The sequence below is a fragment of the Mustela erminea genome, chromosome 2 (assembly GCF_009829155.1).
Source record: "Mustela erminea isolate mMusErm1 chromosome 2, mMusErm1.Pri, whole genome shotgun sequence".
Taxonomy (NCBI): domain Eukaryota; kingdom Metazoa; phylum Chordata; class Mammalia; order Carnivora; family Mustelidae; genus Mustela; species Mustela erminea.
Genome location: NC_045615.1, coordinates 76828286 through 76972464, shown reverse-complemented (window position 1 = coordinate 76972464; position 144179 = coordinate 76828286). Strand labels below are relative to the sequence as shown.

Genomic DNA, 144179 nt, shown 5'->3' with positions numbered 1-144179 from the left:
GGGTGGGTCTGGGCACCAGAGAAGGTACACAGGCTAAAGTATATCTTGTGCCATGCCCACCACCTTTGAGTTTTACAGAAGAGAGGTGACACCCTGGTTGAAAGATGGACAAATAATTGCCATGCCACAGTCCATACCTTCAGTTTGAGACCAAGGGTCAGCAGTAGAACAGAGTCTTGAACTTGTCATGTGTCTGACCTGAATGAGAGTCCTATCAATTCACTGTGTTACCACAAAGCTGATGGCCTATAACATATGATCCCATTAAAAAAATATACTAGGCAGCAGAACAAAACATTTGACTGTCCACCCTCCTGGAACCAGGGCCTGGTCAGGAAGACTAGGGACAACACCACAGCAGAAGTCCCAGAGCTCCAGAGGACGTGATACACTCTTATGTATGGGATAGAGTATCAGACAGTGTTCTGGTGGGGAGAAAAAGAAACCAGGGTCACACAAGTCCTGATATTTTAGAGCACCCTGCCCAGGGAGTTCTGTTGGCTTCAGCTGGTCTCAGGCACCAGAAGGGTCTTAGAAAGTGAGGAAGAAGGAAAACATTCCAAAGCTCAGTGGACTGAGTGCAAAACTAAGACCTGAACAGGGCCCTTTCTTGCCCAGGTCTCTGAGTGTACTGGTCCCTCCATTCACTGCTTCTTGGTTAGCAAGATAATCAAAAGATCCAAAATACACTGTATGAATTATCATCCATTTACCCTACAAAAAATCTACTTCCACCAGTTTTTACCGACCCCTCTGCCCCAGAGGCTGACTGGAAAGGAATACGTGTTCAGGGTTCCTGTACCCTCTGACTTCCAGCTATGTTTGATGAATGGGGAGCCCTTGCCAGAGATGAGCAGAAAGCAGACAAACGCAGTTAGAGAACTTCTTTTTCAGATCCTTCCTTGTGAGGCCATTTTGGCTGTGTCCATCCATCAAAGGCCACTGCTCCTTTCAGGCAGACATCTCCACACTAGCCTCTCTCCAGGTTCTGATCACCATCTTTCCATGGGACCACGTTGGTGCTTCTAGCCTCAGGATATCACACTTTCCCTGGGGTGGCTTCAAGCCTCCTTATAATTAACCTTTTTAGAATTAGCCTTTACTATGCACATACAAATGCAAAGTTTTGTTAAAAGATACAGAGATTAGAGAGAAAGTCGACAACTGAGAGGCTCTTATTCAGGGGCCCACTGCCAATGTGAACTACCTGCCAGCCTCATGAATAAGCTAACCTCATTCAATTGGCTACTGGGGCCCACACTTTAAGTTTCAGATGAATGGAGGCCTCCAGCTATGAGCAAGGAACATGCCACTCTGCCTGTTTGTGAAGGAAGGAGGAGTCATTTCCTGGTCCTCTGCAGACAGTGTTATGGTTTGGCATAGGGTTGCAGCCAGTCATCATGGTTGGTTCTTCCATCTTTAAACTAGGGAAGTCAGACTAGAGGATCTCTGAATCAGTCTAACAATAGAGTTTGGAATTTGGAGAATGTTCCAGAGGTGGTAGTGCCTCTCCCCAGGTCTACCTCTAATATTTGCAGGTCTCAGAGCAATTGACCTGAGGTCAATTTACTATAACTCTATTTAGAAGTTACAAATAATAGTTACAGCCAAATAATAGTGAATTCTATATTTCTACCCTAACAAATATGTCTTTATCACAACAAAATGAAAAATATGCATAAAGGTATAGTTTTTTGTGATAAAATATCAAAGATATTTGAATTTATGCATAATTGCTCATATATGAGTCTTACTTTGACAATATTAAGATGAGTAACAAAATAGATGTTATTTATAAATAATTTTTATTAATTCCAAAATTTTTGCCTTTGTTTCAGTAAAGCTACTAATAATGTTATTGTTGTCAAAATTTCTCCTTAAGTTGTGTTCTACAAATTAATTTTAGATTAAAAAACAAGTATAATTCTACTCAATGTATACATTTTAATGCCTTTTATATAAATTACAGTAAATGTAAAAAATTTAAACATTAAAATTATTTTTTAAATGTTTTATTTTTCTTTTAAATATTCATAACCATGAAAATTAAAATGCAAAGTAAAATTAATGTCTATCAAATACTCATATCAAAATTATTTAAATCAGGATTAACTTCCTATTTGATTTATAGATATACTGAAATTATATTGTACTAATAGACCAAATGTGTGTATTTATGTGTATGTGTATATATATATATGTAGACCAATTTATATATATTTTATATATATAATAGACCAAATATCATATATATATAATATAAAATATATTTTGTACTAATAGACCAAGTCTTGAAACTGCCAAAAGTCATCTAACTTCTACACGGAGCACCTTTTAGAATTCAGATGACGCTTAGTGTCTAAGATGACACTTAGACCGTCTTTAGAATTAAGATGACTTTTGTAAAGAGCAATGACTATAAGATTGTTAGGATGCTATCTTGCCTTTTCTAGCTGTTTGCTATTCCCTCTATTCTCCGCAACATGGAAGGAGTGAGCCAGAGACCCCAAATCCTTCTCTGTTCTCATAAGAGGAATAGTTTTATCTAGCATAATTCCCTAAAATTTTCCCAAGACATTCCGGCCTGATGACAAAGGAAGGTCCATAGCTAGATAAAGAGAACCTAAACTGATCCCATAGATGAGAATAGATTATCTGAGACCTCTCTGCTTCAGGAAAATATTTCTAAACATCCAAACAAATGAAAAAGTCTCTGAAAAATGGTGCAGTAACCAATGTCTGAATAGGAGCAGAACTACTAGTCCCAAATACAGCTTGTGAATATTATTCAGCATTTGTATTATCAGTGGCCAGGCTCTGAGAGCTCTTGATGTAAAATAAAATGAAGTTAACTGATGGAGCTAAACTGGCTTTCATAGTTCTTTAATTTCAGAATTAAAAGTAAAACAGAGAGGTAGTGACCTGGCCAATGTCCCAGCATTGGATTCTGCCATAGACAAAGATTGCAAAGCCTCAGAGGAAGTATGATGTGGTGGGAAGATCATGTATCATGTGATTGGTCAAACCTTAGCTCCAATTCCAGACTGCCACATCCAAGATTATATTGGAAAATCTCTCTCTTTTTTTCCCTAAGATTTTATTTATTTATTTGACAGACAGAGATCACAAGTAGGCAGAGAGGCAGGCAGAGAGGCAGGCAGAGAGAGAGAAGGAAGCAGGCTCCCTGCTGAGCAGAAAGCCCGACGTGGGGCTCAATCCCAGGACCTTGATATCATGACCTGAGCCGAAGGCAGAGACTTTAACCCACTGAGCCACCCAGGCGCCCCTATATTGGAAAATCTCTTAATATAACTAAGCCCTTGTTAACAATTTTCACATCTTTCAGAGTGAAGCATAATACCTGTTTGTGGATTGAGTAAAATAGTGTGTAAAGAGCACATAACACAGACACTTCTCCAATGAAGACATACAAATGGCTCACAGACACATGAAAAAATGTTCATCATCATTAGCCATCAGGGAAATTCAAATCAAAACTACATTACACCAGTTGGAATGGCAAAAATTAACAAGGGAAGAAACAACAAATGTTGGAGAGGATGTGGAAAAAGGGGAACCCTCTTACACTATTGGTGGGAATGTAAGTTGGTGCAGCCACTTTGGAAAACAGTGTGGAAATTCCTTAAAAAATTAAAAATAGAACCACCTTATGACCCAGCAATTGCACTACTGGATATTTAGCCCAAAGATACAGATGTAGTGAAAAGAAGGGCCTTCTGTACCCTCAATGCTCATAGCAGCAATGTCCACAATAGTCAAACTGTGGAAAGAGCTGAGGTGCTCTTCAAAAGACAAATGGATAAAGAAGATGTAGGGTCCATATGTACAATGGATATTACTCAGCTATCAGAAAGGATGAATACCCAACTTTTGCATCAACATGGATGGAACTGGAGGAGATTATGTTGAGTGAAATAGGGCAAAAAGAGAAAGTCAATTATCATATGGTTTCACTTACTTGTGGAACATAGGGTATAGCATGGAAGACATTAGGACAAGGAAGGGAAAAGTGAAGGGGGGTAGAAATCAGAGGGGGAGATGAACCCTGAAGGACTGTGGACTGCAAGAAACAAACAGAGTTTTAGAGGGGAGAGTGGTGAGGAGATAGGTGAGCTTGTTGGTTGGTATAAAGGAGGAAACTTATTGCAAGGAGCAATGGGTGTTATATGTAAACAATGAATCTTGGAACACTGTATCAAAAACTAATAATGTACTATATGATGACTAACATGACATACTAAAAAAATAGCATATAGCAGATTATAACATATACCGTGAACATACATTTTCTTTTTCTGTCTCCAGTCCAGCATTCTCTTAACTATATACACTTATATAAGATCCCATTAAGGGTAGTGAATAAATGAGAATGTATAGTGTTAAATATATTTTTTAAATCTCTGACCTAGAAAGTCCTTACTTTCAAAGCAATAGGCAGCAGTGACTCATTACTACAGCACTCAAAAATGAAGGAAGGATGGGGGTGGGGGGTTCCTATCAAAGCAAAACATAGAATACAGATGAATAAAAATACACGTATAGATGTTTTATACACACACATTAAAGTATCTGCCTATAGGTCTAACTAGATAAGAGAGTTCAATCATAACCGATTCTACTCTCTTCTGACTCATAAGCAGCATTAAGTAACTTCCTGTACTCTACTGAAATGAGTTCTCTTTCTGCCCACCCCAGCAATCTGCAGCCTGAGAACCTGGCTCTCCTTCAGAAGTTGAGTCACTGCCTTTATTTTAAAGGCTGTTTCTGCCAACAGATTCTCCATCCAATTTCAGAAAAGATTCACAAAGTGTGATTGCCTTTTGATACTTTAAGCAGTACCTTGATTTCCTTGGTGCAGGTATACTGCCATTAGACATTTAAGGGTGATCTCAAAAAGGTAGAAAGGTAAGTTTGAGATGTTATATAATCAAAAAACTAAGTACAATATCCAAACTTAAAGAAAAATGCCAACATTTAAACACCTCTCACAGCTGAATTCAACTGCAATTTCTGATGTGCAGAAGGAAGTGATGATTCATCTCAGTTCATAATGGGTCCCCAAAGTGCTAAATTTTTCTTGCTTTACTTAATTAGAGACACCAAAGGGACCTGAGCAATGTGGTTTAACAGTGTGAAGACTCAATTTTTTTTTATTTAATCCTATCAGTAAAACTATATGACCCTTTATTAATGTAATGGATTAAAAACTGAAAAGAAAGATCATTTTTAAATTTTAAAAATATTTATAGTTTTGTATGGGATTAATTGATAGATAGATACATCGGCAATAAAGCTTTGACTTATCACATAGGGCGCCTGGGTGGCTCAGTAGGTTAAGCCTCTGCCTTCGGCTCAGGTCATGATCTCAGGATCCTGGGATTGAGTCCCACACCTGGCTCTCTGCTCGGCAGGGAGCCTGCTTCCCCCTCTCTCTCTGCCTACTTGTAATCTTTCTCTCTGTGTGTCAAATAAATAAATAAAATCTTTAAAAAAAAAAAACTGACTTATCACACAAAGAAAAGGTAATTGTGGTAAATGCATTCAGTTTCAATATTTTATAGAACACCAAAAAAGAATTTCTATGCTAAAAATGGGACAGGTAACACAGATTTATGGAAAGAAAGAACATAAGAAATTCCTTGTGATGTGTATGGTTGTACTGAATGTTCCTTGTCTATTCCTACAGCTGTGAAGGCTGTGGTTTTGAGCATGTTTCAACCATGTTCACATAAGCCCAACCTTCCCATCTTGCTTTGAGCCATGTCATGTGCCTCACGGTGTGACATGGGAAACTCAAATGTCAGGTATGGCCACTTTCATCAGAAGGCTTGATTGGGGCTGGAGGATCCACCTCTGAAATTACTCCTATGGTTGTGAGCAGAACACTGAGTTACTCACTATGTGGACTGCTGCTCACCTCAAGGTAGCTGGCTTTCCACAGAATGAGTGATCCAAGACAGAAGACAAGGGAGAGTACATAGAGGAAGCTACATGTCTTCTGTGACCTAGTTTTGGAAGGGCCATACTACCACTTCTGCTGTGTGCTCTGTGACATAGACTAACTCTGGTGCAGTGCGGGAGGAGACTACCCAAGAGTATGAATACAAACAGTTAGGAACAATGGGCTTTTATGGAGATTGGCTATCATACTTCTTCTACCTTTCATTTATAATCCCTGGAATAACTTCCAATAAAGTACTTGAAAAAACTTTTATTTCAGGCTTTGCTTTGGGGCAGAAGCTAGGCTAAGACAATGAATAACTTCCTCTATTTAATTTTTTTTAATGAGTAGATCAGTATGTGCATACAGAAAGATTTCTACAACATTATTAAGTGCAAAAAAGAAAAATGTAGAACACTTCTGGTATATGTCTATGACTGAGAGAATATTTTTAAAAACTAAGTAATAGTTAATAGTGACAGAAGTTTTGGAAAGAAAGGTTTATTAATTTTAATTTTACCCATGGAGCATGGTTGAAGAGTGAAGAATGGAGCTGAAAGAAATGCTTTACCCTGACACACAGTTCATAAGGCTCCTCAGAAGTTCCTACTGAGTAGAGCATCTCACCATAACAACACCAACACGTCTTTATATTAATTTTCTCTCCTTCCCTGATTGAGTTCCTGTATTAGTTACCTATTTCCATGTGACAAACTGACTCAAGTCTTAGTGATTTAAAACAACAAGTATTTATTCTCACAATTTCCATGGTCAACAAATCACAAGCAGCTTCAGTGAGGTGATTATAGCTCAGTCTCTCATGAGCATGTAACTCATTTCTCTATAATTTTATGAATTAAAAGCATAATAGTACTTTTGAAAATAGTAACAGAGAAATATTTTCTGTCAGAAACTACAGAAACTAAAGTCAAATCTACTAACAATACAGTGCCAGGATAATGAGAATTCCAGTATAAAGCAATTGACAATGGGTTTCTATTATTATCTCAAAGAACAGTTCAAAATCTTCACCTCGGAAACAACAGGCAACATTGGCTGGTAAAGCAAGTGATAAAGGAGAGTGGCTCCCGACATCCTCAGTATCTTCCTAGTCAACCTTCTCCAGTTAGAGCAGGAGAACAGGGGCCAAATAATTAGAAGATTCCAGGAATCAGTAGGCCTCTCCTCATTAGACTGTCCTGGTGGCTGCCCCAGATGATGCTCAATTGCAGCTGAGACCAGGATGAATTTGGATTAAGCCTCTTACATCTCTCTTGCCAAATAGATACATAGCTCCAGCAGGCAATTTACAAATTTTGCATAATGTGATCTCACATTTTAATCTTTTTAAAAATTTCACCTATCTAATTATAGCAAGGTTTTATATCATAAGCAAAGACACCTTTTATAGGCCAGATGATCTCTTAGTAGTGGTAACTTTTGTTACCACATAAGAATTTAAATTACTATATTAAAGAATTTGAATCATCTACCTCATTTGACTATAGTTGTAAGGAATTGGAGGAGACAGACCAAAACACCTAAACTTACCAAAACCTTTTCTTTTTCCTAAAGATGAAAAAAGTGAACTTTAGACAATAAACATTTTTTCCTGAAGATAGGCACATTTCTCAGTAATCAGGTTAATAATCTCCTACAATTTTAATTGTGAATCCAAGTGTCCTTGCCTAGTCTTCCATGTTGTCAATGAGAAACACAGGTGGTTAAGATATTGTGTCCTTTGGGTGCTCTGGGCCATGACCTCAGTGCTGTTCTCATTTTAACACATATGGACACTGGCATGGCTTATTTTTTGTAATCAGTATTGGAGTCTGCTAATATCTGGAGTGCTAAGTGGCATCACTTTCCACTCCTCTGGTGTGAATCTTATTAATGTGACAAATTTCAAAGTCTGATGCAAATACATTAAAAAAAAAAGTTGAAAGTTGGGGTTTTTTTGTTTTTGTTTTTGTTTTTTCATAAATGGCTTAACTTCCCTACAAGTTTTGTCCCCTCAAAAAAATCTTGACTGTGGAGGGGAATTGGATGGTGATCAAAAGGTACAAACTTCCGGTTATGAGATAGAGGAGTTCTATATAATATACAGCATGGTGACTTTAGTTAATAGTACTGTACTGTATATTTGTAAGTTGCTAAGAGACTAGATCTTAAAAGTTCTCTATCATAAGAAAAAAAAATTGTAATTATGTGAAGTGATGAATGGTAACTAAATTTATTGTTGCAATCATTTCCGTGTGTGTGTGTGTGTGTGTGTGTGTGTGTGTGTGTGTGTGTGTAGATAGATAGATATGTTTGTATATACATTATGTTGTATCCCTTAAATCTCATAATGTTATATGTCAACTATGTCTCAATAAAACCAGAAAAAAGTAATGAATTCACCATGTTCCTCTGAATGACCCTCCAAAAGAAGCTATGTCTATTTAGAGTGATGTAAATTGTTTGAATTTTCATTTTTGCCTTCTTATGGCAAGCTTGAATATATCGTGATTGGATTTAGGAAAGCATAAAACACAGTGGATGGCATGATGAAGGTTAAGTAAGTGTGGCTAAAAATATCCTTGCCAGAAACAGAAAGATCAGTAACTATGAAGTCTATGCAAGCGCAATTCCTTTTACTCATACTCCTAACTCCTTTTAATCAAATAAGACCAAGAGTAAATATTAATATAATATGCAAATTTATGTAACAAGTTTTCTCAATTTTATAAAGTCTTGAACCACAGAGAGATGGAATCCTTCCTCTTTTGCTGTCCCCTCTCATTCTTTTGTCAGAGAGAAACACTGCAGTTTTCCTGTCAAACTGCATGTATTCTAGTCTTGACTCAGTTAATTATTTTCATGATCACCATAAAATATAATCTTAAAATTTCCTCCATAATTTCAAGCTTCTTGTTCGGGAATTAAAACTGGAAAGAAATTGTTATGTGAGTTCTCTACATTGTTCATGATTTAAAGTTCTCTTCAGAAAAGTTTCCAAGAGACTCTTGTATCTCCAAGAATGTGGTAACTCACAAACTGTACATACCAGCTTTAACTGAATGTTCTTTTATGGCCATTGAATGTAACTGAAGTATTTACACCCTGGTTTTATCTAGGGAAATAAAAAAACTAATATTTGGAAGGCGACTTGAGAATATCAATATAAATAAAAATAATAAATAAAACATTATTTTCTTTGCCATATTCCAAAAGTTTCACCTTGAAGGAGATTCAGCTTTGAAGTTAATTAATGCTTTGACAAGCCTATTTGGAGTTTCTAGGGCTGTGGTTTGCTTGGCATCAAGATGGATTGGGAGAGATGGCAGAAAACTCTACTGTTCTTCTTAGAAGAGGAAGAGATTTGACACTTCACAGGGAATGGGTGGCTACAGAGAGACCCAAAGGCTGGTAATAGGAAAGAGAGACAGAAAATTTAATGTTATTCTGAGTAAAATATCGTGTGTTGTGTAATGCAAGTTTTCCCTTAGTCTTCTATACACAATCATTAGTTAATTTATACTGGTCACTCATGCTTTGTAGAGAAGAATTCCTAGTGGAGGAGACTGAAGAAGTACTGAATCCAGCTTCAAGGCTGGTATGAGGTGAAAACAGGTGTCCACTGAAGATATTACAAATGAGATGAGAAAAGATTTCAATGATATGATTTTTCAAGCTAGAGAACCACTTCCTTTTCTAAGACCCTACATCTCTCATAATTTGTATAGATAGAACAGAATCTTAGATTTTTCTCAGAGAAAATATTTATAATATTTTAAAGATAATGGTCACACATACAGTGTGTGCCACCACTAGATTGTCAGGGAACAAGGAATTAAAGACGGTAATATATAAGCATGGTGCTTGGAGTGCCTTAAATACCTGGAATTATAAGTTACATAAACCAGTGATTTTCATTTAGGTTGGTTTGTTTTGGATTTTCATCCCTTACACTGGGAAATCTCTTGGCCTTTGATAAGGAGAACAATTCTGGTTATCGTCAGAAGGTCAGTGAGGACAAAGAGGGTCATAGGGATGATAGATGAAGAACAGGTACAGTTAAAAGAAAATAATCTGGTAGCTGAAAGCATTTGCCATTCTACTTACCTTGAACGGATCAATATCCAAGCTCTAGTTTGAACACTAGCATTGGCCTCAGAGAAGGAAATCCAAGGGCTTCTCAATGAGAGAAGCATTACATCGAACTTTAGCTGTACCTTGAGCATTGAGGAGTTAGCCAGCTGCCAATGTGGATATGGAAGAGAAAGTTCTCTGTAGCCAGGTCAACTTGGATGGGGAGGAAAGAAGAAAGGATTGTGCAGAGGGGTACACAATAAACTATAAAGGTAACTCACAGCTAAAGATCTGGCCCTTAGTCCTGAACTAGCATTGACCTCTCTTCCTTGGCCATGCTTCAGTAAATTTTTCCCACTTAACTGCACATATTTACTTATGACCCTGGTTAAAGCCACTTCTTCTATTCTTGATCCTACTAGCTCATTCTTCTTTCATATCTTCCTTGGGGTTGCCTGAATCTGTCCCCCATTGGACTAATTATCCCTCAATCTCTTAGCTGTGTTTGTGGTTATACATCTAGACTCCTGCCACCTGCTCTCTTCTTATATGGTATTTTATCCTTTGAGTTTTATTGGGGCACCAAATGTGCCCATTGGGGGCTTTTGATCCCATTCACTAAACTGTGAGAGTCCTATGGAGGCTTATGTAGCAGTAACTGAATGAATGGTCCAGTCCAGGGGAAAATACAAGGGCAGAAAGAAGACACAATTTGGAAGAGAGTGGGAAAACAGAATGAAAAATTACTAATAATGTTGACTTTCACTTTTTCAACCTTAAAAAAATCCTTGTTGTGCTTTATTTTATCTCCCAAAATTAGTGGAAGATTTCCAGTCATGATTCACCAATAGTTCAGGATAAGCTACCATGCTGATTTCTACTCTTCCATCTGGCCCATCAGGAAGTCCCTTCTCATATTTTGGTTTGAATATCATTTTGTCACTGGAGCTCTCTCTGACTACAGTGGTCTCCCATATTCACAGAAGATATGTCTCAAGACCATCAGTGGATTCCTGAAGCTTCAGATAGTACCAAACCTCATACGTTTTTTCCTTTACATACATCCTTATGATAAAATTTAATTTGTAATTTGGCAAAGTAAGAAATTAATAATAGTAACTAAAATAAAATTTAATAATTATAACAATATAACTGTAATAAAAGTTATGTGAATGTGATTTCTCTGTCTTGATATCTTATATCACTCGTCTTCTTGTAATGATGTGAGATGAAAAAAATCCCTGCATGAGATGAAGTGAGGCGAATGACATAGGCATCGTGACATAATGTTAAGCTACTACTGACCATCTGACCATACATCAGAAGGAGGATCATCTGCTTCTGGCCCATGGTTAATCGGAGTTTGGAGGACATAAATGAAACCTTGGAAAATGAAACCATGGATGGAACTACTGTGCCAAATTCCACATCTCCATCACTTTTAGGCTTTATGTTTCTACATATCATTTATCACCATCTGACAGAGTCTATTCTTACTTGTCTGTTAATGTTTCATCCCTCTCTGGTTAATCTTCCGTCCCACCAGGGCATAACATTAGGTACTCAATAGATATTGGCTGAGTGAGTCAATGAATGAATGACAAAAAAATAAATCAATATTTCTATTATATAACCTTCCTCCTTCCCTCAAAAAGAGAAGTTTGGTTAATAGTGCTGTTCTCTGTAAGCAGTTTCAAAGACAGCCATTCCCCCACTCATTTGTGTGTATCATGGTTTTATCTTACATATTTCAAGACATTTAAGTATTAAAAATAAACAAAGCTGAAGAAAAAAGAACTGGAGAGGAGCACCTGGGTGGTGCAGTGAGTTAAGCACCCTATTCTTGGCTTGGGCTCAGAATTGAGCCCTGCATCAGGCTCTGCGTTCAGCACAGAGTCTGCTCGAGACTGTCTCTCCCTCTGCCCTTCTCCCCTGCTCAAATTAATAAATAAATCTAAAAAAAAAAAAACTGATGAGATCTAAGGTTTTCAAAAAATTAAATGTAAGCAAAAAATTTAAAAATACATAATGATTATAAAAGATCTGGGGAAAATCACATTTGGGGAATATATTAGTCAAAACAAACAATTTTAAACACATTATTAAAAACTGAAACTGGATGACAAATTTTCATTACTGTTATTAATCTGCTACAAAATCTTTAGATTATAGATAATATAATTCAAGGCCAGGAGCAGCTTTCTTTTAGCCAAGAAATACTTTAACATCATCCACATAATGCCAATTGGAAAAGTTCTAAGACAATCACAGTGACATTCAGCAGCCTCTGATTGTGCACAAAGTATGTGATATGTCAGAGATACTCACCATTTTTCTGATAAAATATTAATGATATATAAGCCAATTCATCGAGCAAAGGGAAAGTTCAGTATTAAAAGAGGACAAATTGGACCACCCTGCCCTAAGCATGTGGGGTGGGTGTCTTCATGATAATCACCTGTGACCAACAAAGAATAACCAGACCCTAAAAAGGAAGTAAGCCACTGAAGATGTTATCAACAGAGATGCTAAAAGATCTCAATGTTATCAATAGAGATGCTAAAAGATCCCTGGTTAGCCTTCTGTAAAAGATCAACCCTAAAGACCCTTGTTGGCAACCCTGTTGGACCCTTCTCACTACTGAGAGCTTTTTTTTCTGTATCCTTGCTTAGTAAACATATATTGCTTTACTTGCTAAATAAATAAATAAATAAATGGGAAATTTCATTAAAATATCATGTTTTAAGGTTTATTTATTTATTTTAGAAAGAGAGAGTAAGAGCACACGGGGAGGTGCAGAGGGAGAGGGATAGAGAATCTCAAGCAGACTTCATGCTAAGCACAGAGCCAAGGGGCTCCATCTCACGATGCTGAGATCATGACTTGAGCCAAAACTATGAATTAGGTGCTTAACCAACTGTTCAACCCAGGCTCCTTCATTAAAGTATCATTTTAATCAATGGACACATGAAACTTTACTTTGTTGTATTACAATTAGTTTAAGGAATATGTTTTGTCAACAATTTACCTATGAATATATTAAATCAGTTCGAGATTTTGAAATACGATTTTCTAAAATACATCCAAGAGATTTCTTCTTTTAGAAAAGGAATATTTACGATCATCCAAAAAAGACTAGTTTTCAACAATTTGAAACTGATACTGAGAATTCCAGAATTTGAAATGGTTGACTACAGGTTTAGTTCTGGTAATAATGAGGGGAAGATGTCAGATAAACCAGAGGCAACGTCCACAAATATCCTTCTTCCTTTTAACTGCCAAATAGCATTGCATGCTATTTACCTACCTCGGAGGCTTCCAAGAATTCAAAATACCCTGGCAATATGTGGGGCAGTGCCCTGCTTCCGTCTATTTACTTCCTTTGTCTCAACTTTGCTCTACTCTCCCATCACCTCTCTTTCCTATCTCACTGGAATCATATACTTCCAAAAGCACTCCATAATAAATAGACACAAGCCTTTTATGTATACACAACCCTTCACACATACACATACATACACATCTTACATTATGCTTATGTATATACATTTTATGTTATATCTATATATGGTGCTTCTATAAACATCAGTACCAATAAACTAATTTACAGACGTTAATACTAACATTGGCAGAAGCTAAAAAATGAAATCTAAAATCAACACATGTTACCATTTTACTTGCCAACTATACCTTTAAAAAGCTGGAAAAAATAAAACACATATTTCCGAACTGAAAAACAAGTAAAAGATGATAGGTAGGTAGGTAGAGATATGATAGGTAGGTGTAGGATTTTTAAATTATGTACAATTTATCAACTCCAAATCATTGAAGAAATGTTACTAATATGCTAGGACATAAAAATATGTGATAGATTATAATCTGCTTGAGAATATTATTTTTTGAAAATTTTGCTAAAGGGTTTAAGTTTCCTCTTTCTTATTAGTTTGGTTAATGGGATTTTTTTCTTCATTTCCTCTGAATGTTTCCCTATCTCCTGGAAATTGTAGAAATTAATGTTTTACTCAATCTACTTGTAAGGAGGTTTTAGCATATGGTTTGTGAAAGGGAGAATCACAGAAGGGCAGTTCATATAGAGAGTGTTTGTTTTTCTGAGGCAACATTTAAGGTGAATTTAAGCTCAGCATAGGTTGAACACAATTTCACATGTCATTGGCACTGTGTGATGAAATTGTACCTCAAATAATATCCTCACCCTTCAAAGGGAGTGTAGATATATTCTCCTATTCAGGCTCATTTCTCATGTCAGGTTTTTATAAAATTGCCTGCATGTAAATTGCCCAAATTAGAGGGTAAGAAAATAGCAGTCATAATAAAAGATTTCCCACAAAATCATCATCTAGTCTTATTTTTTTCATATATCAGAATAGGGGCTTGGCCGTTTTGTCCAAGTCTCCAGATTTCTAGAACTGTTAGTGATACATCAACTAGTTTAAGTATAGCTGAGGTGGTTTGTGTATGTTCATTTCTTGTCATCAAAATGTCTTCTGTTACTTTGAAAATCCTTGTAAATTTTTTTGAGTGTTCTTCACTGTGGCCAATTTTGAAAGACCTTTTCTTTTTAAATGCCTTTATTTAGAGGAAACATAAATAGAATAACCATCAAAATCCTGTCTCTGCAAACGGTTGAATTCAGAGTCAGTGAAGTATTTCATCCAGAAAGTGATGCTATGATGCGGATGAAATGAAATGTAATGAAAGCAATCTTTATGCAATGAGAAAAATCTAGCCCCAAAGACATGGTGTAAATGCTTACTAGTTAAGTCTTTAAACTATGAGTCATGAGCCATGATTAGAGAAGTATTCCTTCTCAGCTTTCAGTAACCATGAAGGTAATTTTTATAAAAGTAGTTTTTTACCCTACCCATAGTGATAGCTAGAAAAGATAAACTCCCACACAAGGCAGTGGTGGGGGCAGTGAGGGAGGAGGTTACGATCTGCGTGGGAAGCTGTAGGTTGTCAGGGACGCTTTATAGTCCAAGATGAGGCTCCTACTCATCTAGCTTGAGCAGTTAGCAGCCACTTTTTAGTTGTTTAGTTGGCCCTGCTCTCTCTCTCCCACACCCCCCACCATCAAATCCAACACATATGTTCAAAAAACAGCTTGCAGTTCTTATTAGAACACTTGAGCTTGTATCTACTTGCACCAATCAATGGAATCAATTATTAAGATCTTAATAACACATATTTTATCATTCAAGCCATATGTTTCTGTAAATATCTCATTGAGTTGTTCCATTTAAAAATAAAGATAGTGTATCCCTCAAGATATTGTATATTATATTATATTATATGTGTATATTAAATTCAGCATTTCATTCAAAGTTATCCAAAGCCTTGTTCCCAGTTTTCACCAAACAAATAATTCCTAATTTCTATCTTGGCATTGCTCAGTCTGATACTGTGGCTCAAAATTATCTTAGAAAAAAATACAGTCCCCCTGAAGTAGCACTTACCAACAAGAAATTGATATTCTGAATTTATTTTTCTCTTAAAACTGAAGTCTTCACAATACTTTTTACATTAGCTTTTCTTTTTATCACAGACCAATCGCAAATGTCCACATTATATATTTTGTGTAAATGTATATGTGTGTCTATGTCTCTCTCTATACTCATGTGCATACACTCATATAGACAAAGGCATATGTGATGAAAAATAAAACAGAAGTCACAGCAGCACATTTTCACAAATTGTTTGTCAATTCCATAATCCTACCACCACCTGAAAAGGTGTTCAGTGGTGTTCAGATTAACAATCCTAATCTGAAAAATCTACAGATCCACGGTGGCCATGAAGAGTTTGAAAGTTGATGAAGTCACGCCTCCTTGTCACTTTAGAGGCCCTTGTATGCCTCATTAACACAGAGTAAGGAAACGGAATGCACTGCTTACTTCCCCAGGCTCTACCGCCTGTTGCCACACCCTGAGGAAGTACTTCCTCTCTATCCACAATTTTAGCAGGAGCTTTTGTGGTCTATTTTCCAGAAATTAACTTCCCTTCCAGTTATCACTCTGATTAATTCTGAGAGCCCCAGGGAACCATATCACATATTCTCCAAGGCAAAGGCCTCAGGTTTTCAGATTCTAGTAGACATGCCTGCAGTCGCTCAGCAGCTGTGGCAGAATTGACCCTCACAAGTTTGTGGTCTTCTGAGAAGAACAGTCCTCCAGTAGAACTCCTCTGGTGTTCCCTTGATGGCCTTGGGGAGTATCGCTACTCTACCTTATCCCCATACCACAAGTAGGATGGGGATGTAATTTTTCTTAAGAATTTCCCAAAGAGTTGAAGGTAATGGATACACAACTCAGAAAGTACCTTACAACTGTGATTAGAGACCTGAAGATGGCTTCTTATGACTCTGTGTTGCCAGCAGTAAGGGACAATATAACTCCCGACTCATAGGAAGCCCCAGATATTCATACCTCGGGGGTCACTGAGGAGAAATGTTCTCTTCTGTCCAAACTGATTAGCAGAATGTCTGAGATGATCTAGCGACTTTATAGGTAGCCTCTTCAATCCTCACAACAACCCTATCATAATGATAATTACTACCACCATCATAATAATCCTTTTTACAGATGAGGAAAATAAGATCCAGAGAGGTTAAAAGTCATCTTCCTCAAGATCACAAAGCCAGTATTTGAAAAGTGTCTGACTCCCTCACTTCAGGGATCTAGAGACAACTAAAACTCTGATGGTGATCAGAGCACTAACTTCAAACACTCGACTTAATGAAATTCTGACAGCTTCTTGAGTAAAGAAGACAGGAGGGAACCTTGCCACGAGGAAGAAGTCAGGTGAGAGAAAGAAGCAACCATATTCTGAAGGTTAGGAGGAACAGCTGACTCTGAAATGGCACCTCCCATTGCAGACCTCCAAGTTACAGCAGTGTTAAGGTTGATGCTCTCTGAGTCAAGAGGAAAAGACATTCTTCCAGCCGCACAACTGCCCCACCTCCCCCACCTTGAGACAGGAATCCCAGCAGATCCTAATACTGCACCCCCAGTATCATGTGCAGTGGGAATGAAGAGAAAGAGACATATTATTTCCACTATCCTTTTAAAAAGCTTCCTTTTGGGTGCCTGGGTGGCTCAGTAGGTTAAGCCTCTGCCTTCAGCTCAGGTCATGATCTCAGGGTCCTAAGATCGAGTCCCGCATCGGGCCCTCTGCTTGGCAGGGAGCCTGCTTCCTCCTCTCTCTCTCTCTCTGCCTGCCTCTTTGCCTACTTGTGATCTCTCTCTGTCAAATAAACAAATAAAATCTTAAAAATTAAAAAAAGAAAAGCTTCCTTCCCATTCTAAAGAAAGCCCGGTTTTACAGGTAAGCATACCATATTGTTAAGCCATGATTAAGCCATGATTCGTCTGATGGCTTCTGGCTTCGTGGCTTGGGCTACGAAGGTAAGTACATATATGACCCTTGAACAGTATGGGTTTGAACTGTGTGGGTTCACTTATATGTGGACCTTTCTCAATAAATACAATACAGCACTGTCAATGTATTTACTCTTCCTTATGATTTTCTTAATGTTTTCTTTTCTCTAGCTTATTTTATAGTAAGAATACAGTATATAATACACATAACATACAAAATACATGATAATTGACTGTTTGTTATTCGTAAGGCTTCTGGTCAACAGTAGGTTATTAGTAACTAAATTTTGGGCAGGGGTCAAAAGTTATATGTGGATTTTAAACTGCATGGGCACTTGGTGCCCCTAACCCTCACTGTGCTCAAGGGTCAACATGCATATATATGCGTGTGTGTGTGCGAGCATGTATTTGTGTGTGTATACACACACAGTCAGAAATAAAGCAATAAGGTCAAGGTAAATTACTTGTCAGTGAGACAAGCAAGAATGTAAGTCTTACTCCTTAAAATACAGATGGCAATTTGCAGTTGCATTTCCTCTACATAATTAAATTCATGGCAGATGGTATAATTCTTTGCATTGTCGTGTAGATTTTACAACTACTCTAAAAAATCACAATTTTAATGGCACATTACTTCATTTTATCTGCTATCCCAAATTACTTGATGCCATTGTTTCAAGATTCTACAAGCTCAACGACAATTATAGTGACACTTCCTGTAAAATTTATGAAGTATATGCTCAAGTTGTAGTCTAAGCTGAGAAAATGGAATGGCTTTAAGAGACTTTACTGCAGAAATCTCTATCCTAGCAACCATCTCTAAAGAGATGGATATCGGCCTAAGATAGCACACTTCTTCCTCAGTCAGGGTGTAAACATGATTCTTAAAGATGTACAAATATAGCTGAATCAGGTATCTTAGCTCTGCCCTCTAGGCATAACTAAACTTGACTTCATAATCCTAAATGCTCAGACTAATTGCCAGGGAGCACCTTTTCAATAACAAAACTTCCAGACTTGCAGAACCATCACCAGCCAAGTAGCCCTCCTGTCTAAAGAACATTGTCCGTATGATAATAGAATTTGCTCTACCTAAACAACCTCTCCCAGGAAGTTCAACTTTCCTGAACTTTCCATATTCTGACCCAATCCAAGTTAGTGCTTTTGTTCATACATGATCTCCAGTCATCCTTTCATTGGTCAAGCTTATTAACAAATGGCAAATGGACAAAATCATATTTGCTGAGGGATTCTTAATCCATTCCCTGTACCTTTCCTTAAAAATCAATCACTTCCAATAAGTACACAATTATTTCATCGATCCCTTCTAAATATTTTCAAGTCTACTTTATTGTAACTACCACAATCATGTTTACCTTGATTCATCTTCTTTTTGGCCATCCTGATTCTGTTGTTTACCTATAACCATCACAGCAAGGTGTCAGAAAGAATTTTAACCTAAGCCAAGACCACCTATCTCCAACATATCTCTTCCAAAGCTGTGGTTCTGAGGCTCAAAGAAAGGCCCTGGGAATTTGATGATTATATTCAGAGTCTTTGAACTTTTCCACCTTCTGCTATCATGACCAACAAGCCTAAGTCTCACCCTATTCCCCTACACCGGGGTACTCCTAACAGTCAGTACATACTGTGTAGATTTGTACAACTTTCCATTCATATAGACACAGACCACTTTGAGGAAGAAAAGAATTAAGTAAAACACTTCAGTTTCTCCTCCCAAAGGACTGTGGGTGTAATAGTTTGACTTACTCCTGACCCTCATGGCTGATTCTAAGATGAGATAACTGACTCTAACTCCCCAACTGTGTGAAGATGTTGGCCTATTTTCTCCCTGGTTCTCATTCCTGAATTTCTCTTGTAACCTAACATCCTGACTCACTGTTTTGGCTGAGTTTTCCATGCTAATTGGCAAGTCAGATCTCCTAGCCTCCCACAGAAAACATCCTGATATCCACAGTTTACCCACATAGCTCTCTAGTCATATCATCAGCTGAAGCTGAACCTAAGCTGACACATTTCTCAAGTTTCCAGCAATGACTGGAACACTTGCTTTCTGATTTCTGCTTGCTTGGGAACTGAACTGCTTCCCAACTTGAGGAAGTTGTGTATATTTTTAAAAATCTTCTAATTGCAAATTTGTTTGCATGAAGCCTCATCTCACTCTGTTTTTCCCCATATAAACTCTTCATCTGGATCCATTCCTCAGGGATGATGTTGGTGATATGTCCAGAAGAGAGTGTAGACAGCATCCCATGTGAAAGCGTGAATGAGTTTCATACTCTGAGGCTCCTTTGTTTCCACATATCATCCTGAGAAGGATTTGCTTAGGTAACAAGGTGGAGATGCTTTTCTTTGGAAGACTTTTCAGAGGTTTTCTTGTAAGAAAAACAATGTGTGTGAGGAAAGAGCCCAACTTTCGGAGGAGTACAGACCACAGGTGTCTAGTGAGCAAGCAATGACAAGGGAAGAGGCAGCTGCTAGATATTCTGGCTTCCCAAGGGGGCAGGGACAGACCATTGGCCTCATTCCCTTAAGGGGGCAGTGAAGCATGACTTTTTGAGAGATGGGAAATGAGGAGCCTGGGTGGGCAGGGTGTGTGTTAGTATTTAGAGGAATGATTTCAGAATGAGGCAAGAAGTGTTCTAGACCTGCTTGAGGGATTACAGAGCAAATGGTAGAGGATTGATTGTGTTGTTTTGTTTGTTTCTCTCAGAAGTGAGGCTGTGAGCCTGTGCATTGGATACCCTTTAATGTTTTTCAGAAGACAAAAATAAAGCCAGAACTACATAGAATTACAGAATTACAATGTTTAATAGTAATGCACATTTTTGAGTATGTGACAGGGCAGTCTTTCAGTTTTTGCTGTGCAGCAAATCACTCTAAAACTTAGTGATGTTATAAAACGAGCAATTATTTAGCTCACAGTTCCATGGATTGTCAGCTTGGAGTGGGCTCAGAGAGGAAGTTTTGGCACAGCGGGACTCACATATACATTTGTAGTAAGCAGCTGGCCAGGCTAGGCAATCGTGTTGGCTGGCCATTAAAATAGGTGGAAGGAGAGAGAGGGAGCACCTGGGGCACATGTCTCTCCTCTTGATGAGAAAAACTGAAAAGTCACATTGCTTCTCCCATCAAGAGAATAAAGTCTATTTCTCTATTCCCTGCATCTGGGCTGGCCTTATAGCTTACTTTTGCCGGTATAATATACAGGAGGCAAAGTCATTTCTGAGCCAAGGCCTCAAGAGGCAGTTCGTTTCTGTCCCTCTTTTTCAGCACTCTATCAGTTACCAATGAAACATTGATGAAATATAAGTGAAATGTGAATTGTTTTCTGGATGGGAATGTGTGGGTCAAAGCTGGCTGTTTCAGATACAGCATCAAACTTACAAAATATTGTGTTGCTTCAATAACTTAGCCAAAGTCAATATCACACTTTTTGCCCAACATCCATGAAGATTATATATTTCTTGAGAAATGACAAGTATTTAGGTTGGTATCCTTTTTGCTTTGACTATCACAGGCTTATTGTTCTCCTTTACTAAGACAGTACAGAAACCTTATGGAGGTGGCTATTACTGTGTGACTTGTACTCAAACAGGCTTTGAACTATGGGCATATGGAACTTCTACCCTAACTGAAGAAATTCACAGAGAGCACTCCTCTAAGATCCTAAGGAAAAGTTTGAATCTTGTTACCAGGGACACAAGACAGGATGGAAATCTCAGAACCTGGCAAAAATCAACAGCCAAAGAAGAGATTTCTGGGGTTGTTCATGACCTCAGAGACAGACAAACCATGGATAATGTCCAGAATAGATAGTGACTAAGAGAATTCCCATGGCTTCCCATCCCAAATGGAAGGCAACCACACAGATCAATTGGGAGAAGTGACAGCAAGATGCTTGACAAAGGAGAAATAAGCCAGGTCCAAATGGAATATATTTATAGCCAAGGATGTCTGAATCATTTTGATATTCCCACACAGAGATGAAGTAGGAAAAGATGAGTGTCCAGAAGTCCATCAGGAGCAGGACAAAGGAGAGAATTCCAATTCTAGAAGATGCAGTGGACTTTGAGAGCTAGCAATAATGCCATGGCTTCTGAAGTCAGACCCAACAAACAAGAACCTAATGGTGGAAATAATCAGGTTCTCCAATTATAACCAGCAAACATCCCACCCACAATTGACTTTCAAACTCTACACCTTCCTGTCCACCTGAACCTCATTTTATAGACTACATCAACTAATTTGACTTCAGTAGGATGAGACAGGTCACAAACTGGAGAGATAGTTACCTCTGGCAATTCACAAAACTGGCCATGGATAGGCAATTAAAGGGCTACTTCCTTGGTAGTGTTCTGCTTCTTGAAATGAGTGTTGTTTATACAGGTATATAGTTTTTGAAAATTCATCAAGCTATACTTAGATATGTACACTATTTGTATGTATTATACATCAATTAACAATTTAAAATTTAAAAATAAAGGACTGCCGACTAAATTCTTCTAACATTGATGTTTGGACTTTGCTTTGGCTGCGTTGAGAAGAAACATGTAGTCAGAGGTTGTAACCATGAGATGTTTTCCAGAGAAATGAATTCTCCTTTTCACATTACCATTACCTGTAGTCACAACCTTTGGGATGAAAGAAGGAATCACACAGACACTCATGGATGAGCCTGACGAGATCACTGGGTGCAGTGACACTGACCGGAGAAGAAGACATGAGTTCCTGTTAGATTGTGAGTAGGAAGACTGTGGGATCAAAATCTATATGGACTTCCACATTACAGAGGGTGACACAGATTTTACTAGGATGGGACCAGAAATATTCCACACCATTTATTGTGAGAAGAGCAGTCAAAGAGACAAGATCATTACATTTTTGGAAGGTGTATTAGAAACACCCTATTCTGTTGTGTCTCTTTACTTTTATATTATTTCCACACTCACACAGGACTCTTCACTTCTGGCACATCTGGTCACCAAATGCGTGGAAGTTTTCCCCCACAACAAGTAATTCTCTGTGACATCAGCTGTGTGTCCTACAATTGAACTCATATCCAACACTATCTACCAAAAATAACGTCAGATCCCGGAGGCTAAGGGCTCAGTCTCACAAGTCCGCCCACCTCCAAATTCCGAGGCCAGTTGAAAATCTAGATTACCATATGTGCTTTTGACAGATTGGGTCTAGATTAGGAGCTCCAAAAACTCCCTGTTTGGACTTTAGACACCAGTCACAAGTCCAGGCTTTTACCTGTCTTTCTGACTGACACATCATTGATGGAAGTTCCCTCCACTGCAACCTTGGTTAATTTGCTAGAGTACTTCACAGAACTCAGAGACACATTTCACTAGATTGTTGGTTTATTATAAAAGAATCTAACTCAGGAACAGCCAGATGGAAGATACACATACGGCAAGGTCTGGGGAAAGGGTATGGCGCTCCCATGATCTCTCACAACATGCCACTTTCCCCAAATCACCATGCGTTTACCAACCCAGAAGCTCTCCAAATCCCATTTACTAACAGAAGCTCTCCAAACCCCATCCTTTTTATTGGAGTTTAATGGAATTTTAAGGGGCTTTTAATGGAGGCTTGTTTATAGAGGCATCATTGGCCATTATTGATTGGTTCAAACTCCAGACCCACTCCCCTCCCTGGAGATCAAGGATAGAAAGAAAAATTCCAACCCTTTAATCTCATGGTTGGTTAATAGGCAACCTTAGTCCAAAAGGTTACTCATTAACATAACAAAAGGTAATTTTATGGCTCTCATCACTTAAGAAATTCCAAGGGTTTATAGAGCTCTGTGCCAGAAAGGAGGACAAAGTCCAAATACATATTTCTTAAATTAATCGCAGTATCCAGACAGTATCCACACAGTATCCTGTGTGGCTCAGTTGGTTAAGCATCTGCCTTGGGCTCAGGGGCTCAGGTATGATCCCAGGGTGCTGGGACCCAGTTCCCTATATGGCTCCCTGCTCATCGGGGAGTCTGCTCCTCTCTCCCCCTTTGCCGGCTGCTCCCACTACTTGTGCTCTCTCTCTCTCTCACATAAATAAACAGAATCTTAAAAAAAAAATCAAATCAAATCAATCAATCAATCACAATATCGCAAAACGTCTTTGCGGGTAAATGTCATGTTCTATCCATCCTCAAGAGAACTGGACTTTGTTTCTTTGACTGAGACAGCAAACCATTTTGGTTGGCTTGGATATATTCAAGCAGAGTGAGAGGACAGAAGAGATTGAAATGAAGAAATGAATGGGCAGAGGGAAATTGGAAATGGTGAAGTCTTTTAAGTTTAGGTTTGATCTACCACTTAACCCAGCTGACCTTAGAAATTCTTGGTTGATATGTGAAACAATCATGATAATCTGTGTGGGACAGTGAGAAAAGTATGTTCTGAGACACACAAGCCAGGGTCTGAAACCTAGCTATGCTAATTACTGGCTGAGATAAGATAGCCTAGATGGTACTTCAGTTCTTGCTTGTCAGAGCTGATGTTGGATGTTTACACCTACTCTAGTTCAGCTGTCTCCTCTCATTGGCTAATGCCTGTGTTGACCCAGTTGTCAAATATTTTGAATATCACTTCGGCATCTCTGAGTTTCATTTTCCTCATGGCAGCTAGTGATACCTTGTTTACTAGTCACTATAAAGAATACATGATATAATACAATGCTTCTCAACTTTAATGTTTATTAATGAGATCCCTTCTCATACCTGGAGATCTTATTAAAATGAAGATATTGATTCAGTAAGTCTGGGGTGGGGTCTGAGATTCTGCCTTTCTAACAAGTTTCCTGCAGATCCAAAGAATTCACTTTAAGTAGCCAGGAGACATTGAGGAAGATATGTGTTGTGAGAGCTGGCTATTGTGTACCTGTACTCTTGAAACAAATAACACATTATATGTCAATTAAAAATAAATCAATTAATTAATATAAATAAATTGGGGGAAAATAAAGGCACTGCTGGTAAGCAATAAATAAATAAATAAATAGCCAGGAGATAATGTTTGTAAAGCATCTGATACATAATAGATGATCAGAAATTATTGCTAGTCATTATTCCCAGTGATCATGATCATCAAACTCATACATCTGAATGGCTTCTACTTATAGTTAATTGCCATACAACACAACAATGATAATATAAGTTATTTAAATTTATCCAAGCTAATGTTTATAATGAATTTGGCTCAATTTCAGCAATGGGCTTTGTCCATATGTGTTTATTCTTTATATTACACGAATCATTTATTCACAATTTTAGAAACTAGAGAGAATGACCATGAAAACCTCTTGAATTTATGACATTATTTTTTATTTTTCCCTCCATTTTAGTAGATAAAGGAGAGACTATAATTTATTAAATGATAAGAAGTGTTCTTAGCATTACCTAATCAGAAATATTATTGCCAACAGTAATACTTGTTATCCTCATTCAGTAACAAAATATTACACCTAATAATGATACCAATTATGATATGTATAGAAAAGAAAAAAATGGGAGGGATATGCAGCAAATTACCTAAAAATGGTGTTTTCTTAGGAAATCACAGTCTAATATCAGGAATTATTTCCTCCATTTTTTTCTCTTTCCATGTGATATAGTTTTATACCCTTAAACTTGTCATAATTCCATGTTTGACATTTGTAATTAAAAAATTAAAGGAAAAGCAATTATTACTTTTAGTCCTTGGATATGCTTGACTTTCTGGAGTCCTAACATTTTTTTGTAAAATAGACAAAATTTTCTTGAGAATAAAGTACTTCCTCTTACTGCCAAGCATTTTTACAGAGCAGTGAAGAACATGGTGAGATCAGCTTTTCCTAAGGCTTACTTAGTTCTTGGGAGTAAATTAGGCATTCGAGTATATACTTTTAAGTTGTGCTGAGAGTCCATCTCCTCTAGGTCGTGAATGCTTTGGTTTAAGAGTTGAGTGAATTAATACACTTCCATGAGTAGAACTTACTCAGGATAGACACACTTGTAGACAATGCAAGGATTGTATTTTTGATATTTTTTTCTCCTCAAGGGACATTAAAAACCATAAAACCAATCAAAATGGAAATGTGCTGTTTGCTATTTGGGATGACACCAAATTATAGACTCTTTAGCCCAGGAAGGGATTTTTAGGCATCATCTTGTCCAAATCTCATTTTTAGGTAAAGGAATAGAAGCCTTTGGGGGTTAAATGAATCTGATCTGTAGTAATGCTGTAAGAAAGAGAGCCCCTGGAGAATAATGAATTGGTTTAAATTAAACTTCTGTGGGCAGATCTCAGCATTTTTTTCCTTGGTGTATAAAATGATTTTATAATCATTTACAAATTTTAAAATTATTTTGAGTTTCAGAGTGCTGGAGGTGAAGATTACATTTGCTATGTAATCTTCTGAGTCCTCTGGGATAAAACAGTGAGGATCCCTCCCAAACGTCAGAATAGTTAATGACTTTTCCTTAAAAAACCATAAAACTCATCATTTTAGTAACTGTTTTTACAGTTTTAAAGTTCCTGTCTATTCCCGGGTGCACAAACCTCACAATGTGCCGATATGCAGTTTAGATCTGAAGAGCGTAAGAAGACATTTAGCTGTAAAGGAGGGTTACAGAAGGTAGAAATCACAGCTTAGGATCAAAAGTTATTTCTCCATTTTAGATGTTCAATTAAAAACTTCTAGAATTAGAACCTTCTAGAAGAAAAATTCCCTTCAGATGGGATATGTAGGGCTTCCAGTACCCAAACTCCATGTTCACACAGATAGGGAATGTGTAAATTATTCAATGTTAATCCTGTAGAATTTGATCCAGAATGCCTGACTTCTAAGTTAATGCTCTCTGGGTGGTAATTCCTACAAGATAGAAATGATCAAAAGCAAATTTAATGTTGAAAACAGTTATGGTTCCTGAATTTGGATGAGAAAATAGATTCATGTGTATTGAAAACAGGAAGGGATGCCGTTGTGGTGCAGGTAAAAGTCAAAGGAGTTGTGTGTCAGAGTTCTCCTGGGGCGTCTCCACTTGTCAACACCTGGGGTTGTCTTTTAAAGATCACCATGTCTTTGGGCCTGGTGTATAGTGATAACTGGACTTTGGTCCCTAACAGCTGCATTTCTGATTTATCTACCTCCGTGATTCTCATCCATCCTTTCATCCTCTTTAAAAAGGAGATTTATGCCCCTTCTCCCCCCCGCCCCCGTCAATTGTTTGCCTGATATATCCTCTTTTTGGCAGAATTTTTCAGAGGATGGTTTGTTCCAGTCCTTAGGAAAAAGCAGAACTATGATAATTTAATGGATCTAAATCATTTGTTGTTTAGCCCTTTGTTATCCATAACCGGAATTTTTTAAAAGTATACACACACATACACACAGTAATGACAGAGAACTCAGGAAAAATGTATAGAATTACCTAAGTTCTTAAAACAGCAGTTCTATTGAAAAAAAAATGGAGAAAAAAATCAAATTTAACCATTATATCATGAGTATAAATGTTTCCAGAATTTTATGAACGGATATTCAGTTTTGCAAAATGATAACAAATTGTCTGTTCTCTATGTCAGTTTTCATCCAGATGAGATTTCATCAAATAGCAAAGTCAGCTATACTCCTGGTTGTTATGATAATTTGAATCCAGGAGGGAAAAAAAACAACACGACTTTTTTTATGAAGTAGAAGGCCCAAATTAAACACTAAGCTTTATTGCCAACAAACCAGGATAGGAGACAGTAAAGCACAAGCCATATTCCCCTTCTAGTTTGATATCCACTCAGCTGAAGCTCTTGGCACAACCATCTCTGTCCTTCAAGTAGTATTACAGGTGATGTCCTTCAGTTATAATAAAAATACACTCTTTGACTCTCTCATGGAAACAGTAAGGACCAAAGTGTGGCAAGAGGCTGGGGCCTCCCCACTGAAGGGCTCTAAACGGCCATCAAATGTCCCTAATCCCAAGAAAGCTCTCACTTAAGAGACAGAATCTAGTTTGAAGAACTCCCAAAGAAACTCTACTTTCATGAGACTAACATTGTCAGACTGGCTTTATCATATTTCTTAGAAGCTTTGAAAGTAAGTTCCTCAACTGTACTATTTGCATTATGGTCTTCATTCAGTGAAGACACCCATAATGTGGAATCTGGGATGTTGGGAAACGGAATTGGTGGCAGAGAGGGAGAGTGGGCAGGCCTGGCATGGGGCCAGAAAACAAGCACGTGGAAGCACTTTACTGGGCTTCCCCAGGACACTTGTGGCTGGCCCACAAGGTGCACCTGAGGTCCAGGTAGCCTTCTCTAACTAGGAGACACATTTGGCTCATCCTTCCAAGCAGACTGGATTTGCCCTTTCCCAAGCCCAAAGCTTGGAAACCTCCATCTCTTAGATTCTTAAATACACTTGATATTACCTCTGGATAAAAGAAGAAACATTGTGTGTGACTTTTTTTTCCAAACTCAACTCACAAGGACCTTGTCTTCCTTCTCTAGTCTCATTTCCTCCTTCTTTCCTCCTTTCCCTAAGACACTGGTACCTGCAAGCCATGTGAAATTAACTTTAGATCAATCACTTTAGACACTAGTCTTCAAGTTTTATGAACATATTTTTCAACTCATTTCCTTGTTTTTTTCTTAAAGGTAAAGCACTGAACAAAATGCTCTCTTGTGAATAGTAAAAATAGTTTGGTCAGCAAATAGCAATTTTTCCTTCCAGTTGATACTGAGTGGCTTAAATATACATGAGAAGCAATGCAGTGCCTTATGGACCAGCCACATCTTTGTTTCATGGTAGTGTTTGATAGAGTATGGCTTCCCTTTTCACCATTTGGGTGGTTGAAAGTGGAGGTAACAAGATCTGCCTTTGTGTTTATGGACTCGGTCTTCTCCAGCATTTCATGAAGTAAATAAAAATCATATCTTATTTCATTTTCCATTCACTAGCATCATCATCCCCACTGTCCACCTCATAGTTTTTAACGGAAATAACCTTCCTGCATAACCCTCGGTAGACTCTGAAACAAACTTCTATGCTTTCTCTACATTCTTTAATTTACGTGGTTGTCAAATGAAGAGATGCCTGGCTTGAGACAAGATTGGACACACTTTGGGAACACTGGAAAACTTTAATGACAGCAATTACATTGTGCATTTGTGTAGCACTCTGTAATTGTAAAAGAAGTTACAGCAATGGAAGAGCTTAAGTAGATGTAGAGATTCTAGCCTGTAAGAATGACTTTATCACCTTATTGCTGTTTGTTGATATGTCTTCTTGCTCTTTTGATATCACATTAAAATGGCATAGTCTTGTGCAACATTAAGTAATTATTTTTCTCACATGGAAAGAAACTAAGAGGGTAAGTGTCATTTTGTGTTATTTAAAAATACTTGTTAAAAGAAATGTTCAAAAGACTTTAGGAGACCTTGCAACAGTGGTATTTTCATATTAAGTGTTTAATAACTCAGATTAAGGACAGGTTGTTTGCTTCCTAGTTTTGTTTATATTTTTATTTTTTTTTCTTTTTTTAGGTTAAGGGTCTATGCAATCTACATGGCATTATGGAATATTTTTTCTTTTGAAAAAAAAAAATTTTAATTTAATTTTCTCTTTTTCAGTGCTCCAAGATTCATTGTTTACATATAACACCCAGTGCTCCATGCAATACGTGCCCTCCTTAATACCCACCACCAGCCTCACCCAATCCAATCCCCCACCCCCATCCCCTCCAAAACACTCAGTTTGTTTCTCAGAGTACAGAAGGGCATAAAGAAAAATATAATGAATGTTCATGACTTCACCACCCAGGATTGATACTTACTAACATTTTGTCATAAAAAAGATAATGCTGAAGTTCCCAGTGTAAATCACTGACTTCGCAAAGTCTTTGTGTCAGAAGTGGAATCACAGAGGTGGGATCCTCCTTAACTCACGTTGTGGAGTCTGTTTTCCTGTGGTGCAATGCCTTGTGAGGAGAGCTAGAATCAGTCACCCAGGCAAACTCTGACCCACTCTGGCCTCTCCAGCGTATCGCTAACCTATTTGCTGTTTACTCAAGCTTGCCATGACTACCTGAAGAATGAATGCTTTGACATAAACAAATGGTACAAATAACCATTAGGGATTACTACTGGGTGCTTCATCAGCCATGATTTCATTCCTGGACTGGCACAAATTTCTTTATCATTTTGGAGATGTTTGCCACTGCTGATAATTACATAGACTATTTTCTCGTATGGTGAGAAAAATATACATAATTCCTATTCTTTTGTGCCAGTGAAACAAGATAGGGACTATAAATATAATTTCCCCTCTGAGTTAAGAAAAAAACAAAAAATTAAAAAACACTCAGCAACTTCTTTTTTTTTTTTTTTTTTTTCTTTTTAAGGTACTGGGCTTATTTCTTAATTTCTTTGAAGGATGAGTATTTAAATGTTAACCTGGGTGCTAGCTCTCTCAGGGAAAGAAATAGGAAGATGAAACAGAGGAACATTCCTAGAAATGAGTGTGTGACCTATGTGGTCCTTACAGTAAATTATACTAATTCTACATTTATGTTTATGTGTTGTGGTCCTATTAAGCTGAGATAACTTTTCCATTAAGTGGGCAGGTTGATTTCCTGTAGTACCTCCAATTGCTTGAAGAGGTGTATTGTTTTCTTGTGTTTCCATTACAACATGTAGACTAAGAGGGAATCCTCTGTGGTATTTTCACATAGGTTATGAATCTTTTATCTGGCGGTTGTATTTGTATCTGAGGGGTGAATATTAATAGCCTCTTGGCAGCAGAGTGACTTTCTTAAAAAAGGGGTTTCCCTATGTATGGGTGGATTAACCTTTCAAAATATATGTTTCTACTTAAAGCACTCAGTTACTGTTTGATTCAAAGAGTCATAACGACAACCTCGCCACATCTCTGTTAGACCTTGTAGTATGCTTACCTAGATCTGAGAGGGACTTTCAGTAGAGACCATGGTGAGTAACATAACGCGGTGTGCCTTTACTTTCATTTCGCTTGCTTACCAGGGTTTGCTGTATCTTCATTTCTTTTTTAAATGCTTAAAGTTTTCATATTAAAATGGCATGCGTGATTGATGATAAGTTTTGCAATGGCAGTTAAGATATGGTTTCGTGTATTCCATGTGGAAAGTTAGGTGGAACTTCTGAAATGTAATAATGTCAGATGTTCTCCTTTAAAATTTTCATAGCTTTTACCAGTTAGCCCCTTTGTCCACATCACAGAACCAAGCTTTTGAAATGACACATTGAACTCTATGAATGTTATCCTATATCCTTTATTATTTCTAGCAATTCTGTAGCGAGTAACTAAATTTAAGTACTTATATGAATAATTTAACTATGCCTTGTCCTTTTTGTCTCTTATAGGGGCTAACAATCTTGACTGAGGAATAATCAGTGTAGGGAGTCAGGCAGCATGTGTCACTGTAATCTTCATGGTACAATGTAATCATGTTGATGGGAGGCATAATAAAGCTCTCAAAATGTGTACTTCTAAATATAAAGTCACTGGTCTGTTCTATTCAAATAGTCAAATGTTTCAAAGGAAATAGAAAAATAAACCTCCTTGGGTATACTTCAGGTGTAAGCAATCAAACTGACATCCAAGGGAAGTTCATTTTAAAAGTCAGGGGCAAACAAAGGTAGACTGAATGCCTATGATCATAGGGACCATGTTTCATTAACCAAGCAGCATTAAACTTCTGGCTTGACCACGACATTTCTTGCTATGAAATGCTAAGGGACTTCATTCTTAGGAATCACAGGTCATGCCCTGTTGCAGAAACTCCAAAAGCTCTCTTTTTTTTTTTTTAATTTATTTATTTGACAGAGAGAGATCACAAGCAGGCAGAGAGACAGGCAGAGAGAGAGGGAGGGAAGCAGGCTCCCTGCTGAGCAGAGAGCCCGATGTGGGACTCGATCCCAGGACCCTGAGATCATGACCTGAGCCAAAGGCAGCGGCTTAACCCACTGAGCCACCCAGGTGCCCCCAAAAGCTCTCTTTTAAACAGTACAGCGTCCACAAGCCTATCCCTCGTAGCATAAGGCTTGCACAGGACCTTAACAATACGTGTGAGAAGCAAGTATTTGTAGGATGGGCTGATGTGAACTCACTATTTTCAGATATGTTCCCCTCACTTTTTTGAGGCAATTTTTAAAAATCAGAATTGTAATGTATTTTTAAAGACCAGGAAACATATCTTCTCATTTCCCATTTCCTCTTCATTCCCTGTCTCTCTTTCTCTCTCTGCCTCTCTGTCATCCTCTCCGCTTGCTTCTTCTCTCTCTCTCCACTGTCTTCATTTTAATTAGTATATTATCGGCTTCCAGTACCACTTTTCCCATGAAATTCGTGGCCACTGTACCATTTTCCAATTTAAATGTGGTAGATGACACGTGAATGAGGAAGAAATCATAGTTTTTGAACATGGGAAATTTAATATTAAGCTCAGTCCCTCCTGTTAACGGAATGTGAAGCACATAGGCACTGAAGGAATAATACAGGAACTACGTAAGAGAGATAGGCATCCCTATGCCTAGTCAGTCAAGGTCCCTGGCCCTGGACCGTCAGACTCTACTGGGGTTAGGCCTCTTTATTAGGTCAGTGGGGGTCAGGGTGGGGAGGAAAGCAAAGATGCTTACTAAGTTCTCTGTCAGCCGAATATTCCTGCTGAGGATAAAACCTTAGGCCTCGTTTTAATTAACTTTCAAAAAGTGCTCTTTTATGCTCTATTTTTTAACGCTTTACAAACTATCATTTTTTAAACCTAGTGTCCTCATTCAGATTAGATCATGAGGATCCCTCAAAGGAAAATCTGTGAGTCACAGCTGTTCTCCCATCTATTTGGAGTTGGGACTGTTTTGACTTTTCAAATATTGTTTTCATGAAGGATGAAAGACTTGGAATAAAAGAAACGTACTTTACACACATATGTCCTCAAGTCTCAAGAAAGATGCAAAAATTAAAAATGACTTTCTACTGAAATTGCACAGAGCGCTAGTAGAAAACTCCTTTTATTTGAAAACACAGCCAAGATTCAATATCGCCACGGTTTTAAAATTAAAACAACATATGGATGAAAATTATTCTAGTGGTCACAAAGCACAGTTTCAACAAATGGATCCTTGGATTGATCTAAGAAAGTAGAAAACTTGGATGGCCGAGAAATAGTCACAGTGGGGCAGTTGGTACACAGTTAATAGATCATCATGGTAAGTAATCAAAGTTAATTATTCTATGCTTTTGTATAAATTCTGCAAGAAGAAACATATTAGGCAGCATAATTCATAAAATACTTTTGAAGGCAAATTATCCCTTTAACAGTTTTAAATTATATCTTAAATTACAAATATGGTGAAATGTTTCCTTTTGATGTGAATGAATATTGATAAACAGAACATGTTATGTTTTGGTGACTCTAAAATAGATTGTATACTTACAGGTTATATCACTTTAATAGATCTACTTTAATAGATCACCATATTTGCTTTTTCTCCTTCAACTTTAGAGAATGCATCATCAATTTTCACAAATTCTTTCCTAGAAGAAGGCATTCAAAAGTCTTCTGGGAAGATAACTTACATTTTTTGAATTACTAAAGGCAAAACAGCTAGGGGTACTGAATTAAGCCAAAAAGAAAGGTGTTCCCCCTAAACAAAAGAAAAATGCGTGTGCTTCCCTTTTGAATTTTTCTTTTAGAGAGGAACATAAAATACTGGCACAGTATGAAAACTTACATTTGAATTATCATTGAAAAAATGAGCAGAAAGAACTTCAACTTTAAGGTGTTTAATGTAGACAGATTTCATCCTACCTAAATATGTGTCAAAAAAATAAGATGACTTTCTCATTAGAGATTGTCCTGCTGCTCGTCTAAAAACAAGAAAGAGGGCACCTAGGTGGTTCAGTTGGTTGAGTGACTGCCTTCGGCTTGGGTCATGATCCTGGAGTCCCAGGATTGAGTCCCACATAGGGTTCTCTGCTCCGCAGGGAGTCTTCTCCTCCCGCTGACCTTTCTCCTCTCATGCTCTCTCTCTTTCATTCTCTCTCTCTCTCTCTCTCTCTCAAGTAAATAAATAAATAAATAAAATCTTTAAAAAAAATAAGAAAGAAATATCAAAAAACATAAACATTAACAGTAAGATAAGACTAAGGTGAAGACTATATAATTAGTGTGAGAGGATCTTAAATTCCACAGGTAAAAACCTAAGCACGGATTCTGTAGCTGAACTCCAGGGTTCAGGTCTCATCTCAACTTTGGATTACCAACAGAATTCCTTTACTAAAATCCCAGAGCTTAGTTCAACAATTATTAATTAATTCTTATTATAATTAAAGTCTTCCACTTATTTTTGCTAGGGTCATCTTGAGACAGTGTAATTATTTATGTATGTTTGTTAATCTGGAGATAATCACCTGTTAAAATTCCAAGGTTATTTCTTTGTGGTCACTGATATTTAGACTTACTGCAATCGTTTGATTTTTTAATATATTTTTAACTGAAGTAAAATTAACAGTGTTATATAGATTCAGATGTACAATATAATGATTCAACATTTCTATACATAACTCAGTGCTCATCGCTGTAAGTGTACTCTTAATCCCTTTTCTTACAATTGCTTGCTTTTAATAATAACAATATTTTGAAATAGAGTCTCTTATATGGCTTCTATTGTTTAAAAATTTGATGTCGGTCAGAATACATTCACTTAAAGCATATTTTTCGTAAAGCAAACAACACATCCTTATTCTCACATTTTCATGATTATCAGCAGAACAATCAACATCCACAAATAATAACATACATACTAGCATTCATGTTCCATAAAAATCACTTTCTCTGTAGGCTTACAGCGAGTTTTAGACATTAAACAAGATTTAAATTCCGCCATTTTTATTTAGGGTATACTAAATAGTGCATCTGATCATTACTATAGAACCGAATAGGCAACTCTAGGCAAATGTGCTTGTAATTAGAAAGCACTAATTACATTTAATGTAATTAAATTAATTACATTAAATGTTAATTTAATGTAATTAACATCTAACAATTAGATTATCTATCTAATTGTTATCTATCTAACATCTATCTAACATCTAACAATTACATTAACATTGTTAATTACATTAACAATGTTAATGTAATTAACATCTAACAATTAAATGTTAATTTAATGTAATTAACATCTAATTCATTGTGCCAATGAATTAGAAAGGCTTTCAAATCCAATCTCTTATTTAATCCTTATGTTCTTCCCTTTGAAGATAGGAAGTATTATCCTACTTCACAGATGAGGGTATATTGGGGCTCAGAGCTTAAATAATTTGCCAGAAGTCCCAAAGCTTGTTTGACACTAAATCCAATCCTCTCTACAATATACATGTTAAGAAAGGTGAATTCAGGGACGCCTGGGTGGCTCAGTGCGTTAAGCCGCTGCCTTCGGCTCAGATCGTGATCCCAGGGTCCTGGGATGGAGCCCTGCATCGGGCTTCTTGCTCAGCAGGGAGACTTCTCTCTCCGCCTCTGCCTGCCTCTCTGCCTGCTTGTGTGCTGTCTCTCTCTCTCTTCCTCTCTGACAAATAAATAAATAAATAAAATCTTTTTTTTTTTTTTTTTTAAAGATTTATTTATTTATTTATTTGACAGAGAGAGATTACAAGTTGGCAGAGAGGCAGGCAGAGAGAGAGAGGAGGAAGCAGGCTCCCTGCTGAGCAGAGAGCCTGATGCGGGACTCGATCCCAGGACCCTGAGATCATGACCTGAGCCGAAGGCAGCGGCTTAACCCACTGAGCCACCCAGGCGCCCTAAATAAAATCTTTTTAAAAAAAAAAAGAAAGAAAGGTGAATTCATCATTTAGGTAATTCAGTGAAGATCTTCAGTAGAAATCCACATGCCTGGGTGGCTCAGTCGTTAAGCATCTGCCTGCAACTGAGGTCATGATCCCAGGGTTCTGGGATTGAGCCCCGCATCAGGCTCCCTGCTCAGCAGGAAGCCTGCTTCTTTCTTTCCCACTCGCCCTGCTTGTGTTCCCTCTCTAGCTGTGTCTCCTTCTATCAAATAAATAAATAAAATCTTAAAAAAAAAATCCACATTCCAAGAATAGTTCCCAAAGCTAAGCTGGATAAAGACCCAGAGTAAACATATGCTTATCTTGCTGCAGAATGAGGGACTATTATATGGAAAACAAAATCCTCTCTGTAGGGTAAGAATTGGCCTTTGGTTGTATTTTGGTGAATCTCTCAGATGCATGCAGCATGAGTGATACTGCAATGTATATAACCCTAGGATGACCAATTCCATAGCGCCTGTGTAATGGAAGGGCTCTTAGCCATTATAATGTCCAATCTTGGCTCACTTCAGAAATGGTGATAAACACCTTATTCAGGAACAAGCATGTTTAGTGACAGCCCTAGTGACAGAATCTTGGTCTCCTGACTCCTGGTTCAGGAACTTCTCCAGTGTCAGTTTCCAGATGTCAGTCTTCCATATAGAAGTAGTGCAGGTGGCCTGATAGGATTGAGTAATAGAGAATCTGTGATGGCAAAGAATTTTACTTTATTGCTATAAAACAAAAAGACTTCTTAGAAGGAAATAGATGATAAAAGTCCCCTGATTTGACACCTTTCTCAGAAACATGAAATGGAAAAAAACAAAACAAAACAACACAACGGCAGTTCTTTTGGGTATTTCTTTCTTTTGGTTTAGCCAAACTATGTGTAGCCAAAAATCTTTCTTATTCTTAATTTCCTTCAAGCCATTACTGTAAATGAGATTGGTATGTATTTTCCTCTCCTCCAATTTCTTCCACACTGCACTCAAAGGGCCTTAAGTATCTGTTAGATATAGGAATCTTACTTGCTAGAAGATATAAATGAATGAAAACCTAGAACATATGCTTATTTTTATAACATTATCATAGGTTCTTAAAAACCTTGAGTATTGGGGTGCCTGGGTGGCTCAGTGGGTTAAAGTCTCTGCCTTCGGCTCAGGTCACGATCTCAGGGTCCTGGGATCGAGCCCTGCATCCGGCTTTCTGCTCAGCGGGAGCCTGCTTCCCCCTCTCTTTCTGCCTGCCTCTCTACCTACTTGTGACCTCTGTCTGTCAAATAAATAAAATCTTTAAAAAAAAACCAACCTTGAGTATTTGCCTAGTTTTGAATAGAAATTATCTGAAGTATTTTAATTGAATCCTAGCTTTTTGCTTATAAGTTTAGGTTGGTTTTATAATCACCTGAATGTTTTATAGTTTCTGTTTCTAGGCTAAGTGAATTCCTTCTTTTTTTTTTTTCCTTTTTAAAATTTTTTGGGGATATGGTGACTTTGATAGGGATCTGTGGGGCTAAAGTTTCTTGAACATAAAAAATGGTATAAACAATAATTTAGACAAAGCTGAGGTATAATTAGGAAACTATATTCAAGAAAAATTTTACAGTTCTTGGGGCGCCTGGTTAGCTCAGTTGGTTAAGCGTCTGACTCTTGTTTTCGGCTCAGGTCATGATTCAGGGTTGTGAGATCAAGGCCCAAACTGGGCTCTGTCCTCACTGAGTGTGGAGACCGCTTGGGATTTTTTTCTTTCCCTCTGCCCCTCCTCCCTCCTCTCTCTTTCTCTCCTTCTTTCTAAAACAAATAAATCTTTTTAAAAAATGTTACAGTTCCATGTACTACTAACTGCTGGCATAATTCATATTCTTCAATTCATTAACTGAATGTTTGTGGAACATTTAGCACATATATTACAGGCAGTGTACTTGGTACTAGAGATTCCGTTGTGAACAGAACAGGCATAAAATCACAGAATTTACAGTCTAGTGGAGAAGAATGGTCTTTAGTAAGTAATCACTCACACATCAAAATAGGGAAATTACGACTTTAATTGCTACATGAGGAAGGTTCATATAGTTCTAAGAGTATATATTAAAGGAATTTGTATAATATGGGAAGTCAGGAAAGATTTACTTTAAAGAGAAGAACAATCAAAGAAAGAACAACTGCTTCAAAGTTTACAGCAGAAGGGAACATGGCACCTTAAGAAACTGACAAAATTTTCTTGTGGGTGATAGAGAAGAGGCTGAAAAATGCTTCTGGGTCAATGCGGGGGAAGGGAGCATTTTTGGTTATCATAATAATTGGGGGACCATGATGTTAAGCATCTTGCAATACCAGAAGTGTTTCCACACAGTCAACAACCATCATCTCCTACATCCAGTATGTAACCCATCTAAGACATGCAGAGCTCCTTAGCTATTACCAGGACTTTGGTCATTATCATGGGAAACCATTAAGGTGCTTTTATTGTGGGGGTGGAGAAAGGGGAGATGACAAGGTCAGATATATGTTTTCAAAAACAGACAAACAAACAAACAAATAACCTATGCTTACACTGTAAAGAGCAGATAGAAGGGAACCAAGAGAAGGAGGCACAGCAGTTAGGAGGCTATTCCAGTGGCCAGGTAAGAAGGAACACATTGCCAATGGCTTGCAAGCTTTGGAAAAAAACCTATATGCTTGAAGTTATTTCTTACTAGTCAATATAATTGAACATTAAGCATAAAGAAAACTTTCTTTGGCCCTTTAGCTCCCCAGTTCACTACTTGAAGGAGAGCCACACATGGAGGCAATAGCACCCATGCTGCACTTCTGCCCTAAGCGTTAATCCAGTAGTGATCATGTTCACCATCCCATGGTGACAGTAACTATTTGCCAGTGATAGTCATACAATTTCAGAATTCAAGGAATATTAGATATAATCCCATCGGGCCTTGGTCCTGCAGAAGAGGACTGAAACCTAGAGAAAATAATTGTTATCCTTAAGATTTCATATCTAGGTAATTTAGGAATTGGGACAAGAGGAAAAAAGTGTCTAATGTGATGTGCTTTTTTCCCCACATTTCTTTCTTACTAATATAACAAGGAACTCAAAACTGTTAGCATTATTATCTGCATATTGGCATCAAATAAGCTCATGCTTTGGAAGGGACAAAAGGTTATGAAAAATACACTCAGTAATTATGGAAAGTAAATAGGGAGGAATTTTTTTAGAGAGAATTGTGTTTTGTTTGTTTACTTTGTTGTTTTTGAAAAAATGGAATTTTAAAACCTTTAGGCAGGGCATTCATTAACTGGTTCTTCACAGGTCCTACCGCCGAGCCCCACCAATGTATGTTAGTTTCCTGACCCTGCAGGGTTTTCCCACTCCTGACTGAAACTATTGCTCTTTTTCTATCCTCCACTTAACCAACTCAGCATGGATTAACCATGCTGACCATTCTCTTTGTAAAACACACAGACTGGCACTCAAGGCACGCTGAATGCTTACAGCTGAGGGCATTCACTTATTTCTGTTTCAAAGTTGAGTGGGACGTTACACCAAGAGTCAGCCTTTATTGTTCCCCTGAGTATTTATGACAATCTTATTTTTCCTCCAATTACACACTTTAGATACAATTTATATAAGGTGATGACACAGGAGTACAAAAAAGATAAAAGAATTGCTGTTTCTAAACAAGCTCATTTGAGTACCTTGGAAACATCCAGTAACCGTGAGCTGCTAAATTTAAACTGGATGTGGGTGAGGCAAATATAAAAGATTGAACAAATATTATAAAGATCTAAAAGCATTATTTTCAGATAGCTTCGTAAATGTCTTAAAATTCTAGTTCCCTTGTAAAAAAAAAAAAAAAAAAAAAAAAAAAAAAAAAAAAAAAAACCACAATTAGAATTCACAGAGGATTTGTTGGGGGCCAGAAAGCCCATGTGGATTACCCTCAGTAGACTCCTCCTTGGAAAAGAGAGATTGCCAATTGGTGTGCACCTGGGTATTTTAAAATAGGATAAATTAATATGATACTAATATATTATTCTTCATGATTCCCAGCCTTAAATAGTTTTTTGATCAACTCACTATATATAGGTCTCTTATGTGAATGATATGAAAGCTTTTTTATGTATTAGACACTAAAACATCACTTCTAAAAAAAATCAATAAAATTACATTTATATGTAAGTATAAGTATGTATGCCTTTATGTGTAAGGCATGTGGTTTTATAACATATTTATTTTTATCATATATATAGAGATATAAGAATAGTAATTTTCATGATGTTTTTAGTACTTACCTAGAACATTCCATCCTTAATGTATTGAATCTGGCTCACATTCGATTTTAGTACAGGTGGATACTGGAATGAAACAGACTTTCTAGGTGAGAATTACAGGTTCTAAATTATATGTCCCAGAGGAAAGAGCACTATATACAGATAAAAACTCCTTGTCAGCTTCAAGGTTTTTCTCTCTTAAGTGGAGCTCTCAGGCCTTTGATTCCACATATGTTTTGATACATTCCAATGCTATAGCATAGGCTTGACCAACACAAAAACTTATACGATGGTGGAAGAATTCTTTGGTAATTTTTAACATGACATTTTCAAGGTCTATAAAACAGATTCTTGCAGAGTTGACTATGACCTCTAATACTCACATCCTAGTCCTTGAATCTAACTTTAGAAATCCAAGTGTATTAAAAGCTGTCACCACAAATGGCAAAAAGCTCATAAAACTTGGTTTACTTCCCAAAGTAAGTTTATCCTCTAAAGTTGTGTTATTTTGGAACTGTGGATTGTGTAAACTTCTGCTTAAACAATCAAACAGCTTACGATCTTCACTGATTTACTGAAATCCATCCAAGAATCCAGGACATCTTTTGGTTAAGTTAAACAGAAAGCAACAGCTGCTTCTTGAGCAGGGGGGGAAAAAAATCCCTCCTTAAAAAGAGGAGTAAGGGAGGGGGAGAAGAAGAGGAAAAAGAAAGTAACCAAATGATGGAAACAGAAATGTGTTTGCTTTTACCTTAGAGGGTGCTGTCAGCCAGTCAGGTACTCTAACATCTATGGTTTTAATTGCAAATCTTTTGGTTAAGATTTGAATCCTAAATCTTAAAATTAAGAAGGGTGAAGTACACTATCTTCCCTTTATCTTTCTACTGTTTGGTATTCAAGTACAATTTGCCATAATGAAAATCCACCACGTTCTGTGTTAACTTGGTTGTCCCATTCTGTTTCAAATACTTAAAATGGTTAGCAAGATAAAAGGTTTGAATTACATATTTTATAAAACATCAATGAACCATAATCCAAGGTAAATGCAATGTACTGCTGGAATTGGCAGTTCTTACTCAATGTCTGCTAGTTTGTTGTAGCAGCCTTGTTCCTACATATTTTCATGTCTCCACACTAGCCAATAAAAATTTTGGAAATCCATTCCCTCCCTTTTAGACTGATTTTGTGCTTTTGCTCAGTGAAGAACTATTGAAGAGAGAACTTGAGGAGAATTCCTTATGTTACAGTTTCATGTCACCCTGAACTGTAATTAGTAAGATAAAGTTCAGAAGCACACGAATATTTGCTCAGTCTTAAGACACTTCTGAATTTGTTCATTTTCTCTGTGATTAAAACAAATGAGGCACTGGTATTAAGAAGCGCCCTGGGTCCTTAGGGTTGGCTTGTTTTATTTGTTTTCACCTGAAAGAAAAGTCTTTCAACTGCCAAGTGTCCTTTACTAATTGTCTTCTTTGTCGCCATTCCATTGGAAAAATATCTCTATCAATAAAAAAGGATAAATATTAGAAGTTATAATATTGGCTTTTGGCTATTGGCTATTGGCTTTTCTGATTATCACTACTCGGTATTTTGACTTCTATACAGAATAATAACAAGTATAAAATCTCAGCATATGAAAAGGCTATTTAGAAAGGAAATACAATGTTCAGTAAAATAATACCTTATGATATCAGTCTTGTGTGTTTCCACTGCCTCAGAGGTTTTATCTGTGCATCTTAAACTGTAAAATTCTAAGTCTGGAAATTTCCCTCTCCACATGCTGTTTTGGGGTTGTTTACTTAATTCAATTGATACAAAGTCCTTACCTAAGAAATATACTTTTATGAGTTTTGGGAAGCACTTGGCTCAGTCAGTTAAGTGTTCAGCTCTTGATTTCAGCTCAGGTCATGATCTCGGGGGTTCCTGGGATCAAGCCCTGACTCAGGCTCTGTGATGAGCGTGGAGCCTGCTTAAGATTCTCTCCCTCCTTCTCTCTCTACCTATCCCCATGCTCAAGCACACGTGCTCTGTCTCTCTGAAAAAAAAAAAAAAAGAAAAAGAAAAAGAATGATGTATACTTTTATGAGTTTCATTCATAATGTAAAATTTTTGTATGTTACTTTTAAAATATTTTACTATTAAAATGATATCTTCCCCTTATTTCAAACTTGAAATTTTGTCTGTATCATGTTTGAATATTAAAAAAAAAAAAAAAAACAGTAGAAAACCACGGATTATGAGTTCAATTGGCTTGACATCTAATCCTAGATCAGCCATTTTTTAGCCAAATCACTTGTCCTCTTCTAGCTTCTGGTTTTTTCTCTTGTAAGATGATGGTGCCAAAATACTCAGAGTATTCTCCAAGGTCTCAATCCCATGATTCTCTCACATTCCAGGACTCCATGTGTCATTTCAGATCTTTTGTGATATTATCACTATTTTAAAAGTAGCTTTAAGGATAATGAAGGCATTGAAGACATTTTTTAAAACTTTTCTACAAATTTATGTGAATTAATTAAATACATTTTTAAAAAGTCTTTCAGAAATTACAGCATAAGCACTTACTGCAAGTTAGTTTGTCAGGTAGCACCTCATTTGCCTGCCTTTTCAATGCATTTGCAGAACTGTGTAATAATTCCAGAGTGCCATATAAAGAAACTGGGCACTTTTGCAATACTCCATAATTAAAAGATAGCTGTACTAGTTGGTGGTCCAATTCCTACAACAGTCCTGAAAGGCATTTGCTTTCATCTACTAACTGGCTACCATGGTGGTAACAGATGACTTTTAAACAGCTGTCACAAGCTGAAAACAAAACAAAATAAAAAAGCCACCCTCCCACACTATGTACAGACAGCTTGCCAATAGCTGAAACAAATCTTAAGATCATTTTAACAAACAACCTCTCCTCCCTTTTTTTTTTTTCTTTTGGTTATTGTTACAATTAAATAGAAACTCATAAAACTCAGACAAGCTGGTTTCATGTTTCTTGCAGACCTGAACTGCCTACATTTTCTAATGGGATCACAGCAATTAGTGGTTTCCAGATGCATTTAAAATGTGTTAAGTGCCTGCAGGAATTGGCTTTTAACACACACACACACGTCTTCAAATGCTTCAATCTCAAGAATCTACTATAAGCCCCACGAGGTACTATGAAGTCTATATAATGTTTGAACAAAGTTGGGTGCTTACACTGCAATTAATAGGAAAAAAATGGGAAATCTCAAAAATTCTGTGTCCTACATACAGTTTTCTTTTTACTTCCTTCTTCTCTTTTAATGGTCACATCACCAGTTCCCTTATTATCCGAAAATCATAGAAATAATTACCAACTTTCATTAGAGAAAAATCTAGAATGAATGGTGTTCTGAGAAGAAAGTTCTTGGTGTCCTTGGGTCATTAGGACTTCTGGAAAACTCATTCCTGGACTGTGGCTAATTGAACTACAAACATGTCAGTCTGACAATTTTAACAATTTATGACTCGTCCGTTGAAATGTCCAGCTTTCTTTTACTTGCTCCTGGACAATTTCTCCCTGTCATGAGACTCTTCTACAACCGAAAGACTGAGTCTTTATGTTTATACCTAGTGTTTTACCTTTGGTTGAAACTAGGCAGAAGGCGACTTTGTGGTCTGTTTTCTCATAACTGGCAGTGCTGAAAATAAGACATGAGAATAAAAACATGGCTTTTGATGAAAAATGTATTTAACAGGTGGTTTTCTTCTCTAGTCACTGACATGGTTACCTTCCCTTGAGACCCATCCAAGCCTCACGTCCTTCATATTTTTTTTTCTTTTAGATTCCATGTGGACGACACATAAACAAAAATGAGAAACACGAAGAGAAACTGGTAATGTTCACCAATCAGCTGGAGGATTCTGAAAGGTAATATGACATTTGATTTAGAGGATATATGCCTATAATAATAATGTTCTAACTGAGCACTTCTGCCGTCAGACACAGTTGATGAGTCCACCAAAAGTGGATGAGAACCTAACCGGATCAAACCACATAGGGTAGATAAGAAAAAGAGGGGGGATAACAATGTGGATTACTTGAATATATTTTCTTTCGTTGCTCTCTCGGGGGCAAGAATCTATAGTAGGTCATGGAGGTTTTTGTTTATTTTTTTAAGTATTTGGTAAATTTACCATGGCAAGTTTGGACCTTAAGATAATTTCTCTTGAATAGTAGAAATTAGCTCCTAGAAAACAACTCTAGTTCATTAATAACATGAAGTGATCGTGATATCTTCTCTCCTGAGTTATTAAATCTTTAGCTGAGGGATAGGGTGAGAAATTTACTACACCAAAAATTCCCATCCTCGGGCACTTTCCATATTCTCTCAACCCTTTATAGATTTTCTCAAGCTTTCTATTCATTGACCCACATAGATTTTTCTTTGACTTTTTATATGGCACCGTTTAGGTGCAAGATATTTTGCTTGCTACTTGCAGAAGATGAGTCAGATACTGACCCTATCATCTAGCTTACTTGCTGTCCAGAAGTGAAAAACCAGACACATACCTCAGTATATTATACCTTCAGCATTTGCCTCATAAGTAAGGCCTATATACACTTCTCTGAGAAATCAGAGGAAGGTGAGAATCCTAGTTGTGGCCATAAAAAGATGCCAGAAGAAGGAGTTGTCTGGCCTGACTTCTAGCAAAAGAAGATGGGAAAAAAGATGAAAAAGTGAAGGAAGAAGTGTTTCAGGCTCAAGGCAGAATGTGTACAAAAATGTCCTCACAGGAAAATGAGGACTTGTGTAGGGACCAGTAAGCAGTTCATTCTGGCTTCCACATCTGGCATGTAATACAAAACACATCTTGAGTGAGAGACTAAATAGCCGGCAACTTATTCTGTAGAGCAGTGTTTCTCTGTCTATAAAGACAAAACTTCTTTCAAGTTAAAGTTAAAGAAATAATAAAACTCAGGTTCATAAGCCGGTGTTTCTCAAATTAGTGTTCTCATAACCTGTAGGTCTGGAGACACATGTTCAGGGTTCTTGGTCTGTGAAAAGCTACTCAAGAAGAGAGGTCCATATGTACTTCCAGTATGGGAATCATGACCCCATATGAGGGGAGGGAATTTTGAACAGGGCATTGACAATAGGGTAATCTGGCAACAGTGCTTACAATTGGCAAGGAGGATGATTAGAAGCTTGAATAAATATGGAAATGTCAATTCCTCCCATTCCTCTCAACCAGTGTCTATAACAAGCATGTTAGTCTTCAACTGTATAAGTTTAGCATCTTAATTTGTACTACTCTTTGTTATTCTATAACTGTGCTGTGTGTATCAGTCTTCTTTCCCTGATAAGATTTAATCTATCTCAAGAGAAAGAACTCAACATACAGCCCAACAGTATAACCCACCGTAGGTCCACAATAAGCACTGATCTATTTCATATAGAATTTTATCAAATGTAAGTAAAATACAAAATGTACATCACAGAAGTACTCTGGGGATTAACCAATTATACTGACAACTCTAAGATACTATAGATATTACAGAAGCATAGAATACAACCTACAATGTTGAGTGATTTCTAGGAAAGCTGATACCTTACTCTCCTTTGATAGAAGAGGTCCATGTTTGCCATATTTTACCAATTTAAAAGAGAAAGAAGAAAAGTGAGGAAAAGAAAGAAAGAAGGAGGGGAAAGAGACGGAAAGAAGGCAGTCAAATCCATTGTTCTTGTGTTTTGAAGATATGTATATCCTTAGCATTTTCTGTATATCCACTCTGAAGAGGTAGGGATTAACCTCCTCCCCTCCCCCCACACCATTGTCTTCATGTGGAGAATTAGAAGGACTCCATGGGTTCCTGGGTCTTACTCTGTTGCCTCCTCCTGCAATATACAGGCATGTTGAGATTCTCTCCATTTACTAATGATGAAAATTACGCAGAATTTAGTAGTAACGTATTTCTTTCTCAGTAGTAAAAAAAAAAAAAAAATGTGTATTTCTGAGAGAAAGGGGGTGTAGGTCTTTAACAATAATTTGAAATGTTCAAGAGATAGTTTTCAGGTTAACCTTTCAAGGTGTATATGACTCAGGGTCCAGAAGAAGTGTGAATGGATGAGGCAGATACTGCAGGCTGCATCTCTGTCTCAGGGGAGGTGAGAAGGAAAGAAGGAAAAAGGGAGATGAGAAGCAACAGGGCAGCAACGGCAGTGCAAATGCTGAGTCATCGTTCCCTTCTGCTTTCCTAACTGGACTCCCTTCTAATTGAACTGTTTTAGGCTCTCCAGGGGTAAAATTTGCCATCTCTTCAAGTACTACATGGTGATACTATGGATGTCATATCAAACTTCTTTGCAAAGTAGAAGTAAATAGTAGAGGTTTTTATGGATCCCAGGGAAGGATTATCAAAGTAAATACAGTATTTTATAGTTTTTTATCTCCCTTTAATAGGATCTCAAAGCATCTTTGTGTTGGAGTACTCTCATAATGCTAGCTCCTCATCTTAATTTTTCTAAGGTAAATGTTTGTCTGTCTTAAAGTTTATTTTAAGAAATGTGAGTATTTTTAAAATGAATTATGTGTTCAGAAAGTTATAACTTAGCAAGGAAAACTACTATGATTCATTATAGCCTCATGTAGGGGTAATCTCAGAAGGATAAAATGAATGTTAAATTCTCATGAATTGCCTCTTTTACCTGATATTAAACTTATTCATGATGGCACTCTTTCAGCCTATTATTAAACATGATTGAATACAATCTCAGTCTTTCATTGCCTTCCCAGCACGATGTACAGGTTTTAGATGCACTTAAGGAGCTTCTGTGAAGTTCAGAGAACTCAAATGCCATTATGCAAAACATTGGTGTACTTTAAGAAAATAAAGCAAAGAGACTCAATTATTACTAAATTTGTGGTTTGGGGGGAAATGTAACTAGCCAGTCTGTTAGCTTTTCGATTAAAAAAAAACAAATAACCCCAAAAAAATAATAAAAATAAAAATAAAGCAATAGTTGCTGGGGTTTGGGGTCTTTTTTTTGTTTTGTTCTGTTTTGTTTTTTAACCATATGAGTAGTATACTCCCCTCCAGATGCAGTATTTGGCAGCCAAACAGCTGCTGGCTATTAAGTGTCCCTTAAAACTCCATTTTTTGCTCATAAAGGGAAGAGAAGTACAGGGACATTTATGGGCTGACAGGCAGATGTTTTTGTTAGAGCAAGACTGTGTATTTGGTAAGAGAAAGCTAAAGTGATCTCTTTCATGATATCATCAGCATTTTTACAATTCTTTTGGCTTCTTTGTTTTTAACTTCCTTCTTACCTGACCCTGAATTAAACTATTTTGGAAAGGTAGAACAAAAGACCGCTTGTACAGTTGCTGTCCACATTGAAGAGAGGTTAGTGGTACCATCTACTTTCTCAGAGAGACATAAACTATTTTCTGTCCCCTCAGATTGTTTCATCAGGTAGAAGAGAAATGATTTTGAAGTGTTGAGTATTTTTAATGACTCACAGAACATCACAGGTCATCATGATTTTTTTTCTCATAAATTTTGCTAATTCTTAGTCATGCTTTAAGTAGTTTCAATATTAAAGTTCATGAAACAAATTTGTCAGTTTTTCATAAATTATAGATATTCAAACTAGTAAACATCAAAGTCATATTGGATTTCTGGACAGTATCTCAATTATGTGTTTATGTGTAACATTAAATAAAACTAATTTTTTATTAGATGTATAAATTCACAGAGATTTAAGACAAGGGGCTTTTGGAAAACTTGTGTTTTCAGCCAGACTCTATAAAGCACATTTAGGAAAAGCTTCTTCCATGTAAACAACCCCCACGGGATGAAAACAGACTTTTCATTTTCTGAGGCCTCGCTTTCACAGAATCCCTAAACAGATATACATAGTATGTCTTCTGTTCTGTTTTTGACACTTTATGCCTGCATAAACTCTTTGATTCAATGCAACAAGCACTTGAGAAATTCCTACTATGTGCTAAGAAGTGCTGGGGAGATGCTGGTGGAAAGAACACCAAATTAGAATTCCCCAAAGAATCTCCTGAGTGAAATAAGTCAAGCAGAGAAAGTCAATTATCACATGGCTTCACTTACTTGTGGAGCATAAGAAATAACATAGAGGGCATTGGGAGAAGAACAGGAGAAGGGAGTTGGGGGTAACACAGAGGGCATTGGGAGAAGAACAGGAGAAGGGAGTTGGGGGAAATCGGAGGGCGAGACAAACCACGAGAGACTGTGGACTCTGAGAAACAAATTGAGGGTTTGGGAGTGGAGGGAGTGGGGGGTTGGGTGAACCTGGTGGTGGGTATTAAGGAGGGCACAATTGCATGGAGCACTGGGTGTGGTGCATAAACAATGAATTTTGGAACACTGAGAAAAAAGTTAAATTAGATTTTAAAAAAAAAGAATCTACTTATCAGTTATCTGAGAAGGACGGCTTCTGCCTCTCAGCATGAAATTTGTGTATTCAGAGGCTGTCTCTGCCAGCTTTTACCTCAACAGAAATGTCTCTGATATTAACTGTGGAGGGACAGAGCTTGCTGAGCAGGTCACAAATAACATGCAGTTAGCTGAATGAGCTGTATATTAGTCTTCTTTTTCTGTGTGTGCCAACTCTTCGAGTTGCCTTTTTTGCTAAAGGCTTCAGAATTTAAGCTCAAGGCATCTCCTCCAATGTGCTAATTAAATCCACAGATCCTTCTAAGGTGGTACAGTCAGTTTCCATGGATCAAACTTGACACAGTTTGAGCTGTATAACATGATGGAAGATACTGCATTAGCAAAACTCTGGTTTTCAGGGCAATTTGGAAATAACAAATTCACGACTCTCTTTGTGCTGTTTGGACAGGAAGTCACGTAAATATACTATGTGATGAAATAATGAAAAAAATAAAGGAACTCAAATTTGGAAAATTTACTTTATGTTGGTTCTCTCTTATTCTTTAATATAAATTGAAAACCTAAATGCCCTCAGCAAATCAGGTTTTTTCAACCTCTGGTAGGTTTCTACTTTGAAAACTCTCTCTGTCTGTTCAAACATAGGTTTACTTTAGAGAGTAGACAAGTTATGAGCAGAATTTGATATAAATTTTTATTCCCCACTTTTAGTCATTTATATCATTTACTAATTTTTATTTTGATACAGTAGCCTGGCTGTCGCTTTATATTCGGAATATACTGCTCTGTTAGGATTGCAATTACTTACTTCACACATCACCTCATTTTCCAAGGCAACTAGACTAGAGATTTCACATCCAGAAAATATTTCTAAGATAGGGACATCTGCTTTTCAAAACAATTACTTCCATTGCTTTAACCATATAAGTTCCATTATTCTCTTTATATTACCAGATCAGTGTTTTCCGTTGTTGTAGAAAATACCAGCACATTAAAAAACAAAATAAAACATATTTTTTAAAGATTTATTTATTTATTTGAGATGGGGAGGGGCAGAGGGAGAAAGCGAGAGAAAGAATCCTCAAACAGACCCCCTACTGAGTGTGGAGCCCTACTCAGGGCTTGATCCCAGGTCCCTGAGATCTGAGCCAAAAAATCAAGAGCCGGCTGCTTAACCCACTGAGCAACCCAGGTGCCCCAAAATAAAACTTATTTTAAGATTGAAACCATTTGGCTTGCTTTGCCTTTAAAAAAAATGTTTCATTTTACTTTTTACCATATCACCTTTTATATTAGAACACAAGCAAGAAAGGAAACATAAATATTAGCAGCAAAACTTAAGTTTCACAGCCTATCCTGTCATTATTAATACTTGAAATACTGGAATACGACACTGTTGGGGTGCTATTATTCATAATCAGACTTAAATCTGTTTACTATTTTACACAGCTTGGAAAGTCTTTTCACATCTATATCTAAATTTGGAGTAGGCTAAAAGGGTACATGGAAAAGTAAGCTTTGGTGTGTGATTCTTGGTTTCTTCCAGTGGTTTCCATATCTTATCTGATGAATGGTTAGTTGCTTTGTATAGGAAAAGAGCTGATCACAATGTATAGCACATGGTACGTGCCCTGAAAACATTTGCAAAATGAGGGGATACAGTGGAGATTGATTTAGCCTGCAAGGTTGCTCTACTCTTATGCTAAGAAGAAGCATTTTCTGGTCATTACAAATTAACCTGCCACCATGCCATCTTCTTATCCTCCTTGTCTTTCTCTTTCTTTTTGAAGTTAGTTTTTGTTTTCTAATTACAACATTAAAACATTAGCTCTAAGTCAGTTCTTTCTGTGTATGGCAACTTTCAGAGTTCCTGTATTTATGCAAAACGTCTTCATGTTTAAAATACAGATGGAAAAAGAAAAAAAGAAAAGAAAAATTAGGTTTAAACCCACTATCCCAAATAGCTACTGATAGAATTTTACAGATGTCTCTCTGTCTTTCCATTTTTTTCTTTTAAAAATAGGACCAAAGGGGTGCCTAAACTCAGTGGGTTAAGCCTCTGCCTTCGGCTCAGGTCATGATCTCAGGATCCTGGGATTGAGCCCCAGATTGGGCTCTCTGCTCAGCAGGGAGCCTGCTTCTCCCTCTCTCTTTGCCTGCTGCTCTGCCTACTTGTGGTCTCTCTCTCTCTGTCAAACAAATAAATAAAATTAAAAAAAAAAAAAAAGGACCATAGCCAAATGTTGTTTTGAAACTCTTTTTAGTAGGTGTATTATAAATATTTTCCCAAGTAAATATTTATCTCAATATATCTAGTTATATAATGTTTCAATATTTATTTATTTATTTATTCTCTGTTTGAGACATTAGATTGAACTCAGTCTTTTACTATCAGGAAAAAAAAATGCTACAACAAGTACATTTGTATTTAAAATTTTTGTGTACATTCACTTTTGGTTTTTTGAGTAAATTCCTTTTTTTTTTTCTTTTTTTTTTGGAGAGAGAGAGCAGAGGGAGGGACAGAGGGAGAGAGAATCTCAAGCAGACCTCCTGCTGAGCCCCAACCTGGGGCTTGATCTCAAGGTCTTTGGGATCATAATCTGAGCCAAATAAATCGAGAGTCTGAGGCTTAATTGATTGAGCCACCCAGGCACTCCTTTGGGTACTTAACCTAAAAATCCTAAAAGTGGATTATTGACTGAAAATTTAGAAAAACTTAAGGCTTTTGATATGTGCTGCACAATTCTCTCAAGAAAAATAACACACACCAGTTTACCTTCTCTGCAGGAACAAAGAGAGTGATTTCTTCTACAGTACTGTTATTGCTCCAAATATTATTCACTGTCGAACCAAATACCTTACTCTGGTCAAAATTTCTTCCCTAAGTATATTATCTTTTTCTTCAGTTAGAAGTTTCTCTCCTACTTGACTTGGTTGGCTTTCTAGATGTCCTCACTAAATCAAATAACCTACCTATGATATTTTCTCTACAGTAAATCCCAGCAGACCCTGTTTTTTCTAACACCCTCACTTCTTGAATGCCATTCAGCTCTCCAACCTGGAATTTTCCTTACCACCTCAGAATTTCCAATCTTTGCTTCTTTTTTGGCCATTCCGTTTTTCTAGTGAGGATTTTCCCAAATGTGTAGGCTTGGGACACATGACTGGTTAATAGGTATTTAGAGCAAAAGTGAGGGAAATGATCTCAGGCTACTACAGTTGACCCGGTAGATTTTCGTGCAGCCTCTCACCCCCACCCCTCCGTGTCCTCCTCTGTGCCTTCTGTCCCTGAATCCAGAGGCTTTGGTTTTATCTTCCCAAAAGAATCAGCCTCTGGCCACACAAGGGATGTTAAAGACAGTTGCCGGGCTGCAAACGTCCACGTGGGAAGAGACCTCAGGGATTCAAATGTTCCAAAATCAGACACCAAATCAATCCCCTTGTTTTCAACTTTTTCCTCACTCCTTTCAAAAGCTTAGCCTCTCAAGGACTCTTTGTTGCAAATTGTCCTTACTTCCTGGTGGCTTTCTCTCTTTAAAGAGATGGGTTTTAACTTCCTGTATCCCAGTAATGCAATTTCAACTGCTGCTTTTCTTCTTCGAGAAACTGATTGAGAAAAATCTCATCTACTGGTGTCTCCTCTCCCAATTCTCCTTGTCATTGTGGGTTAATGTAGTTTAAAGAATTCATTTGTTGGGATATTAACAGAGCTCCAAGAAAAGAGTTTAATTGTTATGTATAATCTACCTTTTTTTTTTTTTAAGATTTTATTTATTTGAGAGAAAGAGAGAGAGCATGAGCAGGGGGAGGGGCAGAGAGAGAAACAGACGTCCACTGAGCATGGAGTCCGACGCAGGGCAACATCCCAGGACCCTGAGATCATGATCTGAGCTGAAATCAAGAATCTGCTGCTTAACCAACTGAGCCACCTAGGCACCTCTGTACTATCTACCTTATTGATATAATGCTTGTCTGATTGTTAGGGAAATAGAGTATGTTCAAGATCAATTTTAAGAATTAGTTTATAGGGGAACCTGGATGGCTGAGTCAGTTAAGCATCGTTTCAGCTCAGGTCATGACCTCAAGGTTATTATGTCAGGGTCTGGAGTTCGAGCCCTGCACTGGGCTCTGGGCTCAGTGTGGAGTGGACTTCAGAGTTCTTCCTCCTCCCTTCTGTTCCACATCTGCATTTCCCCCTGCTCATGCTCTCTCTGTAAATATATGCATATATATTTTTATATATATATATATTTATAAGTGAGCCCAGTGTTTAGGTACCATCTGAGGTTTAATGTTTTCTGACATTTTCAAATTAATGGCCAGAGATAGGTGAACTATCAAGTGTACTCACTTCCAACTAGTTTCATAGAGTGTTAACTTGTCTCATTTAATGCTTTGAGTCTGAATTTTGCCTCACTGATCTCAAACCCAGCATTCTCCTTGCCTTCATTCGTCTGCTATGTCTTAGCCCAGTCCTTTCCTTCTGGCCTCTCAGAATCACTTGTTTTTGGAGTGTCCGTTCTTCAGCAAAGATTTGTTTTGCTTTGTAAGCCACATTAAAAATCCTGTTGATTAAATAGCCAAAATAATCCCATTTATATTTGTTGATATTACCAGTATGTTTGCTCTCAATTCTGTCTTATTACTTGATGTCAGTATTAATATTAGATTTACTTTGTTTCCTCCTCTTCTTAATCTGTCGATTTTGCTAATTTTTATTACTTACTTTTGCATTTAGGAAAGCTTGTATTTTGATTTTAGTAGTTGATTAACTAGCTAATAACTCTTTAAATTCCCTTTATCTTTTTTTTCCCCTTAATTAGGCTTCTATGATTTGTTAGACTTAAATGATATTATTTGACTTCTACCTATAATCTATAGCAATCAATGAACTTATTCTAATTTCTACTTTTTCTCTTCTCCAGTTTTTTTCAGCTACTTTTACTTTGTCAGAACACACACAATTTACATAAGACTTTTTCATACTTGTTCTTACCTTTGTTTGAATCCTGGATGCATTCTTAGATCTATTATTTTAATACTCATCAACAGTCCATTTGCCAAGATTTCCTTTAGTTTTGATACATATAAAACGGTTTCGCTGGATACAAAATTCTTTATTCATACTTCCCTAAATAAAAAAAGTCACTTTTTGTCATGTTTTTGTTATGTTTCAGTCAAGAAACTTTCATAAGTTTCTTGGTTTTTTGTTCCCCCAATCATATTTTTTCCAATTCTTTAAAAGTAAACAGTTTTGCTAGACTCTGTCTTATAATTTCCAAGGTATAATATTAAGATTTTATTTTTTTCTTTGGCTATAGTTTTAATAGTAGTTCTACTCCATTGTTTTATTTTTCTTATTGAGGAAAATCCAATGTATATATGATCTGTTTTGTTGTTCTATACCTAGTACTTCTTTCTGATCCTTTCATTTTAGTTGTGTTCCCTTACTCTAAATCTCTTATTAGACTTGCACATGTCTATTCTCCCTAGGATACTTTGTACTTTGGGCTTCATGGGTGAAATTATTTTTCTTTTTCTTCAATTTCTTTCTTGAATTTGATCATATCTCATTTTTTTTTAAGATTTTTTATTTATTTATTTGACAGACAGAGATCACCAGTAAGCATAGAGGCAGGCAGAGAGAGAGAGAGAAAGAGAGAGGGGAGGAAGCAGGCTCCCTGCCGAGCAGAGATCCCGATGTGGGGCTCGAACCCAGGACCCTGAGATCATGACCTGAGCCGAAGGCAGAGGCTTTAACCCACTGAGCCACTAGGAGCCCCAATCATATCTCATTTTAAATTGTGCTTTTTGTTCACTTCTGTCCTGAGTTTTCTGAATTTATGATTTAAGGCTGTCTTTTACATCTATGAATACTCATTTAGAGATGTTTAAATTGTTGAGGCATGTGTTTTATTGCAGTTTTCCTGTTTCCTGTTTGTTTTTATTAAAGAATATTTTCATCAGCTAAACTCCTTTAATTCTCATTTTCTATTTTTTTTTTCAGTTTTTAATGGGCACTGCCCATCATCCTATAATCATTTCCCTGAACTGAGGATAAGAGTTGTTTCTTTGTAGATATGCTGAGTGTGTATTACTAGGTTCCTTAGTTCAAGAGAACCCTCTTCTGCTGATAAAGATAAATGATTTTCCTTTGGTAGTTGGTGTATTCCTGGTTGATGTATATTCTGATTTTATTTCCATGGGGTTCAATTCCACAGCTTGTTTACTTATATCCTTTCACCACCAAATTCCACAGGGCTTTTCTCATCCTCCCCTCCTCCGTCATGCCTTCCCAAGGTTGCCACTGTTAAAGAGACCTTGGCTTTCCAGACTCCAGAATGGTGAGAAATACGTTTCTCCTGTTTAAGTAACCCAATCTGCAGTATTTTGTTATGGAAGCCCGAGCAACCTAAGATACTTATTTATGCTGCAGGTGCTTGTTATGGATTTTATTCCCCATTTTGCTGATCTGTAAGGAATTGGGAGTATGTGTGGAGCAATTTGGATTAGCAGCTGCTAATATATAATAGGTATTTAGAAGTCCAGGTAATTTGTATTCCTTAGAGAACCATAATAACTTTTAGTAGCAATCCTACGATTACCAAACCTAGCTCAGTTCAAGACTATTAGAAATTAGAACATTTCTAAGGAATTATTTCATCTCTATATAGTGGTAATCTTTGTTTAATTATTATATGGTGTAATTTATTAGGAGATGGTGAAACCCCTTATCATCAATGGCCCAGGGTCACTCACACCTATCTCTTTGTGCAAACTTGAGAGCAGAAGTTCTTATATACTGACAAGTAAAGGGCATCCACTATTTCAATCTCACCATTTAAAAACTGTATTGTGGTTAAGAATGTGGTTTCTTGAGTCAGACTGCCTGAGTTCGAATCTCACATTTTAAGTAAATTACTTAATCTCTCTAAAATTTTCATTTTCTCATCTTCCCAATGGGGATAATCATAGTTCTGAGGATTAAAAAAGATAATACATATAGAGCTTCTGACACATAGTAAGCATTCAATTGCCATGCAGATTTATTTAAAACAACCAATTGGCAACCAAATTAGGCTATGGTATATTTCTAACTTTGCTTAGAAATATTTTCAAATTTCAGTAGTTATCTTAGAAGCAGTCATGTAAGATTAGGTATAGTTATATGTAATATGAAAATTTGTTACTGGCTTATCTCTTACAATAACAAATGTATTATAAGAAACATCTAAGGCAGTTCTTGGCCCGTAATAAACTTTAATACATATTTGTTGAGGGAGTAAATAAAAACCACCTAACAAAATGATTAACTGCTATTTATCTCACCCCACTTGGGATCAAAGAATAGAGGATCCTGATTCTTCTGCAGTTATTTTATGGCGACTCAGAGATAGAAATAAGTATGTGTGAGATTTGTCATAACTTTATTGATCTGAATTTATATGACTAATCTGGAGACTTATCTCCTCTGGGCTCATTAATCTTTCTATCATTATATAGAATTTTGGGTTATTATAAGCATTATTTATACCCATTGTGACATCTTTCTTTCCAATAGCAAATGAGTGGTTTTTGCACACCAGATTTTCCAAAGCCAACTGGGTATTTGGCAATTCAATTCAATTCTGACACCAGCTCCCTTGAGTTAGCACAGATGCCACAAGTTAGTGGTTTAGTACTGCAAAACTGAGCCTACTTTGAACTTCAGTCACAAGCTCCAGGGGCCACCTCTGCTTCTGACTGACCAGCTATAAATTTGGGGGTTCTATAATTCCCTCCTCAGGTTCAATAATTCATTATAATGGCTCACAGGACTCAAGCAAATATTTTAAATACATTTACTGCGTTATTATAAAGCATAAAACTCAGGAACAGCCAAAAGGAAGAGACACATAGGTAAGGTATGGGGAGGTATGCCCTCCCTGGGACACCAGACTGAAGCTCTCTAAGAGTCCCACCCTGAGTCACCTCATTAACATAAATTAAGTGTGGCCAGAAGGAGCTCCGATTGATTAATAAGACACTCTCATCACTCAGGAAATTCCAAGGGTGTTAGGGGTTCTGCCAAGAACAAGGGACAAAAACCAAAATATATATATATATTTTTGTTGTTGTTGTTGTTTGTTTGTTGTCTTGAGATATATATATATCTCAAGACTTTATTTATTTGAAAAAGAAAGAGAAAGAGAGAGAGAGCAAAGCAGGGGGAGGGGCATAGGGAGAGGGAAAAACAGACTCCCCACTGAGCAGGGACCCTGATGTGGGGTTCCCTCCCAGGACCCTAGGATCATGACCTGAGCTGTTTGTGGACTTAATGGACTGCTGCTTAACCGACTGAACCATACAGGCACCCCAAGACCAAGTATATATTTTATTAGATGACACCCATTTTTTGTTCCTTTACTCTGGGTGGTAAACTATGCCCCAAATCTGCATGTTTGGGGCACCTGGGTGGCTCAGTCTCTAAGCTTCTGCCTTCGGTTCAGGTCATGATCCCAGCGTCCTGGGATCAAGCCCCACATCAGGCTCCCTGCTCAGTGGGAAGCCTGTGCCTCCCTCTTCCACCCTCCCTGCTTGTGTTCCCTCTCTAACTGTGTCTCTCTTTGTCAAATAAATAAATAAAATCTTAAAAAAAAAGAAAGAAACTGCATGATTGTTGTTGTTTTCATTGACTAATATCTTAACTCAGAGCAGTTAAATAAAACACTTAAAAATTACCTGACTTACGAAATAGTGTAAAGAGGAAGATTTAAAGGAATATAGCACTTACATAGAATTAGTTGCTTAAGCCATGGACATCTAACTATCATGAATCATGTATTGGTGTATCCTGGTTTCTACCAAACTTCAGTAGATTTAACCTTAATTAAATTTTCTGATTTTTCTGAGACTTATAAATTGCTCTTTGTGATTTTTAGAAGTTCTTGCTTTGTAATGATCGGACTCTAATATCTTCTTTATATTCTAGATTAAAATACATCATTGACCATTGTTTTTTATTCATATTGTGCTTGTTTTTCTTTATACTTTTGAACACATGTCTGAACATTCAGGGTCATTTTTCAATTGTCAGTAGTTAACGATGCTAAAAAAGAGGAAAAAAAAAAAAACCCAGACCACATACACAAAGATATTCTCACTAATATACCCTCCATGACTGTTCTTTTCCAACAAGATTTTCCTCTACCTGACCACCTTGTTTTGTTCTTAGCTCTTTGCCCTTTGGAGTCAATACTTAAATCTATTTGTACTGTGAGTCAAAATGTCAAGAGGCAACCCCATAAATACAAAATTAAACAGTTCTGTAGCTCAGGGGCTTCGTATAAGAAAAAACCTAGAATAGGTCCAAGCCTCATATTTCAACACCTTTAAATAAATTTGTATTTAAAAGATCAAAATACTCAGTCATGTGTCTACAATAAAATGTTCTGACAATAATGAATAATTTGCATTATTATCTTTAAGAAAAAAGTCAAACATGATTACACTTAACTTACCTGCAAATCAGGCAATAACCACAACTTCCTTACGGTGTTAAGGTGAGGATTAAATTTGGTCAAGTCTTATTCATTTGCTTACTCAACATATCTACAGAAATGTCTTTGTAGAGATGTCTAAAAGATACCTGAAATAAGAGGCTCAAAAAAAAACAAAAACAAAAAACCCTCCTTCTGTAAGTATCCCAAATTTGCTCCTCCCTCAGTCTTCCGTCTCTCAATAAAGGGCAACTCCATTTTTTTGGTTGCTTATTCTCTGTCTCTCTTCCCCTTCTCCTTTCCTGTCCTACTGGTTAAATTCAAATTACACCCAGAATCCAACCTTTTCTCTCCACTTCCCCATTAACACGCTGTTCAAACCATTAGCGCCTCTATCTGGATCACCGCAATTATTTTCTAAATGGGTTTGTGCCTTTTCCCTTACCTCCTTAAACCCAGCAACCAAGGGATCTTTTCAAAATAAATCACATCATTTCACCCCTTTGCTAAAAAACCTCATCTCAGAATAAAAGCCAAGACTCTTTTTCTTTAGTTGAAGTGTAGTTGACCCACAATGTTACATTAGTTTCAGGTGTACAACATAGATATTCGACATTGTTAGGCTCACCAGGAAAAAGCCATGTCTTTTTAATGCTCACCACACAAGCCCTCTTTGAGCTTTTATTTCTAGTATTATGAGCTACAGACCCCTGCTAGCTCCTTCTACTCCAGTCATATCTTCCTCCTTGCTATTTGTAGGACATATCAGGCAAGCTCTAGCCTTAAAATCTTGACACTGGCTACCTTGACAGGAAATGACTGTTTTGCCCAGTAAGTTACATGGCTCCCTCCCACACCTCCTGCAAGGCTTGCCCAAATGTCCCCTTCTCAATGAGCCCTGCCTTTGATCACCTATATAAAAGTGCAATTCTTACCTCCTCAAGCTAATACCCATAGTCCTAATCCCATTTATATTGCTTTGTGTTTTTTCTATAACTCCTGTACCTGTGAAAATGCGCACTAAACAAGGAACTAGTGCAGATGGGAAAGGAGAAACACACATAAGGAAAGTCAGTCAAGAACCAGAAAAAACAATTACAAAATAGAACTAGCAAATAAATAATAACCATATTGAAATATGATCAACATCACTGATAATTAGGAAAATACAAATTAAAATAACACTGAGATATCCATTTCGGCAAAGATATTAATACATACAGAGCTGACTTCATTGCATGAAAATAAGAATTCTTACACATAGATGACATAAATGAAAATTACTATAACCAATTATTAAAGAAGCATTATTAAAAGTTTGAACATTCAGGGATTAAGTGTCAGGCATCTGCTCAGGTCATTATCTCGAGGTCCTGGGATTAAACCCCGTGTCTGGCTCCCTGCTCCGTGAGGAGTCTGCTTCTCTCTCTCCCTCTGATTCTATCCCCCTGCTTGTCTGTCTCTTTCAAATAAATAATGAAAATCTTTAAAAAAAAAAAAAAGTGTGAATATTCATACTCTTTGACCCAAGAATCTAACTTTGATAGATCTATATAAAAAAAGTTCAGTATATAAGAGTATACCTAGACAAACACTTCTTTTTTAAAAAAAATATTTTATTTATTTCTTCAAGAGAAAGCACAAGGAGGTGGTGGGGCAGAGGGTAAGAGAAAAGCAGGCTTCCCACTGAACAGGAAGCCTTTGGGGCTTCATCCCAGGATCCCCAGGATTATGACCCAAGTCCAAGACAGAAGCTTAACTGACTGACCCACCTAGGCAACCCTAGACAAATATTTCTATTACAGATTGATTCTAGTGAAATTAAAAAAAAAAAATAGAAACAACTAGCTTTTCCATTATAGGGAAATGAATAAATAAATTTGGTCCATTTATAATTTTCAAGTAATATTTGGCCATTAAAAATCATTGGTTAACACTATATGTATGAACCTGAAAAAAAATTTCAAAGTGCTACAAAATAACCAAATAATTAGCACAATGATGTGTAATATAGGTATATTATTATTTTAAAAAAGAAAGAAAGAAAATACATAAATTTAATAAATAAATATCATATACACTTACATTTGTTATGAGCCTAGGAAAAAACATGGAATACTTGTGTTAATATTAATTATTAACTAAGGTCGAACTCAGGGAAGGATACAAAAATTATTAACTTTTTCTTTTTGTCTTCACTAATGTCTGCTTGTTAAAATGCATGCACTCTTATAGTGTAAAAATATCCAATAAAAAAAGTGTATTACTTGAAAATGCGTAGCCCAATACTTTAATCAATATGTAATAAATCTACGTATTATACCACATTCTCAAAAAGAAAAATGATGACATTTTTAAATCAACCATGTGCTTTCAACATTGAGTTGATCTAGGATATTTCCTTTGATTCCCATATGAAGAAAATGAGATCCTCGTGCACATAGCAGTTTCTTGGTATCTGGCCACTAAATAAATGAATAGATGCATTAGTTACTAAGCAAAGAAGAAGCTAAGTACTTGCCCAAATAACAGGTAGGTAGGGGCAGAGGTACATCCGGAATCCAGGCCTTCCGATTCTGGGTCCAGAGCTCTTTCCATGACCACATAGGCTTGCACGAGCAGCAGGGAGAAAGATGTATTGCCTGAAGCAGTGATAGACTTATCCGAAGACTTATAAATATTCTACCTCTAAATTCGCCTAAGGCAAAAATCATAACAAGGAACAATTAACTACATTTTCCTCTAAGAAAGCTAGTGATATTTTGTTTTGGGTTTTTGCTTTGGTGTTTTGTTTTCTGAAGCATGCAAAATAATGCTTAGAAATTAATTTTAAACACATGAGACAGAAAACAATACCTAATAACCAGATGTTCTACTCTGGAGCCTGCTGTTCTGTCAGAAGCAAGCCGGTGACCACACGCCATCTTGCATGGTTTCTTTTGTGGGGCCTCCTGTGGTCCTTTCCAAGCACTAAATAAAGCATTAATATGGCTACCCTGTCGTTCTCTTTTGTGGAACATTTGATTAGCACCTTTTCTGGACTTTCCTCACACCCCAAAACTTCCTCTCTTGCCCCCTACTCATTCAGGCTCATCTGAAGCATCCACTGACGTAGCTTAGAGTCCATTCATAAATTAACCATAGTTACTACAGCCACCAAATTTCCCCCTTGACCTTCAACTCCTACTCTTTTCCCCAACACACAGTTCCACTTTTACTAATATTCAGAGTCTGTTACCAAAAAGTGACCTTTACTTTCACTCCCACCTAGCAGATCCAAAGAACAGTTTCACTTTGTGACAATCTCCTCTGGGTTCGTTCTACCTAAGATACACGATTTTCCAGTACAGTTCTGCTTTCTCTTTTGAGTCTGAGCAGAGGACTTGGAATGGCCTACGAGACTGGAGTTCCAGAAATCCAATGGATGAAAAGAAACAAAAAGCTCTCTTAAGGGAATAGAAACAAAACAAACAAACACACACTCACACACACAAAATCTGTTTAAGAAAGGCTAGCCAGTGTGCCTGTTTGCTGGCAGTAATTCCCTGGTCATTAAATCAACCATGCCCTGAGCGTCAGCCAGAGCTCTTTTTTGAATTAGAGTTCTGTCATAGGCAAAGGAATTTTCAGATGGGCAGTTCACTGGTGGTTACCAAAAGCGCCGTGGGAGCTGGAAGCCTGCTGGTCAGGGCATGTGTGCTCAGGGATCCCTTTATGCATCCAGAGACCGCCAGTGGCTCTGCAGCTGCCAACTGTCAAAACTGTGTGTAAAGATGAAAAACGTTGCTCAGAAGCGTGGAAAATCCCCTCAGCCTGACAAGTTCTAACTAGGTACAGTTTTGAGAAATTGGGTCTAAATAAAGCCTGCTGAGGGCCCTACTATAACGTTTTTGAGAAATCTTGGACTGTAAAGTGTCCTATTCTTAATTTAAGATTATGCAAAGGGAATTTGTAATTTTCATAATGTCATTGTTGTAAAAACTCTTCTGCAGTCATCCTAGTCACCCTTCGCCAGTGCTTGGTACTCTCAGGTGTGATCGGTGTTACCTGTTGGGTGAGAACTGGCACGAGGAAGTTCTTCCCCTCGTCTGTATCCATGTGGGGCCAGTAAAGGAGCTGAGGCAAAGTGGTTGCAACGCCTCAAGATACAAACAGAAGAGATGCCAGTGTCACCCCAGTGTTGCCAGGTAAGGGCTCTGCCTCTGACTGTGGTTTTGGAGAGTGGACACGGTTGCCTGGGCACCACCAGCCCATGGAGTGCCTTCGTGTAATTGAGAAACAGGTGCTCCTCCTTCTGGGAATAAGCAGCCCAGTGCAGAGCTCTTAGAGAGGCAAGTGGAGAACCAGGGAGATCCCAGCCTTCCCTGCCCCCTCAGTCGGGGCTCTGATGCAGCAACCAGAACCATGCACGCTGTCAGTGACCCTGACAAGTTCCCTGCCCCAAAGTCACCTCAGAAGGATTGAGTTCCCTTAGCTTCCTTCCCTTGAAACATTCTTCTCAAGGCGTCTCAGTCTGGCACACACCATCCATTCCAGCTGAGTGTGGGAGAATTGGGGAGATAAAAATCAGTTCAGTTATAAATTTAATCTCACAGCTCTCAACTTGTCGTGGGTTGAAACATTTAATCGATGGTTGCCGGTGTCATTTTCTAATCCATTTGATGCCTAGACTAGCTCCTGACCAGGACATGTGGAGTTCTGTGGGTTCCCCAGCCAGCACAGGGGAGCAACATTCTTTCCTCAAAGGCTTCCCGCTCACCTTCTTTTACTCTTAAATAAAAACTGCTGTCAATAGCTATCACAAATATTTTACTCAACTCCTCCTAGCTCTTGCCCTGGCTGTTCCCTGAGGTTATGCATGGAGTGGGGAGGAAGGGGCCATCCCCATGAGCTCTTCCCAGTTTTCTTGTCCTCCACAGGGTCTCTTGATTTTCTTTCTTTGTTTTGCTTTTGGCTGGAAATGTCTATCTCCTTGCCCTCATCCTTGCCCAGTGCTTTCACCTGGGGCTGCTGTGGTGTTTCCTGGCGTTCTCAGAGTATTTTATTTTTTTGGAGCGTTTCACCAAATCCCCTCTCAGGTTTTCTACAACGTTTTGTCTCTAGCTGTCATAGAGGATCTGTACCGTTTTCAAAAGAATTTTTGGAAAGTTTTACAGGTTAAAGATATTATCTTTCTTAGGAACCTCCCTAATTCTTCATTTTTATTTAAAAAACTTAAATACTTAAGAGTTTTGTGTATATTTTATGACGTAAACTCTAGGGTCTTAGTGCAGACCTTAGTTGCTTTTGAGAGGGGTTGTTCTCATAGCATATTCCATGATTTTGTTAACATTCTTCTTGAAACTACTTATGTTTTTCAAACAGGTATACTAAAATTTTAATTATTTGAAAGTAATTAATCTTCCGATAGGTATTCCTGGTCCTCACTGGATCTTCTGAGCCATGTTTATTAAGCAAATTCACTATAAATTTGTTTGGAGGTCAGGTAATTATTGTTATTTTTATGAAATTCTGGAATGTAATCTCCACAACAGCAGAGATTTTCTTCTTCTTTTCTTTTTTTTTTAAGATTATTTATTTATTTGACAGAGAAAGAGAGATCACAAATAGAGAGGCAGGCAGAGGGGGAGGTGGGGAAGCAGACCCCCTAAAGAGCAGAGTGTCTGATGCAGGGCTCCATCCCAGAACCCTGAGACTATGACCTGAGACAAAGGCAGAGGCTTAACCCACTGAGCCACCCAGGTGCCCCTTCTTTTTCTTTTTTGTTCATTGATATAATGTGCCAATCAGCAAGAAGAGCATCTGGCACATAGTAGGTGTTCAATAATTATTTGCTGAATGGATGAATGATAAAATCTAATCATTCTCTTTTTATTTTGCTTTTTTACCTCTGTAAAGCTGTGAGGATGATTTCATAAGCAAACAATACGTTTTGGGTTATGTTTTCTCTGAATGCGGTTCCTTACAATGAAAGTCATATACCACTTTTCATAGCTACCCATAAACTTAGTATCTTTCCAGTAGTTTATTGTTTTTCCTTTAGCATTTTGGTTTGAAAAGGTTTTAAAAATGTCATTGTCATTGCTTCCTTTTTCTTTCCTATAACTTACAAAAAAAAACACCCCAAAACAAAAAAACAAACAAAAACATTGAAATCTTTCCTAGCCTGGATCCTTAAGAGGAACCAAATATTTATACTGAACCAGAAATATATCTATTACCTACACCCTTCAGTTCTTTTTTAGAACCCCTTTTTAAAAACACGACAAAATATTTTTATTGCTACTCAATTTTTAAAATTGCTTTTGCCTACTTGCAATCTTAGTGAAGTTTTCCCATGTGTGTTTATTCAGTGAAGCAAGATCTGTCCTTAGGGAAATGTTTCTTTCTATGACTTAAATTAATTTTCATACTAGTGGATCTGTATCATGAAATTCTACTGCTCGCAGATAAGGCCTTTGACTTTCTAATATGGCTCTTCATATTAATTAAATTATTACTAGAAATCCTCACATCTCTTTCTTGATGGCGACCATATTTTGAGGAAGATTCCTAAATTTGCCCTCAAATTCCTTCAGAATCTTTGGGTAAATCCCTTTTTTTTTTTTTTTTCTAATGTGTAGCTGTGTCATAAGACTTAGAATAGATCCTACATGTGCTTGAGCTTGGACTTAGGTGTTAAGAAACACCCAAAGTCTTTAACAGGAAAGTCAAAAACCAAGTTTCTTAACTCTGAACAGTCACCTGCTTGTTCTTTTATTTTTTTAAGTTTTTATTTTAATTCCAGTTAGTTAACATACAGTGTTTTTTTAGTTCCAGATGTACGATATAGTGATTCAACACTCCATACATCAGCTTTTACATTGCCCTGATAGTCTCACTCTCTTCTGTTTTTTTTCTGTCTTTGGGGTTTAAATACACTGTATTTTATTAACGTTTATTAAGCTCCATAATTTAAGCCAAGTTGGCTCATGTTTATTCTTGAATATTTTAAATTGAATTCCTCTCCTGCCTATGGATGTCTTTACTAAAGGAAAGGCCTTTAGTACTCTAATGATACATTAATCAGAAAAAGCAAAATATGAGAGTTTATATACCCTTAGCCCCAATTTTAAAAATACGTATGTGTATCTAAAGAAAATATTTATTCAAATTTTCTGCATTAAAGTTGTATTCTTATAATTATCGTAAAAATATTTATTACAAAAGATTTAAATACTTGTTATTCCTATTTATTCAGCATATTTGAGACTTGACATTGTTATATATTCATACTTACATTTAGCATGAATATATATCTTTAAGCAATTAATTTTTTTATCTACAAAACTAAATTCTTTTCTCTGCATATTTATGATTTCAGTGGTTTTCCAAATCTCACTGGAATTATGAATCTAATTTTTTTGTGTTATGATCTCCATGACATACATAGTCAACCACACAAAACTATTTCCTGTACCAGTCCTGATTTTTCAGTTCTTCAGGACCTAATCTTGCATGTGAACCTTCTTTTATACGTGTCTTCTTCTTTCAAATGATACTTGCTATGGGGGTGGGGGAACAAATTTTGAAAAGATCTACCTTTACCAGTGTCACTATGGTCTTTCTAATCCTTTACCTTTGGCAGTGAACACATACTCCTTGCTCAGTGGAATGCAAGAGTTAAGAGGGTAAATGATCTCATCTCTGGGAACCTCAGTTTCCTCAACTGTAAGATGGGGAGGCAGCTCCGACCTCAAGAGGGACTTTGGATTGAATGAGATAAAGCACATACAGTGTTCAGTGCAGTGCCGGGCTCAGTAAATGCTGCCATCCACATGACTAGCCTGGATGGGCAGGCTATGTTTGTCGTATTTCAACAAGTGTCTCTGAGTGAGGGTGAATGTCCTGTCTTTAGGAGAAGGCTACTGTTTCCCACCCCTCCTCTCATCACTTCTCAAAACAATGTCACCTTCCCCACCTGTTGGTCCCTGTTTTCACTACAGAATGCTATCTGGCCTTTGAAGATGCTCCTTTTTCCACTGGATATCTGAAATACCAGTTATATGGGAGGTTCACTAGGTTGCCATATATTCTGACCTACCCAATTTTAGTAATTCCTATTCTAGTATTGTGTGTGTGTGTGTGGTTGCACTTACACAAATACTGCATTGCTTTAATGTCAATCTTGTAAAGATGTATTAAGAACAAAAAGTAATTTTATACCAAATAATAAAATTATTTTGCTTTGCTGGTTTCTTTCATAATCATGACCCTTGAAAATTCACTCTTAATTCAGTGGTTTGATATTTTGTAAAAACAAAGAAAAGCCAGTGGTTGGTTTTTTTTTTTCCCCCATTTCACCTACAAATAAATAATCCATTCTCTACACTCAGAAATGACTATATAAGGTTTGTATAGTGTTAGAGCTTTTGCATCTAAAAATAATATGGTGATAGGGGCGCCTGGGTGGCTCAGTGGGTTAAGCCTCTGCCTTCGGCTCAGGTCATAATCTCAGGGTCCTGGGATTGAGCCCCACAATGGGCTCTCCACTCATCAGAGAGCCTGCCTCCCCCTCTCTCTCTGCCTGCCTCTCTGCCTACTTGTGATCTCTCTCTCTATCAAATAAATAAAATCTTTAAAAAAATACAAATAATACAGTGATAAAACCTCATTATAAACATCTGTGATGTTCTCCAATGTCAAAGGTCTCATCCTTGTGTAAAAAAAAATTATAATTATTGAAAGGAAAAAAAATCCCCTTTTATGCACATTCCTTTCTTTATGAAACGCATCCAAAATGATGAGGACACTCTTGGTTGATTTTGAAGGTTAATGGACCTTACACAAAGAAATTTTACGAAAATATTTGTGGAATCAAATGAGAAAAAAATGTCTAAGACTTTTGTTTTTTCTAGTGTGTATGGATTTTAGCACTAACCCACATTTCCAAAAGTAAGCTTCCACAATATGAGTTCAACAGAGCCAATATATGTATTGTAAGTCCACAGGGAGGTGAAATGCCAGCTATTACAGAGCAAAGGTGAAGACATTCAAAGTTTGGGGTTTTGTTTGGTATTTTGTGTGTTTTTTTCCTAACTGGGTTTTAAATACTATGGTGAAAATAGCTCATTTGTTTTTCTGAAATGGCTAGAAAAGACCATCAAACTAATATGATTCATACAAATGTTCTTCCTCTGTATTCTTTTACAAAACACTTAATCATCTTTGCTTTGTTTTGGTTTGCACTAATTTCACAAATCTCAAAGATTTATTGGCCTGTGTCTTAGTGTCTGCTGCATAATGAAATGCTAATTTCATTTTATAAAATGATTTCAACATTGAGCATAAGATAATTTATGTGTCGAATCAGATTTTATTTTGTAGGTTTAATATTTAAGTACTTTTTTACTTTGAAATAATTTCAAACTAAAAATTTCTAAGTGTACAAAGATCTTTTTACTCCTGGGCCATTCAGAAATAAATTACCCCTGGATGATTTAGTTGGCATTTCCTACAACCAAGGACACTTTTCTGTGTAATCACAAAATAATCCCCTATCCACTAGGACAACCTTTACCTCTACCCTCTGAGGCTCAGTATCCGGGGTCTGCTAATTTACCTGACAAAGGCTGCTTAACAAAAGAAAAGTAATATACACATACTAATGTTTTTATTTGCACAGGAGTTCACAAGAAAACAGGTGAAACTTAAAGAAGTAGTTAGATTCGGGAGCCTATAGATACTTCTTAACAAAGGAAAGAGGTGTGAGCGTCAAGGGAAGATAAATTGTAGGGAAATGAATAGGAAATATATGGGGGGACCGTTGGATGATAAAGATCATTTCGGTCAGTATGTTTATGCAGATTAATTTCCATGCTGGCTCTCCATTTCTGTGGATAAAAGTCTCTCTTCCCATCCTGGTAGAGGAGAGGGGTGAAATTTATGCCACTGTCACAAAGGAAAATGCATGCTCTGCTTTTAGGGAGATCAGGGAGGACCGAGAAGTCTTCCTGTATTTGTCTACTCATAATTGCCCTCCGCTTCAAATCATTCTATGTTAAAGTGAAATAAAAAGCTACACGTCAAAATCAGAAAGTGAACCAAACTGATACAATACTACCACCTAACCCTCAAACCCATTCAATTTTTTGCCAATTTTCTGGTTCATACCCTTCATAGGAAAAAAAAAAAAAAAAGGATGCAATCCAAGATCACACACTGCATTTATTTTTCATGAGTTTAAGCCTCTTTCAGTCTGAGATAGTTCCCCAGTCTTTGCTTGACATTCATGATGTGACACTTTATAGGCCTGATATTCAGTAGAATGTCTCTCAGTTAGCTTTTGTCTAATGTCCCTCATAGTTAGATGCAGAGTATGCATTTGGGGCAGGAATATCACAGATGTGAAGCTGTGTGTTTTTAATGCATCCCATCAGATGGTCACAGTTTAAATTTTTCTCATTACTGGTAATTTTAACCTTTATCATTTGGACTAAGGTGATGCCTATCAAGATTCTCCAATGTGAAGTTATTCTTTAGTATTTCCTCCAGTATTCACTAAGTATTGGGGTGGGAGATCCCATGAAATTATGTAAATATTCCATTCTTCATCAAAAGTTGAGCCACTACTGTTAGCATCCATTGATATTTCTCAATTTGAATTGTTACTGTGATGGGTGTCAAATATTGATTTTCTAAGACCATAGTTTCTTTTACATTTATTAGTAGGCATTCCAATGTAAAGAAAATATTTCTTTTGTTCCCATTTCTGTTCATTTTAAAATTTGTGTATGTATAAATTAGTGAGTTCCTATTTTATTTAATGAAATATAATGCATTCTTATCATTATTTATTTTAATGCTAAAATTGTCCCATTTGTTTTTTAAAAGATTTTATTTATTTATTTATTTATTTGAGACTGAGAGAGAGAGAGAGAGAGAGAGAGAAAGCCAGGGAAGAAGCAGAGGGAAAGTGATAAGCAGACTCTGAGTAGAGTGCAAGAGCTAGATACGGGGCTCGATCCCTTGACCCTGAGCTCATGACTTGAGCCAAAATCGGTTCAGCTGATTGAGCCACTAGGTGTCCCTAAAATTGTCCCCCCCCCTTTTTTTTTTAAGATTTTATTTATTTGTCTGAGAATAAGAGCACAAGCAGCGGGGAGGGGAAGGCTGAGGGAGAAACAGACTTCCCACTGAGCAAGGAGCTTCATGCCAGACTCCATCCCAGGATCTGAGATCATGACCTGAGCCAAAGACACTTGACCCACTGAGCCACCCAGGTGTCCTAAAATTATTCCATTTTAACCAGTCTTCTGAATACTTCCTAATTTTTGGCACAAGAAGAAACTCTAGGTTCATCAATTTCACATTCATATGAACATTGCAAAGAAAAAAAAGGTAAATAGGGACTATTGCTACCTTTAATAAACCAACTAACCATTATAGGAGGAAATCTATTTGGTGTAAGTCTATTTACATGAGTGTTAAACAATGATTGCAACATTAAAAAAAAAAAAAAAAAAAAACAACTTTAGTGAAAATTGAATACAATTTTTATTAAAAGACTTTAAAAGGAAAAAAAACAGAAGTAAGCTACAATTATCACACATGTGTACACTACACATCTCTCCTCTCTCCCTCTTCTGTAAAATTCAAAATGAAAATGTGAGCAACGTGAGAAACTAGTTTCTACCTGAACTGAATGCAGAGTGCCCTCTAGAGGCTTTATTCAATCAACACAGTCTTTCCAACAGAGGAATCTATTTAAATTTCTGTACTTTTCAGACACAGTTCTCAGAAGATCCATAGGATTACCCCACACATGATAATAGCTGACCATGTGATAATTCAGCCTATTAGGTACCGCCTTAAGAAAACATGCAAGGGAGCTAACAAAAAGTCAGCACGTACCTGATGAGTTAGACAAAAGAATTGGAAATGTGCTGTCAGAAGATACCAGAAGAAATTAAATTCTCATGTCAGTTTGCGACCTTTGGAAAAACTGTTATGAAATATCCCCCAAATTTCTGACACAACAAATGTCTTCATAACTTATTCCATCATTTCTTTAATGTCCGTAGACAGACCAGTGTGGATTCCGATGAGCAAGCTGCCTCACTTGCCAGTCTTCACTTGGCTCTGCACCTCTGTATGCTGTAGGCCACTCCAAATCCACAGATGGCTCATAAATTAAAACCAAGAATGGCAACCATGCTTTAATGAAACTCCAAAACAGATGTGAAAGAAAAAATCACATTTAAGCAGATATAGTTTACATAAGTATTTTTTAATGATCATTTAGAAAGATCAACTATTCTAAAATTTTTATAAAGCTCTGGAATTTAGTGTCTAAATTACTTAGTACCTCAGATATTGACATTAAAAGCATCTCTCGCCATCTTTGATATAATTTAAAAGAATTTGAATGAAATCATTTTGCTAATAGCTGCTTCTTTAAAATAGAAAGTCCTTTCAAATATTTGTCCCAATGAAGTTCAACTTTAGCAACAGTGATTTAATAGTTTTAAGGTGATACTGCTTTGTCGTTTGATGGTAACACTTACCTAAATACATGGTCAAGAAACATCATTTGAGGTACAAGAGGAAGTATTATAATTAATTAGATATGACTCAAACTTTAGTCTTTCAGTCTTCCTAGTCACAAGTTGATGTTGTGTAGAGATTTGAGATACTTTTTTAGAAGTTAAAGGAAAACCACAGTCAACACAAGAATGTCGTTACATCAGATGAAAATCCCAGGCCTAACTTACCTCTTTTGTTTTTTGATATGGACTCAACTGCAAAATATACCAAAATATTCCTGTTGAAATTCTTATTTATAAGAAAGGTAAATTCTTTCTTCTGCCCATTTTAGGGCTTGGCTGGGGCTCTGTAATGAAAGTTTACAAGAGAAAAATATACAAATGTTTCTGTGATATGGGAGCCCTTCTGTGGAAATGAAGAGCCAAAGAAAGAGCGAAACCTAAATGCTTTTCTACTAGGCTGAACAAAGAGAAGGTTTTGTGGAAATGTAAAATATATAGCAAAGCTAAAGGAAAATGAGAATTATTTTAACAAGGTCTGTTTGTGGAGAATTCGCTCAGTCTTCCTGGCCTGGATAATAGGAATGTTTCTTTTCCCCTAGTAGAGGGAAGGCATCTTTCAAAAGGAGTCTTATCTCAGTTTTCGGGAAGAAAAGGGGAGATCCGAATGCCTTCCTTCCGTCTGCTGTTTTCCAAGTGACTTTAGTTCAAAAACAATCCTCATGCTGGAGTGGCATATTTTGGAATGGGATATTCTGCCACCGTTCAACATGAACAAAAAAAATATGATTTTTCTGTGCGTGAATATCTAGTTTAATTTGTTCTCTTCCAGATGTTCATCAAGAAGTCAATATGAGAATATTCATACTCCAGAACAATATTCAAAAGCACTGACTAGGTAATACAAATGGTAGAGTAAGTGCCAAGGTCTTCTTGTCTCGAAAAGCAAGGCTTAACTTGCTTTTCATAATGGTGCTTAGGGACAAAGTTTCCTATCACCTCAATCTTTAAGATTATTCACTTTTTATACTCTGCTTCTTGAAGAGAACGAAACTTTAAACAAACAAACAAACAAACCCTAATGATAGTATCCCATATTAAAACAAAAATAACAACAAAAATACCAAGGACTCTTTGCTTGCCTCCCCTCCCCCCACCATCGGTCGGCAAACCTGTGAGGCTGTGTTCTTCCTGCAGCCTTGTCCAAGAGGGCATTTTGTGTTATTTATAACTCTGTGATAAATGATAGGCAGAATAGCAATGTTTGCTTAACTTCTTCCTCTTCTTCATTTTCCACTTCTTGGATCCTTGCTCTCTGGGGTAGAAGAACTCACATCTCAACACAGAGCGCTCTTCATGATGAGATCTAGAGTGGTATCATTTTCCTCTCGTCAAAACTCAGAGAGTGTTAGTAAAGAACTGTGCTTAATACTTGCTTTTGAACCCTTATTTATGTTTCTTCTCAAGCGTTGATGTGACTGTGAGTTTAATTAATTAACTGGAAATTGCCACTCAGAAATATCTCCTGAACCCTGCCTACTGATGCCTGAAACTACTTTGTAGCAGAAAGTTGTGTCCCTTTCACGATATTCATAGCTGTAAGTCTTTGTCAGCTCCTTTTCTCAGAGGCAAATGTATTGACATGATGAGGGAAAAAATAACATAGATATCGTCGTGGATAAAAACACTCTAAAAAGGACAGAGGGACAGCCTATACATGACTTTTAATAAAAGCTTCTTCAGGACTACCTTCTATCTTTGTTGACTTAAGATCTAGTTGTTCTTAACTATTCGTTCTCTAGTGCAATATTTAATAATCCTGGCGTGGATCTGTATGTAGATGGATTAGCAAGCTAAATCTGTCCCTGCCTCCAGAAGCATATAATCGAATGGAGAATGCATGTAAGTAAGCAAACACACAATTACGATAAAGCGTAATAAGCTTTGTAATGGGAGAAAGGCAGGTTGTGATGGAAATACAGAGTTGGACTATCCCATGCAATCTACGATTCAGTTTCCCTCCCATATTTAAGGTGAGAACCGTAGGATGGCTAACATTAAGCCAAGCAAGGAGGCCAGTGTATGCACATATTAGAATATTTCCCGAGGCTATATCCTATCTCTGTCCTTCTGCCCTTGTGAAAGAGAGGGCTTCACCTGTACAGAACAGCTCCAGTGAAATGCCAACTCAGTAGGGTAACTGTTAGGAGGATGTGGTTTCTACATAGCTTTACTCACTGGTGCCCTTCCGTGGCCTGACCAGCACTTGCCGCAGCTCTGTATCTATTCTCCAACCTGGCTTCTCTGTGCGCATGCTCCTCGTGGGTGCAGCCCAGGAGCTCTGCCTTGGGTAGGAGGCGCATTAGTTCAGCAACCTGGCACATTTCAAAAGCAGGGACGAGATAGGTAGGGATCTAGCCAGGAATGCAATTTGAGGGCTATAACAGACTCCATGTTTCTAAGAAATAACCCCATCCTCTGCGCTTCAGTATCAGGCATACCAAGACCACTTTTAGACAGTATTTAAATTATTAAACCACATAACCTTGGGTAAAACTTTAGAAATATTCGTTCTTGCCTTAAGCCAATGCTACTTTAAAAACTCTCTGAGTAATCATTTTTTCTTCTACTACCTTCTTAAGCCACAACTGTTGAAGTTCTCAACTACTAAAATAATTAAAACACTGTGACTTATTCATTTAGCACACATATACATATTACAAAGTAATATATTACATATCACATATTACATATTATAAAACACATATTACAGAGTAATTTGTTTCTCTCCACATTAGCCAGGACCATATTCAGAGTACTAATATAATAACAAAAAGTAAAACCTAAAAAATTACTCTTTGATTATACTCTTTTAGACAACACTTCTCATTCCTGGGTCACCAAAGATTACAATTCCCAGGCTTTGAACATCTGGAAGCATTTCCATTAGAGAAGACCCACTATCGACTTTTCCTTGTCTTATATTTGCAAATGTGCTTTGTTCTTCAAATTCTTCCCTAAAAGGTCTTGGCTTAGGAGGTAAGATCAAAGCACAAAATGTGACCTTGGCAGCAGGCTGGGAGGAAATGTGGACATTTGAAGTGGGCGAGTATATGTGGAGGAAGGAAGAACATTAGTGTCCTTAATTCTTGCCCTGGCTTTGCAATCCATCTTTTAACCCCTCTGTGCCTCATTTGTGTGTGTTCTAGTGCAGGTGATGAATGAAATGAATTTCAGGTTATTTCCAAGATTGTAGTTATTTGTTTTGTCTGTTGAGTAAAATAATGTTCTTCAGGAATTTACACTACTGGCCAATACCAATGATGCAACCGTAGCATATAACCATCAAAACCAAGTCTGGTCGATCTGGATTGCATGCTCACCATGAGTCATTATCAACAACTAGAAACTTGATGACTTTGAAGTATAGATATCCAGTGATATTAACGTCAATGCACAAAAAGTTGAAAACAGGATCATCATACAGCTTAAAGTGAACTTCTGTTCATGGTTTTAATTCAACTCATTAATTAATGATACCCCAGAAGATAAGAAGACACATTCAAAGAGCATTTGAGGAGCTGGGTAGTTATAGGCAATTTGATGAAGGAATGTTAGAATAATATGCTAAGATATTAGTTAATGCCCTACAAAGCAGGAACCCATAGCCTTTGGGATTATCTTTTCTAACAGAGAGGTTTCTACAAATGAAAAATGTCTAAGCTCTAATCAAATAGTAAAATTTAAATAATGAAATAATCCTTGGATAAGCTTATTAAACCATGACATTCAAAGACATGCTCTATACTTTGTTTAACTGGATAATTTTTTTAAGGCCTCTGTACTGGAGACTTTTGAATGTGTAAAAGAAGTCTGAGGGCTCCAAATATACCTATTTGGTATATAGTTCACTTCTTTCCCTATTTTCTGTGGTTGCTCACTGGGCGAATCATTTTTTCCTCGTGGTAGTCTAGGGAAAATCAGCTCACACATCATACATAATTTAGGGAAACTTTTTTTTTTTAAGCTTCATTGTCATACTGGATTAACTTACTATCCTACTGGTAAAATCTGATTCATATTAATACCATTTCTATTTACTTTTCTATGTTGGTTTGTTTTTGCATGTGAAAGGTAGGGATGAGGGATAATAATTCAGGAGATTTATATTCATGTGATTTTAAAATAAACTATGAATAAGTCAGGGTCCAATGGGGATTTACTAGACTTCATTGAATTCAGTCATGCTCACCTCAGAGAACTCTGAGCTTAACAATATTATCTCTGTAATTCTCTGTTCACTTGTGATTTAGCAGGGAAGCCAAGTCAAATAAAAATTTTAGTAAGAGTGTTTGAGTCAAAGAGACATTTATGAATTTCTGTACTTTATTCATGGTAAAAAAGAAATTAAAGTGTACTCTTAGAGAAAACCATGCTGAGATTTGATTTTTTACAATATTCACTCATGACAATAATTTAAGTCGGGTCAGTAACTTTCAGCTTTTTGGGGGAAGTCCAGAACTTGATAAAAACTATAGACCTTTCCTTTAGAGGGAGACAATGAGCATATAATGCATCTATTATTTCATATTCACTTTTATTTGGGATGATTTGTGTACCACCTGCATCTCATGTATGCACCTTGGCCAAGAACTCACAGCTTAGAGAAAAGGAGTCACATTGAAGATAGATCATAGGTGAGACACCTGATCCTTATACCTTGTCTCCTAAAGCTCTCCTAACAACTGACTTTGTAAATCAGCTGCATTTCACTTTAGACCCCAGTAGGTTGTTTTCTTTGAAGCTGAAGCAGACACACTCAGCAAGATGGAAAACCTCAACTCAATTATTTGGGGATAACATAGCACTCTTATGGTCTTTCTGTGTTGACAATTCACACCATAGAGTGAAATGTCCTGGGCTTCAGAGTGCATCCTTATCCTGTCCCTTATAATGAGAGACCTTAAGAAAGGTTTTTTAGGACGCCTGGGTGGCTCAGTTGGTTGGACGACTGCCTTCGGCTCAGGTCATGATCCTGGAGTCCCGGAATCAAGTCCCGCATCGGACTCCCAGCTCCATGGGGAGTCTGCTTCTCTCTCTGACCTTCTCCTCGTTAATGCTCTCTCTCACTGTCTCTCTCTCAAGTAAATAAATAAAATCTTAAAAAAAAAAAAGAAAGGTTTTTTATTGTTTTTGTTTTTAAGATTTTATTTATTTGAAAGAGAGAGAGCGTGCCCACACGTGAGTGGGAGGGAGGGGGAGAGGCAGAGAATCTCAAGCAGAGTCTGCACTGAGTATAGAAACAGAAGTGGGGCTCAATCTCAAGACCATGAAATCATGAACCTGAGATCATGACCCGAAATGAAACCAGGAGTCAGACACTCAACTGACTACCACCCAACCACACCAGCATTTCTTTCCTAAGGCTCAATTTTCCCATGAAAAATAATGGTGATTAAGAAATAGGGACTGGAGTATATGTAGGTCATTGGAATCATAAACCTCAATCTGATCAGTGGGGTAGAAGTAGAAACAGGAAACAGATCCAAAAGTGAGGATAATATGTACCCAGTAAAACTCACGCAGGATCATGTAGGTTTTGTTCTATTTGTATATAAAAATTTGGTAGAGTGTTATTATTTTTAACACAACTCTGGACCTAGAGTTGAAATGTTATATTAAAACTATAACTATGGTGCATGATCATCATTATTTAATGATCTAAAGAGAAAAGTAGAGTTTATCAACTTTAATTGATTCTTCCTCTCAACTATCACATTGTTGAGCCTAACAGAAAGAAATAAACCTTGTTAAGTACTGTTTTTTTTTTTTAAGATTTTATTTATTTATTTGACAGAGAGAGATCACAAGTAGGCAGAGAGGCAGGCAGAGAGAGAGGAGGAAGCAGGCTCCCCGCTAAGCCCAGAGCCCGACGCGGGACTCGATCCCAGGACCCTGAGATCACGACCCGAGCCGAAGGCAGCGGCTTAACCCACTGAGCCACCCAGGCGCCCCCTGGTTTTTTTTTTTTTTGGTAGAATAAATCTAAGGCCAGTTGAAATTCATGAACTAGAACAAATTTCACTAATAAATGATTTTATCTAACAAATTCTTATATTAAAGAATAATCTAAGAGATTTGCTAAGAATGTTTAAAACCCAAATAGCAACATGGCTATCTTTTTTTATCCAAGGTGTGACTAAACTTTTTGCTTATCTTGTGAATCAAATTGGATTTTTGTGTGTGTTTTCTAAATTATTTTTCTTTTCAGCAATATATGCTAAATGTATTTTTCTTACTTTCCAAGCTCATTTGTTAGAGCATTTGGTAGCTGGGCAGCACCCTCAGAATGAAAAGAGTGCTCTCAATTATAGAGCACCTACAGCAGGGCTGGCCCTGGGCTAACCCTTGTACATGTTATCACTAATCCTACTGATAGTCTCACAATATAACAGTATTTCTCTCTTCTTATAAACCACACCAAGAATGTTCAGAGAAGCTAAGAGACTCTCAAGGTCCCATCATTAGGTTCAACTCTTAAGGCTTATATTCTACTTTCCACTGCATCTAATGCTTCTTTCAGAGGCTTCGACTGTACGTTCTGAGGTATACTCATTATAGTGACAACAATGGCCATAACAATGCCAGTGAGAAATAAGCGCAAGTGCTCACTGCGGTAAGATCTCTGGAGTCCCACCCCTTCCTGTGTTCTTTCAGTACCCAGGTGGGGTCCTGAGTACTCAAGCCCTGTCCCTGCCACAGTGGTCAACACTGAGACCCACCAGCTCTATATATATGACCAGGAGCTCCTTGCCTCTGGTCACCACCACGTGGTTCTCTTCTTTTTTGCTGTCACTTCTCCTCTTCCTGTAGCAAAAAGTCACCACATGGAGGCTCATTCTTCACCAAGTCCAGGGACCACCACCCTCATAAGACCCTCTGTCTTTGGCTATTATTCTGAGTCCCACACTCAAGAGAGGGAACAAGGTCCCTGCTCAGAAGCAAAACGTTTACTCACTTGTCCAAATCAAAAAGGAAGTGGTGGCTGTTGGCATCTAACCATGTTCACCATTAAAGTTGAGACAATGTGAGAATCAATACCATGTGATTGTTTCTGTGAAAAGTGAGTACCCTGCAATAGTGAATACTCAATGAATTATCGCTGAACATTGAAGAATGCACATAATACAAGTATAGAGGAACAAGGCAGGGGAACCTGGGTGGCTTGGTCAGTGAACCATCCAACTCTTGATGTCAGCTTTGGTCTTGATCTCAAGGTTGTGAGTTCAAGTCCCAGAATGGAGCCTACTTAAAAAACAAAAAAATAAACAAATGAACAAAATACAAGGCAGCCATGAAGACAGTAATAACTGAGCTCAAGTGTCCATTAGAAAGCAACTCTTAGTGTTTCCTTGCTTCATGATTTATATCTCAACTTTATCAGTCTTATGAGTTTGAGGTTATTCACATACATTTTAAATAAGCATCATAATTTAGTGGCTAGATTTGAGTTGTTAGGTGTTGTGAGTTAAATTTTATCACAGTCACATTTATTTAATGACAGATATTTATTGAGTTCATATTATGTGCCAAGGAGCAGAGCAGCTGAATAAAATCAAAGGTCCTTCTTTTCTGGGGCATATATGGGAACTCTGTGGGTGTCAGAGGGAAGAGCAAATACATAAAAAATCAAAATAATAGAAAATTCTAAGAAGAAAATGAAACAGAATTAAGGGATAGTAGTGATAGGTATGAAAAAGCTATTTCAGATGCATTAGTCAGAAGAGGTTTTCTTGTTAAAGTGATTTTTGAGGCAGGACCTGAGTGGCAGTGGGGAGCAGGTTTTGTGGAAGTAATAGCAAACACCAAGTCCCCAGAGTGGGCTTTGTGCTTAGCATGTTCTGTACCCTGTGATGGGGTAAGAGTGCATGGAAGATTAAAAGAAAAAAAAAAAAAAAAAACCCAGGTAGGAGGGGAAGAGAAGATGAGCTCAGAAACATAGCAAGGGAGCTAGATCATCTTGGGGCTGGGTGTTAATGGGTCATACCAAAGTGGAGATCCTGTCTGGGGTTTGAAAGGGCTTAGGAACATGTTTGCCACAGAGGGATGTTGTGACAGAAAGTATTGTGAGCTGGTGATAGGCAATTCTGGTTCAGATTTGGTCTGAAAACTGCCTCAGGGGCTTAGCCTTTGGTTTAGTTCAATCCCAAGGCTATTTGGGACTCTAATCTGAAGGATTTGAGGGAGTTTTCAAAGGAATTTTGCAACTCTTCTCAGAGGGTTGTGGGAAACAATTGCAGACTCAATGTCATGCCTATGTAACAGTTTGGGCCATGAAGAATTTTACCCTAGACCCAGTAGCTTGTAACGTACAGTGACATCATATGTGGGGCATGAGGTGCAAGTTCACAGCCTGAGAGAAAAAATAAATATAAATATGAAGGTCAGGGTGCCTGTGTGGCTCAGTCATTAAGCGTCTGCCTCCAGCCCAGCTCATGATTCCAGGGTCCTGGGATTGAGCCCCACATCAGGCTCTCTGCTCCTCAGGAAACCTGCTTCTCCCTCTCCAATCTCCCTACTTGTGTTTCCTCCCTCGCCAGGCCTCTCTCTGTCAAATAAATAAATAAATAAAATCTTTTAAAAGAAAAAATAAATACAAAGGTCAAGATATATTATTTAGGGATTTTATATCACAGATAACAGAAACCAAGCAAAGCTAGATTATATATAAAAACAAAAAGACAGAGATAATTCACTAGAGGACATGGAATGGTTCCCAGAATATAAGGGTGGGAAGGCAATTATGCCTTAGAAAAGGATTATTCAGAAATAGAAAATTGTCGGGGCACCTGGGTGGCTCCGTGGGTTAAAGCCTCTGCCTTCCACTCAGGTCATGATCCCAGGGTCCTGGGATCGAGCCCCGCATTGGGCTCACTGCTCAGTGGGGAGCCTGCTTCCTCCTCTCTCTCTGTCTGCCTCTCTGCCTACTTTTGATCTCTGTCTTTCAAATGAATAAATAGAATCTTAAAAAAAAAAAATAGAAAATTGTCAAGACTCTGAATTTTCCCTGAATTTTGCCCTGAATTTTCCTACCCATAGCTCTCTGCACACAGAGGAGAATCTCTTGGCTGGGATCAGTTGTTTTCTCTTGGTTCAATTAGTTACAACCAAAGAAGTGAGGTAAAGAAGTGAGGTCAAGAAGGCGTGACTGTCAGAGTCTGCTCCTAAGAGTCACTCCCAAAGAAGGTGGCAGGTTGGGCAGACAAGCCAAGTAACCTCTTCCACATAGGTCTACACCTAGGTCATCAACTGATGCATTTATTTTATGTGCAGACTATTTGGAAAAGTACTCCTAAAAGATTTCCTACCCCAATCTAAGGGTAATTTTTACCCATTAAGAAATTATAAGGCAGGGGGAAAAATATATATATATATATATACATATATATATATAAATGTATACATTGATTCTTCTGTATATATATGTATATAAAGAAGAATCAATGTATACATTTTTCTTGTGAATTGTGTTTTTAGTGAGAAATTTTCTCTATCACATAACATGGGACAGATGAGACAGAAAAATAGACTTAAGTCGGAAATTTTGGTTTAGGTGCACCTGGGTGGCTCAGTCAGTTAAGCATCTGCCTTCAGCTCAGGTCATGATCCCAGGGTCCTGAGATGGAATCCCACATTGGGCTCCCTTCTCAATGGGGACCCTGCCTCTCCCTCTGCCTGCCACTCCCCCTGCTTGTGCTCTCTCTCTCTGTCAAATAAATAAAATTAAAAAAAAAAAAGAAAATCTAGTTTAAATCTTGGTGTTATTAACTAATGGTCATGGCAAGGTGAGCAATTCATTCTAGTTCTCATAAATGATAACCATTGGACTAGATTCTTTTTAAGGTAATTAATCTTTGACCCTAATATATTACTTCCATTTGGTAGCAAATAATTGTTTAGGCATATGTTCTCAGGTTAATTGCAAACATATATCAAGAATGGTTAAGAAACAGGCTTTACATCATCATTGATAATAACCAAGACATAGAAACTACCTAACTGTCCATCAGTGATGAATAGATAAAGAAGTCGTGGTGGGAATTTGTGTGTGTGTGTGTGTGTGTGTGTGTGTGTGTGCATAATTTTTTTAAAGATTTCATTTATTTGAGAGAGAGAGAGAGGAAAAGAGAGAGCCCAAGTAAGGAAGAGTGGAAAGGCAGGGAGACTGGCATGGGGCGTGATCCCAGGACCCTAAGATCATGAACTGATCTAAAGGCAGACGCTTAACCAACTGAACCATTCAGCTGTCCCTATACAATAGAATATCATTCAGTCAGGAAAGGAAATACAACTATTTGTGACAACATGGATGGACCTTAAAAGCATTATGCTAAATGAAATAAGTCAGACAGAGAAAGACAAATGCTGTATGTACTATGTGATCTCACTTATATGTGGAATCTAACAACAAAACAAAACAAAATAAAACAAAAAAACACAAGATTGGAAAACCCCCACCAAACTCTCAGAAAAAGAGATCAGATTTGTGGTTACCAGAGCAGGTGGGGGAGTGCCAACTGGAGGAAGGTGGTCAAAAGATACGAATATGCAGTTATAAGATAAGGACTAGAGATGCCATGTATAGTATGATGACTAGAGCTAACACTGCTGTAGGATATATGGGAAAGTTGTTAAGAGAGTAGATCATAAGAGTTCTCACCACAAGGAGAAATGTTTCTTTCTTTTCTTTTTATTGTATTTATATGAGAAGATGAATATTAGCTGACCCTATCTTGGTAATCATTTCACAATATATGTAAATCAAACCATCATACTTTAACTTATACAGTAATCTATAACAATTATTGCTCAACATAACTGGAAGGAACAAATAAAAAATAAAATAGTAAAAAAGTAAAAAAAAAAATAGTAATAAAACATAGGCACAGGCACATGCACATACAGAGGCTATAGAATCCTATAGATTTGAGTTTTCTCTTGCCAGCATCTGACTTTGCATAAATTCGTAAGTTGGTTAATTTCCTAAATCCAAGTTTGGTTAACTGTAAAATGTGGGTATGGGTGATACTTCAATGGACTCTTATGCCACTGAGTAAGAAACTGTAGGTCACCCGGTTCACTGTAAGTGCTCAGTTCTGGTCATTGTTATCAGACTGTGAAAATGCCTAAACCTGTCTACCTCTTACTTTATCATTTTGTATAAATGTGCAAGAAAGTGAAAATTAAACTCCCGTGTTCCTTGAAGTATTCTAATGGCATGGACTAATACAAAATGAGATCAGAGATTGGGAGACTCTAGAAAGGTACTGTACACCTCCATGCCATTGAAAACTCATTGTACCCTAAAATAATTTTTAATTGGCTTTATAAAATGTGCCTTTCCCATTCCCCCCACGCAGATGTGAAAGCATGGAATTAGACAATAAAATCCGAGATCTGATTGAGAGGAATGCTTCTCCTGATCTTAAAGGGGCGACCCTGGGAGCCATACCAAGTCACAGAAATTCATGTTCCCTAAAGGTAAGAAACCACCTTTTTTTTCTACGTTTTCTCAAAACACTCTTCAACAGTGTGTTCACCCAGAAGAATTTATGGGGACAGTCCCCAAATCATTTACAGTAATGTACTTCCTTGATGACTGAGAGGATAAAGTCAACCACTATAAAACCTCTCTTACACAGTCACTTCCTGTTACTGAGGAAACCCTTCAGCAGAAACACTTTGCCATTTAAAGTGTGATGCCAGGCAGGCAAGTGTTGCTGCAGGGAAGTAAGGACAAGCTCAGGCTATGAAAAAGAATGTCAAATACAGCAACATCTCTTTTTGGAGGAGTTAAGTCACCCAATTTGTGTAAACATTCTTACATTGGATTACTAAAATCAGTACAATTCATTGTCTTTTTTTAACATTTAAAAAAAAATTAAAGATTTTATTTATTTGAGAGAAAGAGAGAGAGAGAGCACAAGCAGGCGGAGTGAAAGAGGAAGGAGAAGCAGACCCTCCACTGAGCAAGGAACCCAATGCAGGGCTCCATCCCAGGACCCTGGGATCATAACCTGAGCTGAAGGCAGACGCTTAACTGACTGAGCCACCCAGGCACTCTACATTGTCTGTTTTTTAAAAGAAAAAACAGGCTTTTCAAATAGAAGGAGTTGTCCAGCTATGAATTGCTTCTTGTTTCAGGATACTTTTGTATGGTGCTTCATAGAAGCAAATAAAATTCAAGGGTAAGGTCAGGCTAGGAATCTTGAGGATGACTTTCTTGAAATGCATCATAAATGACCACACGAACTCAAGCTCTGTAGCCCTCCTGATTAGAAACCATCTCTAATGATCTTTTCAACTATAAAAATCCATACAGAGATTTTTATAGCTTGGATCTCATAGACAAATATTTAATTATGCACCTAAGTTGCTTTCATACACTTATATCTTTTTCTCTTAAAGAAGACCCTGGAATTAAATAAGGTTTAAACTCCGGACCTCAGTGAAATCTCTTGGCCCACCACTCCGAAGAGAACATCTCTTAGCATTTGAGATCTCTCTGTGTCTCTCTTTTTCACACACACACACACACACACACACACACACACACACCCAGTTCATTGAACCTACCTCTTTTGTCTTTAAGAATATGCTGCAGATACACCTCTACCTTTTTTTTCATTCATTTAATAAATATAGAATTGTGTGTGTTTGGTATCTACATACTTTTTCCTGTTTAGAAACTCACCTGTTCCTGACAAAACAGTATCTTTTTTTTTTTTTCAAGATTTACTTATTTATTTTAGAGAGAGAAAGAGAGAGTGCACAAGTCAGGGGGAGGTGCAGAGTGAAAGAGAAAATCTCAAGCAGACTCCTCACTAAGCACGAAACTGGGCTGTGGGGCTCGATTTCACAATCCCGAGATCATGATCTGAGCTGAAATCAAGAGTCAGACACTTAACCCACTGAACCACCCAGGCGCCCCAAGTAGTATCTATTTTTAAAGAAAGAAATGAATGTCTGTGGATGGTTAGAGCCATGGAAGGCTTATTTCTCCTTTTCTCATCTCACCTCTTCCTCTGAACCCTCATATATACCATTTCTAACTCCCAGTTAGGATTTTCCTCCTTCATGGAAATGTATGCTTTTCTCAAGTAGCTTTCTTGTCTACTTTATGACGAGAGTTTGAATCCCCTCCAGTACCCTGATCCTCATATGTTTTGATTATGAGCCCCTGAGACCCATTTGCTCATGACTGACTTCCTCCCAACTCTGTTCATTTTGTCCTCTGGATTTCTCCTCATATGGTAAAGACCTCTTCTACATCCTCATCGTCATCCTCTTGGTAATTAGTTCCCCCTATTTAGGGAACTTACCCAAAACTTGTTATCTTTCTTTAATATACTGCTTCTCCCATCAATTCCCTGATGAAATTTGCTCATTTTCCTACACACCACACATCCAGGCAAAGGGCTGCAGATTCCAAGCTGATGGTTTGCTTTGCTGTGTTCTTTTTGTTTGTTTTTTGTTTTTGTTTTTTCCTTGAGAAGTATGAGATCTGGAGAAAAACATCTGGAGAAAGTGAGAAGGTGAAAGGTGAGATCCAGTATTTAAGGAATTTGCAGAAGGTATGGCATGAACAGTGGGAGATGAAAGAGAGGAGTAAAATTGCAATGAGTTGCTGAAAGCTGTGAGGACAGAGCTGAACTTGTCCTATCACCACTCGGTGATAGGACAAATCCCTCCATGGCATTTGGGCTCCTGTATCTTCAGTAACCCCATCACCTCTCACCAGCTTAAAATATGCTTAGCACTCCTCCACTTTTAAGCATGTGTGAGATCCCATATTATTTTATGGATAATGTTCTAACTTATTCTTGCGCATCATATCCAAGCTTATTGATCGGGACATTCAAAACTTTTCAGCCCCTTATCACATCACTAATAAGCTTTGCCTTGAAAAACCCAATGGTCATTTTGCATCTGATTTTTCACTTGTTCTCTCATGCATTTGATGCTATTTCCTAATTCAACCTTTTAAAAATGTCTTTCTCCATCAACAGCTATAAAATCAATCTCTCATTACCCCTCCCTCTCCCCTACCTACAACTTTTTTTCTCCAATCTTCCCTTTTCATTCACCTTCACTGGCTTCACTTATATAATGTGCCTGTGTTGTATTAGTGTTACCCAGGGATCTATACATAGTCCTTGGCTCATTAAACTACAAAATATAGGCCAGTGACTCTACACACATATAGCTTCCTAAACTTGGAGTTCTTTTCTTCATGCACATCCATTTCACTCAGTAGTTGCAAAATGAATTCAACATCTTTCCTGTTAAAACTGCTTGCTTTTTCCTCTCTACATTTCCCACACTAATGAATGGATCATTTTTTTTATCCAGTTATCCAAACTCAGGTATAATCCAGGGCTACCAAGCTGTCCAAACCCAGGAGGCATTCATAGAATAATGCCAGTCTTCACCCTGGACCCTCAAGTTCTTACCTCTTTTACCTTGGTAAAATCTTTGGACTTCATTTTTTTTCCCTTCACCCTTCCTTCTGTGCCATGGTTTGGATTTTCATTATCTCTTGCCTAGACTATCCCCAGGAGATGCCTAGTCGCCCTTCTTAAGTTTTATTCCACATTAATCCATATTTATCAATATGGATCTTGCTAATGTGCAAATCCTTAGAACTTAAAAGTAGACCATCATACCTACATCATAAAGTCCAATGCCTTGGCTTAATACATAAAATCCTCCAGGGTCTAGTCCCTACTTATATTTAGAATAAAACAATAGGGAGAGAATCTAGTATTTGTAGGTCAACTACCATGATAGCTATGGAGGTATTTTATATTATGCTTGAGATCTATAACAACACTTAAATATGGCTATCTTTATCCTCATTTTCTAGATTCCCTTTTTGTGGCTCCATGGTGTGAGGTAGGAGCTTCATAGTAGGTTCTGGGAGTGGGGAAACTCTTTCTTGTGGCTTTTACCCCACTTTTATCTTCTCGAACAGTGATTCAGACCCAGAAGGGAATATACTTCTCCCATTTCATAAAGGGGAAACTGAGGCATTGAGGAACAGACTTTTGGACATGGTTCTTGCAGCTTCCATCTAAGCCATTTCAGGGTCCCAGTGCTCCTATCACCTTCTTGTCATCCTCTGGTCTAAGACAAGGTCAGAATATGTGAACCTCCCCCAATAAAATATTTGACAAAGAAAAAACAAAACAAAACAAAACAACAACAACAACAACAACAAACTGTGCTTTCACTCTCTCTTTGAGAAAAGTTTCCCAGGAACAACCCCTGGGAGTCTCTCTGCATCCCAACAGACTTCAAACACATCTTCCTCAGTTGTTGTCTGAAGGTATCTTCAAAAACTTCATTGCTTGAATGAACACAATTTAGTTTCCAGTTGGAATCTCAGCTGAACTACTATTTATCCAAAAGAACTGCACAGGAGGGAATCCTACATTCAAAACAAAACAAAAACTTTTGCATTCTCACTGAGATATCTATAGGACTGAAAGAAGTATATGAAAATTTATTTTTGGTGTAAGACAAGGGTTAGCCAATGACAGTGAGACTATGGAGGGTGTCTCCCTTTTTTCACTGAATGAAGTAACCATAAGATCAGTAAAATCTCTTTCCAGGAGCAGAAAATAAATTTCTTTATAACTTAAGAGATAGGAAAAAGTGTAGCTGAATGAAAGAAATATGATTTAATGAAAGGCCCCAAGACATATGTCAAGTTCCCTTTTTCGCTCAAGAAAATGAACAGACTGACTCATTGCTGTGAGGAAACAGAAAAACATTATTGATGAACATGAGGAACTCCATAAGTATAAGAGCATTCTTTAATATTTGGGAGAGTTGAAATAGACAGTTGGTGAGCAAAGAGCACTGAAGGTCTTGTAGGCAAAAGAAAAATAATTGTCTAAGTGATGGGTGTCTGAGTGGCTCAGACTCTTGGTTTCAGCTCAGGTCATGATCTTCATGGGTCATCATCTCACGGGACATGAATTCCTGGATCATGAGATCAAGCCCCAAGTGGGGCTCCATGCTCAGCGCAGAGTCTGCTTAAGATTCTGTCCCTCTCCCAACTAATATGCATGCATGCACTGTCTCTCTCTCTCTCTCCCTTTCTCTCTCAAATAAATAAATAAATATCTAAAACAAAATGGTCTAAGTGAGAATAATATTCATATTCCAAAATTAATGTTAAAAATATAAGTGACACTAAACCAAAACATGGTCCTAATACTATAAGAAAATTAATGTATGAATATTCTTTTGTGACCCTGTAATTGTCAGTCTTAAAATACAATGGAAAGGGGGAGGAGAATTGAAATGCATTTGTCCAAAAAATATAGAAATAAATTCTTGTAATTTATTGTAACTCTTGGAAATAAAAATGCAATTTGGGAGTAAGAAGAAAAGCTATCCAAATTTTAAAAAGATCCACTAGAATTGAATTTGTTTAAGAAGTTTGTCTTGTCTTTGGATTCGTCTTCCTTTTCCTCTTTTTTTTTTTTTTTTTTCTTCTGTTTTTAAATAAGAGGCAGCACCTGAAATTGGCTTTCAGTAATTCTGGCACAAGCTGAGGAAGGATTTCCCGGTAACTAAGAATAAATTCTAGATCTGGACATTCTTCCCAAAATAAAAGGCCCTGGGAAAGTTCTTTTGATGATTCAGAGAGTAATATAAACTTATGACTCTTGGAAAGATTATAAAAGAAAAACTTCCTACAAACTACAGTAAGTTGACACACGTTTTCTGTAACCACATTGTTGAAAAAAAAAGTTTCCCTTTCCTTATTTCCCTTTTTTTAAAGCTAAGCTAGTATTCTTTATCAAAATGCAATTTTGAAGATCAAAATATTGTTTTCTCATTTGTAAAATGGAAATGATAAAAATATAAAGTAAGTGAAAATGTGAAAGCAGTTTGTAAGTATAAAGGGTTAAATGAGCATTATTGCCATCATCACCATCATCATCTTCTTCTTCTTCTTCTTCATTATTTTAATGCTAGTAGGATGATCTTGAGCTCCTCCAATCTTTTTTTTTTTATTTTTCTCAAATAATAACTAGCTGCTTCTTTGAATCTCATTATCTAATTTCAGCAGTGATAGCTATGTAATTTTTTTTAATGTATTATTTATTTGGGGGGGGAGGGTCACAGGGAGAGTGAGACAGAGAATCTCAAGCAGGTTCCTCACTAAATGTGGCACCTGATGTGGGGCTGGATCTTAGAATCCTGAGATAACAACCTGAACCCAAACCAAGAGTCAGACACTTAATGGACTGAGCCATCCAGGCACCCCTCCAAGCATCATCTTTATATACATATGCTTTTTCTTAATTATACATACTTATAATTTATATTTAAAAAATAGTATCCATATTTATGCATATGATGTTGGTATGTATTGTCTCAGGAAGGAAGTAAGCTCTTTTACCTGAAATGTCCAAGCTAATTACTTGTTGATTATAAAATGACACAGAAGCATTTCCATCCTCAATGGAGTGGTCCCTTGGATCTTCAGATTTATATTCAAAAACCAGAAAATATGTGAAAGACCTGTCTGTTTTGTTCATCTTTATATCTATAGTTAGCACAGTACCCAATCCATAACCCATAATCAATAAATAGTTGTTATAAGAATGCATACATGAATGAAGATGAGGAAACACATGAGCAAAGTATGAGAAAAATAAAGTTATCTGCAGTGATATTGCATGATAAGGAATTAATGTTCTCACTGAGAAGAGAAAAAAAAATTAATTCAAGTAGGATTATAGGATTTGGAAGCTAAATTTCTCTTTGCAGATGACTAGTTATTCATAGTAGAAGTTAATCTCTAGGCAAGTGGTGGTGGAAACTGGTAAGATTTTGTTTGGATATAATCTCTAAGGTCAAGCCAATTCATATCTAGCCGGCAAGAAAGCTCAATGACCTTGAAACTTTCCTGAATTCTATTCCTTAATGGCTTGGGCTCCTGAATGATGTTTTGTCCAATAATTTTCAGCTGTGTTATTTGTATCTTGCCCATATAGATAAAAGGTTCTTCATGGGGAATAAACATGGGGGATTAAGTAAACTCTGGTAAGGGTTCAGCTACCCACATGTCATACAATGACCATGGCCATGTCACTTAACATCTCTGAATTTCAACTTAATCCTTGTTATCATCAAAGATAACTCTCCTGACAACCTCATAGGGTTGCTATAAAGTTCAAATTAAAGCAAATATAATGTTCCAAACCACAGAACTCATGTATGCAAAATATATATATTCTTGCTTTCTGAACTGAACTTAGTTTCAGTCTAGGACACCATCCTGTCTCTTACAAGATAAAGTAATCTGCTTGGCTACAGAGAATGTCAGCCACTCCATTGTTTTCTCTGGCAATTGACATTGCAGGCCTTCTCTCATTTCCCTCCTTCTCCCCATAATGGCACATAAGGTCTGTGTAGCCAATTTTGTGAAGTAATCAAGGTGGAGGAGGATTGTCAGAAATAGCAAATAAAAATGTCTTGTATTTTCTGGCAAGTTTAGGGTGAAAGCATTTAGGCTACAAAAATCCACCATCCTACAATGCCATTGGCACTAATGTAAGCTCCTCCTTATGGTCTTTTCATTGGCCCATATCCTTGGTGGCAGTCATTGAAGCTTCCACAGTGCTCATTTCACCTCTTATCCTCGGGGCCATATATATGGTAAATAATGCAAACTTCTCAGTTAACCACTGTTTCATTCTTCTCAGAAATGTAGGAAATAATCTGGTTCTGCTTCCACAGCACTTTGGTGTTGAGCTGTCTCAAGACCTAGACATGCCACAAAGTCTCAGCTGGGTACCATGGTGGTATGGAGAAATTCTCTTCAGGACTGGCCCTTTCTCCAGACTTAACCCAGGGGATGAGGCTGAAGCTGTCTCTGTTCTTAGGCACAATCTGAGCACTTGGATAGATGATGGATGAGTCCGTAGAAGTAGGGGAGTGGAGCTCCATTTCTTCCGGAGCCCTCACAACCACCCAGATACTCTTATTCCCTGATCTTTTTTCATTTTCCCTCAGGCCATGAAACCTTGAAACCTATTCTTCAGTGAGGGGGTGGGAGTGGAAAAGATAAGGAAAAGGTTATATTGACTTCTCAACTACCATCTTTTCTATCAGTTCTTAATGGCAAAAGGTTTATGCCGGGATTCTCTTTTTCTCAAGCATTTTATTCTGAAAGTTTCAAATATATAACCAAGTTGAAAGGATTTTATGATATACACTGGTATATCCACCACCTAAATGTTGCTACCAACCTTTTACTATACTTATTTACCACGCATCTATCTACCTGCTCACCCCTCTTTGTATGCATTAATCTCTGTTATTTTTTGAGGCATTTCAAAATAAACCGCACAAGAGGAATTCATCTTTAAAAAGCTTTTAAAGATAATTTTCAGAGAAAAAAAAGTATCTTTTGCAATTCAAAGTTTTGGTCTTCAATATGGTCCCTAGAGTTTGGAGAGTCTATTTTGAAAACCAAAGGTTAGGTACATCTTGGTGACTCAGTCAGTTAAGTGTCTGCCTTTGGCTGAGACCACGCTCCTGGGGTCTGGGAACTGAGTCCTGGCATAGAGGTTTTTGCTTAGTGGGGAACCTGCTTCTCCGTCTGCCTGCTGCTTCCCCTACTTGTGCTCTCTCTCTCTCTCTCTGACAAGCAAATAAATAAAATCTTAAAAAACAACAACGCCTGGGTGGCTCAGTGGGTTAAGCCGCTGCCTTCGGCTCAGGTCATGATCTCAGGGTCCTGGGATCCAGTCCCGCATCGGGCTCTCTGCTCAGCAGGGAGCCTGCTTCCTTCTCTCTCTCTCTCTGCCTGCCTCTCAGTGTACTTGTGATTTCTCTCTGTCAAATAAATAAATAAAATTAAAAAAAAAAAAAAAAAAAAAGAAAATCAAAGGTTGAACAGGGACCGTTTTTCTCTTTGCATTTAATGGCAAACTTAATCAGCCCTGGAGGCAGAAGAGATCATTAACCAAGCAGAGAAAGGATTAGTTACAGAAAACAAAGAGCAGTGCCTATTTGGAGGGATCATGAGTTAATCAAGATATTAACTTATCTCATAAGATGTGATAAAGCCCTGTGCAAATGTAGGAAATGTTATTGAAGACCACATTTATGCCTTTTAAAAATTCCCACATAGCATGTACAAGTATTTATATTGCTTATTATTAAATAGTAACCAAGATTAAGAGAAAAAAACCTTAAGTCGGGATTTATATGGAGGCAAATATATAGAGAGATCATATAACTAAAATAGAGAAGGATAAAATATTTACCTATAAAATGAATAAAAAGAAAATACACAGAAATAGAACTTTTTTTTTTTTTTTTTAATGGTTGATGCCCCTACTCGATCTTTTTTGATTTGGAGGCAGAATATATAGCTTTGTGTGACTGTGGTCATTCTCCTCCAGGCTGTATTCTTAGAAGTGGAGGTGTGCTATAATTTCCTACTGAAGACTCATGCATAAACAGATACATTCAATAAAAATGGATGGTTTCACTACTCTGGAGTCTGAAGGTACTATGTTAGTACCCAACGTTCAAGTGATAAATATTGACCCTACCTTTAAGAAGCTTCCAGCCTCTCAGAAGGGAAAGGTACATAAAATTAATGACTATTTTACTGTAAATGCTGGAGTTGATACCTCACAAAGCACCTTGGCATCACCAAGGAGGAAATAACTAATGGCTGTGAAGAACCAGGACTGCCTTCACAGGGAGGGCTGATGGTCCAGCTGTCTCAGATTGCTGGCTGCTCTGTGCTGTGCTGAGAAACCTTCAGATGTGGAAGTCACATAGAGTCTGCAGTTGCATAAAGACTGCAGACTAACCAGCAGAAACCACTTTGCCCTAGGATGTATCTGATATGCACCAAACACTAAAAGTATATAGAGAGAACAGAATTCAAGCAAGTCTAAACTGCCTGAAAGAATTGCTTCAGAGTCAGAAGCTGGAAGGACAAAACCAAACCCCGTCCCCCATGATGTTATGGAATTTGGGACACCTCCCTCACCTGACTCTCCTAGTCCAAACCCAAATTTGGGGTCTGAAGGAGAGGTGGTTTCCTAGTTTGGAGGCTAAGAAGTTGAAGGTTTTGATCCTTAGATCTTTTATAATCTCTTCTGAAGATAGCTGATTCAGGAACATTCTTGATTTAATTTTGGGTAGCAAGGAGACTATGGGTGTCTGAGCATTACGTGTCCTCGAGTAGGCACTAAAATAATTGGCATGATCTTAGATTTGAGAAACATGGAATGAACACAACAGACAAAAATTATTATCATGAAGTTTACATTCTAATGGTGGGAAGCCACAAAGAAGAAAAATCTATATTGCATTATACATAGCGGTATGGAAAAATACAGCAGGGAAGGTAGATAGATAGAAAGTGCTGGAAGGGAAGGCAACTTTAAATCAGGAGGTCAAGTAGGAATTCAAGAAACAGCGGACATTTAAGCAATCACCTGTTGAAGGCGAGGGGGTGAACCCAGTGGATATTAGGGCAAAGGTAGTTCTTGGCAGGGAGAACAAGGAATGTGCCTGCCAGGTTCATGGAGCAGCAGTGAGGACAGGACACAGGGCAGAGCGAGCAGAAGGAAGAACAGTGAGAAGTCGGAGAAGTGGAGGTGACGCCTTGTGGGCCCCTCTGTGGAGTTCTACTTTCACTCTGAGTGTTCTGTGCAGAGAGGTGTCATGAAATGACATATTTTTAAAGATTCACAATAGCTCCTATATTGATAATAGACGGGGAGGAGGCGCAAGAGGAAAAGAACAGAGGCTATTAGGTTATTGCGTCTACGGGATGAGCGTGGCTTGATCACTTCAGAGCTGCTAAGCACCTTGCCCAGGTTCACATAACTAGTAAACGTGGAAGCAGGATATGACACAGAGACAGATTTCAGCCACGACTGGACGTTCTCTGAAATTGTGTACGTGAATAAAGTCAGGACACAAACACTAAAATTCCCATTTTGAAAAAGTTATCAAAAGGTACGTTTACTTCACCTTTGCTGCTCTCGTTGAACTGGGAAGCGTCTAGGCTCTTGGTCCCATGCGGGGCTCTCCTTTCTGGTATACTTTCAAAATGTCTACAGAATGTTCTGATAAATTGGATACAGGTTGGGAGGAAAAGAGGAATCAAATATGTCAACTCTAAGATTTGTAACATGGAGCATGAAAGGTGCCATTGAATGTGATGGGGAAGACAAGTTTTATGTGGAAGACCAGGAAATGGGTTTTATACCCAGTGGAGAAAGAGATGCATCCAAATAGAGATGACAAGTGCATGATTAATATCGGAGTGAGGCTGCTTCATTCTGTGTGCCCTAGACAAAGTGATGGTTAAATTGTTGAATATTTCAAATATTATTTTTCATTATATCTATAAGGTGGTATTGCAGTTGTGGTACATAATGTGTATATCCAGGTTTCTTTTTATGAAAAAGATACTTTGATCATGTAAAATTCCTTTTCTCAAGGGTCTTCAGTGGCCCCTTATGACCTATGCAATAAAGTCAGAATTTTTGGCTATGAAGTGTAAAGCCTTTCACAATTTGATCTAAATCAACGTTAGATGAGCTCTACTTTGGTTATATTGGGCTTGTTAGAATCCTTCATACTTGGGTCTGTCCACCTCCATTCTGTTTATGTTGCTCACATTATAGCAGTGTACCTCAGCTTCCACCACCTATCAAAATCCTACCCACCCTTTAAGGCCCAGCTGAAACTGAAGCTCCTTCCATAACAATTAAGGCTGAGAATGAGCTCTCTCTCCTCTGAATTCTCACAGACAGGTGTGTGCGCACACACACATATTTGTATATACATTAATTTCATTAGAAGCAGGGACCTTTGCTTATTTCCCTTTGGCATCCACTCAGAGTCAAGTGAAATCTAAATGATAGATAGCCCTTCTTTTTCTCATATTATTTGTTGTACAAATAATATGATCGATATCCCTATCTTTAAGATATTATTATTAATATCTAAACTTCTGTATGTTTTACCAAAGATAGCAAGGAGGACACAATTGTGCCCCAAGGAGGAGGACACTATTACAATTGTCATTTTACAAATGAGGAAGTTGAGGGATGCCTGGATGGCTCAGTCTGTTAAACATTTGCCTTCGGCTCAGGTCATGATCCTGGGGTCCTGGGATTGAGTCGCACATCAGGCTCCTTGCTCAGTGGGGAGCCTACTTGTGCCCTTTGTCTCTTTCTATTTCACTCTCTAACAAATAAATAAAATCTTTTTAAAAAATTAAAAAAAAAAAAGCAACAAGTGGAAGTTGAGCCTCAGAGGCCTTAAGGATCATGCCCAAAGTCACAAGTGGTGAATGGTAAAGCCAAGTTATGGGTGCAAATGAGCTGACTCCAGTCAGACCTTTGCATTCCCTGTTGATGCTCTCAGTCCTTCCTGGATAGTACACTCGCTTAAAAATTTGTGCAAACAGGTTCAGGAAGCAAAATAAGGTTTCAACCTTCATTCTAAAAGGATAGTTAAAAAAAAAATGTTTATTTTACCTGACAAAGAATGCCTCCAAGCATTTATAGAAATGTGATGATCTCTCTTAGAATAGTTTTGAGAGAATTATCATCAACTCACATGAGAGTTGCAAACCAGTGACTGGTAATTCCTTGGTCCTTCTTCACCATATCTCTTTTTGTTCATTATTTTCCTCTATGTAATATTTTAGTCACTTGAGAAATGAGGACTCTTCAGATTCCACTTAGAAACATGGAATGACATGTCTTTTCCTCTGAGGGTTATTGCAGCCAGTAGGACTTGTCAGGAAACAAAGTCTGGCCACAAGCCAGACCCTGACACGGTGCATGTGAGAAGGCTGGAGGTGAGGTAAGGAGGGCATGTGTAACAGAATATATCTAGCTTATTTCTCAGGCTGGCATAGTGCAAGTTCCTTTTTTCTCAAACCAAACTGGGGGCTCTCCGGAAGAGCCGTTATTAATTCATAAGTTACCACACTGTTCTCTGGAGCTAACTGAAAATCCGTTTGCTGTTAAACTGCATAGCAGAAGAGGCAAAGGAATTGTGATGAAAAATGCAAAGTTAGAGGACTTCCACTCCATAGAGCCATCATGCCATGTTGTGCTATAACGATGAGTGTGCATTGGGAGAACTATACAAAGGAGACCCAAAAGCCACCAAGGCCAAGGACGGTACTTTCTGGCAAGAAATGTCCTTTCCAACCACCCCTCTAGGCTAATGTTAGCATATCCACTGGTTTTATTATTACCAAGTACACAGATGAGGCTGAAGTGAACCTTGAACAATATGCGTGTAACTATTATAGGGGAGGAGGATTGGGAAAAAATATTTTCACATTACAGTTTGTTTTCTTCATTTTTGATGAGCAGGTTTTAGTGTTAATGAAGTGTCAGTCTCCAGGGAATCTCTGCTTATATCCCTTAAAATCAGATCATATGTGAAATCTGAACAATTTGATTCCCACCTGCATTTTTGGATATTGCCTTAAGGAAACAACACTCTATTTCACTAGAGTGCACACCTAGGACAGACCAAGAAACCAGGAGAAAACAAAACCATGTACATATACATATAGACAGCAAAAAATCTATAAATTTGGCATGTAGATATACATCAATTAATTCATTCAGCAGAATGTGTTGAACACATGCTGTGTGTCACGGTGCTGTCACGGTGAAGCAACCATGCAACCATGCAAATAAACTATTTTAAATACTAAGGAAGGGCTCTGCTTGGTTGGTAAAAGGAGGTCAAATAATATCATGGGCAAGAGAAGCATTAGCCAGGTTTTCCAGGTCAATTAGTTGGAGTGGGCCCAGAGGAGGGAATGTTCGGGGTAGAGAAAGCAACATGTATTAGACATATGGCTTATTTCAGGAAATGAAGGGGATTCAGGATGGCTGGAGCACAGGAAGAGCTGGGAAGTGATGGAAGATATGAAAGAGAAAAAAGACAGCCAAATTTGGGGCACCCACTATTCTCTTTTAAAGAGTTTGAATTTCAGGAGTTTTAGGATTTACCCCACATAGGAAGGTGTAAAGGAAAATGTAAATTAAGTGATTGACTATAAATTCTTTCTTTTGCTTTCTATATTCTTGGCTGGTTTTTTGCTCCCTCTCCTCCAAGCCCAGAATGAGGTCTTCTGCTCTACCATGACACATTTGTGTAGCTCCAAGCATCCATCTTTTCACGCTTTTATCTCCATGACCCAGGATTCCATTACCTCAATGTCCAGTAAAAGGATACGTCAACTAGTTAACACTAAGATATTAGTGATAAAATGACAACAACAACAAAAACAAAACAAAATATTGAACTGCAAATGAATCATGGAGAAAATCTGGACTTGATCTATGGAAAAGATAGTCTTAAACTTGAGAACTGAGTTTAAGCTTTCTGCCAATATAAAAGATAAGCTTTGCAAACAATAGCCAGGTTTTGTTGTAATGGATTTTCTCTTTTAGTTCCATAGGAATTAGTAGCACTTACAGAATTGTGAATGACTCATTAAGTACAACATGGCTCAGTGCACAGTTAGAAGGCATTGCCAGAAAATCTGGCCTTAAGGGAAGCAAGTAACCGAGCTGTCAAAAAGTCAACAGTTACCTAATTCTCTGGGAAATACAATGAAGTTATAGAAGTTTGGCTACTGAGGCAAGACTTGGTTTGCCCAGGCTTTCTGTGGTAACTTCCTCCTCCAGTGGGAGAAACTGCCGGTAAAGGAAGAATGACAATTTACTTACCATAGGCAAGGCTAATAGGCCTGTCTTAGTCACAGCCTGCCTCCTTGAGACATCCTGGGAAATCCCTATCTAGAAGAGAAGAAAAGTTAAAATCACAGATGCTGTGCCGATGACCTTATTCTGTGTAAATCGTATACGGATTCACTTCTCTTCATTTTTAATGAAAACTATGACTGTTATTTTCTGTCATGAGTTAACTTTGTAGTCTTTTTAAAATTGTACATATTTGATCTCACTTTAAAAAATACACAGGAAACATTTTCTTTCTCTTTATCTCTCTGTCTTCCAAGACCTCAGGAAAAACAGCTTCCACGGCACATCTTGCACAGGGAACAACTAGAATGAGTGCTGCAGAAGGTTCTATGGAGCATGCAGAGGTAAGAACACATTTCTAGGGGATGAGTTGTCCATCTCTAGCATCAACTGCATTTCCTATGGTTCATGAGCCAATGATGAATAAGAGTAGAAATGGCTAGTTTGTTTTCTTTAGGTACTATCTGCTACATATTTTTTAATCAATGTTATTTAACAAAGGAAAAGTATCTGGGTGATCCTAGCATTTCCTTTGGTCCCTCTGAGCTACATTTCTTCTTGTACTGGTTTACAAAGTCCTTTCAGTGGTCTCCTGTGGGCTCCATATTTTACCCTTGCTTTAGAGAAACTTGGTTCAATGTAAAATTTAAAAAAACAATATTCGTGTAGTTGGAAATAAAAGAGTATGTATGTACAATTAATACCATAATTTTGTTGGGTTACTGGTTACTGTAACAGAGACTTACTACATGAATGAATGAGTGAAAGTGCTCTCTTTTTAGAACTTTTTAGAACTTTGGTTCTGTTTAGTTCTTTAGAACTTTTTAGAACTAGTTTTTTAGAAGAACTTTTAGAACTTTAGAACTTTACTATTAGTGTAGAATCAAACCAAGTGATTTAGATATTTAGATACTTAATTTAGCAGTGTCAGAATTTGAGTATCTTAGAAGCTCTTTTGGGTGTTATGGTAAATGAGAGAGAAATGCCCAGATACTTTAAGCATAGATTACACTAGACAAGGAATAATTGTTTTGTAAGTGGGCCCTTAGTAGAAGCAATGACTGAAAATCTTTGTATTTATTGAAACATCAGATACCTTCATAAGTAACTGGAAAGCAAAGCAAATACAAATGGAAATTTCTCCCAAAATTTTGTGTTTGATTGACTTTGCTTTGTTTAATACATACCTGAGACATATGAACCATGGTAACATGTTGATTAATTTCCAGAGAAACCTCTGGTGATATATTTATGGCATGTAAGAAATTCTTATTACTGTGCTTTCTCTCTCTCTTTTACAGATTTAGGATCTAGTTTTTCAGTAACTCTTACTTATAAAATAAAAACTAAAGTCCAAATGTTTTATAATTTCTTTGCAGAGAAAATTATATATGACAAAAAAAAATACACACTATATAATTACTTTTAATCTGGATTCCCAGAAGCCTGGGTCATACAAATGTTTGCGGGTGGCGGAAGTTTGGTTTTTTTGTCTATATCACAAATAGAGAGGAGATTTTTTGAGGACCCCAGATCTATGCCTCCAGGCATAGTCTGGAACAGGAGAAACTTGAACTTTAGTATGAATCACTATAACCTCTGAAATTTATTAAAAATAGAAATGGGATAAGTAGCCTGAGCACAGAGGATTTTTAGGGCAGTGAAACTATTCTGTATGATACTGTAACATCATTATACATTTGTTCACATTGACAGAATGGGCAACGCCAAGAATGAACCCTGATGTAAACTATGAATTTTGGTGATGTGTCAGTAGAGGTTTGTCAATTGTAAGAAAAACACTGCTCTGGTGGGAGTTGTTGATAATGTGTGCATAGGTATGGGAGCAGCAGGCATATGGGAAATCTCTTTACCTTCCACTAGATTTTGCTGTGAACCTGAAAATTCTCTAAAAACTAGTTTATTAAGAAGAAAATGGAATGCTATACTCCCTTTTCAGAAATTCTGTTTCAGCGTTCATGATGCCCTATGTTTAGCAAGCTCCTGACAGTGACTTTTATCTGTTCTTGTACTAAGAACCACTGGTTTGGAATCTGGTCTCACTGACTGACTGCTTTGCCAAGTTCAGGATACCCTAAATACAGTTTACTCACAGCACTTTCCAAATCAAATGTACCTAATAGTCTGTTCTGAAGCGGAAAGAGTCTAGACTTCCTAAAAAAGGGAAAGCCCAGTTATAAGACCAATGTATTGTCACCTGGATTTTGATGTTCCTTTTGGAACTCCGCCAAATCAGCTTCTTGAGGTCAGACGCAAGCATGGTAATTCTAAACTTATTGACCCCCCGAAGAATATCTCTTTTTAAAAGTGGCCCTAATTGTTCATGGGTCTGAATAAGAAGAAGCTAAGAAAACTAAGAACAGTGTCTATAGAGATATAAAGTATCATCTAGCCCTAAAACATTGAGTGAGATACAGGTAAGTAGAGAAAAGATAGAAAAAGTTTTATAAATCATTTCTAATGAAAAAAATCCTGGAAGTCCCATGATGATTGTAAAAGAACACGTCCTATAAATATTTTTGGCAAAGGCTGACACATGTTGAAAATATTTAATTGTTCATGAATATCTGTAATCAATTTCCAAAACTACTGAGCCTAAAACTGAATAGCAGACTTTGGACTATCCTCATCACCAGATTCGTTGTACTGTTTATATGACTTGGAGATGAGATGGTAACAAGACTATTGAGTTAGTATAGAGAAAACAGCACTTAAGTGAACTTTGTTGGTGGTCCATTTAGACAGATGGCCCACAGTTTCCAGAGCTTTTGTTCTTTCTTTAAATAAATACCCCCAATGCTGGGCGGGTGGGGGACAGCTGAAAAGAAAGGTGGTTAACTTTTTTGCTGTGCCAATGATTTATTATGTATCTCAACTTATAACCTATTGGCTTTATTCAAAAGGCTGGTGAAAATTGCAAAATATCAGATAATCTATGGCAACCTCTCTATAACATAATTGTATGATGGACACTGAGGCTGCTAATTCATTATAGTCTCAGAATCAGTTTGCTGCCTTTTAGTTATGTGTATTGGTCTTTTTTTCTTGATGATTCTATCATTCCTCTGACTTTTGCCAGGGTTACTCTTCAGATACGGACACATCTACAGAAATTACTTTTTAGAAATATTTATTACTTACTATAAATATCCAGTGCTCGCTTCAGCAGCACATATACTTAATATAAATATCCAAAATGTGCCCATGAAACCTACCTGATTTCTATAAGAATTATTATTATTTTTGTTCGGAAAGGGGTTGAAATCAAAACTCATGAAATCCTAATTTCTTATTTCCCTATCGTATAGATACATTTGTAATTTATTACAGAATTATTTTGTCAATTACTTCATATAAAGGAACCTGAAACATAATATAAACAGGTCTCTATGATGGACTATGGTGTGAGGGATGGTACCTCTAGAATAAGATATTTTTATGAATCACCACAGGAGAGCTGGGCAAATGCATGGAGTTTGTGAAGGATAACATTTCCCCAACTTATGTTGTAGACTATTTTGTTTCACTCTTTGTTCTTTTCTTTTCTTTTTTTTTTTTTAGTATGATCAATCATCAAGCAGAAAGAACTTGACAAATTCTCTTGAACAAAAGATAAGGTGTTTGGAAAAACAGAGAAAAGAGGTAATTTAGAAATATTAGTTGAAGCAACATGTAACATGCTTTAATGCTAAGAATAAAATAGAATGTATATCTAGAGTCTTTTATTTTTGTTATTGGATCACAATAATTCTAGGATATTGAAAAATGTTATTTTGAGAGCGAGTGTTTTTTTCTTAATCACTTTTATTTCTCTTACTCACTCTCTCAGTTTTTGTGTAGAAGAGTGAAAAATGACAGTCATAAATCCCATTATTATAATCTTAATTTTCTCGAAACTTAAATGTTTCATCCACATGGACTATGTGAGCTTATCAACTATGCCATTATGCCTTGCAACCTGACACACCTTGAGACTCAAACTGTCACAGGCTATAAGTGTAATTGATTTAGGCTCTATGACTTTATGAGCTGGGCATCCCACATAGGGCTTAAGGAGCAATATCATAAAAAAAAAAAGTTTCTTTCTAAAATGCCATTAGGGATGTAATGGATGTTATTTTGAGTTCTGTTTTTCTCAGTTTAATGAATGTTAGAAACTCTTTATTCTTCTTGACAGAGAAGTGAAAAGTATAACAATTTTAGCCCTGTGTATGTTGTCAATTTTTAAATTACTTTTCTAAGCAATTAGACATGTTATATGCTTCATGTCTTCTCTGTGGTTCCCTCTACTCCTTGTTGATACTACATAAAATATTGAACCTATCTGGAAAATTACTGAACGATAGCAGAGTAATGTTACCATAGCATAGAAATGTTAATCCTTAAAATGCCAACAGATCAAATATCCTTATAGAGTAATATTATATAGTCCATAGTAAATACCCATATCTATTTCCAGCATAAGATTTACCTAGTGATTGCCTGTCAGGATTAGGTATTTTGTTTTATAACTGGGAGAATATCTTGCTTCTTTTTAGTCATTGTGACTATCCTCTTGATCTCTGTCCCATATTGACAGTGTTGGATTTCTCTTAATGTAGGAAATTACAGACTTCCCTTACAAGAAAACTAAAACACAGGTCATAGTGTTTTTTCTTCCTTTTATCTAGCATATAATTTTAAAGCTTCCAAATTGCAGCCTAAATTATTTCTAAATATTGTCTTACAGTAAAACTATTATTCCTTGAAAATCTGTACTTTGGAAAAGGTGATATTATCCATTCACTGAGTATACTTTACAAATCATGTGTTGATTTTAAAAAGCACAATATTGCAAGCACATGTGATCAGTTAATATAAATTGGAATTTGTTAACATAAATTCTGCTTTTTAAAAGCTAAAAGAAATATTTCATTGTAATAATCAATGTAATATGGAAAGGTTTGAAAAAAGACCCTTTATATATTAATAAATTTTACAGAAAACCATCAATGCTCTCACATATTTTTCCTGGATTTTAATTGGGCTAAACAAAGATGAAAATTCAAATAACTAAGCAAAGTGGAAAGTTGCTAATAAGTGGTTCAGCTGACAAGTCAAGATAGAAGACTTAATAGTTTTTCATACATGAGCCACTTGTGAAAACAGGAAAAGTGTGCTCATTTAAGTCATCGCAGCCCTACTAGTACTTGGTGAAAGGAATACTGTCTTCACCCATGGCTTGCAAGATCTTAGTACCCCCAAAAAAGGGATTTTATTTTGGCCAAATTTCCAAATGGGCAAAAATCCATATTGATTAGCTAAATTTTAATAATTTCAGCTCCTGGAAGTCAACCAGCAATGGGATCAGCAATTCAGAAGTATGAAGGAGCTATATGAAAGAAAGGTAAACACCTCCCTGTTTAGTATTGTTTAAATCAATAAGCACTGGGACCAAATCTATGAAGATTCTCACTGATTTCAGCTGAAGGAGATTCGTGACCAGCCAACTGTTGAAAAATGATGGGGGCGGGGGGAAGGTGCTGAGTGTATTATTGGCCTCTTGGTACCGAAGATTAATGAAGGATATCAGTGAATTCTCTTGCGCATGGCAATACAAAAAACAAAGTACTAAAAATAGCCTTTCGAGGTGTCTCTAGAGTTCTTATGCACACATTTATCATAGTTCACAGAATATCGTAGCAGGAATGAACACAGAAGGTTATAGGTGAGGTGACAGATGGTTTAAGGTTCATACTGTTTTTCACAAGGCTAGTTCTTGACTTCTTTAATTAGATAGCATAAGCTCTTTCCACAGATAGAGAAATAAACAACGGTAACAGTGAAAGTGTGAGGGGAAGGGGTGCATTCCCTTTCCCCCCTAAAGTATGTTCTCTGTCAAAGAATCTTTAGTTTGGGTGAGAAATTTTTGGAGGGATCAACTTATCATTTTAAATTATTTCACGTTCAAAAAGAGGGAAAGGGAGAAAGTAAATTTCCCTGAATAATTGCTTCGGCCTTTCGTAGGGGGGGTCCAACATTGCACGTGACTGATGAGTTAAAAGCCATTGTTTTTCTCTGGTGTAGACATATTCACTTACCCCCTATCCCTCCATGCCGCCCTTTTCAAGTCAGGAAAGGGCCCATTTTGAGAGTTAGGAATAGAATGACAGGCCCAGAAGTGTCCCCTCACCCCGTCTAAGGTCCAAATCTTTATTCCCTCGGAAGTGGTGTGGTTTGGAGAAAAGAGGGAAGGGGCTGAAGTCTTGCAGGGGGTTGTTTTTCCCCCGGAGAGGAAGTCCTTTTTTTAGATGCACTTGTCCTGATCTCTGCGAAGGGCTGGGGGGCGGGGGGCGGGGGGGGGGGAGTAGAGCTTCTCCCTTTAGGGGCCCGCCCAGGAGGGGGGCGTGTCTGTCCCCAAGTGCCCTCGGTGGGAATAAATCCGGGCGGGGGGAGGAGGGTGTGAGTTTCAGAAGCGGTTTCAGAAGCGGTTTGTGCGACGCTCAGTGAACGACTTCCTCAGGTCGCGGAGCTGAAAACGAAACTGGACGCCGCCGAAAGATTTCTCAGCGCGCAGGAGGAGGAGCGGCAACAGAGTCAGAGAGAGAGCGACAGGCGGCTGGAGCTGACCCGCGAGCGGCTGCAGCGCCAGGAGGTGGGCGGGGCTCGCCGAGCGGACCTCCCCCGCGCCGCGGCCGGGAGTAGCCGGACCCCGCACCTGTGTGCGAGGGCGGAGGGCTTGTGCGAGTCCCCAGAGGCGCAGAGCCGGGCAGTTCTCCGCAATCCGAACGGGGGACAGGCCTCGCGCTTCCTCCTTTGTTGACCAAGTGGGCTTGCGGTCCTGTGTCGGTAGAGCACAGATCTACCGGCAGAGAGAACTGATCTGAGATTTGGAGCTGTCTTTCTAGCGCATTTCAGCCTAGAAGATGAATTTCGCTCTTTCGATTTTACTCACATATATTATTTTATTATTAGTGTTAATACTAATAGGACAGTACCTTGTATTTGTACAGCTGCTTTTCAGCTTACAGAGTTTTACAAATAAGCATGGCTTTTATCATCATAAAATTAGGACGTTTTAAAAAGCGGCCTCACCTTCATTATCTCACTTAACAAGCTCTTCTCATTCCTGAGGAAAATATTATTTTTGCATTTTAAAGACAAAAGAGCTGAGATGTGAAGAGGATGCGTGACTTGCCAACCTTGCCAGCCCAGTACTTGGGAAAATGGGAGTTGGACCCCGTCTCCAGATTCTAATTCTCCATTAATTCCTGCAGAGTGCAAGGCGGTGGTCATGAAGGCGAAAAGTTTCTCCTAAAATACTCTTGGTTTTGAGGCTAGTGGATATTGTAGAAAATGGGAGAAAAACCTTAAGTTCTAATGGACTCTCATTTTTTAATGTATGTTAACAAAAAACAAGAACTGTAAATATTATAAGGTGAAGTCTTGTGACTGATTCTGTAAGGCATTGGCTGTATTTTATAACAAATGCACCAATCTTAACGCGGTGCCTATAATCAGTGCAGACATTCCTCGGTGTAGGTTTCCTATTTGGGGAAGGGTGTCTCCGTCTCAGTGAGAAGAAAACGAGGTTTAGCAAGTCCTTCTGGTCCTGGAGCAATACCTTCCTTTTCCATTTAGACCCTGACCAACCGGGAATCGTGACAATTGTTCCTTCATGCAGTTGGAACCATATTCTAGTAAAGTCCTTTTCTTCTGAATTGTGCCAAGTTAGAAAATGATTGATTCATTTTCTAAGCGTATATGAGCTCATTCTAGTTAAAGCAAATAGAAAGGTTTTCACTAAAAAACAAAAACAAATAAAAAGAATAACCTAAAGTAGATATCTTAAATCTCATTATTATATTGAAAGATATTAATAACTAAAAGAGCATACTTTAACCTGTGTATTAGCTATCTTCTCATCTTGATTTACCTAAATTCTGAAATATTTATTTTATTAGGTTAAAATCTGAATGCCATTAAGAATCTAATTCACTCCAGAAAAAGTTTACTATCTAAAATACAAATTAAGAATTAGAAGACAGATGTCTGAATCCAGAGCCAGCTAGTGTCAAAGCAACAAACCTTACTTCAGTTGTTTAAACCACAGGACATCTTGAAGGTTATCTGGAACACGGAGGAGTGATGGCAGTTGGACTAATTGATCTCTGCCTTTCTTTGTCTTTTAAACCTCTACCTTTTAAAAGTAATAATCACAATAATACAGTGCTCTGAATAATTATCTGTAGTGAAGGCTCTCATTGGCCTGAAGTTGTATCCTCTTCTCCCCCTCTTCAGAATGATGCAAGCAGGATTGGGTTTTGAGATATTTTGTGTTTTTGTTGCAATGATTTTTTTATCTTTTTTGGAGTTTAATTACTTTCATTAAGTCGCTTAACTATCATTTTGTAATAGTACATGGGAACTAGCTTATTCTGTGGACCCATTTGACCCTTGAAAATGAGGATTGGGAATTTTGAGCTTTTTTGGCATCATAAAACTTAACAGCACTGAGTAATAAAGATTTTCTCATTCCAAATCCTGTCCTCCACCCAAAGAATATTGCTTAAATGGATCAATTAAATGAAAATCTAGCAGATTTTCAGATTTTCAGTTGTATTTCAGAAGTATTCCTACAATAGTATGTCCTCTGAATTTTATTGATTTCAATTTTTTTTTCTTTCTGTTTACTTCAGAAGGAAAAGGAGAGCCTACACGAAGAATTACACGAATTGAAGAAAGAAAATAAGTTCTTGAAGGAAAAAAATGCTCTTGTGAACGAGAAGAAGGAACATTATGAGTGTGAAATAAAACGCCTCAATAAGGTATTAGCTGGGACAAGCTGGGGAGATGGAAGGGGAGGTCCCTGTATAAAGAGCACATTCTTACCTGAAAGTCACAAAAAAATCCGAGCTGCAGTGTTGTTCCCAGTCCTGGGAGCTTGCACAGAACTTCTCTGTAATTTTCTCAGTCACTCCTGTCTGCGTCTTTCAGCCATACTTGACTAAGGAGGCTTTAAGGAATTAGTGTCCCTACAAAGAATCGCCATGAAAAAGAGAAACAAGGAGAAATTTTAGAAGACAGAAAGAACTTTTTTTTTTTAGTTCAAAGAACCATATTAAGCGAGTGTGTTTTGTGAACAATAGCATACCTCTTGGTCAACCGCAAAAGTTTCCTGAAGAAACAGGCTGCTCTTTAAAATCATCACTATGGAACTGGCTGTGATGCAGACTCTATGGAATCATGCTAAATGCCAGACCCAAGGCTGAGATGGTGGCTTTCCTGATAAGAAGCCTAAAACTCACTTTTTTTTTTTTTTAAGATTTTATTTATTTATTTGACAGAGAAAGAGATCACAAGTAGGCAGAGGCAGGCAGAGAGAGAGGGGGAAGCAGGCTCCCCGCTGAGCAGAGAGCCCGACGTGGGGCTCAATCCCAGGATCCTGAGATCATGACCCGACCCAAAGGCTGAGGCTTAAACCACCAAGCCACCCAGGCGCCCCCTAAAACTCACTTTTAATTGGGGTGTGGGGTCCCAATGGGGGCCGGGGGCTGGAGGGGCAAGTCTGTTAGAAAAACACAAGTGGTTAAATGCCTTTGCTTCAACTTAGCTATTTCAAGGGGCTACCTGTGAATTGCTTACGAAAGGATGACTAGGGAGAGTTTGTGCATTTGTGTGTCTGTGTGTCTTCGAGAGCTAACAGCTTCATTTTCCTGGGAAAGGGATTGCTGACTTGCTCAAGAAAACAAATCCTTTGCTGTTGATTTTTCAGAGAGCCACATCAGATGTGGACCATAGGAATACTTTTAGTACATGTTTGAGTCAAGATATTCATCTCTGAAGTTAGCGATTTCATTTTTTTTAAAGATTTTATTTATTTGACAGAGATTATAAGTAAGCAGAGGGAGGCAGAGAGAGAGGAGAAAGCAGGCTCCCCGCTGAGCAGAAAGCCTGATGCGGGACTTTATCCCAGGACCCTGAGATCATTACCTGAGCTGAAGACAGACACTTAACCGACTCAGCCACCCAGGCACCCAGGCACCCCTCAAGTTAGATATTTCTTAACCAAAATAACAGAAGTTGCCTTCTAAAACAAGAGTAGGAGATTGGCCTTGAAAATGTACCCAGTGCCTGTATTTTGGACTGTGCGTCTTGTGGTTAACTAGTGTTGAGAGGATCTTTTGAAGATCCCCCAAGTGTTAAGTTTGTGCCTGTACAGTTGACAGGATGCTTTACAAATGTGCTGCTATACTCGATCTGCTTGTGAGATCAGTTACTGATCAGAAGATGGGAAAGTAGTGACTAACTTCCTGAACAATGTACTTCTCTATCCTCTAAGAGAGGAAAACGATGTTCAGAGATAAAAATTTAGGGCAAATGAATTTTGCCTTTTATTCTTTGTTGGAAATCCTCCACAGATGAATTAGAGGAATGAACACTGAGATTATATTTGAAATCTTTCCCATTTGTGATATATTGTTTGATAGATTTTCTTCTGTTCTCTAATTCATTTCTGTAAGTGTTGGCACAAGAACATAAATGCTGTAGAAATTAGAACAGCCAAGAACTCTGTTTTTTGCTCATGTCTACATGTACCCTTCATTTTTGTGTATCTGTATCTATAGTCAACAGAAATGTTTTAAAAGTCAGTAAAGAATTTTAACCCTTAGGATTATAATAAAATTGAGAAAGTAAGAACAATTACTTTGAGTAAAATTCAGGCCTTAAACAAATGTCATCTTCTCACTGAGAAGATTTTTCTGGCCATTTTAATTAAAAATACATACCCCACATCTGATATTTCCTATTTTAATGTTTCTTTGTAATTTATTGCTATCTCATGTATGTTCAGTATCTCCTATTATCAAATTTGTTTCCTGTCTCCCGATCTTAACTGTAAGCTCCATGAAGGAAGAGTTTTGCTGAACTGACTTCTCGATCAGGCTAGTAGGCACAGTACTAGGGCTCATGATACTTATAGTGGCCTATTAATATGTTTAATTTCCCTTAAAATCAGGAGAAAAAATGGACTTCAGGTTGAAAAAAGTTTTCATATTAATATTATTACATTCATCTTTATAAGAATGCAGTTATAAAACACAATTTTAATATGTATTCTTTGAAGACAAGGACTCACAAATACAACAGTCATAGTGTGGCCTAAGCTTTTCTGTTTTTTGTTTTGTTTTGTTTTGTTTTTTACGGCTATAGTCTGACTGCCAGCAACAGGGCCTTGCTCACAGTATGTTCTTAGATATTTATTGAATGGATGAATTAAATAAATAATTTAGCTAGTACATAATACGTTCAATAGCCAAATCTGGCTCTGAGTTTCCTGCTTTAGCAGGCATAATGCATTACTTATGACTAGTGGGAAAAAAAATAAAAGTAAAAGGGCACTTCAAGCCAGAAAACATTTTGTCGGCTACATCTATACCATAAGGTGTCATTAAAAAAAACATAGATATACAATGATAAGCTATGAGGTTTTTTCCCTCATTTAATCATGTATTAGGGTCTAATGAAATGTATAAGATACTACTATTCATTTTTACACCGTAGATTTGACTTGGCTTTTCTTTTCTTTTCTTTCCTCTCCTTTCCTTTCCTTTTCTCTTCTTTCCTTACCACTGTAATAAATGGACGTTACTCAAAATGTTGATTTGGGTAGCTGATTGTGCATACCATCCAACACAGCATGGAATTTGGGGCCCAACCTCCTTGCACAAGCAGACGGCCTACTGACCCATTCACTCAGCAGAAATTTGTAGCATGTCAGTTTAGTAATTAACATATGGTTTTCAGAAGTTCACACAACTGTGTGTACTCAATTCAACTTATTTGCTTTGAAGGAAATACCCAAGGGCATTGTTTTCTTTGAGTTCTTAAAGAGAAGCCAGATGTTTAACCAAAGTGAGAGAAATTACCTGAGGCTAGTCAGCCAGTGCCACCCATGGGCAAAATTGATTTGTCCAATATCTCACCGTCATGAGATGGGTAGATCTGTTTAGTTTGCCTGTGCTGATAGTAAATTACTGTTCTAGAGTAGGTTACAGGTGTTTGTTCAAGGAAGCTGGAAAACCCCAAGATGGAATAAATGTTGATTAAACTCACCTTTCATTTATGACTCATTTGTAAAATTTCTAGGAGCCTGAATAGCATGAAAGGTAGACCAGGAAATTCAAATAAAACAAGACCCACAAAAATAATCTCTTCATAGGGGTAGGATATGAAATCAGCATTTTTGATTTAAGTCTTATTTGGCTCATTCCATCCTAGATTCTCACCATTACACATTTTTAACACATTTTTAAAAATTATAATTAATATGATACTTCCTAAAACTCTGTAGCTTAGCAACAAATTCTAACAAAACATAAATTATTAAATGACATTTGTTGGTTTTTTTTAAGTTCTTCTCGTTTCTCTTACGATTTCCTGAAAAATGGTACTTACAGTCAGGCTAGACAGTACCCATAGGGTTAAAAGACATTCTATTAGGAAATTCTTAACCTGTCTACACATATTTAAGATAGTAACTGCTTTTCTTTTCCTATCTTCATAACCATATTGTACAGTAATGCAGGAAAGTAGTTACTAATAGTATCACCAAACGCACATCATTGAAGCTACCAAAGCAGTTTAGAGGAATTGAAATCTTGGAACTCTGAAAGTGAAACTTTTCTGTTTGTATAAAGGACTCATTTGATAATGAGCAAGTAGTCATTTTGTATGTGAGCTCCCAAACCACACCAGGATGAGGTGTGTTATGTCTCAGTTTTCACAGCTATTTATTGAACTCGTCGTGAACCGAGGTCTTCAGAATAGAGGTGATGTCTTTTATATGATTTGACGAAGTATAGTAAATGTAAGAGATCATGGGCTAGTGAATAATGATGGTAATCTTGTTGGCAATTCTAAGTGTCTCTTGTTGCTTTCACCTCCTCACCAGTGAAACCACTAAGTTGGGCTGGGTGTCAAGAAATCATGGAGCACTTGGGTAGTTCAGTCAGTTAAGCATCCAACTCTTGGTTTCGGCTCAGGTCATGATCTCAGGGTTATGAGATAAAGCCTTGTGTTGGGCTCCACACTGAGCCATGGAACCTGTTTGAGAGTCTCTCTTTCTTCTCTCTCTGCCCTCCCTGCCCCATATCTTGCATACTTTTGTGCTCTTTCTAGGAAAAAAAAAAAAAAAGAAGAAAGAAAGAAAGAAAGGAAGCAGAGTACTCTTTGTACCCTGCAGTGGGTTAATGAATTTTTTTTTTAAGATTTTATTTATTCATTTGACAGAGGGAGAGAGATCACAAGTAGGCAGAGAGGGAGGCGGGGTTATGGGGGTGGGAAGCAGGCTCCCTGCTGAGCAGAGAGCCCGATGCGGGGCTTGATCCCAAGACCCTGAGATCATGACCTGAGCTGAAGGCAGAGGCTTTAACCTACTGAGCCACCCAGCGCCCCTAATGAATGTTTTATTAGAGAATAAATATGACTGTGGCTAGGGCAGGGCACGGTATACTGAGAACGATAGGGCAGAAGAGAAGTAAAAAAGTAGATCTAAGGAATATAGATCTGCATGGGCTAATGTTTCCGTGGGTCTCACTCTCTCCTATGGGGGGCAGGGCTGGATAGCACAACATCAGTCATGATGTCATCTGGGACCAGCAGCATCAGCTTTTGAGGAATGCAGATTCTCAGTCTCTCTCCCCACATCTACTGATTCAGGAACTCTGGGGATAATGCCCAGAGATAGGCATGTTTGCTACCTCTCCAGGTGATCCTGATGCTCTCTAAACTTTGAGCATTATTGATAAAGTATGTGTTTGACTGAAGCAGAGAATCTGAAGGAAGGTTATAGATGTTTTCTTTTCGCGGTTGGCTTGGTGGCAGGGAGATGCCCAACATCAATATCAAAAGCCCTTCTAAATAAAAATGACAGTTGAATAACATAAGCATCGTCATGGAGAAAAGACAGAGATTCTGAAAAAAAAAATTGTATGCTAAAAAAGGAGAAAGAAGAAAAGTTATTCAGTCGGAAAGGTAGCATCAAAAATGGAGTTCTGTCTTTCAGGGGTCATTTGAGATCATTGTAACAATTATAGAGGAATTCATAAGATGTGGTAACTCTTAGCTCAACTGCATGCTTATCATATAACACAGGCTCTTCAAGATGCCTTGAAAATCGAGTGTTCTTCATTTTCGGAGGACTGTTTGGGCAAGTCTGCAATGGAGTGCAGGCATGAGGAGATGCGAACAGAAATGGAAGTTCTCAAACAGCAGGTGAGAAGTTGAAAGTGGCGCAATCATGTAGAAAACTCAGGGCCCATTGTTCATGCTCCTTTGGACATTTTTGGAAATCTTTCTATTCAAAACATGTCCAAAGTCTTCACATTTATTTTCATTAGAATTATCTAATTTTTTTAAAAAGATTTTATTTATTTATTTGACAGAGATCACAAGTAGGCAGAGAGGCAGGCAGAGAGAGAGAGAGAGGAGGAAGCAGGCTCCCTGCTGAGCAGAGAGCCCGATGCGGGGCTCAATCCCAGGACCCTGGGATCATGACCTGAGCCGAAGGCAGAGGCCTTAACCCACTGAGCCACCCAGGCACCCCTAGAATTATCTAATTTTAAAGCTTGATAAGAGAATATATATCAGCTAGCCCAACTCACACTTCATAAGAGGGGAATTGAGTTTCAAATGGGTGAAATGGTTTATCCAAGATCATACAGTTAAAAGAAGGGCTTCCTAATTAACCTTTTGGTGAGATTTTATTAGCACTGGTCTAGAGAGTTTCACGTGGACACTATTTATTTTGAAAACACTACCACCGCAAACTGTGGACCTTTTCAGAAAATGCTTGCAGCCAGGCTGTTATTCTGAGCTGTTGGCCTCCAGGCCTTTGAACAACACAAGCAGTGTTAAATACTCTGCACTGATCATAAGCACTGAAGAGCCAGCTCTGCTCACCGACAGCTGCATGTGGATGGCACCATCTAGAAATTTATTGATACACAAGGCCCTCCTCCTCCCCACTCACCCAGCCTCAACCCCACGTGACCAAGTGGACAGAAGAGTAAAGGTGTTAGCTTCTACATGTATCAGCAACATAGGGCTATAGGCACAGAGCACTGCCTGACTGATTTGGATCTAAATTTAGTTCAGCCAGCTGGAGCTGGCTTAGCTGAGGGGCCACCCATGCATATCATATCTCTTTTCCTGTAAGAGGTTAAATAAACTAATGAAGATAAAGTTCATGGAACAGTTCATGGCGATGTCAGTAAATATAGGATACATATAGGAATCCTATCTCTGAAGCACACATTGTCAGTAATATATTAGCGGTGGGGGAGAGGATGTGATAGAACAAAGGGCTGGGAAGTATGTCCCTGGGACTGATTTGTTGGCTGTTTTGCTCTGAACAAGGCCAACTCCAAGGATTCTTGATGCAATATGCGAAAGAATGAAGCAACTGCGTTCTTGTTGTTTATCGTTATCACTCCTAAGAAGTAGCCTATCTATAAATCTAGAAAATTCTAGATCTTGCACTTGATTGTAAAGTTGCATTTTCTCTTCTTTTAAACCATTTGAATATTCGGCCCCATTACATTCAGGATCAAATACATGGTTTAAAAATAAACCTATGAAGAGAATAAGGGTAGTTTTCGGAGTGTTAAAGCTCTGCCAAATTCTCAACCCCTAAAGTACCATTGCCACTAGCCAGGATTCCTCTGAAAAAAACTACTTCTTATGTTCAGACACTTGAATCATCTTTGATGCTCTCATATAATGGATCCCACATGCGAGAGAGTCACTCTTACACATGCATAGAATTTGCAGCAATGGTTTAGCTCATATTGGATGCAGACAATGACAGGTATCCTTTTTTTCATTCTCCGCAAGAGGTCCAGAATCCATCTCCTTAGTTTTTGAGTGGCTCTTTTTGCTAACTTTATGCATACACATTTTAACGGTGCACATTTTTAATTGGACACCCACAATCACTATATCATCAGGTGTCATGTGATACACTAAAGGATTTCAATTCACAAAGAAACTGAGCTAGAATCTTGGCCACCTGGCTGCAGTGATGACATCGCTATCAGTGTTGTGTTTGATAGAGAGTGTTCAGTTCTGATTAGACGAGCTTCTCCCATTTCAAATGCCTCTGGTAATTGTTTACAGAGCATTAGTTTGACTCTGTCTGGAACTGAGCCTCAGATATTAACCCAAAGCCAAACCAAAACAAAATGTCAGCTTAGCTGGGTGTAGTTCCCTTGCAATGCTTCTGGTGGATGAAACCTTAAAAATTAAATGTGTATATCTGCATCTAGATCTGTATAACATGTTTAATTTTTTCCCTTTTTATCTATTACATGTTGTTCTATTGTTATCAACTTTAATAAGCCTCTAGCTAAAACGTGGTGCATTATTCATGGTGAAGGTGCAGAGTGCATTGGTATTAATAGACAAAAATCTAGCTACTAGGTTCCCTTGGAAGTTGTAATTTAACTCATTGTCTTAAAGAAATTCCTTTGCCTTATTCCCTAAGCTTCATTTATTTTTATAGTTCCACATGCTAGTCTCCAAACCATCAGTTAACACTATGCCAGTTAAAAACAATAATGATCAAACCTGTTTTTCTTTTGGTTTGATTTTCTGGAATATGTGGAATATTTCTTGCAAAGCATTCCACTAAAATATTGCTACTTTTAAAAAAATGACATATCCCCAAAATTACTGAGGCCAATTGTGAATACCTTTTAACAATCATACTTGGCTCTTTCACATACATGAGCCTTTAATTTCTATTGCATATTCAATATACTATTTATATTTGGAAACTGGCACGCCAATATTTAGTGGCTTCACTTAACAGCTATTGCCAGTAAACTGTCTTTTAGAACTTCAAACACTATTCCTACATCAAAGCCTTGTGTTGGGGATGGATGGCTTGCTCCAAAATAAAGATACTTAACACTAGGCAAGGGGAATGCTTATCACAATAAGGAAATATGCAGCGAATAATGGGTGAGGGAAATATTTTTTTCAAAATATCCATGTTGTTACTTTACTTCTGAATTCCTGACACATACTCAAGGAGGAAAAAGTTGAGAACTGCCATTCTAAAAAAAGCAAGAGATAAAATTATGGCCAGATCCGTTAGGATGGAGTCTCATCATGAAGAAATAGTGATGAAAAGAGGATAGGAATTACTCAGATTGGACAAGCCCAGATAGCACCTCTTCTGAAATCATTTTAATAGTTTAGAGAAAAGGCTGCCAACAGTAACAACAAGTCAATATTTCCTAGGTGCAAATATATGAAGAAGATTTCAAAAAGGAGCGATCCGACCGAGAAAGACTTAATCAAGAGAAAGAGGAGCTGCAGCAAATTAATCGAACTTCTCAATCCCAGTTGAACAGGCTGAATTCTCAGGTATAAGTCAAAACAAAATAATCTTTGCCAGCACATGTGTGTGGTTTGTTTTTTGTTTTTTTTTTTCATTAAAAATATTCAAGACTTTGGCTTCTGTTAATTGACATTGATTTTCTTTGAGAGGTAAGCACCTGGGATGAAATCATTCTTAAACAATCTTGTAAAGAGATGAAAATGACTGGCAATTTCTTTTAACTTAAATCTATTAAAGAGTTACCTAAGAAATTGGATTCCAAAGTCTTTTATAAAATTCAATTCTTTTGATCTTTTTCTCATAATATTTATCTTGGTAGAAAGGGAGTTGAACTACTTAGTACTCAAAATTCAAATCCAAAGCACTCCAGCATCGTGAATTTGTTTCTACAACTCTTGTCATTTTCTTTGATGGGTCATATTGGAATGTTCCTGTCTTCCAGAAACATACATATTTCTAAAAGTTATTTATAGATATAAAATACAGTGAAATCGAGGATTTTATTCAGTGGGTTCCCCGATTAAATGTAACTGGATCACTCTCAAGGAAGCCACATAATGGTAGTTTATTGGAATAGAATATATTAAATGTAAACATATTATAATTAAATGTAAAAGGATATATTAGAAGTAGACTCAGGAAGTGGCATGATGAGTAAATATTGATGTTAATGAGGAAAATGTAGCTAACACAACTTTGGCTTAAGAAAATGAACCACAGAATTTTTGATTTGCAAAATCATTCAGTGCTTTTCAGTAAATAGGAAATTGTTGTGGGATATACTGTGACAGCTTCAGAGCTGCAGGATTCTTAGTCTCAAAAGAAATGTTTAACTATTTGTCATCCTCTTCTTCCAAATACAAAGTATACTGTGAATTAAACTCAATTTCTTCTGTGACATATTTTCAAGGATTCATTTGGAATTCTTAATCTTACATGCAAAAATTATTTGGCCAAACCATTTTCTAAGAAATTTAAAAAAATAAAATAGTCGTTAAAGCATAATAAAATGCTTTTCTGAAAATGATTCATGCACCTTACTTTATACACGAGGAGCGAGGAAATGTTCTGATGACTCTCGGTGAGGAAATCACTCTTGATTTGTATCTCTTATGTGCAAAGCTCCGTTAATTTCCTCTAAGTTGTCACTGCATTAATTATTTTACTTCCAGCCAGATTTTAATTTGCTCATTCTACTATATTAAATTCAGATTGATGATAAATCTGTGTCTAAGATTGGCAATGTCTTTGCCATTGTAGACGTTCTAGTGCTTCCAGGAACACATAACAATCTAAATAGAGACTATAATCCACAAATAATTTTTATTTCTCTGTCATCTGTAAAATAACTTTTAATTGATATCAGCAAAATAATGCATTGTCTACATAGAGTATGGTATAATTGTATTGATAAACTAAGGGATAATCTTTATGAACCTTAAAATTACCAAAATTTTTCTTTAAATGATGATAGTCCAAGCATTTATTTCTCATCTTTTTAAAGATTTATTTATTTAGGGCCCTTGGTGGTTCATTCGGTTAAGCTACTGCCTTCAGCTTGGGTCGTGATCCCATGGTCCTGGGATTAAGACCCACATCAGGCTCCCTGTTTGGTGGGGGGCCTGCTTCTCCCTCTCCTTCTGCTGCTCCCCCTGCCTGTGTTCTCCTGCTTGCTTTCTGTCAAATAAATAAATAAAATCATTTTAAAAAATAAGGATTTATTTCAGAGGGAGAGAGAGCTCTCGTGCATGCATGAGTTGGGGGAGGGGTGGAGGTAGAGGAAGAGGCAGAGAATCTCAAGCAGACTACCTCCTGGGCACGAGCCTGACACAGGGCTCCATCCCATGACCCTGAGATCATGACCTGAGCTGAATTCAAGGGTCAGACACTTAACCAATGAAGCCACTCAGGCACCCCCAAACATTTATTTTTCAAAAATCTCATTCACTCTAGTCAAAGATATAGTAGATGGCTTAACAAACTATGTTTAATGTATTAACAGCAAATCGAATGCCATGATACAATAGAATTGGCATGATGTTATTTGAATAGCATATTATCTGTGGTCCAAAAAAGGAATTCTTAGGTCAAATTATTCTGGCACTAGTTTCCTGTGTACCAGAGTCTATACATTCTATCGCTAAGGATGTTTTAAGCCAATGACTAGGAAAATAGGAGTGTGGTAAAGAGCAAGATACTTAGAGATAGATAGGAGTAGGAGTAGGGGTAGAAGCTTCATGTCTGTCCCTGCTTTGACAATCAGGAACGACACTGAGCAAGTTCTCCAACTTTTCTGCGCTTCATTTTCTTCACCTGTAAAATGACAAAGTTGAACCAGATGGTCTCTAAAATATTTCTTATAATTCTAAAACCTCGGTCTCTAAAAGTAAGTTTCTAAATCTCTTAGTATACTCACCTGTGAGATATATGGATGATGGTTTCCACCACCTCCTGACTTCACAAAGTTGTTCTCAGGGTGAAATGAAAAAAAAAACCTATACAAAAACATCTAGTTTGGGTCATGCCTCACAGGTTTTTCACAAAAGGATTTTAGTCTGTTGGCAGGGGGAGTTTTTAAACAGAGTCAGTTAGTTACATAATTAACATGCCACATTTAGTCCCTTGTAATTTAATTTTGATGCTTTCTTTCTCCAAGGCATTTGTTATATACCGTGAGGAACTAAAAGAATGATCCTTGCTATTAAAGACTGACAATATAATGAGGGAGACATATATAGCCTATCCATATGGATTCCTTATAGTCTATCCTTGTGGATTCCTGATAGTCCTTAAGGATTCCATATTGGTGTATCTGCCTACTCACTGAAATGTATCTGTCACCCCAAAAATCAATACTGGTGCCACCTAAGTCCATTTGTGAATATGTACAGAGCAGAAAAAAACTTGAGTCACCTTGCACAATTGTTCCCAGTTGAGGTCCAACAAGGCCTTGCCTCCTTGCTTCGGCTCTCAGACTATCACAATTGTCTTTTTTGTGGTTTATTTCATCCCACGTGTTCTCATTTTTGTCCTTTTTGTTGGTTATTGCTTTGCTTAAAATGCCCCCCACAGAGTGCTGAGGTGCTACCTCATTTCCTTTAACACAAGACGGCCATGCTGTGCCTACAGAGAAAAGACATGTTAAACAAGCTCGTTCAGGGAATAACATGATACTATAGGCCAAGAGTTCAATGTTAATGGACCAATAATCTATATTTAATAAGATGCCTTTAGCAGAATCACACATAAAACAAGATTCTGTACTGATCAGTCAACAAAAATGGTCTGACCAGAAGCTCGTAGGAACCTAACCCTGCATTTCCCGAGGAGCAGTGGTTGCATTCGCCACTTCATGTTCATGGTGACTTTACAGAACATAACTCCTGTGGGTTATGAAAACTGATTGTACACAGTACACATTGGACTATAAAAAGTCACATGGAAAATGTATAATGCTAAATGGGAGGACAAAGGAAGGAGAGTGGCGGGACTTGGAACAGTATCATTCAGTGGGGATATATTGCCTTACATGGATGAGGAACAGGGTGTGTGGGGATGACAAGAGCATGACTAACGAGTCAAACAAAAACGGCTTTCTCTAGTTGTGTCGGATGTTGAAAAACTCCAGGGTGGGTAACTCTGCTGGGCCTTAAATAGGGAGAAGCCATAAAGTACAGCAGTGCGACATTGGACAAGTTCCTCAGTATCTCAGAGCCCCGTATCCTCATCTGTAGAACAGGGATAATAACACTGAGTATCACATAGAGGCATTGGGAGGAATCAGTGAGTTATTACATGTAAAGCCGTAGATCAGTGTCCGGCATGGAGGAAGTGCGTGCACAACTTCTAGCATTGACTGTGGTAGCTCTTGAGTGTACAGCAGACGGATTCCAATTTTGCAATAAGCCGTGGAAGCTGTTTCTGTGTCTATCTCTTCCTTCCTCTATCTCTTCCTATCTCTTCCTTCTTCTCTACATTTATGTCTGTATATCAGAATATCAACCTAAAACTGAGAATGACGGTTGTTTCAACAAATTGAAATAACAATTTAAAATGATTCCACTTTCCAGACTTTACTTGGGTTTTCAAGATAGAATCAACGCGGGTCTGGAAAATCCAAAACGTGACTGTTTTCAATGGCATGACTGCTGTATCAGTGCTTCACTCCTAGGGCTTCTGAGCAGATCTTGACAGCTGGGTCAAGAGTAACTTTAGAATGAACCATGTGGACTCTTTCGATAAACAAATGCCTTTGTTTTGTCTGTAGATAAAGGCTTGTCAGATGGAGAAAGAAAAACTCGAAAAGCAATTAAAACAGGTACGTCACTCCTTAACCTGAATTCACCAATCTTCTGATTGTAGTTGAAATGGCAACATTAAGTTCTGCCCCCACATTTATTCCTGGGCACAGCAGTTCCTCATGGTTGCAATTAAAGATGTATTCAGGCTCTGCTACAGATGTTCAAGAACAACCCAGGCTTTGCTTTAGGGACTAAAATGCCAGTGGATAGATAATGCTTACATTCCACCAAAGCCTCTCAGCCCTAACACTCATGAAAAACACATGCTTTCCAGAACATGTTACCAGTAGCACATGCCTTAGCGCATAGAAATCTATGGGGATTTTTTCATAGACCCATGAACACCTGGTAAGTATATTTCCTAGGTGTTTCTTGCAGTTGCGTACACAATGTACAGTGGAAAATTACATCAAAGGTTTGTGCCTCTTCAAGAAAATACAATATCTTCTTGGCACGGAAGTGTTCTGTCCTATTGGTTCTCTAGTAGGCTTCAGGGATGAATATTATTTCTCTTAATTCTTAATTTCCTCTCTGGACTTCCATTATGCTGTAGGAGTCTTGTTAAAACTTCTTTTATGGCTTCAATGGCTGGTTCTTCTTAAGTGAGGACTCTCTGTGAAGATAACTCAGACACGTAAAGTTCAGTCTATACCATTTAAGTGTTTCTGATGTCTTCAACATCAGAAGCTAATCATCTTCCCTGGGTGCCTCATTGCTGTCAGCCCAGAGGTCACATCTGTGCTCCCACTATGTTGAGTTGGAATTATGAAAGAGTTCGAAGGAACCTTAAGATTTCAGCCAAACCTGGGGTTGTATAAAGCAAGTGTCAGTGTGACTTCCCAGTTTCACCCACTTCCAGTGAACCAATGACATTATCCTCCCCCAGATGTTGTTCCCGATGTGTAACTGCGGCTTGAATTCCCACGGGCAGGATCCATGTGCACCAGCAGGCCCTGGAGCTGCACGGGATCAACAGAAGCCCCCAGTAAGTAAGAGCTTGCGTCTCAACACACGAATGCTTATATTACCTAGTAGGTGCCAGTATTTTTTTTTGTTTCCGGTAGAAATGCTGTCTGTCTCTATAATTTGGACACACACTCTTGTCCACAGAAAGAGCCTCTTTTTATCTTGGCCTCTAAGTTAGAGAGTTACAGTGGTCACGGTACACTCTACACTTTTTGGGACACGGAATCCATAGGACACACGTGGATACAAATAAATTCACTGAATGGCATCAAATTGAGCTGTAATTCATTGAACGAACACACAACATTTTATAAAGGCCATTTTAAATGACATACCTGACTCTTCCAAAAGAGGGCTTTTGTGCATAAAGAGAACCAAAATGAATATCGCAAGTCTGAGAGATGCCTTTTTCAGTTGTAAACTTATATTGAACTACTGGATATGGCCACATCTGTGCAATATAGTCTTTGACATTTTCCAATTAAAAGGATATTCTTAAAGGATCCCAGCAAAAGTGACCCACTTAAGTTGCTCTCTGTGGCTGTGTCTAGCCAGGCAAAATGAAATGAGCTGTGGAGGAATTATTTGTGAGTTGAATTGATTTGGACAGTCAACGTGAATAAGCCAGAACCAAAGCATCCTTCCTTCCCTTCTCCATAGCACTATTCCTCCCACCCTCCCCCACCATCTGGACGCTGGTCTCTACTCTGTGTTTTGGCTACATAGACAGTGTCTTTATGCAGGAAAAAAAAAATTATGCATTTTCTGCATTTTGGAAATGCTCAGACAACTCCCCTCCCCCATACTTTGTGTTAACTGTGTTTTTAATTATGCAAAGAATCTTGAGATTTTAACTGGGATTTTTCTGGCAGAGCACTTACGGAGAGCATGAATCTCTTGCTTGCCATACTTTTGTATTTGAGTGTGACTCAAAGCCCTTTCCCCAAGGGAGGAGGTAATGACTCTTTGGGTGGCAGAGGCATGTCAGAATTTAATGAGCATCCCTTCTTTGACCCTGGTGTGACACACAGCACACTGCTGAGAATTGGGTTCTTTTTGTGTTATCGCCCGTTGTCACTTCTGTCTGCTCACCCTGTCCCGTTTCCTTTTTTCTTTACCTGTCTGCTTACTTTTCAATCTTTACCAGAAACACTTCTGGGAATCCCCAAACACAGCTATCATTCCTTAAATTTTTGTCTTTCAGAATGTAGAAGTAAATTAATATTGTGGGAAACATAAAGAGATAAGAGTTCACTTTGGATTGAGCTCCTACAGGTGCGGGAATTGGAGAAATATTCTTGTGAAAGGTTAACAATAAAACCAATGAGTCATGCAAGTTTATCTAGAAGTAAAAATGACTGTTTTCTTCAAATACTCATTTATGAAAAGAAGACAGAAATTCACCTATTATAAAATCTCATCAGACTTGCCCAATCAATTATAAGAGGCAATACCTTGTCCAGACCATATAAAATTATCACCAAATAAAGTCTTGTATTTGAAAAAGATTCCAAGCCATGTATAATGGCCTACATTATCAGGCAGTGTTCAGTCAAACAGAATCTTGGTGTAACAGTAGAATTTCACTCCTGGAGTTCATTTTAAAAGAACAGTTCATGCTTTATGCTTATTTCTAAGCCTGAATTAAAGGACAAGCAGTAGTGTTTGTAAAATTACAGTATATTTGCCTTCTTTTGGCAACTCTCCTGGAATCTAAAACTGAGGCTCACGTCACTTATCCTATGTGTTCTTTGAGACATCTAAAAATAAACGAGGAGATAAAAAACAGAGGTGATCTCATTTCCTCTTTTAGCTTTTTCGTGGACCAAAATGAGCCAAGAGTCTAGGTGTCTGAGTGGGGGTAAAGTGGGGTCAGACTGTACTAAATGCAGAGTTTCTTAGTGTCTTGTCAGATAATTGAGCTTTAAGGCAACTTTCAGTGGTCTGGCAGCCCCTGCAAATTCTCCCTGTTGGCTTATCGGTAGAGACATTTTCAGGAGTTATTTCAGGAGGTAATTAATTAAGAGAACAAAAGATCTGTATTCTGTGTGTCTTGGGAGGTGGGGAGTAGGAGGCAGGGGTGAGCACTGGGAGCAGGAAGACAGACCATCCTCATGGGCAGGGGAGGCTGGGTTGCTCTGTTCCGAGTGGCTAACTATAGAGGTACTCCATCTTGGATTTCTCTATCTCTGACTTGGAACTCTATCTTGAATTTCGGGTCAGTAGTTTATGATTTACTCAAAGCAGTTTGTTTGACATGTTCCCCAATGTCCAATATCTAGGTGTTCTTAACTGGTAAAGCCTAGAAGAAAATCCCACAAGAAAAATCCAAGCCTACCCTCACTTCTTACCTCCTTTCTAATCTAAACTCTCTGAACGATCTAGAGAGTACTTTCCATGGAGGAACAGTATGAAGAGAAAGATCAGCCCTGCTTCATTGTCCTGAGCCTCTGTAAGCGCTCTCCTCACTGAATGGCTTAGATTTCTTCCTTGTACCCCAAAACACTAAACTTGTCACTGTTCTCTTGGTCTCTCTGTTGTCTCCCGTGTGGGTGCTTTAAGCGCAGTATTTATTGATGGTAAACTGCTTTGTTTTATTTAGGGACTGTAGTAAGTTTTACCGAAGTATTTATACTTCTGCAGATATGCCAAACACATCTGCTTAAAAAAAAAGAAAAAAATGCCACAACCCCAAAGTAGAAGGAACTCTGGCCAACACAAAGTGGATTTGGCGGGGGTGGGGGGGTGGGGGGGTGGGAGATGGGGATAGTGATGAAGGAGGTAAGAGAAATAAGCAAGATTGGCAACAGGTTTGGATAGAAAGGACTTTTGTACGTAATAAAAGCCACATAGTATAATTATATTTTTAATATGCCACTATGTTTTGTTTGAAGTCCATATTGCTATAATAATGTTTTATTGTTCCACACAGCCAGACTATCAGTGGTATGCTCCTGACCAGTTTCCGCCAGATGTGCAGCACAAGGCAAATGGTAAGACCACAGCTGTATTGAGCATTCTTTCATGTTTACATTTTAATGGGATCTTTTTGGGATGTTTACTCAACATACATTCGTTCGTACTCGAGGAGGGCCTTCTATAAAGTCGTGTTGAATACACAACTCTAATTTGATGCACCTGGGGTTAACTTGAATTCCTTCAGAAACAGAAAATGTTCGAATGCAGAAATGTAGGAATCTCAGTTCTGGCTTCTGCTCCTATTCCAGGCTCAGAGTCAGTATTCCATCTGGGGCTAGAAATGAAAACTTCAAGTGAAGCTATACTGTAACAACAACAACAAAGCTCTGGGATTCCACTACAAAGGGCAGATGCACGTCCACTATTCCAGGTTGAGTTTGCTAGACAGATGTTTTAAATGTCACTGGCAGACAGACAGAGGAAACCAAAGGCTCAGAACTGTGTTCCCGAGTAACTAAATGTCAGACTCCAAGTTTAGGCCAAGGTAGCCCACAACACCCACCTCTAAGTGTGCTGGGGAAAAAAACAAAACAAAACAAAACAAAAACACTAAAAAGTCACCTTTCAAGTACTCACAATGGAAAACTCTTTTATTTTTCTTTGGTTGACCGTTCTCCTCTTCTTTCCAGAATATGCCACACTTTCTCCTGCTTGTTTCTGTGCTCTCATGAGATCACTCAGGAACGGGCTGTATAAACTGGGCTATAACTGTAATCCCACCTCTATTCTCATCACAAGTCAGCCATGCCTGCGACGTGTTTAAAAATCTCAAATGACACACACCTGTGACCCTACATTCTTAATTACCAGAGATTTTAATCTATCTAGAAAGGCTGAATATGAGCCATATTCCAATTTCAGGCCATACTTGAAGCTTGATCTCATTTAGTTCAGATCTGAGATCATAGAAGTCTAGATTTTACTACAAGGAGCCCATTATGGAGTAGAAATAGAATGCCAGGGATAACACATGTGGTTTTGTAGATTGTGTACTTCACAAGTCCAAGTTCTGTAAATTGAGCTTCCTAGAGTTGCACAATACACAACCTGGACAGGTGTCCACAGCAGCACTAGGAGTGGCAAGGGCCATAGCTTATAACAGCTTTATAGAGAAGAAAGATAAAAAGTGAGAACTCTATAAAAAAATGTCTAGGTATGTATCAGAAAACTGTAGGACTCTTTTTCTTCTCTTTCTACTATGAATACAACCATTGGTTTTAATGAAGTTCTTGGGGTCCAGTCATAATAGAGAGCTTTTATTAGAAAGACATACTATTAACCATAATGGTTGTTGCATAATGTCTGTGTTTTTGAAATCCATTGTTGTATAATAGCTGAGCTGCCACCCAATTATAATTTTCCACTTCATATTATATTGGTCTGAAATGAATATTAAAGGTATTTTCTCCCTGAATTGGAGTTTAACCACTAGAAAATACAATTATGCAGTAGAGAATTCAGTAATATCATAAAGCCATTTTTGTATCACTAATAGATTCTTCTTGGACCAGTGTAATAGAAGCTAATAATTATATAAGGTAGAAGTGAATTGTGATGACTTTCAGAAACTAAATTAAATATGTAAAAATAGAATGTTATAGGCAGTATGTAAGACCTAATGATTTTTGTCTGTTGGGAAGAAACATAATGAAGTTTGTGTTGCATAAACATGCTGTGTAAGAGTCTACAGATGTAAAATTACAGTAAAATATAAACCTCTATTATGTAGCAACCTGAGTATTTTTAAGGACATTGCATTAATCTTCACAGCAATGCTATAAAATAGGTTTTATTATATTGTACCATTTTACAGATGGGGAAACTGAGGCTTGGAGAATTAAAGTAGCATGCGTATATCACACAGTTGGTGAAATTTAGTCCTGGGATTAGATTCCAGTCATATAGGACTTCAAAAAACCTGTGCTTTGAATCACATCCTATAGTGCTCTCAAAAACCTACCTCTCTCACTATATTAGAGTTTTCTATAATGACAGATACAAAATGAGAATGGGGATTTAACTTGCCTAATTATAGAACTTAAATCTAACCCCAATAATCTTTTCTTCCTATGAAGCCATAACATGTGTTATTTGTACTACTCATTTGGCATTTTGAATATCACAGGTAAAAGACAAGGTATTATGTAAGATTAAGTATGTAATAAATATGTTATGAATCAATGCATGCTTGGTCAGCCCTTGTCGAAACTGATGGGATATGTTGCTGTTTGAACCCTTTCCTTCTGCATACCAGCCCAGCTCTGCAGACGACTGTGGCTTGTCTGCAGCAGGGACGAGGGCTGATCAGGGATAGGGAACCACTGGAGAAATAAATTCCTTACTCAGGAATCTACCTGTTTTTGATTTCTATTTCTCCTCTTCTAGCTTTCAAAGCTGATGCTATCTCAAGGTTCAAGCCAGTTCAAAACTGGCTTGAAATTGGCAAAAACTCTGAAATCACCCTTGTCAAAAAAAATCCCTCGTATGCCATTACTTAACTTCAGGGGTGGTTCTTATTATTCTTTATGTCATTTAATTGGAAAGCTCGTAGATCCAACTCAATTGCTCAGAATTCTTAAAAGTAACTTTGTGGTATCGTTAAATAGTTTGAAAAAGTTTTTGTTAAGCAGACATTTTTGTTATGTTATTACTCATTGTCTTAATACTTGGCTAATATGTTTATCTTTCACTATTCACAAATACACTGCAAGTCAGCACACCCTGTGTTTTGGGCTATAAATACCCAAACTCAAACAATCAAGAAAAAAATGAGTGGAAAAATTAGGCTCTGTTTCTGGTAAATTATAAACAGAAAGTATTTTTAAAACTCTTATAAATTTTTATTCATTTGATAAGTATGGAAGTTTTCTACTTGTATTTCAGTGAAAATAACCCTTTCAGAAATATGGATATTCAAATGAATATTAATCTGTGTGCGTGTTTTGTACATTGTCCTAGTTCTCAGTTTATATTAATTTCCTATGACTCCCAACAAATTTTACTTTTCTGACCCCAATATATATAGCACATTGTAGTATGATCCTAGTATCTATCCTTATAATTCCTCTTACGGGAATCTAACCTGAAATAGTGGCTCTGACATCTACACGTGGAAGCGTTTGCAGAATAGTAGCCTTTTGGGTAATGAATGATTAGATTGCTATGATCACTAGATCCTCCTTTAACATTCCCTGAGGCATGAATACATGGAGAGCTTCGTACTTCAGGCTCAATATTTAAACGTCATGAATCAAGCGTAGAAACTATTATAGTCTATCCTCCTATTGACAAATATAGCTGGAAGGGTAGATGAAATTTAAAATGCTCTCATTCCAACCAGGACACAGTGGCCCAGGAGGACCTGAGCTGTGGCCCATCCCCTTTACTTCCCACCTTTCCACTGGGAAGGATCTTGAGTGTGAACTTGCCTACAGCCCAGTTGGCACATCCGTATGTCCCTCATTACACTACAAACAGCGTAGCATAATGAGGGACTTCAGGCCTGGGCTTCAGGCCACATGAGGCTGAGAAGCAGAAACAGGATCACTTGGGCAGGAATTTTGAGGTTCCTCATGTAGGATGAAGAACTTGTTCTAGAAGGAGGCAGATTTACAATGGGGAGGAAAGTGGCTGGAGGAGGGCCAGAGCAGGGTCCTCTAAAAGTGGGAACTGAATGAAGGGCTTCCTGGCCAAAGAAGAAAGTCAGTAGGTACTGAGTACTATCATGCAGTCTTTGGGTCACCGTATTTCCAGCTTTGCTCTCAGTTACATTCTTTGGTTTTTTTTTTTTTTTTTAAGATTTTATTTATTTATTTGACAGAGACAGCGAGTGAGATAGAACACAAGGAAGGGAGTGGGAGAGGGAGAGGCAGGCTTCCTGTTGAGCAGAGAGCTTGATGTGGGACCCGATCCCAAGACCCTGGGATCATGACCTGAACCGAGGCAGATGTTTAACGACTGAGCCACCCAGTCGCCCCATTTTCTGGTCATTTTAGAATGCTTTGCAGACACATTGGAAATTAACTCTTCTTACAAAAACTCAAGATTTAAATAAAGGTTTTTAAGGTATTTAAGACTTACTTGGCTTTCTCTCTTCACATTACTAAATAATTGCATTTTTATATATCTAAGTCTATAGATGTTAAGGGGTTACTGTTTCTGTTAAGAAACATATGATTTTATGCAGAACATTTTAATCTCATTTCATCTGTTATCAGAATGGGATGCAAAATGACTTCCATGTTTCTAGAACAATTATGGCATTTTAGAGTTAGTATAACCTTGAAAACATGTTTTTTGTTTCTTTCTTTGTGAAATGTCGAAAGACTATGTTTTCTAACTATATCACATGCCAGTCTCTTCTGTACCTTCCAAATTTTTCATATGCTGCAGAGCTGAACTTTGTCTAACGAGCTAGAATTCAATTCTTACATGTTTGGAAAGACATGAAGTGTAGGCACGTGAGATTGTGTTGTGAGCAAACATAATTATTTCTTTATGATATAAGAGATCAAAGCCCAACTATTATAATTGGTCTTTACTAATGTCTAGTAATAACTAATTAACCGAATACTGACTGAATTCCTTTCCTAGGGCTACCATAACAAAGCACCAAATACTAGATGGTTTAAAACAGCAGAAATTTTATCCTCTCATACTCTGGGGGCTAGAAGTCTGAGATCCAGGTGTTGGCAGGGTCATGCTCCCTCCAGAACCCCTAGGGGAGGTTCCTTCCTTGCCTCTTCCTGCTTCTGGTAGCTCTAGAAGTTCCTTGGCTTTGGCAGCATAACTCCAATCTCAGCCTCACTCTTCACATGGCCCTCTTCCCTCTTGTCTGGGTCTGTGTCCAAATTTTCATCTACTTATAAGGACTCCAGTCATATTGGATGAGGCTAATCCAGTGTAATCTCATATTAACCTGATTATGTGTACAAAGTCCTATTCCAAATAAGGTCACATGCAAAGGTACCAGGGGTTAAGACATACACATTTGGTGGGGGGGGGGGACACAATTCAACCCATAACATTGGCCATGTGCCATAAACTATTTTAGGCATTGTATATATTTATATATTATTTCATCAAAACCTTAGAGCAACGCTATGGAATGAGTACTACTGTTGTTCCTGTTTTAAAATTGTGGAAACCAAGAAACAGATAATGTCACTCGTCCAAGACCACGTAGCTGGTTATTGGCTAGGACATAGATAAGCCAGGAAGTCTGCCTCCAAAGCCCACACTGTAACCACCAAGCAATATGGACAACTCCATGCTACATTAAAATATAATAGTGTCATCATTTAGATCTATTCTATTTAAATAAATTCTAATGGATCTATCCTGAAAGCCAGAATCTGCATTTCTCAGTTTGTGTCTTTTTATAACTGTCTTTATAACTGAAAATTACAGATAATTTTACATCAGTAAAATGGCTGGATTAGTTGGATTTTTTGCAGTGGTATGAAGAGATATAGGAATCAGCATAAATAGTAGAAGGTACTTAAGAGATGTAAGAAAGAAGAAACTTGGACACTATACTTGCGTCATTTTCAATACAGATGGATGAAATAATAAGAATATTTTTCTTTTATAAAATATACTTAATTATCTTACCAGCAGTTAATAAAAATAATCAAAATTTAGAGACAAATAGTTTTATGTCTATTTCTGGATTTTTAGAAAGAATTGCAGGAGAAATGCATCCTCACCTTATAATGCCATAAAGGCCGGCTTAATGGTAAACTAAGTGGTTTTGCGAAGGGACATTAAATAAAGTGTAGATGTATAATTATATGTACAGGAACATATTAAAACACAGGTGGTAAATATATTCCTATGCAGACATTGATTTATAAGCAAAGACTAAACATTCTGATTAACATCTTATATAGATAAACATAGGTAGGTAGATAGAACCTAGATGAGAAAAATGCCCACAATAAGCTTAGACTAGTCACAATTCCATTAGGTGAATAAAATTGCAATATTTGTCTTAAACCGAAGATAAAAATCTGTAGGGAAATAAGGTTTCTATTACATGTCGCATCCCAGCTGGGAAGAATGTCTACTTACCTACGTTTCCATACTGTTGATGCTTGAGCACGCACCTTCTGAGGTGAGTGGGCATGTAGAGAGCAGAGTCCTCCTTTAACCTCTCTGCTGCTCTGGGGCACCTCCCCTCATAGAGGACTTTAGATTCAGCCGATCCTTGAGGTAGAGTCAGACATGGCCTCTGCCACCAAGATCTGTGGGTCCTGTTCATATCACTTCAGCATCATGGGAATTAACCTGCACTCTTGTGAACATAAAAGCATAGAGTGTAACGCATACCATTAATAAATAATAAGACACACAATCGGTTACTGGAACTCTTTATCAACTAGTAAGGCAAAGCGGATTGTGTCTGCAGTATGAGAACCCATGTTTCCCTGGTGGCGTTTCTCTTGCCCTGCCATTTGAACCGTGGAGCCAAGTCCGATGACAGAAGTCTCTTCCCACATTCACTGTATAGGCACATTCTGTCTTCCATTCAAGAAACTGAAGATCTGTTTTTTTGTTTGTTTTTGTTCACATTTCCATTCTGCCACGGGTCCTCTCAGGGGTCACAACCTCTCTCTGCTAAAACATGGGAATACTGATTTCACCTCTGTATCTATTTCACAGGAGTGCTATAAAAACTATAGAGAAATTAATTTTTCTTAATGTTTTAAGATATCTAGGGGTAGGTATCATAAATGGATTAAATCTAAACTTTAGACTGGTAAGACCAGTGGATTATACTTCTGGGTCCAAATTCATGCTCTCACCATATTAGATACCTTTTTAGTAAAATGGGCACCATTCTTAGAGGAGTATTTTATTTAAGCCTGGAAAGGAAACAGTTAGTTAGTTTGAAAGTTTGTTTATTTGAAATACCAAGTACAGGGCAACAAGTGTAGAACATTTAACATGTTCTCAGTTGTTATCATGAATAAGAAAATACCTTATTTCTTGAAATTTGTATGTATTTTTTTGTCACCCTGAGTAGATCTCTTTGATTTTGTCTTTCCTATAGTACTCATTTGTGGTATTCTATCCTAGTCTTACTGAAATATACCATGTTTTTCGTATTGGTCTTCATGGTACATTAACACATCTTAAGTACAGTGATCTTTTCTATTGCTCTGACAATAATGTACCCTTTGCCATACTTAAAGTAGTTTATGTGGTAGTTATCTTCCCTGGGCTAAGCACTAAACCTAATAGTAACAAATATGACTTACTTTCCTAAGCAAATGCTTGAGCTACCAAAATGCCAACAGAGATAAGAAGTAGTACAGAATATTCCTCTTCAGGCATGAGTAGAACTAGGCCACAGCTGATTTCACAAAGTGGTAAGCATATGTCAATGCTTAAAATAATAACCCTCCATTTCCCGCCTCTTGATTTTTCAGTGTAAACTTGTGGGAGCTCATGAATAAAATATTTCTCTTTATCTTTTTTTTTTTTTTTGCTAGCCTCAAAGTTTATGTTAGCCCTGAGCCAGAAGAGGAGAAATAAATTTTTAATTTTTAATCTGAAACATTTCTCTGTTTTTCATAGGTTTCTCCTCAGAAAAGAAAGTCAATCAGTAGAAGCACACGCAAGTAGAGGAACACTCGGGCCAGAGGGAGAGCTTGGCTGACGACCCTCATTTTTCTTTTTACTGGTGGCTTATGTTGACACAACTGCACATCCTCTACTCCATGATTCGTGCGTGGTAGTGTTTCCCTTTGGCACGGAGAGAGGAAAAGACTTGGGACATCTAAGATCCTGATCAAATCTGAGAAGCCAGCATTACACAACCAAATGCAATGTCCAGTTTCCTCGAAATGAGATTTGGCAGATGGATTATGCACCATTCTTTGAAACTCTCTTCAGCATATTGCTGTTGGACTTACAGAGGCTGATCTCATGATTTCAGCAACTCCACTTTTGGTACAGTGATATTCTATGTTGATTGAAATATATATTCCCTGGGGGAAGAGTCACTGCAGTTATAAATTTGTAACATTGCTCCCATGATTTCTGTCGGGGCTTGGTTCTTTAGCCAGTGTGACTAGGTACTGTGCTCGTCATTGTTGGTCTTGGTGAACCTATGAATAGGACTGAAGACATGTATAGACCTCCTTAAACTAAATGGATGGTTCAATCTGAATAAAATGGTAACCTTGAAACTATGCTTTGAACAGATCATTCCCATAAGGCAGAGAGAGAAATTGTGAGCTTCCTTCATTCTTCGGTGGGATAGTTTATGAAAGACAAAACTCCACTGTGATGTTGATGGCTTCGCTGTGTTCATATGTACTATCGTAGTAGTTTGGAGACACATGGATTTAGGGTGGAATCTGTTTTTATTTCCCATGGATTTGAGTAACTATTGATGAACAACACGTCTGACTCCTCAAACCTATAAAATTGAGAAATGAATGTATCCAGACTCTATTGTAATTAAATTTTACCGTGGCATGACAGATGTCTAAAGACTAAGCAGATTTAAAAGTATTACGTTCATCCATTTAATAAGGTTTCTGCTAGGACCAACTGGAGGTCCTCTTTGTGAGGAGATGTAGAAGTGTGAGACCCATGGATATATGTAATCCTAGAAGCACCTAAAGAAAACTAGGAGCATCTGCTGAAGCCGCAGTCAAATGAAACCATCTGACACACTGCTGAAACTCTGAAACTCTTTGGCTCCAGCTTCCAGAAGTTAAACTACTTATTTCCAGCTCAGACTCTTCTTTTTTTTCAACTCCTGAATATACTCGCAGCTTTGTGTAATGGGAAGGTGAACCAGCCTTAGAAAGTTAAATACTTTCAGCCGGGGTCTGGCGACTAGGAAGATAATTCCTGAGAAAGAATTATCCTTCCCTTACATTAATTCTCCTAAGCTTTGTTTTTGCTGCTACTTATTAAAGAGACAAATCATCCTTGAGCAATTCTTCAGCATAAGTGAATCAGAAAAACAATGGGGTTTACAAGTCAGTTTCATCAAAGCTTTTTTTTTTTTTTTTTTTTTTTAATTTTCATTTCCTCAGATTTGTGGAATAGTCATTTCAGTAATACCTTTCAGTGGTGGATTAAGTTTGCCAACTGAGATGTGCCTATAGGAATAAAAACTGAACATATACGCAAAACGTACCCTTTGATAGCCTCATTCTAGGTTAATCCAACAGCAATAAAACATGATTTAACCATCCTATTACTATTACTGAAGTCATCCTATTATTAATTAGCAAGTTGGCAAACATTGGCAAGATTATGCAAATGCTAATGTAATGGGAAAAACTCCAATTTAAGTGAGACCTAATTTAATTTGAATTCCCAGTGGGTGACTGCAAATGTGGGAAGAGGACCCCTTGCCCAGAGTGCAACAAAAGAGAATTTCTACAAGAAGACAGATTTCTACAGCCCCGGCCCAAGAGCCAGTCAGTCCCTCCTGTGTTCCTCTTTCCAAATCATTTGTTTGGGGACTTCTGTCTCAGCTCATGCTTCATCCTCAGCTGTGGCCCTTGCTTCATTATCACACACAATTTCTGGAAATTAGGTGAGGAATAGCTGTGTCCCTTTGTAGGAGAGGAAATCATACCACACAATCTCTTTTATTGAGGAAATGGAAGACAAGGGCACATTTTAAGTTTTTGACAATCATGGAGAATTTAACCTTGAAGGTATCACATGAAGAAAATGATGTATTCACCTTGTCTGGGTTGTGACATGAAGTAAAAAACAAACAAACAAACAAAAAAACCTTCCTTCGGACCTTCAGGTCTGGTTAAGTCTGGGAGTTCGGCCAGCCTCTGATGCTACTAGCATAGTTTATTTTTACTCCATTTTTCTGACAGAAAGGATATTTTGGACTAAATTGCTAATATGAAGCATGAACATACTTCCAGGTGATTTTCTTTATTTACTGAGCTTTATCCCTTAATGTTCAAGTGCATTACATGGTGGAAGTATGGGTCTGAATGGTCACTTTCATGTATTAATACTTTTACGTAGCTCAGTCATAAATGAAATCATATCTAAAAAGACATATGACCTCCCAACTCAATAATTCAATTTTACAAATTTTTTTTAAATTAAAAAAAAACAAACAAACATGGAGTGCTTCACCAATTCATGTGTCATCTTTGCTCAGGGGCCATGCCAATCTTCTCTGTATCATTCTAATTTTAGTATATGTGCTGCCTAAGTCAGCACAACAATTATTAGATGAATACCCACTTGTTTTCCAAAATGTCTAGGCAACAGCAAACATCAGCCCATTCCTTTCTTGGTTTCCAAATAACCATTCCTCCCCCGCCCCCCCCCCCACCGCCAACCCCCTGGAATAGCACCTGGGTATGCTTTAAGAAAGTTACCCTTTCCTCATTGGACCCAGTATGATCTAAAGTGCCCTGGCCTGTTCTAGTCAAGAGGCAACCATGTGATCCAAACCAGGCTAACTGGACACCCTGTTGCTGAAATTTGAATTTCAAGCCTGCATAGTCCTGGGGAGGCCATGGTCCTTACATTTGATCATGTTCTGCAAGTTTCATATATTTGATGTGAGTAATCCGGTGTCTCTCCAATCAATTCTTGAAGTCAGAGTTTCTCTAGTTTGAAACAAAAGAACCTTAAATTACACACGTGAGAGTTAAAGCTCAGAGACTGTCAAGGATATTGTGAGGAACACATATGTATGTTACACACACACATTTTTAATGATATATTTTAAAGTGGAAAATAAGCCTTGTAATAATATAATCAGATAAGTTAATTCAAATGTTATGCTTGCCAGTCTTACAAAATATTACTTTGGATCACTGTGCAGTATATTTTAATATCTTTAAAGTGGAAAACACCATAATAAAAAATAAAATACAAAAGCCCCTTAGGAAAAGCCCCCTAGGAAAATATTTTAACTAGGCAAACTTGGGAAAAGTTCCAATGAAATAAAACCACCAAAGCCCATGTCTAACTTCCTTATTTCTTTTTCTGAAGTGCTAACTTGCATGTAACTGATCATTTACATTTTCATAGGTTGTTAATAAATAAATTATAGGAAATAGGATTCTTTTGTGTGAGAACAATACCAAATGAATTCTCCTTTAACATCTCAGTGGGATGATGGTTTTTTCCTCAGCAAAGTTAAATTCACATTATAAAATTCCCATTATTCTGTAGCAGAATGTTAATTCAAATGCAGAGTAGTTCCTTAATGAGAAGTTAAGATAAAATTCCTGAATGCTTCAAAATCAGTATAGTTTTATTTATATTTGATCAATTCTATACATATCCTAATTCTCATCTTGATCAATATCTATTTTGGATGTTATCCTTTGTCAATGTCATTTACTAGAAATTTGTTTTGTTTTTGTGAAAATGTGTGTGCAGTGATGGGACATGCAAAAGCAACAGAGACACTTTCTATTCTTTTTACTGTCTAAGGAGAATTATTCTAGCAGCTGTAGGCAGGAGGCTCTGAAGCCAGGGTGAGTGAAGCTCCTTTTAATTTCCAACATATTTTTTGGCCTTTCAGTGTCTTCAGAAGTATCATATTTTTACTCAAAGCACAGAAGAGAGTCAGAATTTGGCAATTTATACTGAGCAAGATATTAACATATTCAAGTGTTCTAGCAAAATTTTGTAAGTTTTCCTTTTTACAAAAATGTGTTCTTTCAATAATCAGCAGAATCTAGAATCATTTCCTATGAAAAGACAAGTAGCCTTTAATTCACTTTTATATTATTTCTAGCTCGATAAGTTTCTAGCAGTTTGACAAAAATCCATCTTTCCCATAAGGCATTAAAGGTTAGTCTCAGAATATAGATTCATTATTAAGAAAACTTACAAAATTAAAATGTATTTTTTTTAAATACAGGAAGTGGAGAGCCAATGTTCTGACTTAAATTAATTTTTTTTCCCAGTTTCATCATGTTTTCCTAAAGAAAATTATCATTAACACTATTCTGCAAACTTTTAACTTTCCTTTGGACATTCTTTCTTGCTTCAGCACCAGATAATTTAACATCTATTTCTTTCACCTCCTCCACCAACTGGGGAGACAGGATGTGCGAAATTGTTTTCCAGTCAAATGAAAAAAAAAAAATCAAGTAAAAATAAGTTATTATGGGTTTTTTTGTTTGTTTTTTGTTGTTTACCAACAGGAGTCAAGGTAGCTTAAGACCTTTTATCCTAAATCCTTCAAGAGATCCACTTTTATCAGAAAGAATGTAATGAGTGGGTATAGCAACATTTTATAGAAAGAGTATGGTATTGGAGTCAGGCACAGATTCTGCGCCTGGTTGTACCAGCTGTGACTATGAACAAGGGTGCCTAAACTAGTGAACCTCGGTTTCCATAACTGAAAAAGGTTACAACAAGAAAACAGTCTCAGAAGATTTTTGTAAAAACCAATTCATATCACACACGTCACGTTTCTCCCTAGGTGGTGGTTGGGATTTGTTAGCTTCCTTCTGCTTATTGTGATAGTGGAAGAAATTTCTCTTGGGTAACATTTCCCAAAGCGTGCTTGGTAGGTGGGAAAGTGATTTTAACCCAGCTGTGCAGGAGAGGATTCCCCATCTCCATGAATGTAAGATGTTTTGTCCAACTCAGCTTTTACTGTGGGACACTTCTCTTGTCTCTTCATGTCATATAGCAAATTGCAAAAGGTATATCGTGGATTGTTCTCACCGTGTTAAGATGTTATGTTATGTTGATAAGGAGAACATACATAGAATTAACACAAAAATCCGATGCCACTCAAGATGAATCTCTGCAAGATAGAGGCATAAAATTCCAAATTCTCTACTAAATTTAGATATATTAGGCTTATTAAAAGTTAGACCAAACACAGAAAAGGTTATGATACCACATATCATTAAGATTAGCTTCTTGTGGGGTGGGACAGGGTAGAAGGACGAAAAAAGGAGGTAAATAAAAAAAGAGGTATACACCTTGATGGGATGGACAGGTGCAGATGATGGGAGGAAGCCCAGCCCTGTGAATGGGTGTGATATGCCAAATAAAAGGTGACTCATACAAGGGAAGATCAGTTTGGATGGAAGCCCCAGCAAAACCAACAAGGAGTAACAATGGTGTTCACAGTGAACATGACTGAAAATGGATCAAAGCATGCAGATTGGTTATCCTGATCCAGAAAGAGTGAAACAAAACAGAATATCTGGACACATTCTGAAAAAGCTGTACGATAAAGATAAGGTAATAATCATAAACTTGAAAATCCTCATACAGGTTTCCAAGCTAAAAAAAAATCAGTCGGTCTACAAAGGAACAATAGAGGGACACCAGCCAATCCTGGACAATGCAACATACAGGAAGATAATGGAGTAGCACTTGTCTTTTTTTCTTTACATTATACTCTTATTTTTCATTTACCTTTTCACTCATCTTTCAAGTATCAATGTAAATCACATACTGAACGTATATAAATAATACACTGAAATTATATTAAATTTTATATAAGTTGCTCTATAATGCCCTAGGAACCTCTCCCAGAGTTTATCTTCCAGTTTTGCAAATCTGAATGGTTCATTACTTTTATAATATACAGGTCACAGTTCAAAGCCAAAGACTGAGTAAGAAGTGTTTATCTTCTCAATCTGAGAGCATTTTACATTTTGGCCATTGCACAAAATCCTTATTTTTATTTTTATTCTATCTTGCAATTCAGAAGAACTTCAGGTAAAACTCAGATTTCATGTTATCTCCCTTAAAAAAACAAATCATATCATGGAAGGAGAAACTGAATCACACTGTAGATATAGAGTTACCAACCTAGTATAATTTTTATATAATTTTTTATATAATTTTCTAGTTTTTAGGGTCCTGATGAAGCCAAACTTACATATGCCACTTTATGTAGGGAAATTTTGGACATTTTAGTCAATATTCTAGAGTCAACCATCTTCAAGCACATTCTTGATAATAATGTCTGCAAGGCACCTCCAGTTTCCAAAAGACAATTAAATTGTTGATTGGTTTCATCAAGTTCCTAATTAGGTTATTTCAAAAGTAGAAGTATGGGGCACGTGGGTGGCTCAGTCGTTAAACTTCTGCCTTTGGCACAGGTCATGATCCCAGGGTCTTGAGATCAAGTCTTGCATCAGGCTCCCTGCTCAGTGGGAGCCCTGCTTCTACCTCTCCCACTCCCCCTGCTTGTGTTCCTCTCTCGCTATCTCTCTGTGTCAAATAAATAAATAAAATCTTTAAAAAAAAAATTAAAAGTATAAATATTCCATATATACACCTGAAGTTATTAAAGTAATAGGAAATTGGTGGTAAAAAGCATAAAATCTAAATGTTTTTCCTTTATAATCAATCTGTGAAGACAGCATATATATAAGTATTACATATATTTTTTAAGTAGGGCACTAAATAGATGATGAAAATATTCTAACAAATGTAAAAATGAAAGAACTGAGCTTTAGATAAAACTGTTTTTTTCTTCTGGTAACTTTCTGAAAGTCCTTTTGTACCAATAAACTTGCCACCTGGTACCTTTCAGATTCTTTTTTATTTTTTTAAGATTTATTTATTTTAGGGAGAGAGAGAGCCAGCAGGGGAAGGAGCAGAGGTGAAGAGAAAGGGAGAGAATCTCAAGCAGACTCCTAGCTGTGCAAGGCTCTATCCCAGGACCCTGAGTTCATGACCTGATTGGAAATCAATAGTCAACAGTCTAACCGAATGAGCCACCCAGGAACTCCATTAGATTCTTTATAAGGGATATCCAAATTGATTGCTAAGGATGTTACATGTCACTCGTAAAAGTTAGAAATAGTCATGCCAGTGTGGCTTTTGCATGTTCTTGGACAGAGGATTGCTAGAATCAGAAGGAGAACTCAGAGTGTAGTGAGCTTAAAAAAAAAATTCTCCTTGCATTCTCATCTAAGCTCCCCTTCACAGTCTTCTGATTTCACTAGTCTCTAGGAGTAACGGGAAAGGAGCTGGCAGACCAAGAGAAGATGGAGGGTTAATAGGTGAGTTCAAGGAAGGGTGACATCAACAAACACCCATCATCTGACACATCCATGACCAAAACCGATGAGCATCACTTAGTTGAGAATCCCAGGAACATTACAGCCAGAAGCCAACTTAAGTGCCAATGTCTTTGAAGCCTTGAGGTCCTCTGATAAATTAGCACCTAAGACAAGCTACATGGTAACCATGAACAAGGCCAGCCACAGATGGCGAAATGCTATCTGAATGGCTCATGGAATGAGTCATCATGTTCTTAGCACAGAGTTCACAGCCTAAGAAGTTTCTCTGTTCTTTACTAGCATAAGGTCAGCTTTGAGAACCCATAGGAAAAAAATGGCTATCTTTGCTCTGCTGTACTGGCATTCACCAAAATCACTGAATTTTCTTCTTTTACCCTTTACAAGCTTTCTTAAGAAAAATAGTTGCCTTTTTTCTTCACTTTTTCATCTATTAACAGTTACTGTCTTTGATTTTTTGAGGATGATACTTGACTGAGGACCTTCTCATCATTGACGGCACCAGCCATGTTGAGCCATGTGGCCCTTTCCTCAGAGGGTGAGGACTGTATTCCTAAGCTTTCTAGATGGCTGAGAGCACCTCTCTGAGCCAGACCAACTGTCAAAAGTCAGAGAGGATCCTTATAAAATACTGAAAAGAAAATATTGTGACCCAGTATACTTGCCAAAATCTTGTACCATGAGTTCCTATATACAGGAGCTCAGAAAATATATCACCCATGTGAAAGTCTGAAAAAAAATGTTTTAAAGATACTTTGCAGCTAAAGAATATATTCTAGATGGATTAAATAGTAAAAAGAAAAATATAAAACCCTAAAAGCAGTATTTACCAAAATGGAAGAAACAACAACTAAAACCAACTTATTCAATCTATAAAACGCAACTATAAATATGTAAATATACATGAGGAAACATGTATGTAAACATAAATCATAAAAATCATAAATACTATATGTGGTATTTACATATAACATATAGGTGACTATTTTTAAAACAATATAAATATGTAAACACAAGAAATACATATGTATATCAAATATGATGGACAATTATCTGAAACTCTAATGTATAAGTAGTTTTAATAAATCTTTAAAAACACGTTTATTTAATAAATATTTGTTAAGGAATTATGTTCTATGCTATCTAAAATGAGCCTGGAATTTTCATGTATTACTAGTGAGAATGTAAATTAGTTCAACTTTTCTGGAAAGCAGTTGATGCCATGTATTATGTGTTTTAATAACCCTCCAGTCTTTGATCCCATAAAGTCCTCTTCTAAGAATCTAAAGAGTCGGTAATGTAATCAAAGGTCTACACGAGAGTTGTTAAATAAATTAAGAAACATGTAAGAGCCATTTGTTATTATTAAAATTATTGGGGCGCCTGGGTGGCTCAGTGGGTTAAAGCCTCTGCCTTCAGCTCAGGTCATGATCCCAGGGTCTTGGGATTGAGCCCCGCATCATCGGGCTCTCTGCTCAGCAGGGAGCCTGCTTCCCTCCCTTCCTCTCTCTCTGCCTGCCTCTCTGTCTGCTTGTGATCTCTGTCTGTCAAATAAATATATAAAATCTTTTTAAAAAATAAAAATAAAATAAAATTATTTACAAAATTTTAACATATTTGAATGTTTATTTAGCTCTAAGTAAAGAAAAATCACCATTTTAAAACATGTACTTAGGTTCATAATTCATTATCTGCAATTCTGAAATTTAGAAAGTCCAGGTAATAAAAATTATTTTGTAACTCATTTAATAGCAAAATATGACCTGAATTCATATAAGGCTATTTATAGTCCCTATTTATCTTATTTATTGTAAACTTCAAAATTTAATATTAATGTATTTGATTGAAGGGTCCTACCCTAGCCCACACTGGGGATATTATGTAATATATAGTTTATATCATATTATCTTTACATAGCTAATCAATTCTCAATTCCCAAGCATATTTTGGTTCGGGTAAAATTTCGGGTAAGAGATTGAAGACCTATGTACAGTCTCAACTAAATATATCTATATCTATATAAATATATATATATATATCCATCTTTGTATTTATTTTTCATTCTATCTAGATGGACAGATGGAAGGAAGGGAGAGAGGGAGAGAGAGGGAGGAAGGAAGGAAGGAGGGAAAGGAAGGCTGAGGAAGAGAACAGGTATGAAAAAGAAGGATTTTTCTAAAATAGTAGTTATCTATGAACAGTGGGACTATGGGGGATTTTATTTTCTTTTTAATGTTCTGAATTTTATAAAATAAGCAAGATTTTAGAACAAAGAAAAATTTTAAAAATACAGAAAATTATTTGGGGAGTATTTTATATTACAAGCTCTTCATGGAAAACACAAAGATAAATTTTTTAACCAATCTGTGTTTGAATTATCACAAATTTTAAAATAGTGAGGGATATAGTAATAGATACTCAGTATAAAAACACATGTATCTATATATAGCTAATATTTCATTTTAATTTAGGTTGTGTTTCTGTAGTCATGTAAATATATTATACACACACATACATTATATATGTACAGTTTTCTCTCATGAGATCTACCCTGTCCATTTAAAAAGGCAAAAGGCAACATCTCTCATGCTCTAGATTTTCTCTCATGCTCTTTTTCTCCCCAATCGCACTTACTACCTTCTAACATAGTATATTTACTAATTTATCATGTTTATCACTCCTGCTAGAACATTAACTCACAAGGGCTTGGATCTTTTCTCTTTTTGTTCACAAATGTATCTCAAGCACCCAGAACAGTGCCTGGAACATATTAGGCATTCAGTGCATATTTGCTGAATTAATTAAGATACATATAATTCCAAAATACCCAATAACAAAGAGAACAACACGCATTTTAGTAATTCATAGAATGTCAGACTTCTCAGAATCATATTTTCTGAAAGGAGCTTGAGTGCTCTTCAGTATAGATAAATATGGCTTAGCTGAATATGGTTTTAGGACATTAATCACTTTCTAAAGGTTTTCCACTGAAGAACCTCCAATGGCAAAGCAAAAATGAAAATGTTGACAACACAGACACTTTTTGGAAGATTTCCATCATCAGTAAGAAAAATTTAGGACAATGTTGCCGTTGTATCTATTTGTTTTCATATATAAATATTGACTAAAATTGAGATGTCAGAAAGATGTGCCATACATATTCTGTGACTCCACTCTATTTATATTCCAGACATTCCATATTTCTTAAGGAATATGCATTCTGTAGTTTTAAGACTTGAGAATATAGTTTCTTCCTATTTTAAAATCTTAAGAACTTATTTCTAATGATGTTAGACTGCAATATCATACGTCGTCAATAGGTGCCACCACTTCACAGAATTTACCAGAATGAGCAAATTTTTTAGTTCAATGTCCATAAGTTAATTAGTACATTTAAAAAGGAGTATCATAAATGTAGGAGATGCATTGAATAGCTTTATTTAAAATAAGGATATTTTCCAATGGGAATCTAAGAGAGTAAAGTTGCATAGATAAATACTACCAAAAAAGCTTTGTGAAATTTCATAAACTCCATAGAGCATAATGGATGCATCTTAGTACAGCACCCATTATTTTCCTTATGTTCCTGTAGTTTAGGATACTAAACTTGCTATTACGATAGATTATGCCACATTCAAACTTGAATTTTTTTTAAATGAAAAGATATGATTGTTTCCAAACATATTTAAATCACTCTCTTTTTCATTTCAAAATTTTATTTAAATTCTAGTTAGTTGTCATGTATGTTTGTAAAATTGGTTTCAGGTATAGAATTTAGTAATCCATCACTTACATATAACTCAGCGCTCATCTAAAAAGTGCCCACCTTAATACCCATCACCCATCTAGCAACCCCCTGCCCACCTCCCTCCATCAACCCTCAGTTTATTCTCTATAGTTAAAAGTCTCTTATGGCTTGCTTTCCTCTCTTTTTTTTTCCCCTTCTCTTGTGTTCACCTGTTTTGTTTTTTAAATTCCACATATGAGTGAAATCATGATATTTGTCTTTCTCTGACTTATTTTGCTTAGCGTAATACATCTTAGTTCCATCCATGTCATTGCAAATGACAGGATTTCATTCTTTTGATGGCTGAGTAGTATTCCTTTGTGTGAGTATATATACTTTATATATATACGTGTGTGTGTATGTATTTTATATATATATATACATATATGTATGTATGTATATATATATACATACACAGTTATATGCATTTCCATCATTTGGCTATTGTTGATAATGCTGTTATAAACATTGGGATGCTTGTGCCCTTCCGAATCAGTATTTTTGTATCCTTTAGTTAAATACCTAGTAGTGTAATTACTGGATCATAGGGTAGTTCTACTTTTAACTTTGAGGAATCTCCATACTGTTTCCAGAGTGGCTAACACATACTTGGAAAGATGCTCACCATCACTCATCATCTGGGAAATATAAATCAAAACCACTTGTGCAAGATACCACCTTGCACCTGTCAGAGTGGCTAAAATTAACAACACAGGAAACTAACAGATGTTGGTGAGGATTGGGGAAAGGTGAACCCTCTTACACTTTTTTTAAAGAAAAAAGTAATAAGGGCAAAATGTTGTGGTGGAAAACACATGGGATTTGGAGTTAGAAAGATGTAGGTTCGATCCCAGCCTTTCCACTTACTACTTGGACAATCTTAAACAATTTACTTGACCTTTTCTTTTTTTTTTTAACTCAGGGTTGGTATATCTTAATCGCAAGGCTTACACATCTGACAGAGTTTCTGGATGATTAATAATGCATATAAATCACCTGATACATAGGAGGCATTCAAAAGTTAGTAGTTATTAGCTGCAGTCATGTTTCAGCAAAGCCTCAGAAACTACATTATTACCATGGCATAAATATGGTGGTGTTGAATGTTATTATTAATAGTTGTAATATTAAGTTATAATATTAATTTTAATGGTTTCTAATCCACTATGAATCTAACATTTAAGAGGTAAATTTATTTCCATATCAGATCAACTTCCATTTAGCTTTACTATTCTCTCGTTGGAAACTGAATATGTACTTAGATTTAACTAATCTGGTGACCAAACGAGGTAGGAAAAAAGACTCATTCCAAATATCGGAAGCAAAGGCACTTAAAGCAATGGACCTCCATGGCCCTGTGCATGTATTTCTGCTCCTGCTCTCAGGACACCCCAAGTTAGGCATACCATCATGGTAGGTCAAAGCTCAAGGGTTGAAGAAATGAAGTAAAAGAACATCCCCTTCCTCAGTCCCACCCTTGACATGATAAACCACTTCAACCTAGTGTCCCTTATAGAATTTTTCCCAGGCCCAGAGAACCAGAAAACAAAAGACTGCAGAGGTGACATCCTCACATAAAACGACCTCAGAAACTTTGGGGCAGGCTTGGACCTGACCAAGGAGAATAGGAAGGATGCCCTGCTACTGAGGGTATCATTCCTGACATGCTCTATGCCACTGCCGCCATCTGCAGAGCACATCCTGACAAGTGGCTGATCATGGACTGTATACAGCGTGAGCATGGGTGAAGCACTGCGCAACAGTGATGTCTGCATGAGTTTGCCAGGGCTGCTGCAAAGTGCCACACACTGGGTGGCTTCAGTGACAGAAGCTTCTCGTCTCACAGGTCCGGTGGCTGGTGATCTGAGATCAAGGTGCCAGCAAGGTTGTCTGTTCTGAGGGATATAAGGAAGGATCTGGTCCTTGCCTATCCCCTAGTTTATGGTGGTTAATTGACCATTTTGGGGTGTTCTTTGGCTTATAGAAATATCAGTTCATTTTTGTCTTTATCTTCACATGGTCTTCTCCCTGTGTGCATGTTTGTGTTCAAATTTCTCTTTTTTTATAAGGACATTAGTCATACTGGATCAGTGGTTCACTCAACTCCAGCATGATTTCATCCTAAGTATGATTATATCTGCAATGACCCCATTTCTGTATAAAATTGTATTGTGGGGTACTAGGGTTAAGACTTTAACATATAAATTTTGAGAGGGTGCAATTCAACGCATAACAGTGTCACTTTAGAAATGGCTCCAAGATACCCTGATTCTATGGTCTGAAGGTTTGTGTCCCTTTCCAAATTCCTATGTTGAAAACCTGAAGTCAAAAGTGATGGTATTAGGGCCTTTGGAAGGTGATAAAGTCATGAGAGCAGAGACTTCATGAATGGGATTTGTGCCTTCACAAGAGGCTCCAGAGAACTAGCTTGCCTTTCTATCATGTGAGGACCCAAAGAGAAAGAGGTAGAAGTTATACAACTCAGAAGAAGGGTCTCACCAGAACACAACTCCCTTTGGCACACAAATCCTGGATTTCAGCTTCCAAACTATGAAAAATAAATTCCATGTGGCACTGACTGAAGATAAGGAGAAAATCTACCTTAAAGATGCCAAAGTTAGGGCTAGAACTCTTATTTGGCAAGTTGGAGAGCTAGCATTGAGTAATGGCAATAGATATTCTGAAAGAGTCAGCCATCTTGCTTTAATGAAAGAAACAACTTCTGTAGAGAATTCCTTCACGGCAACAAAAATGAAGCCATAAAAATGGCAATCACCATCACTGTGTCATTTCTGGCCTTGAGGACTCTCATCTTGCAGTTTTTGTCTTCAGGTTCTCTCCCATTTGTTTCACAGTACTTTTCAACAGATTATTTGAAAAGAGAAAAACAAATTCATGCATGATATCCTCAGGCTTTCCTAATGAAAACGGTCTTGCAATAATGACCATCCGGTTTTGAATTGGGTCTTTTTCTTGGACTTACTTAGGATGAACACATTTTCTGAAAGAGAAGCAGAGGGGATGACTGTAGGGACCAGGTCTTCCTCCACGATGGAGAAGCCCAAATATTCACAAAAGCTGAAAGCATAAGGGTGCTGAGCACATGGTGAGTGCTTAAAAGAACACCAGCTGCTTGACTGAAGTGGGCTTGGAGTAGATCTTTCCGGATCAGTCCATCTGGGATTTGTGCTTACCTGGCTCCAGCCCACATGCAGAGTGAAGAATGGCGACCATGCAAATACTTGCATCGTGGGAAGAGGGCTAATCGAGGTGCCTTTGTGTGTACAGTGAAATAGCATTCTACACTGGTCTTAGTGTTTTGCATTTATATGGGCACATTCAAGACATCATTCCACACCAGCCTAGCATGTAACTAGAAGGGGAACAAACACATTTTTTCCAGTATGACAGAGCCATAACTAAAGGGTGCCATGGAGGCTATGTCACATTGATCTCAGCTAGTCTTTATTTTACCATCTGGCTCCTTTTCTAGGGCTCCCTCAAAAGGGATACCCCTAACTAACCCATCAGGGCCTTCTCTCCCATACATCAGTCCATGTAGAAACAACAAAGGAAGTCAATTGTGCTGATTTTCTGTGTAAGGCCCCATACCAGGCTTGTTAGCAGAAGCCTCCTCCTTCACCCAGCCTGGCTGGCCTCCCCTGCGCAGTCAGGAGTCTTCATTTAAGTCCCTTTTAATGAGAGGAGCGGCTGGAACTCAATAGGCCCAACCTTCCTCTTAAAGGGACTGAGCCCCACCCTCCCACCACAGCTACTTCCAACAGCATTCCTAATAAGACTCTGTAATGTTTCCTATGATACTTATTCAGCGTCTCCACATTTTTATTTTCGGAACCAACAGTGCTATTTTTCAGAGTAAGTGTTACGTTAAACTTG

General features: G+C 37.5%; 1 protein-coding gene, 1 long non-coding RNA gene and 1 other non-coding gene across 4 annotated transcripts; 1 reads left to right on the top strand and 2 right to left on the bottom strand.

Annotated features, from left to right (window-relative positions):
• Positions 1-30332: 30332 nt before the first annotated feature.
• TNIP3 (TNFAIP3 interacting protein 3) lies at positions 30333-129670 on the top strand. Of its 2 annotated transcripts, none has more exons than XM_032333310.1 (14): positions 30333-30421; positions 43366-43451; positions 81375-81495; positions 96077-96163; positions 99402-99482; positions 101161-101226; positions 102343-102474; positions 104519-104647; positions 109977-110096; positions 113127-113252; positions 117494-117544; positions 118459-118512; positions 121426-121486; positions 129054-129670. In XM_032333310.1, the coding sequence occupies exons 1-14, from the start codon at positions 30419-30421 to the stop codon at positions 129083-129085; spliced, it is 1149 nt and encodes a 382-aa protein (XP_032189201.1). In that variant the 5' UTR covers positions 30333-30418; the 3' UTR covers positions 129086-129670. The 2 variants fall into 2 exon arrangements, with proteins under 2 accessions (XP_032189201.1, XP_032189200.1); XM_032333309.1 differs by having other exon boundaries at positions 118414-118512.
• On the bottom strand, positions 95796-105101 carry LOC116584659. Its single transcript, XR_004283277.1, has 3 exons — positions 104974-105101; positions 104712-104854; positions 95796-95855 (listed from the first exon to the last, which is right to left on the bottom strand). It is a non-coding gene; the product is annotated as an uncharacterized LOC116584659 (long non-coding RNA).
• A 1916-nt stretch (positions 129671-131586) lies between the features above and the next one.
• Positions 131587-131693, bottom strand: LOC116585390. The gene has a single exon (XR_004283590.1). It is a non-coding gene; the product is annotated as a U6 spliceosomal RNA (small nuclear RNA).
• Between the last annotated feature and the right edge of the window lie 12486 nt (positions 131694-144179).

Bases quoted from the DNA above. Each gene is read 5' to 3' on its own strand.
- TNIP3 (XM_032333309.1), top strand. The intron at 43,452-81,374 runs GTAATATGACAT...CCCCCCACGCAG, and splicing joins CAGCTGGAGGATTCTGAAAG to ATGTGAAAGCATGGAATTAG. The intron at 104,648-109,976 runs GTATTAGCTGGG...CATATAACACAG, and splicing joins AAATAAAACGCCTCAATAAG to GCTCTTCAAGATGCCTTGAA.